We start from the raw sequence: 123195 nt of genomic DNA on the forward strand, positions 1-123195 counted from the left end.
CCCCCTGCCCCAGCCCTCTGAGTTCTGGCATGACCAGTGTTACAGCATCATAACTGGCTGGACCCACCATACTCGATATTGTTCTAATCTTACTCATTATGTTTACACTGTGTTCTAGAGGCTGGACCTGAGCCCCAGGCCTGGGGGACACGGGAATTAATTCCAGTCCTTAGGGACCTCCAGACCAGTCATGTCAAATTGCTCAGCAGGCGGCGCCGAGCTCAAGGGCGGTGCACAGGAAAGGAAGTCCCAGGGAGCCAGGTGGTGTGACCAATGGGGAGCTCGCCAGGTGACTGCTCTGGGGCAGGCAAAAATACAGAGGTGTCCCTGGGGGCCTCTGGAATATGCAGTGGCACTGTCTGGGGCATCGGGTAGGAGAACGGTAAGCCTGGGGTAATCAGCTGACACTAGGCCACATCTCCCGGGGCCCTGGAGGCCGAGCCAAGCAAGCCTTGTCATTCAGCCCTGAGTTTCTAGGCAGGTAGGGTGGGCTGTGGCACACACAGAGCGTCTCTCCCGAGTGCCTAGTTAGCAATTCTGAAAGATAGTACTAATTTTTGAGACCGAATCCCATGTCTCCCAGGCTGGCCTCAAACTCCATATGTAGCAAAGGATGATCCTGAGCTCATGATCCTCTTGCCTCTACTTCCTGAGTGCTGGGATTACAGGTGGTAGCACCCACCCGGTTTATGAAGTCCCGGGACTAAACCCAAGCTTTACATATGCAGAGCAAGCTCTCTGCCAACTGAGCTACATTCTCAGACCTTAACAACTTAAAGCAATATTATTTATTTACTTACTTATTCTATATGTGTGGGATGTTTTGCTTGCATGCACGTCTGTGCAGCACATGTGTGCAGTGCCCTCAGAGGCCAGAGGAGGGCGTCAGATAAGTCCCCTAGAACTAGAGTTGCAGATGGTTGTGAATTACCATGTAGGTGCTGGGAACTGAACTCCTGTCGTCCGCAAGAGCAGCCAGTGCTCTTAACCACTGAGTCATCTCTCTAGACCCTAAAGCAATATTTTTATAGAACAAGGAAATGGTGGAATGGAAAGGAAATGGAAAGCCTAGAGGCACAGGCCTGTCTTTCAGCTACTTGGGAGACTGAAGCAGTTGGGTGGAAAGTTCAAGACCATCAAGGCCATGTCTCAAAATAAAAAGCAAAAAGAGGCTAGTGGCAGAGCACTCCTTAGCACAGTAAAGCCCTACGCTTAGTCCCGACTACATAAAGGGAACAGGGGTGGAGAGATGACTCAGCAGCTAAGAGCCCTGGCTGCTCTTCCAAAGGGCCTGGGTTTGAATCCCAGCACCAACATGGGAGTTCACAGCTGTCTGTAATCCAGTGCCCAGGCATCTGGCACCCTCTTCTGGCCTCCCTGGGCACCAGGCATCTCACGGTATATAAACATACAAACAGACAAAATACCTAATACCCAGGCACCCCCAGGAAGTGGAAAAGTCTGGGGAGATGTGTCCTCAGCATAACCTGGGGTCTGTGCAGGGACTCTGGCAGCAGGACTGAAGCAGGCAGCCATGTCCTGCATCTCCTCCATCTGGGGTCTGGTCGGTTCCCACTCACCTGAAAGATCCTAGGGTCCCCAGGTGGGGGGCTGCCAGCAGGGGAGTAGACAGGCTCCAGCTTAGTGAATTCCTCTGCAAAATTACCCACATCCAACTCTGAGCGGATCTGGGGCCGGAATGGGGCCGGGATCTTCCTGGCAGCCAGAGCCACCCAATCCAGACCCTGGGGAAGAAAGGTCAGGGGTGAGAGGTTAAGAACAGGCTGACCCACTCTGGTTCACTCTGCCATATGGAGCAGGAACCTTCAGGCTGTGCCTAGCCTTGAATGACTGCTTGGTAACCACACAGCCCTGACCTGAGTTACCCCATTTGGAGTCTAACTGCCGAGAAAGAATGACTTTACATCTCATTTATACAAGTAAACAACGGCCACCTGCCAGCACAGCCAGAGGCACAAGTTGATAAATATTTGTATCTAATAAATAAGGACACCTGGAAATATACCAAGCCATGAGGCCGGGGCGTAGCTCAGGTGGAAGAGTGCTTGCTTCTCCGTATGTGCTCAAAGCCCTTGGTCTAATCCTCAGAATTCGTAAACTGGGCACGCCTGTCATCCTAAACCTGGGGAGATGGAGGCAGGAGGCTCAGAAATACAAGGAGTTTGAGACCCTGGTAGAATAGTAGAAAAATCAGACCCTTGAGCATATCACATGGAAAGGAAACTCTTCCCCTGGGACTATGAAAAGAAGGATCGGAAGACCAAAATGTGGCTGACCTGCCACCTAGTCACTGGGTCACAGACAACAACCTCATCCAGGAAACTGCCACAGCAGAGGACTCCTGCCTCTGACCCAGGCCCAGGCCTGGCTTCTCCTTCAGTGACATTCAGCCCACTTCAGACTCACCCCGGAAACAGCCTGTTGCCTGGCCCTGCATCTGCTCTGTGCCTTCAGGACAACCTCAGAGGTGAAGCCTCTTTAACCCTTTCTTAGCCATTCTGCAAACTATCCTGTGGCATGTGGGACAGTGCTCAGAGAACTGACATTGATAACTGCAATGAGAATAAAAGGCCAGGTGAGATGGCTCCCTAGACAAAGGCGCTCACCAGCGAGCCTGACAACCTGACCTCACTAGCTGGAACGCTCATAGTGGAAGGAGCAAACTGAGTCCTACAAGTTGACCTCTGACCTCCCTCCACATCCATGTCCAGGAGACAAGGTCTCTATAGAACCCTGGCTGTCCTGGAACTCACTGTGTAGACCAGGTTGGCCTTGAACTCATGGAGATCTGCCCAAGTGCTAAGATTAAAGACATATACCAGGATACCCAGCACAAAAATAAGCTTAAAAAAAAAAAAAGAAAGAAACTCGTGACTGCCAATATCCAGCTCCCAAGTGATACTGGATTACCTGGCAGACATCAGCCAATCAGACCGATGCAGCTTGAGAATTTATTGTTACTCAATAAATCCTGATGCTGTGGAGAGACGCAAATGAGTCCATCTGTTTCTGACATAACATTCATTAAGCAGTCAGAGGGCAGGATGTGGAGGCCCCCGTCTCCTCTCAGTGGGCAACTCCGCAGGAGCAAAGGCGCTGACATTGGAGAAGGCAGCCTTCCTGCCCCACTCCCGCCTTTCCCCCCTTGCAGAGCTCCCATTCGCCACACTGTCTGTTCCTGAACCTGTAAAGCAAGTGACATCATAACACAAGGTGGGCCAGGAGAGACGGCTCAGGGGGTAAGAGCCCTGGCTGCTGCTCTTCCAGAGGACCCAGGTTCACTTTCCAGCACCCAGCTAGCCGCTCATCATGGTCTGTAACTAGTCTAATGCTTTCTCCTGGCCCCCACATGGTACAAATATCCCTAAATAAAGAAACGCTTTTCTTTGGATTTTCACTCCTGGGAGTGAGCACCTGCCCTTTTATGTATGTTTAAGCTAATGTAACAGAGCTAACTAATCTTCTGCCGGCATCCATTTCCCTGTCTTTTTTTAGCACCATAATCCCAATGCAACCAAGATGCACCACCTTACAAACACTTCCTTGTAACTTGCTGCACCCAATAGCTCCATAGCAAATGCTGTTGGGTGGAGCCTAGGAAGCACCTTGAGGGGGAGGTGAGGAGCTGGCAAACACCAGCTCTCCCCACCCCCCAAGAGAATCTCAGTGTGACAGGTAGCACCCTGAGAATCTTTCACATTTTGCCTGCACACCAGAAGAGGGCACCAAATGGTTATGAACCACCATGTGGTTGCTGGGATTTGAACTCAGGACCTTTGGGAGTACAGTCAGTGTTCCTAACCTCTGAGCTATCTCTCCAGCCCCCTCTTATTGCTTCTTGCAGGAGAAGCAGTCTAAATAGCAAGAGCTTCAGCAGCCCTTTGGCGTCACAAAGCAACCCTGGGAATGAAAATGGTATGCTAAATATGGAGGAAAGAAAAAGAGCTTGGATTCTTAAAGACAGCCTAGCGTGGCTTTCTTTCAGGTAAGAAGAAGCTCTTCCTCACCACCACCCCATTGTACACATATGTATATATGCATGTGTGTGTATCGCTATGTGTGGTTGTATTGTGCGGTGTCAGGTAAGTATATATGTGCAGTAGCCTCCAAAGAGCTTGTCCAAAGAAAGGGCAGAAAGAGGGAACAGCCACTCCAAGTGCCATGCCTCAAATCCTTGGGGCCCCTGCAGAATGACAGGTGAGCACTCTCCCAGCACCCCGTCTGAGCTTGGGGGTGTTCCAGAAATTCCCTGAAGGAAGTGGACCCTGCTCAGCAGCATCCTGAGTCCCACTCCTGCCCACACCTCTGCCTAGAGCCATGTTGGCTTGGGAGAGGAACACTCTGGTCTGAGGGCAACCCAGGAGGCCCTCCCAGGCTGGGACCCCAGCATGGAGGCAGAGGGCCTGGCCACAGGAAATACCCACGAATGGATGTTCCCGTTGCCACGTCAGACAGATGCCAAATCTGATGCCTACATGTAAACAGAAAAAGGCAGCATCTAGGAGAAGACATGCAGTGAGGTCTGATGAGAGGGCTCCATGCCAGTTCCGACATTCTCAGGGAGCTGCCCGTGAGAGGGGCCTGAGGATGGTGGGGTGCCCACATTCTGCCCTTAGACCCCGTACCGTGCGGAACATCAGAAAAAGATGCAATACACTTGTGCCACCCATGCTGCAGCCCAGCCTACAGAGGTGTAGGATAAAGTCTCACCTGGAAAAAGGGGTGACTCTTGACTTCCTGCGCACCCTGGGGACCTGCGCCCAACCTCTTCTTAGGGTCCTTGCACAGCAGCCGCTGTAGCAGGTCCTGTGCCACAGGCCCAATCCGGAGGGGGAAGGGAGGGGAGCACTTCAAGATCCGTCTGGGAGGATGGGCGGGGTGTCAGGGGTAGCGAGCCCCCTCCCAGCCCAACCCAGGCAGGCCTAGAGCCCTCAGCTGCCCTCCGTGAGCCGTACAACGTACCGAGACACCTCGGCCTGGGTGTTCCTCTCGCCCTCCAGTGTGAAGGGCGAGGCCCCCGTCAGCAGCTCGAAGAGCAGGATGCCCAGGCTCCACCAGTCCACGGCCTATGGAGCAGAGCCGGAGTGAAGGCCCTGGGCGCTCAGCCTCACCCCTGCCACCTTCGCCCAGACAACCCACCTTGCCATGTCCGGCCTTGCTTCGGATGATTTCAGGGGCCATGTACTCGATCGTGCCACAGAAGGAGAAGGTCCGCTCTTTCTGTGAAGCCGAGAGGACCCATGTGGATACCTTATACTCTCCCACAGCCCCAAAGGCCCTAAAGGCGTAGAGCAGAACTTGCTCAGCTCTGGATGATGCTGGGAAAACAGTGGGAACCTTTATACCGTCCACCCTGCAGCCCCCAGGGTACTGATATGGAGGGAGCAGGACAGAGGCCTGGCTGGGAGCACCATGGGTCAAGTTTATCATCCACTCACCTCCTCTGACAGGAACTCCTTGCTCAGCCCAAAGTCGGTGAGGACGATGTGACCTTCCGAGTCAAGTAAGACATTCTCCAGCTTCAGGTCACGGTAGATGATGCCCAGCTGGCAGAAGCAAAAGGGAGACTGAGCAGCAGCCTGAAAGACCCCCTCCACAGCCACAGCCCTGCGCATCTCCACTTGGGATAAAGAGATGCCCTGAAGATCTTTAGCCTGCAGGGTGCTCTCCAGAGCACTATGAAGCCTGGGCAGAGCTAGCTGTTAGGTAAGAAAAGCCACTGAATCCAGGCATGTAAGCTCACGCCTCTCATCCTAGTACCTTGGAGGCTATGGCAGGAGGCCAGGCTAGGCTAGTCGGAGATTATCTGAAGAGCTGAGATTCAGAGTAAGACCCTCTCTAAAGCACAAAAACAAAAACAAAAGAAAGAAAAGAGAAAAAGAAGTAAGGCCTGGGGCTGGGTGCTAGTCTAGCATGGGGCCCGAGGTTGCCTCCCCAGCACTGTATAAAACTGGGCATGGTGGCACATGCCGGTGATCTCCATACTGAAGCCACGGAGGCAGCAGGATCAGAAGTTCAAGGTCATTCTTGACAACAGAAGGATTTCAAAGCCAGCTTGGGTACAGGAGATGGCTGAGGGTGCAGCCATCGAGATGGCTCGGCAGATAAAGTGTTTGCCTGACAACCCGAGTTTGATCCCCAGAAACCATGTAAAAGGTGGAAGGAGATAAGTAATGTCACAGAATCTGACCTGAATACACACTGTGACACATATGCACCTCCACACATCACACATACGTGTAATAATAAACAAACAAGAAAAGGGTAAAAAAGGGTCACTGACGATATAAAGCAGGAAGGCCCTGTGGCACAGGCCCCAAGGTCTCCAAAAAACTTGGTGTGAACAAAAAGCCCCATTTCAGAGCCCTTGGGGACTGAGGTCTGAGGTCACCACTTGAGGAAGTCTCCATAAAACTAAGCCTAAGTTCCTGTTGGAGGAAAGCCCCTTCCAGAAGGCCCTGGGGCAGGGGACCCTTCCAGGTAATGCTATTTCATGCCCAGAGGCCAAGGCAAGCAGTTTGTTCAAGATTCCCCACCCAGGCCACCCCTGAAACAGGAAGCCCCTCATTCGGCTCAGGGCAGTTCCCAGAGAGCAGGCAGTGAAATGCCAGGGCCCTCTATTACCTTGTGGAGGTGTTCCAGGGCCAGCACAATCTCACCCCCATACACTCGCACCTCAGCCTCCTTGAAGTACTGGCGCTGGTAGAGGTGAGTGAACATCTCTCCACCGCTCACATAGTCTGGGGGTGCAGGAGAGGTTGAGATGGTCCCCTATAAGGTAGCCTAACCTAATTCCCATCCCCCTCCAAAGCCGGGTGGTGACAGGCCCTCACCCAGGATGAGGTGCAGCTTGGCATCCGTCTGGAAGGCGTAGTGCAGTGTGACCAGAAAGGGCGCCTGGCGCACCAGCTCCAGCACCGAGCGTTCGGTGCGGGTGTGCTCCTGAGTCTTGGCGCGCTGCACCAACGCTGCCTTGCGTAGCACCTTCATGGCATAGAGCTTGCCCGCATCATGCCCACCCGCCTTCCGCACCAGGAACACCTTCCCGTAGGCTGTGGGAGCAGCAAGCAAGCGGATGGAAGGTGGGTTGTGAGTGCGAGGGCGGTGCAGACTGGCGGGAAGGGGGAGGGAGGGGGTGCAAAAGGCTGACAGAGCCTTCTAAGGTGAGCTCCTTCCTGGAGGGTGCTCAGCTAAGCCTGAGAAGCAATGTGCAGTGCAAGCTAGCCTGGGAAGCGGGCAACTCCAGAAGGCCTGAGGGGCGGGAAGGGGGCGGGGCACGCGCAACCCTGGGACCAGCAGAGGGCTGAGACAGGATGAAAACGCTGGCACCGGAGGCAGAGCGCGCTCCCAGACAGCGGAGGGGTATGCAAACTCTGGACTGGGGGATTTGCAAAATACAAGAGTGGGGCCCGCAAGGGGAGAAGCGGGGGGGGGGGCGGGGGGGCTATGCAAAACTCTTGGGAGAAAGTCAAACCCCCAAAGAGACTAGGAAATCGAGGCAGGGGGTCATGCACTGGCAGGACTTTGCAGAGAGGAGTCATGTCAACGTGGACGCCCTACAACTGGGCATGGAACCTTGGTACGGTAGGGCGGGGCAGGCAAGGGGAGCTATGCCGGGAAAGGGTGGGGGTACCACCCCCATCAGCCAGGCCCAGGCCCAGGCCCAGGCGAGTGAGCGGACAGGAGGCCCAAAGCACCATGCCAGGGGCACTAGCCCAGGGAACGCGGTTTCTCACCTCCCGTGCCCAGCACCTTGAGCAGCGCGAAGTTCTCCACGCTCACCTTCTCCTCATGCCCGGTCAGGTTAGCTGCGGGCACAGGGGGGCGAATGGGTCCAGCTGGTCGCTGACTCTTGCCACCCGCCCGGGGCAGCCGCCTCGGGATCCCGCACCCACCTTCCGTGATCTGCAGCTCCACCGCACAGCTCTCGTCTTCATCCTCGTCTCCCATGGCGGGCGGGTCGATGGGGCCCGCGCGGCTGGGGCTCCGGGCGGCGCCGGTTACATGGCGGCTCCGGCCGGGGCGGGTGCTTCCTGGTGCCGCCTCCGGGGCCGAGCAGGCGCCGGCACCGCCTCCCGGCTCCCCGCCCCGCGAGGCCTTAGTCAGGCGGCTGGAACGTGACGGAGCCGGGCTGCGAGTGGGCTAGCCAGAGGGGGTGGCAGGGTCTCCCAGCCCCGGGACCAGTGAGAGCCACGCAGGGCCTCTGGATGACACCTGGCTGCAGCAGGAGTAAGCCTCCAATCCAGGTGTCCAGCAGGATGTGGGGGACACCAGAGGTGTGTGTCCCAGGATTGGGGGAGGGCTGCCCACCCAGGCTCCTGGAGCCCTGCCTCACACGTGGCGACCATGCCTCTTCTGCTCCTCTTAGCCACCTGACACAAATCACAGCCCACCTCCTTCTTTAGGACCATTCCTTAGCCTCAGCAAATACAGCAGAGATCTTTATATCCCCTGGACACAGGAGCCCTAGGCTCTTGATGCCGGGCGGACAAAGGGGATCTTGAGAGTACGCTTCAAAAAAAGGAAGCCACTTTACATGCATAAAGTTGCTTTTGCTCCAAAGGAGACCATCTGAGTCGGATGCCTGGTTCCCACAGGTAGAAAGGGAGAACTGACTCCCACAAGCCGTCCTTAGATCTATATTAGCCTGCACCCCATACAATGCAAACACACATAATATAACGTATTTATTATTTGTATATGTATAATGTATAATTATATAATGCATAATATAAAATAAATCTAATTTCAAAAAAAAAATTAAAGAGGGAGCCTGCAGGGCTGATTGCTCAAGGAGCCCGCTCCACCTTTGCAGAGAGCCCCACCCTCCCTTGGGCGGCCTCAGGTGCCCTGACTCACATCCTGCCACCCAGCCTAACTGCCCCTGAATCAGCCTGCTTCTGTGTTGCAGTGATAAAACACTCTGACTGAAAGCAGCTTGGGGCAGGGGGGCAGTTATCTGGCTTGTAGGTTACAGTCCTTAATCGAGGGACGCCAAGGCAAGAACTCCAGGCTGGAGCGTGGGGAAGGGGACTGAAACAGAGACCATGGAGGAACACTGCTTACTGGCTCGCATCCCTTGGCTCGCTCAGCTAGTTTTATTACACAACCCAAGCCCACCTATTTAGGGAGGTACCACCCACAGAAAATGAGGGCCTCCTACATCAATTAATAATCAAGAAAATGTCCCCACAGACATGCCCACAGGCCAATCGGATGGAGACAATTCCTCAGCGGTGAGGTTTCCTCTTCCTAGGTGTCAAGTTTGACAAGTGAACTATGACATTCCACAGCTTGTCAACTTTGACACACAAGCGCATCTCTGTTAAAGCATAACCTTTCTTTTCTTATTTGTCCCCAGGAGCCCATATTATGTGTTAATATCACAATATAAAAAACAGTCCAGGGTCTGAAGAGATGGCTCAATGGTTAAAAGCACTGACTGTTCCTCCAGAGGACCCAGGTTCAGTTCCCAGCATCCATATGGCAGCTCACATCTGTCTGTAACTCCAGTCCCAGGGGACCTGACACCCTCACACAGACAAGAATGCAGGCAAAAACATCAGTGCACATAAAATTAGATTAAATTAAAATTATAATAAAAAAAAAGAAAGAAAAAGACAGCTGGGCAGTGGTAGTGCATGCCTTTAATCCAGCACTCAGGAGGCAGAGGCAGGTTGGATCTCTGAGTTTGAGGCCAGCTTGGGTCTACAGAGCAAGTCCCAGGAAAGCCAGGGCTACACAGAGAAACCCTGTCTCAAAAATAAATAAGTAAATAAATAAATAAATATAAAAATGCAATGACTTGATAGTCTAGATTCTCTTTTTTAAATAGACTAGTTTCTTAAATGTGGGCTGTAAAATCCAAAATAGTCACGTACTTTTATTTCAAAGAGGAAGAACCAGGACACAGATACAATCAGATCAAGCAAAACCCAGCATCAAGTACTGACTTCAAAGCCTGTATCTTAGTGTGTAGCATCTGGAACTCACTCATGTTCTTCTGGCTCCAAAGCTGCGCTCAGGAAGCTCTGCTCGTCTGGCCTGCCATCTCCAGCACACAGAGCTGATCTTGAAGGCTTAAGTCAGCTCCCTTCCCCTACTGCTGCTGTCCTTGACATGCATCTCACAGTCCTGGCATCTCCAATACCCTGAGGTCTCCGGGGCATCTGACATTGCACCTTCACCAGAGGCCGCCTAGCCTCTCTTCAGGGACTCTAACCCTGCTCCACGTTACCAAGCCCCAGCTGTCTAAGCATGGGCCTTCCATGCCTTCAGCACCATGTGGGAGGCTCTTACACATTTTAGCCAAGTTCTTCTGACAGCTTGAGATGCAGCCTTGACCCTGCACTAGGCGGCAGCTTCTGTGTGATGACCCTGGGAAACACTTCCCATAAGACTGCCTCAATGGTTTTGTTCTTTCAACCCTAGCTAACAAATATCCATTGTCTCTGTAAAGCAAAGGTTTCACTTCCACTGATTCTTTTTTGGTTTGGTTTGGTTTGGTTTGGTTTGGTTTGGTTTGGTTTGGTTTGGTTTTCAAGACAGGGTTTCTCTGTGTAGCCCTGGTATCCTGGAACTTTCTCTGTAGTCCAGGCTGCCCTCAAACTCAGAGATCTTCCTGCTTCTGCCTCCTGAGTGCTGGGATTAAAGGCTTGAGCCATCAGCACCCGGATTACTTTCATTGGTTCTTAATTAAAATATATCACAGGGACAACCCTGATAAACACTGAAGGACTGTAAAACTTCCCTCTGAAACTCCACAGGCCAGGCCTCTTGTCTGCATGGCTCTTAACATGATCTTCCAAGCTCCCACAACAGTTCTTTAAGCTCTGAGCACTCAATGACCTTTCTAGGGCAAAGTTCCAAAACCCTCTCCCTTCTTCCCACAAAGCAGTCAATGACATGAAAGTCACATGTTCAGGTCGCTCACAGCAATGCCCCACATCCCAGGTACCAACTTCTAGATTAGTTTGCTTCTCTGTGGCCAGATAAAAACACTCTGACAAAAAGCAACCCGGGGAAGAAAAGGTTTGTCTGGCTTACAGGTCACAGTCCTGCAAGCCAAGCCGAGGCAGGAACATGGAGGTAGCAACTGAAGCAGAAACCACGGAGCAACGCTATCTACTGGATTGCTTCCTTTGACCTCAAACAGCTTTTTTCTTTCTTTCTTTCTCTTTAATATTTTTATTATTTTTAATTATGTGTAGGTATGTGTGCCTACATGTGGGTGTATGCACAGGAGGCCCAGAGGCATTCCCTAGGGCTGGGGTTACAGACACCTTCGAGCTACCCAGCGTGGCTGGGAACTGAACCTGGGCCTTCCGGAAGAACAGCAAGTATTGAGCCATCTCTCTAGCCCCTCTGCTAGCACGTGTGTGTGTGTGTGTGTGTGTGTGTGTGTGTGTACACCTGCTTAGGGACGTACCATCACAGTGGACTTAGCCTACCTACAATTAGCAGTCAAGAGAATGCCTCCATACACAATGCCCATATGCCAATCTGCTGGTGGCAGTTCCTCAGGTAAGTTTCCTCCTCCCGGGTGTCAGGTTGACAGCTAAAGCTAACTATATCAGTTCCCCTTCCCAATCATTGTCCTAGGGACCCAGCTCAGAGATGTGGCCTACCACCTCTTATAGCACCCCCTTACCAGAGCGAGCTCCCTGAGGCAGGGCTCAACCCCAAAGGGGCAGGGGAAAGGAGATGAGAAGGTTGGGGGATGCGAAGAGAGAGAGGAGGTGCTCTGAGAAACCGGGTCAAGGCCAGCCAACATGACTGTCCCAGGTCTCATCCACTGCTGAATGCCTACCCAGGCCCTGCCCACCATTGGCTGATCACCCGGCCAGCACATCCAGCCTTTGCCAAGGTCAAATGGTCACACTGTAATTCCTTTTGCTACCTGGTCCAGGCATGGCTCTCTGGCTGCAGCAGCCCACCAATAGGAATCCACAGCACCTCCAGTCTCCCAGACCCAGCCAGCAGACACAAAGCCCAGATTCATGGGGTTACAGCTTTATTCTCCTCTCCTCCAGGTCCCAGACAAGGCTCAGATATCAGCCCAGGCCTGTCTCCGGGGAATGGACCTTGCCTTCCCATCTAGGCCTGGCAGAGGGCTCTCTTGCCAGCCTCCTCCAGCTGAGGAATCTCCCAGAGATCGCCTCCTCAGTGACGGCCGTGTGGCCGAGCAAGAGCCCTGGTGGGACCAGTCATATCCCCTGCCCACAGCCTTGTCCCAGCATCTTCTCAGGGACCCAGTGTATGTTGTGGGGCTCCTGGGAGACCAGGCATCTTTGTCCAAGGATGCTTGCTGGGGTCCCTGGGTCCCCCAGTTGGACTGCCTGGGAGACCCACTGAACCTACAATGGGTAGAAGGTTGCACTCCAAAGCCTTCTGTCCTCACAGTGTCACTGGCTGACGGAAGGGGTTGAGAGCAGTTTCTCCGGGTTCTGCTCCTGGAGGGCTAGAGAGAAAGGCTGGGCTCAGGCTTCCTCCCAGGAAGATGCTCAGCAGTCAAGGCAGCCCACAGGACCCTGAACCTTCTATCCACCTGCTATTCCTCCACCTCCCTCAACCAGCCTGCCTCCAAGCTGTCCCTAAACGTCAGTTCCTCTCTGAAGCTTGTCCCAATTTCAACCCCTAGCCTGATCACACACGCGCGTGTATATAAAAAAAATAATGGATGTGGTGGCACACAACTATTTTCCTAGAACTAAGAAAGTTGAGGTAGGAAGATTGCCACAAATTTTTGGCCAGCCTGGGCTACACAGTGAGTTCTAGGCCATCTTGAGCTATAGAACAAGACCCTGAATCAAAAAACAAAGAAACAAACAAGTCAGGCCTATTTTACAATCACAGCACTGAGAAGGTAGAGGCAGAAATATCAGTTCAAGGCCAGCCTAGGCAATGTGAGACCTTTGTTCTCAAGAAAAAGGAGAAAGAAAAAATTGAGCCAGACTTGGTAGATCATGCTTTTAATCCCAGCAGAGATAGGGCAGATCTTTGTGAGTTAGAAGCTGGCCTGGTCTACATAGGAAGTTCCAGGACAGCCAGGCTGCACAGTGAGACTCTGTCTCAAAAAATAATAATAATAATAATAATTTAAAAAAGAAAATCTCATTTGTAATTTTTTGCACTGACTACACATGGAAAAATGTAATCATTTAGGCAGAGTTAAATGAATCCTGTCATTAAAATTGTTGTACCTATCTCTTTGGTTTCTGACAGGGTCATTAAAAAGGAAAAATATACATGTAGCTCACATCTCATTTCCCCCCACCTCCTCCTTTAAGGCAGAGTCTTGCCATAGACTTAAGGCTGCGCTTGAACTTCTAATTCTCCTACCTCAGCCTCCCAGGTGCTGGGATGACAGGCAGGTACCACCCAGGCCCTGTGCTGCTTTCAGTCCCGGCTGTTGCACAGAGTTATTATTCTCAGGCAGTGTTTGCTGTCTGCTTCCCTACACCACAATGTTCCCAGCCATATCCCCAGGAGCACACCAGCTGGTGTTTGGTAAAGGATCCTCCCCCATCAGAAGAGAGAATTGGTGAATGAGACTTGCCAGAGACCCCAAATGGACATGTACCCCAACTCACCCTCTCGACTGGCATCTGCTTCATGTTCCGGGAGTGTCTTACTGGAGCCATCCCATTCCACACCGGATCCTGGAGATCAAAAGGCAGCCACTGGGCCACGGTGCCAGGCAGTGGTGGGCAAGGCCCACAGGAACACAGAGACTAGCGGGAATGACTCTCCTCCCCAAAGGCGCTGGGTCCACTGGATGGTGGGGGTTCATATTCAAGGTCTCTATATCTCACCTTTGCTGTGGGCACTGGGTGCCCCCGGGGGGCCTGGCCTGCGCTGTCGGAACCGCTGTCTTGGGGTGTCCCCTGGACTAAATGACTCAGAGCTTCTTCCCCCAGGGAACCGGGAACTGAGTCTACGCCGCTGCTGCCCACCTGCCAGGGTCTCCCCTCCCAGGCAGAGAGAGCTCTGGGCGCGGCGCATGGGTGCCGGTGATGAAGACCCTGTGAGAGGCACACGCGTGGGAGGAGAAGTGTCACCGAAGTACGGGGAGTGGCCAGGCAAGCAGAGAGCCAGTGGTTCAAGTTACACAGGGTAGAAAAAAGAGCAGAGTGTAGGAGGAAAGGGTCCTGGCAAATGAGCCTGGCCAGTTGCTTGCTTTTGCTGCTGGCTCACACAAACGCTCAAGTGTGTGAGCGAGGCACCTCACCTCACCCTCTCTGGTCCTCAGTTTCCTTCTGTACCATCAAGGATAAATAACCTTTCCCAACATGCCCTACTGCACTGAGGTCTTAGGCATGGTTTTGGGTTGCGTACAAATGGGGAGATGGCAATACAGACAGAAAGGAGGAGCCAGGCGAGGGGGGAGCGGACCCTGCGGGCCAGGGCAGAGAGCAGCCAACAGCATCAAGGCAGGTGGAGGCGGGTGGCGGGGAAAGCCTGGGAGGCAAGCCAGTGTGGCAGAGGCCAAGGGTGGGAGACATGGGATAGGGACATCCTGGTCACCAAGCCCTCAGACCCACCTGTCCCATCTGCCTCCCTGCCCTCAGGGAGCTCCGTCTCCAGGGGGCCCCCCAGGCTCTCCGTGCTGCCAGCCCCATCGGCCCCCAGGCGTGGCCCCCCAGGGAGGGCCCCCTCCCGCCGGGGCCGTATCAGCCTCTTCACCTTGTCTGCCAGCCAGCTGCCCTTCCTGGGGGCAAGAGGGCATAAGAAGGGATAAGGAAACAGGAAATGGGAGGGAGAGGAGAGTCGTGTCAGGGAATGAACCGGGTCACCCTTTCTAAGACCTGCACCCCAGCCTGGTTCTTGGGGAGCTGGAGGTCAGAGGATAGGACAGGGCAAAGGTTAGCAGGATCCGGGACAGGGCAAAGGTTAGCAGAATTCCGGTTCTGAAGAGTGGGGCCTCACTTGGTGCGGGCCAGCGGCCCAGGTTCCAGCACACGGTACTGGTCCATGATTTTCTCCACCAGCTTCTGCTTCTCACGGCGCAAGGCGTTAAGCTGGTCTCTGGTAGGAAGAGGAGAGAATGGGTTCACAGAAATGCTGGCAAAGCCCTGGCAGAAGCAGGTGTAACGCAGCCGCATTGCAGATAAAACTGCCCTATGTCTGGGACCTTTCCCTTGGACCCGGGGCCGAGGTGGGGATAGTGGGAGGGTGGAAGTGCTCCCTGAAGGGGCCGCCAGGGGGCGTGGCCCTACTCTTGCGCATGCTCACAGGTACTCCTGCTGCTCTCGATGCAGATGGTCACGACTTTGCAGACTGCGCTCGAGCAGCTCTCTGTTCTCCCGGCTCAGGGCCTGTACCTCAGCTAACAGCTGCCTGTTCTCCTCCTCCTGCGCGCTGCGAAGCTGGGTCAGCAGCTGCGGGCAGCAGCAAGGCCATTATAAATACCTATCCCAACCTGGCTTGCCTACCTTGCCTGCTGGGGGCGGCCCAGACACCGCACCATACCTCACATTGTGTGGTCAGCCGACAGGCGCTCAGGTCCAGCTGCTGGTTGGACTCACGAAGCTGCTGGCTCTGAATCTCAAGTTGTGCTCGCTCCAGCTCCAGCCTCGCCAGGCGGCCCCGCAGCTCCCCACGTTCACCCTGGAGCTCCCCTCGCTCCCGAAACACTTCAGCCAGTAGCATCTGAGCTCTTCGGAGGCAAAGGCCATGGCTCTCTAAGAGCCAGGAGCGCCACACCCACAGAGAGGAGGCGAAGCGGGACACGCAGGGGCAGTGACCAGCCCACCCTAACCCACTTCTCACGTGGGATTGCTGACCTGGGGAGTGAGGGCAGGGCTGCCACAGAGCTGGTACCTGTCATGTTCGTTCTGAAGCCTCCGCAGCTCCTCCTCCAGGCCCCGCTGCCTCTGCCCATCCTGCGTCAGGCGTTCACGCTCTGCTAATAGGGCTGCCTCTTGTGCTTCCACATTGGCCCGCTGGGTCTGCAACTGCTCATGCCTGTATGGACAAGGGGCCCAAAAGGCTGCAGACCTCTGCAGCCTTGGCAAGTAGGCACTGCATTGTGGGGAGCTGGGAGTCTGACACCTCCTCAGCATAAGCACTACCCCAGCAGGGCCCCAAAGCAGAAGCCGATGCCTCAAAGTTGGGGAGCACAGTCCCCCAAGAGAGCAGCAGTAGGATAGATAGGTGGAGTATAGCACTTCCCTTGGGTCAGACCTGTTGAGGAGGACAGGCAAGTGATCCTGTCAGGGAGAGAAGCGGTCGTTTGGGGAGACTCACCGGCCCTGAAGCTCACGGTGAGCCAGCTCCAGGACACGCATATTGGTCTTGAGATCTCGGTGTCTCACCAACAGTCCCTCAAGCTCCATCTCTTGCCTTCGCTGCAGCTGGGCCAGGGTTTCATGGTCCCGAAGCAGAGCCTGCTGCTGCCCCCGGGTCTCCTCCTGGGCCCGTTTTGCCGCCCGAACCTCCTCTTCCAACAGCCCCAACTTCCTGTGCAGCTCCTGGCCCTGAATCTCCATCATAGACTTTTCAGCCTAGAGTGAAGCAGACAGGTGGGACCACCGCCGTGGAGGCGCCCAGCCCACAAGGAGTAAGGGGCATGGCCCAAGACCATAGGGCAGAGGACAGGGATGAGCTATGGAGGAAACAGATGGACAGCTGAAGGACAGGCAGATGTCAAAAGCAGAAGAAAAGCATCATAGTAGCAGGGAAAAGCCAAGCCAGGCAAGAGGTCCAAAACAGGGCTGGGACATGTGGGTCAGGGAAGGGGGTGAAGACAATGGCTAGTCTGGAGGAGAAGGCTCAGATGATAGGGTGATGGGGAATGGCGACGGGTGCAGATGTGGACTCTGAAGGCAAGGAAAGGGAGAAAGTACAGACTGCGATGGCTGAGGTCAGAGGGGAAGCCCTGTGGGAACAGGTGGGGCAGTTGGCTAGAGTAAGGAAAAGGGCACAAAATGACACAAATGGGCAGGAGACAAGGGCCCCGGCTGCCACCCACCTGCAGACGGCTGCTGTGCTCCTGTGCGCGCTGACTCTGTAGCAGAAGCTCCTGTGCCCGGCCCTGCAGGCTTCCCAGCTGCCCCTCCAGGTGCTTCAGCTGCCCCTGCAGCGCTGCCTTCTCTGCCATCAGCGTGGCATTCTGCCAGAAAGGGAGACCATCAGTGGCTAAGTGGCTAGTCCTCCCGTGCCCTGGGCAACCCATGCCCTGTCACTCACACTTCGCTCCACCTCGATAAGCCGACCATTCTGGGTGTCCGCGGCCTGAGGCTCAGCTTGCACCTCAGTCGCCAGGCCCGCAGAGTACTGGCGCAGCTGCAGGGACAAGGCCCAGGGACACAGATCGCAGGTGCTTCCCACACACAGGGAAGTGTTGGAGCCCAAGCCGACAGGCACAGCAAGTCACCCCCAGAACCCCAGAAGAGGTTCCATCCACTTCAGGAATAGAGGAAGCAGCCCCGCCAGGGTGTGAGGTGAGCAGCTAGCCACCAATCCAGAGGTAAGACCCGAGCCCTGGCAGCCCTGGTTGGGACAAGGGATGTGCACCTCAGTTCCCAGAAAAGCTTTACCTGAATCAGCTCCTCCTCCAGCTTCAGGGTCTTCGCCTTGATCTCCATCAACGCCTCCTCCTTACTGATGGCAGCTGCCTGTAGCTCGGCTTCCATTCGATGCTCCAGATCCTGGTACCTACCAGGAGAAACCTTAACAGCCAGCCCTTACTTCCCTGACCCTCCCTGACCCTGGCCACTATGCCCACCTCTGGTTCTGGCTCTCCTGTTCTCGAAAGAACTCCTGGCGCTCCAAGGCCGCCTGTTCCAGCTCTCGCTGCAGGTGCTCCAGCCGGGCTCCCAGCTGCTGACCCCGCACTACAGCTCTCTCTAGCTCCTGCGGGCAGGCAGAGTGGGCTCAGCAGGTGAGGGGTGAAGGTGGGGAACATTCCTCTAGAGTCAGGCCCAAGGGGTTGTCTTGCTCTCTGCGTTGCTCTGCTAACCTGGCAGGTGTCTTTAATCCTGTGGGCTTCTACGTTCCCATCTGGCATACATGGTTCCCATCTGTAATACCAGCACTCAAGAAGCTGAGGCAGGAGGACAGCTGCAAAGTTAAGGCCAGCCTGGGCTACATAAAGAGGTCTAGGCTCAATGAGAGACCTTGTCTAAGAGACCTGGAGGTGCAGGATGGATATGAAAGGAGTGGGACCCTGAATCTGGTAGGGTGTGGAAGCAGCCCCCGAGCGAGGGGTCAGAGATGCACACTAAGCAAGTGGCTTCACCTCTTTGAGCCCATAGTTCCGCAGGTACCGAGGATGGCGGTGGGCCCTGCGAGCTGTCACACCAGCCATGTGCAGGGGCTCAGTGGAGGTAGGCCAGCAGAGCACCCTCCAGCATGGAGGGGTGGCTACCAAGAGCAGTCAGAACAGGAACTCGGGCCTAACCACAGCGCCGGGCTGCAGAGGTTGGTCAGAGACTATGGCATTTGACGGTTGGGCCACACCATTCCAGGGTAGGGGGTGGAAGGCCAATTCTGACCTGTGAGCACCTGGGGGAGGGAGGCCAAACCATTACGACTCCTGGGGACCCTGGAAAGATAGAGCTACACAAAGGTGACACTGCCCAGCCACTGGCCACATCCTGCCTCTGAAAACTAAGACTGCTGTTGAGCCATCCTCCTAGGTAACAACTCTCCACACCTTGCCCAACAGATGTGGGCATAGCCTCTGGTTAAAAAACTAAAATTCAGCTAGCTGCCGGTGGTGGCACACACCTCTAATCCCAGCAACTCAGGAGACAGAGCTGATCTCTGAGTTCAAGGCCAATCTGGTCTACAGAGCAAGTTCTAGAACAGCTAGGGCTAGGCAGAGAAACTCTGTCTCAAAAAACCAAAGAGAAGAAGAGGAGAAGGAGAACTACAGTTCCCATGGGGCTCTGCTTCCTGACTAGCCACTAGGGCCCTGACACTGCTAGAGATAAGAGAACCACAGTGCAAAATGAATGTGGAGACCTGAGGCCCTTGCCCACTCCCTGTTCTGGCCATAGCCCTATCAAGTGCCCCTCTGGCCAGCCTGGGAGGCCTCTGTGCCCATGTGAGAGCCTCAGGATCGCTTCTCTGTCTGCTCTGCTAGCCAGCTCCCTCAGTGCTACATGCATGCAGTGCCCGGAACAGTCAGGAAATCATGCCAGTTCTCCCTACTCCCAGCCTCTCTCTAAGTCCTCAGAGCCTCTAGCTCTTCCAGGCCCACCCTTGCCTTCACTGCTAGCCTCTCCCCAAAAAGCAAACGTGTACCAAGCGCCAGGTACACCATAAGCTCTTGCCACGCATTGTTTTATGAGATCCTATCATATAGGAACTGTTTGTGCTCTCTCTCCCTCTCTCTCTCCCCTTCTCTGCCTCTCTCGTTCTTTTTTCTTCTCCCTCTTTTGCTTACTTAATTATTTATTCCTGAGACAGGGTCTTGCTGTGTATTCCTGTCACCGTGAACCAGGCCAGCCTCAGACTCACAGAGATCCGCCAGCCTCTGCCCCCAAGTACTGAGATTAGAGGTTTGCACCACCACATCCAGGCCCTTCCTTAGCCTTAGAGGCTTTGCTATATAGCTCAGGGTGGCCTCTAACTCTCAATCCTCCTGCCTCAGCCTCCCTAGGGTAGGACTGCAGGCATGTACCACCACATGCCGGGCAGGCACAGTTTTGTTTCCATTTTACAGATGAGGAAATAAACACTCAGAAGCAACTTGTTCCAAGCCACACAGCTGGCAATGAGGAGGACCTGAGCTACCACGCAGTTCTTTGCCGGCAGATCTCCGGGTCCCATCCTACAATATGTACCCCAGAGAGATCCTCTTCCATCATTGGCTCATCTGCAGGCGTTCTCACATTCCCTGCGTCTCTTCCCCATCCTACCCTGTGCAGCGCCTACCCTGTGTCAACTGGCCCACCCAATCCTGTTCCCCATCCTCACCACTGGGAGGGGCCTACACGAGGTGTTCTTCCTGTCTGTGCCCTGGGATGGAGCACAGGCTCTCACTGGAGCAATGGCTCTCACTGGAGCAGCCAGTTCCCAGTCCTCGTTCCCAGAACTCTACTCTAGCACCCTTGCCGTTGCCCAGTGCTAGCCTTGGCTTCACATGCCAATGTGACTGACTGTTTTTGCTCATTTCCAGCCTCCAGTGGTACCGTTCACTCACAACAAAACCCCCAGCCTCTCCCTCAGCAGAGAAGAAAGCTTTCACCCCGCCCAACGGGAACCTTGCTCAATTCCTCCTCAGTTGCACCTCTCCTGACTTCTCCAACTCACACCTGGATCTGTTCCTCTCCACCTCCTCCTGGTAACTTCTGAGTCCCCCAGCCTCTCCAGTGCCTTAGAGTCCTTGTCACCCACTTCATCAAAGTTCTTAATCTTTCAGCATCAAGTAGAATCTTGATAATTTTCCCCGGAGACCTCTCACACCCAAACAGGCATTTCCACCCCCTCCTGGTAATAGCAGTAGTGGCATTGTTTTTTGGTTTTGTTTTTATTTTGAGACGGGGTTTCTCTGTGTAGCCCTTGCTGTCCTAGAACTCACTATGTAGACCAGGCTCGGCTGGCCTCAAACTCATAGAGATTCACCTACGTCTGTCTCCTGAGTGCTGGGATTAAGGGTGTGCACTACCACTGCCCAGCACACTTTATCTTCAGTGAATGTTTGCTTTTGTTTTCTCTCTAGACGGAGTTTCATGTAGCCCAGGCTAGCCTCCAGTTCATTATATAGTAAAGGATGTCTGTGCTGTCAACTTGACACGAGCCAGTCATCTGTGAACAGGGAACCCCAAATGGAAAAAAATGCCCCTGTCAAATGGTCTATAGGCAAGTCTGTGGGGCATTTTCTTGCGTAATGATTTATGTGGGAGGACCCAGCCCACTGTGAGGGGCACCATCCCTAGACGGTTGTCCTGAGTTGTATAAAAAAAGCAAGATGAGGAAGCTAAGGAGGGAAGCCAGTAAGCAGAGCCTTCCCAGAGCCTCTGCTTCACTCAGTTCCTGTCTCCAGGTTCCTGCTTGGAGTTCTTGCCCTGACTTCCTTCATGATGGACTGTGCTCTGTAAGATGAAATAAACCCTTTCCTACCCACCTTGCTTTTGGTCATGATGTTAAACATGGCAATAGAAAAGCGAACTAGAACACTGGCCTTGAACTTCTAGTCCTCCTGCCTCCGCATCCCGAGCACTGAGATGACAAGCACGTGCCGCCATGTGTGTTTTAGGTGGAGCTGGGAATGCAAGCAAGCTCTCTATAGAGTGAGCTCCATCCCCAGCAACTGAGAAACTATTGCTTGGTCACTGATAGCAGGCCTTGGCAAGCATGAGTAAAGCAAGTCTCACAGCCTGGTCTGCAGACAGGCTGTGAGGGCTGCCAGGCACAGCATCTCTGTTTAATACAGGAAGAGGGGCCCAGGGCAAAAGAACAGAAACTACCACAACAGAGTGCAGGATAGACCACAGGACTGGCAGTGTGAGTCACTCTGAGAGTCCCTCCTGTGGCCTACCCCATCAAGGATCGGCTATCAGCTGTATCCTGCAACTGTGGGAGTGGCCTGGATTTTCTACTCTCTGTCCCATCTCAGTGCAGTGAAGAAATCCACACCGCACATCCCAGCAACGGGCCCAAGTCCTCGTTCTCCTGACCCACTCCCGTACCCCACATACCTCCCTAAGTGCTTGCTTCTCCACGTGCTCCCTCTCAGCGTCCTCCAGATGACAGCGGACCTGGCTCTCCAGAGCCTGCACCTGCTGCTCCGCAGCCTCAACTTGAGCCCGGAGCCTGGGCCCCTCACGTTCCCACTGCCTCCGCTCCCGGCCTGCTGCTGCTAGTGCCTCTGCCAGCGCCTCCCGCTCTCGAGATGCAGCCTCCAGCTCTAGGCTGGCCATATCCATCGCTTCACGAAGACGGGCCTGCTCCCGGGCTTGAGCCTCTGCCTCCTGATGGGCCTCAGCCTCTGCTCTGCGTGCTTGGGCCAGCTCCTCAGAGAGGCAGGCAGCCTCTGCACTTCGGGCCTCCAGTCTTTGGGCCTGGGCTTGCACTTTAGCCTGAAGGTCCGCAACCTGTCTCCTCAGTTGTGCCACCTCCTCTCTGATGGCCTGCTCCTCTCGCTCCTCCCCGGACCAGGCATCAGGCGCCCCTTCTGATGTCTGCTGCGGTTTCTGAGGGGCCAGTTTACTGACCAAGCCCTTGGGCTTCTGTTCAGGGCCTCTTGCCTCTGTCTGTAGCCCCTGATCCAGGGTCTCCTGATCCTTCAGAGGCTCCAGGACGATGAGCTCTGAAGATCTGGGCCTGTGCTCGGGGCCGTCTTGTTTCAGGACCTGGGCCTCGGGTATCAACTCTCCCTGGAGAGCCTCCCTGCTTGCTCCCTCCCTCTCTCCGAGCAACTCCTGCACTTCAGTTCTGATCTCTGGACCCTGTGGTGGGGCCCGGACAGTGGGGCTCTGGAGAGAGACTCTGTGACCGGACTTCTCCAAGGACTCATGTGTCTCCAAAGGAGGGTCTGATTCTTGGGGAGTTAGGTCTGAGGTGTGGGGATCTGGAGAAACCATCTGGAAAGGACTCTCCACCTCTGGGTGTGAATCAGACGCCGGGGGACACTCAGATGACCTTGTGACGTCAGAGTCTGATGTTGGGGAAGACAAGTCCAAAGACTCAGGGCCTTCACCTCCTATCTGGCAAGCCTGGCTTTGGAGGCTGGGATCTGGGCTCAGGGGAGTTGCGGAAGCCTCACTGGGCACAGGAAGCGTGGAGTCCTTGCTCTGCTCCTCCAGCAGAGGGTGCTGAAGGCACAGGAGAGGGACAATGGGGAGCATTAGGAAAGGTGGGGTGGCAAAGAGTGAGGATAAGGATAGGGAAGGGACCCACCTGGCGGCCAAGCTGCCCCCGGAGCATCTGCAGCAGACCTCGAAGCTCCTCGTTCTCCTGCTCCACTGCCCTCAGCCGCCCAGCCTCCGCTTCCCTCACCTCATCTTGCAGTGAGGGTGCTGTTCCCGGTAGGGGCGCTGGAGACATGGCCAAGTCAGGACTCTGTCCACACTTCCTGACTCCCCGCCATCACCTCTCAGAGGCCTAGTAAGGGCATGAAAACAAGCCCCCCTCCCCTCCCCCGCACTCCGAGAGCCTGCCTACCTCTCAGATCCTCATCCCCACCCTAGGCCAAACTCACCCTCCCCAGGGGAGCCTGGGGTCGCCTCCAGGCTCCTCTGAAGTTCCAGCTCCAGCCCCACATTCTCCTCCACCAGCTGCTCCAACTGATGCTGCAGAGAATCCAGCTCCTGGGGTGTGGAAGAGTGGGGTCAACACAGCCTTTTTCATCTGGTCCAGGCCAACTGTGCACGTCTGAGCATCCCAACAGGCTACAGGAATAACTTAGAGAAACCCGGGGCATCACCGGAGCCGTGGGGGACCAGGGACAAGGGACTGACGGACAGATCAACACGGCTCACCGCATGGGCCTCGCCCAGCCGCGTGCGCAGCAGGAGGTTCTCCCGCTGGCTCTCGTGCAGCCTGGCTGAGCGCTCCCGGGCAACCTCCAGCTGTTCCTCTAGCAGGGCCTTCGAGGCCTCCAGGGCCCCAGAAAGCACCCGCTCCTCCTGGTGGGAAAGCCGGGAGGATCCTGGGTAAGATGCAGCCCTTCCCCTGGACCGGCTTCAGACCCTGCCTCCTCTTCTCTCATGATCTCTCCATGGTCTCCCCATGTACTCGACCCTTCCGTCCCTGCCCCAACGAAAAGCCTTCCAGAGCAGCGACCCTCCAGACCACACTTATCAGTACCCACTACTTGGTAGTATCTCACTGCAGACTCCGCAATTGTACCTGTAACCCTCCCCCGACCTCAAAATCCGGCTCTTCAAGATCTGTCCCTTCATAGTCTCTCGGGTTCTCCCTTTCATCCGCCTATCCTAAAGGGTTTGTCCCAGACTCCACCCGCAGTATCCTCACCCATTTCTCCCCGTTATCACAGTCTCCCCAACAAAGCTGGACCCACTCCTCTCTCGGACAGCCCCGTCCCGCAGGTCCCGCCACCAGACCACGCCCCGCCACCAGACCACGCCCCACCATAACCATGTCCCGCCCCCAGCCCCGCCCCCAGCTCACCTCTAGCTGGTTCTTGAATTGCTCCGCGGCCTGAAGCTTCTCGCGACAGCGCCGCAGCTCCTCCTGCAGGCGTGGCAGGCGGCCGGCGCGCTCGCGCAGCGCCTCTGCCTCCTCGCGGTAGAGTTCCGCGCGCTTGGCTTGTCCTGACAACGCCTGGACCTGGGCCAGATGGTGTGGAACTAGGATTAGCCAGCCACGGGACAGAGGGGTGAGGGATCGCACGTAGCAGGAGGACCGCGATGGGGAGGGGACAGTGGCGGAGGACATTGGAGCGCACCTCCTGGCGGAGCCTTCGAATTTCAGCCTCCAAGCCCTGCACCTCGGCCTGGGAGTCCAGCAGCAGCTCAGCCTTTTCCTCCCTGGAGGGATGGTGGCGATGGAGGATGTCTGCCAGCAGCAACCCCACACCTGGGTCCTATCGTGCCCCCAGGACTGGGAACCCATCCAGGTCCCACTGACCCCTTCCCCAGCCTGCAGACACTCACACCTCCTGCCGCAGGCGTCTCAGCTGGGCCTTTGCGTTGGTCAACTGCAGAGCCAGATGGTGCGAGGGAGCCTCCGCAGAAACGTTAGCAGGAGCCTCTGGCAACAGCAAGCGGGCAGGCTCCCGCTCCAGCAGCAGTTCAACCAACCGCTGGCGGGAGGTCAAAGGTCAAGAGGCACCTTTCAAAACCTCAGCATATCAGGCCTCCAATCCCCACAAAATCATTCTGGGTTATGACAACTGACAGCCCCCAGTGTTGGCCCCAAACCCCATCTTCCCAGCTCAGCCCCACGTGACTGTTGCCTGTCCCCTACCTGAGCCCCCAGATCCCGCTCTCGCACCAGTCTGGACATTGTCCCCATCAGGCTTTGTAACTGCATCTCCAGCTCCGCAGCCACCAGCTCTCCAGGCTCTGGTCCAGCCAGAGCCAGTACCACACCAGCACCAGGCTGGGTCACCTGAGGGCACGGAGAGCAACACATCAGAAGGAGTGAGAGTGTTTTCCATGGTGGTGACAATCCCCCGTGCCACCCACCACAGCACGGAGAGATGGGCGTTAGACAGACTGGGAGAAGGGCCACAACTAGATAACAAAGGTGGCAAATTTCCAAGATGGCGGGCTTCTCCCTCAACCTGCTGACTTAAGACAAAAGTCTGGCAGCTTTTGCCCAACTCCAGGAGGCCCCCTGCTGATGGATTGGTTCAACAAGTTCAAGGCCTGATTAGGACGTGTCACACAACAGTCTCAGACCAATCAGCTAAGGGGCCTTCAAACTGACCAACCCTAAAGTAGAGGGAGGAAGAGTCTTCAGAGACATTAAGACACCCCCCCCACCAGGCCTCCAGAAGAGACTGCATACTTTGGCTTCCCCAAGTCCCCCCTCTGCAAAACAGAGGGTCTTTTTTGCTCTGTGTGTCTGCTGCGCGTGTGTTTGCTCATTCCCAATAAATGCCTTTCTTAACTGCCGATTCTGTCTGCTGTGCGTGAGATTTCTCTGCTGCCACCTGCTGTGCTTCAGGTTTGTCCTGCCTTTTAATTCTTTAACTGGCAGTGAAAATGAAGAACCCAATCAACACCCTAGGCTGTATCACTTCAGCAGTACCTCCTGGATTGCAACAGCCAGCTCACTCTGGACATCAAGGCTGAGGCCCCGGATGTGACGGATGAAGAGCTCCCGGTGTTCACACTGTGGGAGACAGGAGGCCCAAAACTGTCACACACAGCTCCCTCCTGTTCTCACCCCATTCTCTTCTCCCTTCCCTTCCTCACCTGCACTGAGGCCCCCAACAACAACCGAAGGATGCCTTCCAGCTCGTCCACGGCCTCTTCTGCTGGCACAAGCCACAAGGGGTCAAGTAGGGACATAGGACAGGGACAGAGGCCAGGGGCAGGTAGGAAACAAGCACCTGAGAAAGGGTCAAACCCCAGTGTCTTCAGGTCTGGGGCCGGTGACAGGATCAGCAGCTGCAGTTCCTCCTAGAACAGGCCAACACTGAGAAAGGCACCTTCACAGGGGGCTCATAGGCTCCTTGTCAGGTCTCCCCAGTGCCTTACCTGGTAGAAAGCTCTCAGCTGCGCCCACAGATGATGGAGGTTCCACATCCGACAGGCTGCAGGACCATCAGGGTCCCTGACCATCCGAAGTCCTCCTCGGGAACTGGGAGCACTGTGGTCACCCAGGAGACAAGGATGAGGACCATCCCCATCAGACGGGCCCTGCCCTTCACCCGCAGGCTCCTCCCATCATTCACAGCCCCCTCCCCTCAGACCAGCCCTCTCCTCGTCACTCACATAATGCCCAGCACCCGAAGAAGTAAGGCCCCATCGCTCAGCCTCAGGAATCTCTTCTCCACACAAAGAGGCCCCTCCTCCTCCTCCTCCTGCTCCTCCTCTGTCCCCCCTGATTCTTCTGCCTCCCCCACCAGCCCAGCCAGCCCCAGCGCCTGTAGAGACAAACAAGTCAGCTAAGCAGGTGGAAACTCCCAACTAGTAACTCCATCCTGAGTCCTGATCTGTCCCAATATACTCTAGGGTCCCTCCCACCAGCGCCCTTGAATGCCTTTCCCAGATCCCAGACCCTCTCCACCTCCCACCCCTCTGCCGGCTGGACTCTGTCCACCCCGGCCACCCCTCCCCCAACCCTCAGTCTGCCCTGACACTCTCTTCCCCTTCCAGCTCTCCCACCTGACCCTCACCCAGGTGGCCAGACTCCCACCCAGGAAGTCTCTGAGCCTGGGCCCCCTGGCCCCCTCCATGTTGGGGGCTCAGGGTGTAGTCCCCGTCACGCTGTGGTAGCTACACCTGCTCTGAGAGGAAGAGGAAGTCCCCGGCTGGGGGATCCCAGAGGCCCAGCCGCAGACCCTGCACAGCTTCCTTCTTCCGGGGTTTTGCAGGACTCTGCTGAGACTCCTCAGCAGCCAGTGTGTGTGCACGCACACGCACACACACACACACGCACACATGCACACATCTTCCCTGAGTGTCAGATAAGACTAACTACAAAGCTGTAAGTCAGCTGAGGGGAGGCCCCTGACACCATGGGCAATGATGGGAAGCCCTTTCTTTCCTCTCTGGGCAAGAGAGGGTGACCCTCGTACTCTGTGGTCACTAAAAGGGTTTTGGCCTTGGAGTCTATAGGTCAGGCTTCATTTGTTGGCACCTCCTTCTTCAGCCTCATGGCAATCCACCTCAAACCTTGAAGCCTGCTGCGGATGGAGCATGTCCCAGCCGGCTCCTCTGAACCCCAGGAGGCAGTAAATACTTTATATATACTACACTGAGAAATGGCCGTGGGCCGGTAACCTTGGTTACCTTCCTCAGTTTGCCATCTGTAAACTCCTTAAAAGGAAGCAACACAACACCAGGGGATGTGGCCCAGTTGGGAGTGTGCCTGTTTGGCATGCCCAAGGCCCTGGGTTCAAGCCCTAGTACCTTATAAACCAGGTGTAGAGATATATGCCTGTAATGCCGGCTATTGGACAGTAGAGACAGGACAATCAGGAGTCCAAGGCCATCCTGGACTAGGTATAGTGAATGTTAGGCTAGCTAAGCCAATTTAGCAAGGCTATCCCCCAAAATAATGATAATGCCAGGGGTGGTGGCACATATCTCTAATCCCAGCATTCAGGAGGCAGAGGTAGGTGGGTCTCTATGAGTTCAAAGCCAGCCTGGTCTACATAGTGAGTTCAAAGACATCCAGGGTTATTTAGAGAAAGCCTGTCTCAAAAATAAGTCAATAATCGTGATAATAGTGACATGAAAGTATGATATTGCAGTCCTATGGAAGTTTTGGTTTCTTTAAAAACAGTTATGTAAACACATTTTTGTTTTAATCCCAAGTGTGGGGTTTTGGTTTAAGCTTTAGTTTGTCCACACTGATAACTGCCTCGTGTGGATCGTGGTCTTGGCCAGCTGGTAATGGCCTGCCTCATGCAGCACAGAGAGGGGCATGGTCTAGGATTCACATAAATATAAAAGCTGGGAGAGAGAAAGTGTGGTGTGTGGTGATGGCATGTGGTGTGTGGCAGTTTGGAGAGGCCAGCGTGGTGGTTTGGAGCAGACAGATGAAGAGAGATGCTTCATGGCACAGCAGCTTGGAGGAGACTGCATGGAGGAGAACCCACCAACCCTAAACAGCCAGGAGAAGTAAAGGGGTCTGTGCCCCCTCTCCCCCTAACCCCTCTGTCCTACCTAGGCTTTAAGGAATTTCAAATAAAAAAAGAGTTTTAAACGTGAGCACTACAGTCCTCCTAACTGCTGTCACAGGGTAGTCACGGAGGACCTCCCAGAAGAGGCTGCCTGAGCTCACAAGGCCGCCTGCTGAGAAGGAAGCATATCCAAGGAATCGATGCATGACAGCTCGGCGAGGCAGCTAGAGGCATAGATCAGGAACCACACATGTATTATCTCTTCTCGTTTGTCTTCTGAGGTCAGGTTGACAAGGCACTGTTGCCCTTCAGCTGGCTTCAGCCCCGACACAGCTGTCATTGCAGGCAGGAGCCCACACTTCCAAAGCCCCCCCACCCCCGCAGCGATTCCTGGAGAAAGGTGTGAGCAACTTTGAAGAGGACCGTGAGGTCCTTTCGGGAGCACGCTGAACCCACAACCCAAGTGGTGGGAGCACCGTCAGGAGGGACTTGGCATGAGTTAATCCCAGCACCCCAGCAAAGCGGTCCTGGTTTTCAAGTCCCCAGGCTGGTGGTGGGATCTGTGCAAAGAAGCAGCGCTGCGGGCTCTTCTGCAGAGCGGGAGGCAGCAGGGACAGGGCAGCGGGAGGCAGCAGGGACAGGGCGGCGGGAGGCAGCAGGGACAGGGCGGCGGGAGGCAGCAGGACTCACCACAGAAGTGCTCTCAGCAGTCTGCCACGGGGCTCACCCATTCTGTCGAGTCTATCATCCTGTTTCTGTGTGCATTAGAAGTTCATGTGATGTGGACCTGAATCGAATCAGGAAGCAGACCTTCTGGGAAATATACAATAAAAGTCCTGCTGGTGAACAGCCTGGGACACGGCTAACTTTTTTCTTTAGTGACATTTTTTTATTACACTTGGCGGCATCTTAGAGTAACAGCAATGGAGCGGTGGTGGCAACCCCCGCTCTCAGGAGGCTGAAGCAAGAGGATCAAGTTTTCGAGGCCAGCCTCAGCTACATCCGAGCAGGAAAGATGGCTCGTCAGGCCTTGGAGACTGACAACTTGAGTTCAGTCACCAGGACCCACACAGCAGAAGGGGAGAAGAAGCTCCTGCAAACTGTCTCTGATGTCCACACACTCATGGTGGCATATGGGAACCCGCACACAAAGGTAACCAAAACTTACAGTAAATACAAATAATAGAAATTACAGCAAATGCAGGCTTTCCATGAGCTGGGCCTGCTTAGTGAGTACTTGACTCTTTTTAAGATTTATTGACTTATTTTATGTATATGAGTGCTCTATCTGCATGTACACCTGGAGGCCAGAAGGCATCAGATCCCAGTATAGACTAGCTGTGAGCCACCATGCAGTTGCCTGGAATTGAACTCAGGACCTCTGGAAGAGCAGACAGTGCCCTTAACCACTGAGCCATCTCTCCAGCCCTAAGTACTTGACTTTTATTAACCCATTTGTGCTGGACTCCTCTGAGAAATAAAAAAACATGAAATGATTCTCATCTCACAGAGAAAACAAAAAACTGAGGCATAGAAAGGTTAAGAAATCTGCCTAAGGTCACACAGCTATGAAGTTGGTGATAGACCAACTGGAGGAGGGCAGCAAGGCCAGAGGATAAGGAGCAAAGGATATCAAGTCAAGATGAACTGGGGCTGACAAAGCACACAAGACTGTAAGGGAGAGGCTTGTCCTTGAAACAACTGAGAAAGGAAAATCTGAAGTGCTGGGGAGTTCACAAGTGTGGCGGGGGGGGGGACGACTCAGCATAAGCACTTCTTAAATGAACCAGCTGTACCCTGACCTTCTAGTATACTATGCAGGGGTCGTCAGATTCAGGCCTCTTGAACCTTGTGCCCACTTGCCTCCTCCAACAACTTCAGTCCAGGGATTCCCGGAAGCACTGCTATGCTGGCCTCACAGGCCTTCGGAGCCAGCCTGACCTGGTGGCTGGGGCTCACCTCCACCAGCGGAAGGAGGGCCCTGTCTTGCTCAATTCTGAGTCACACCCTTCCTTGAGCCCCGAGGCAGAGACCATGCCCCGATTGCTCTTACTTCCTCCATCTAGACAAGCCTGGCTGCACCTCCATCTGTCCTCAGGCTGCTGAGTCAGGTGAGGCAGGCTGGGCAGCGGGACATTCCATCCCTTGACACGGACACCCTGTGATTCCCAGGGTGCTCCTAGATACTGAGTGAAACTCAGCTGGGAAGTTGGGAGGCGGCCCTGCCTCAGCCTGACATCAGCTCGAGTCATTCTGGGAGAGGAAACCTTAATTGAGAAGATGTCCCACCAGCGTGGCCTATGGGTAAGCCTCTGATACACTGTCACGGTTGATGATTGGTGTGGGAAGGCCCTGCCCAATGTGGGCAGTGCCACCCTGGGCCTGTGTGCTCTAGGACAGCAGGCTGAACAAGAGAGCTAGCAGGCAATATTTCTTTATGGCCTTTGCTTCAGTTCTTGCCTTGAGTTCCTGCCCTGACTTCCCTGGGTTATGAACTATAAACTAAGATGAAACAAAACCTTTCTCCGCAAGGTTGCTTTTTTGGTAATGGTGTTTTATTGCAGCAATAAACTTATAATAATAAAGAATCTGGAGCAGGAGAACAGAGATCTGCAGGGGAGGACTTGGAACCATGACGAGAGATGAATCAGACCCAAGATATGACTAAAAAGCAAGTATAATATGGGAAATCTAAATGGGGGGAAACTATGCAGGCTTGGAGGTTTAGGATGGAGTAACTATTGCCCAGCATTGTGCTCTAGGTTAAATAAACCCTAGTCTCTGTGTGGTGATTAGGTATACAGCTTGATTAGGAATAACCGCTGTTTAACTAAAAGTTAAATCAATAATAAATATTAATAATAAAAAATAATAATAACAAAAAATCTTTGAAAAGCAGGGCTTTAGTACATGACTGTAACCAGAACTTGGAAAGCTGAGACAGGAGGCTTATGAATTTGCAACCAATCTGGACTACATAATAGGACCCTGTCAAAACAAACAAACAAATAAATGACATAGTGGCAACATAGTGGCTCACACCTGTGATCCCAGAGCTTGGAAGGCTGAGTCCAGAACCTTATCACAAGTCAGAGGCCGGCCTGAGTGGGCTAAGGGCTATGTTCCAGGCCAGGCCCAAACCTTTAATCCCAGCACCTGGGAGACAGAGGCAGGCGGATCTCTGAGTTTGAGGCCAGCATGGTCTACAGAGCTAATTCCAGGACAGTCAGGACAGAGAAACCCTGGCTTGGGGGGAAAAAAAAAAAAAAAAGAGTGCATAGAGAAACTAGAGTATCTTTCATCTATCACTCCAACTGCCCTGACTAGAGTTAACCACTGGTCTGTTTTTATATCCTTTCTGAGCACACGTGTGGGCCTGGCACACACATGGCCATGCACCTTCTTTGTTGCTTCTCAGTGTGTCTGCAATCTTGTTTGTTTCTCTGGTGGTGCTGAGAAGGGGCCCAGGGCATCACACATGCTAGGCACACAGTGCAGCCTGAGCTGCTGTCCCACACAAAATCTGTTGTCTTTCTGTTCAGGGAGCCAGGCATGGTGGCACATGCCTTTAGTTCCAGAACTTGGGAAGCAGAGGCAAGCAGTTCTCTGTGAGTTTGAGACCAGCCTGCACAGCTTAGGGCTACACAGAGAGGCCATGTCTTGAAAAGCCAAACAATAAATGAATGTATGTTGCTGGAGGAGGTCAAAGGGCAGTCTTGGGTGTCGATGCTCACACTTTTATCATGTTTGAGGCTAGGCCTCACCTCCAGCTTTACTATGTACCAGGGCACATGGCCCCTGAGCTTCCAGAGATTCTGCTGTTTTCACCTTCTGTCTCCTCAGAGCAACAGCATTGCAGAAGCTCAGACTTCACACCTGGTGAAGCTCTTATGTGGGCTCTGGTGATTCAAACTCAAATCCTCACACTTGTATGACAAGCTGCCCTGAAACTTATCACATAGCCCAGGCTGGCCCCCAATTTGTGATGAGCCTTGGGACTCAGATTTTCCAAGAGCCGAGACTACAGGTGTGAGCCACTATGTTGGTTTTTTTGGTTTCAGCTTTTTAACAGGGTATTGCTTACATAGTCCAGATTGGCTGCAAATTTGAAATCCTCCTGCATGAGTTTTTCAGGTTCTGATCACAGGCACTTGCCATGAAATCCCTGCTTTTTAACATTTTGAGCCATCTGTTATCTTTTCTCCACTCAGTCGCCTGAGTTTTTTGCTTGTTTGTTTTTCAGACAGGTTTTCTCTGTGTATCCCTGGCTGTCCTAGACCTAGCTCTGTAGACCAGGCTGGCCTGGAACCCAGGGCCAGATCTGTATGCCTCTGCCTCCCAAGTGCTGGGATTAACAGTGTGGGCTACCATTGCCTGACTTTGTTTAGTTTCCTGTTGGTGAACATTGGACACATTTGCATCTTTGTGTTATGAACACAAGAGACAAGAACTGGCTTTCTCACAGGTCTTTTTTGAGCAGTTCCTCTTCAATTAAATTCATGTCTCAGCTCAGCATGGGGTCCCACACCTGTGACCCAGGTACTGAGGAGGCTGAGACAAATGGTGAGGTTAATGATAGCTACAAACAAGACTATATCTTAAAAAAAAAAAAAAAAAAAATGCTGGGCATCATAGCTCATGCTTTTAATCCCAGCAAAGTCAGGTAGATCTCTGTGAGTTCTAAGACAGCCTGTTCTATATAGACAGATCTAGCCAGCCAAGGATATATAGAGAGAGACACTGTATTCCTAAAAAAAAAAAAAAAGAAAGAAAGAAAGAAAATGATAGCAGGCCTGGTAGCTCAAAGCCTGTATTCCTAGTATTTGTAAACACAGGCAAGAGAATCAAGAGAAGTTCAAAGAAAGCTCAGCCTAATCTAAAAGACAAGTTCCAGGTTATCAGGCAGCTATATAATGAGGCCCTATCTCAAAAACAAAACACAGGGCCAGCAAGATGCCTCAATGGGCACTTTTGGCCAAGCCTCACAACCTGAGTTGTGAGGAACTCCTTGGAACCCACATGATGGAAAAAAAGAACCAACTCTCAGGAGTCTGACCTACACACACACATGCCACATACATACACACACATGCCATATACATACACACACACAGAAACCATACACATACAACCAAATATACATGACACATAGCCACATACATCACACATACCACAAACATGTAGCCCCCGACATCCACACCACATACTGTAAGACCTGGGGTCTCACAGCTCAGGAGTTCAATCGCGCCCTTCCCAGAAACTCCCCCAGACCAAGACTTGTTGCAAAAGCAAGAGGTTTATTAACCATTGTACAACGGGGTCACCCCTGCTGGTCAGCAAAGAGTGGCACTGGGAGACAAAGGCCTTTAGGTTTTTAAAAGAAAAATTGCGGGAGATTTGAAGTTTTAGTTTTGGCAATTTAGGATTGGATGAGGAAGCTATAAAGTAAGATAATTGGTTAGGCTTAGGTGCTCAAGCTTGGCCAGTCCTGCCAAGTGTGGATGCAGCTGCAATTGAAGGGGGGGTGGTTAGCTCATCTTTGAAGATTAGGGCTGGCTTTTGGCTGGAGGTCAAAAGCTACTCAGAAGAAGTCTAAGTTTGTTGCTAAGAAACGCTATCTCAAGGACAAGGGTCTGGTCGTTCTTTTGCTGAGTGAAGGTCATTGCTTGCTTGCCCTTTTTTTATATCTGTCCTCACAGATAGGGTCACATTCCTTCACTCTCTGGAAAGGTACTAAGAGGCTTTAGCTTAACCTGGACCTAAAACTCAAAACTATAGGCTTTAGAGGACATATAGGTTACAAAGTTAGCCTAACCCTTTCATTACCACACAATGACCTCACACACATGCACCACACATACACATACACACACATGTAAATTATTAAGAAAGCAACAGTTTTCTTTGTTTTGTTGGTTTTTGTTTTGTTTTATTTTTTGAGACAGGATTTCTCTGTGTAACTTTAGCTGTCCTGGAACTCTTTCTGGAGACCAGGCTAGCCTTGAACTCACAGAGATCCACCTGCCTTTGCCTCTGAGTGCTGAGATTAAAGGCGTGTGCCATCACATCCAGCAGCAACAGTTTCCTTTACCCCCACTAGCTTCAAAAATTATTGACACAGAGAGACTATGATCTATTTAACAAGATTAAAGCACTGGAGCTGGGCAGATTTTAACCCTCTAAACTATTTAGCTATCTCTCAGCTACTCAACCCAAGTTATATGCCAATAAGTCATTCTTTCTGGGCTGGATCTGATCCATCAGGCCACGGCTTTCTGCATCTTCTGTTCCTTATCCACATCCTCCCCCTGCCTCGTGGTCTCCTAATTCCAAGCCTAAATTACACCTACCTCTCTTCTGCCAGTTACAGGTTTCAGCATTTTTATTAACCAATTAATTTTAAATTGGGTAAAGGAAGGTTTACACAACAAAGATAGGTGTAGGTGAGAATGTGCTCGTCTGGGTGGCAACCAGACCTTGGGGGCCAGTAATTAGCATTAAAATACAGCACCAGACCGACCCCCCAAATTCCCCCTTTTTGTCTAAATAAAAAAGGCTCTTCGTCTTACAATAATAAACCCCATACAATAAGAACAAATATAAAACAATCATGAAAACTATCGTGTAACAATTACATTTACAATGTCCAGTCCATTCATATTTGGCAACCTAGAAGACAGTAGCCTACTATCTATCCTATCTTGGTGAGTTCAAAGTTCTGTGTCCAGACTGTTTTTAGCATAGCTTGTAGTTAACAACCTAAAAATTTCATTGAGACCTAAAAATATCTTTTTAAAATAGCTTCTAAATCCTAAAAAAATTAAGCCTAATTGTGAGACTAAACTATTTAGTCTCCCACCACATCAGAGACTTGAGAAGGAAATAATATTACCTAAGAATGTAGAAAGTGAAAGCAAGAGATTTCCAGTAAAAACAAATGGCAGAGACAACTGGCTGCCTGGACAGTCACCCAAAATCTCTCTACCATGTTGGAGCACCAACCTAGACTTTCGGCCCAGTATATCTGGCGGACTTAATCGAAAAGCAGGAAATATGAAGGACTTCTTGCCCTGTCTTGACAGAGCTTGGCAGTTGACTCCTCTGCATTCAAGTTCTGTCCATTTTCAGACAGTATGTTGTCTGCAGTTGAATAGAGACAGTTTTGTCCAGTGGCTAGCTTGCTGCATTTGAAGCAACTCCATATAAAGGGGTTTTTTTTGATGCTCATAGCTTCTTTGAAGTAGTCTGGGGGTGCTGCCAGGAGCTGACTTGCCTCAAGTCAAAAAGGCCTTAAATTAATACAAAAAAAATTTTTAATGCCATATTCTGCAGGTCTCTGAGATTTTTTAAGAATTCTATCTACCTATTTGTCTGTCTATCTATAGTAAATCTGAACAAGCAAACATTGCTTGTTTCTAGCTACTTACTATCTGTTTAACCCAGGATGCATATTTCTGTAATAAACTAAACTAGTGTCTTACATGAGCTTAAGTTTGATTACTAACCATAACTTGTATTATTTAATTATTCTAAATAGTTTGTAATAGCAGCTTAAAAAGAAGTAGAAGTAAACCTTATATTTATTAATGAGTTGTATAAATGAGGTCTGATACCTCATACCAGAGTAAAAACATATCTGTGTGTATCAAAATTAACCTTAAATTTTGTTTTAATATACAAAATTCTATACCAATGTATCAAAAAATAACCTTATTGGAGAATAACAGTTAAATCTCTAAGTTGAAGAATAGATTTAATAATCTACCTTTTATCTTATTATTCCTATATGATATTTCTATATTCCCCCTCTTCTTCTCAACCTTTATCTCTTTACCTAAGAGAGAAAGATGGAGAAAAGAAAATAGAGAAATAGTTGAGTCTAAGTTTCTATACCTTTTTTTTTTCTCGGATTAAGGTCATTAACAACTTGTAACCAATCCCTTTATAATGACAAGCATCCAACACCCAATAAAACAACCAAAACCTATCCTCTCCACCTTACAGGAATAGAACGTCATTCTTTTTTTGGATTGCATCCTGTTGATTTGGGGACATAGGATACCTTTTGGGGGACCCAAAGGAAATTGGAAAAATGGTTAAGTAATCTAGCAATAACATTTGTTTCCAGGCTCTAAATGTTGGGAAATTTTAGGCTTTATTGAAGTCCTGTTTGGCACAGGCTGATAGGCTGGACCAATCGGGATCAGTAGCTTTCTTTGAAGCTATCTTGGAAGCTTTGAGGAACAGCAACTGAAGCAGTCTGAGGCAAGACAATGTAAGATACTGAAATATCTGTGTCAGCATCTCAGCATCCTCCAGGAAGAATCCTGTCAGATCTGGTCTAACTTTACTGGTGTCGAGTTCTTTTGCTCTGAAAACATATAATTTCTCACAAGTAATATACACTCCTAAAATTATAAATGTATGAGATGTGTAGGATTCACAGATCAATTAAGGATGGTTTTCTGCTCTTTGAGTAGAAGAAAGACATCTGTAAATCTCCATTCTTGCCATATGAAAGAATGGCATGTAATAATAAGCCATGGGGATTCTGTAGCCAACAAGATTTATTGGCTATGCATAGACATTCATGTCTCAACCAGTCTCAGAGCTGTTCCCATTAATGGGATCAGCAATACAGGTTACCTGCTTGTTTTTTTTTTTTTCTGTAGCCAAAATCTTCAGGAGGCCCTCCCTAGTCAAATCTGATTCTTATTACTTTGGATGGAACCCAAAGCCTTTTCTTTCCCATTGACATAAACATAAAGCCTCTCTGTCAACATAACATACCTTTTGTCCTGCAGCTTGAAGTTATTATAAGTATAGATTGATTTAATTTAGCAGCCCCTCTCTTACCTAGGTCTGCTCCATTTTGACCTCTCTCAAAGAGGATGCATAATATTACCATTACCATTGAACATACAATCATTTTCATGTTGACTATCAAAGCAGGACTGGATAGTAAATAGTGATATTTACTATTTTTACTATGATAGGGTTATTCTCAGTCTGGGACCCTGGGCCCCACTGTACCAGGCCAAACCACCACCTGTCCCCCATGGGAGCCACATCTATAGGGACTGGCTGGCTTCCCAGACAATGGAAAAAGCATTACCTTTTAAGTTAACCTCATTTAAACCCCTTTCTATCTGTAGTGCTCTAGTGCTATTTAAGCATATTGTACTGTTTAGAGGTTTGGGTCTGGGTTTGTACTTCTCTGCAGTTATCCTTGCCCAGCCCCTTTTTCCACATGGAATGGGCTCTGCCTTTTAAACATAGGAACTTAGGCCGCCATCCATGTCTCCACCTGTATTGCCCCCTGTGCCCCTCTGTGTCAGGCTGAGCCACCCTGTCTCCATGAGAGCCTCCCACCTATGGGGACTGGCCAGCTGACATCTCACCTCAGTTAACTCTCAATAGCTTTCGATGTGGGGGCCATGTAGCTTGTATGTTTGTCTCTCAGCCTAACGTTGAGTCCTTACAATGACTAACAGACTAAGCTGCAGACAGTCAGAGCAGCCCATATCTGTACACCTGGGATTGAAACAAAAGCATCTTCTTATAATATTTCTGTTTTTAAGGAAACCAAAATTCCAGAATTCTCACCACACACAGACACAAATGCACCATACACACACATACACCACACACTCACACATATACACCACACACTCACAACACCACACACACATAATAAATACTCGTAACAAAATTTAATTAAACATTTATATTTTAAATGATTTAAAAATTCATACAAGAAGCAGAGAACGTTCAACATTAAATTGAGGGGGTTGAAGCCGGGAGAGGTGGCACACGACCTGTAATCCCAGCACTCAGGGAGGCAGAGGTAGGTGGATCTCTATTTGTTCAAGGCCAGCCTGAGTCCAGGACAGCTAAGACTACATTAAAAAAATACTTTTGAAAAAACAAAAAAAATCTAGGACGCTGAGGATCCAGCTGAGTTAGTAGAATATTTGCCTCTCATGTAGGAAGCCCTAGGTACCACCCCAACACTAAACAAACCAAATGTCATGGCACATGCCTATGAGCCAACACTTGGGAGGAGGAAGAAGGATCAGGAGTTCAAGGTCATCCTCAGCTACACAAGGTCTTTGAGGACAGCCTGAGTTACATGAAATTCTGTTATAATATATAGATAAAATATATATATAGATATGATGTATATAATATTTATATGTATATATATATATATATATATGGCTTTGTGGCACAAACCTATATTCCCAGTCATAAGGAAGCTGAGGCAGGAGGATTGCAAGCTCAACACCTGCCTAGGCTCTGTACTCTAGCAAGTTCAAAACTCTGTCTTACAAAAGTAAAGTTAATCTGTGTAGTAATGGCACACACCATTAATCCCAGCACTTGGGAGGCAGAGGCAGGCAGATCTCTGCAGATTTAAGGCCAGTCTGGGCTATAGAGGGCGCTCCAAGACATCCAAAGCTAAAAACAAAACAAAACAAAAAAGTAAGAGTTATTAGGTTTGGCTTGATCTGGGAAAAGGTCTCCCTGTATAGCCCAGGCTGGCTTCAAAATCAAGATCCTTCTGCTTCAGGCTGCTAGGTCCTGGGATCACAGCCTGTGTCACCCTCCCATTGGCGTGAATTTTAAGAAGGCTCAGTTCACACTGCTGTCCAGCAGAGGGACCCAAGAGAAGGGCATGAACTGAGAATGTCACACGGACACACGGAGGATGGAGTCTGTTGGGGTGATCTTTTTGTGCCCTGTGTAAAGATTGTCTTTGTATTATTCAAATGCTGATTTCTGTACCTGACTGAGACCAGAGAACAGGCTAGACTTCAGGATTGTTAATTTTTATTTATACTTAATTTTTTTATTTAAATTTATTATTTTTAATTTATTCACTTTACATCCCAAACATAACACCCACCCCACATCTCATCCCGGTTGCACCCAGTATTGTTATTTTTATGAAGTATATTACCTGTCTCATCGTTTTGTAAACATCTTCTCCATCACCTTCTGATTCATTTAATAAAGAGCTGAACGGCCTATAGCAAAGCAGGAGAGAATAGGCGGGTCTTAAACAGGCAGAGACAGGAACTCTGGGAGGCACAGGAGCTCTGCGGGCCGGACAAAGAAGAGAGAAGAAACAAGTGGAGGAAGACACAGGTGCTGGGACTGAGGAGCAGTAGCTGGTCACATGGCAGAACATAGATTAGTGTAAATGAGTTAATTTAAGTTATAGGAGCTAGTTGGGAACAAGCCTAAGCCAAGGCCAAGCTTTCATAATAATAAAAAGCGTTATTACATGGGTGGCTGGCGAGTCGAGACAGTCCGGTGATAATTGGAGCCCAACGGTTGTGGGAGGGGGTGGATATGATAGGACTCAGCGCCCCGTCCCTGTCCGGCAGCCCCTCCCTGGGGGCACACCAGGATCTGCACAGGGAGAGCTGGGAAAGACTGCGGCCTTCAGTTCTCTTCTGGTTCTGAGGTTTCTGCAGAGCCGGGATCCAACAGGAAGGCCAGAAGGTGGGCTCTGCAGCTGGGGCCAGAGGCCTGGCCAGCCAGCCTCAGTCAGTGAAGCTTTTCCTCTCTGGTTGAGTGGCCTAGAGTCCCACCCCGTACCCCAAACGCCTGGCTCCTTCCCAGCTATCTTCTCAGGTGGTTCAGGGCCCGGATTCAGAAAATCAAAACATGAAATAGCCTCCGGGGCTTTCTGGCGTCTCCACAGAGATTCCCTCCTTCCCAGCCACCTGTGGGAGAAACTGTTCAGATACATAAATGCTCAGTGACCCATGCTGCGTAGGTGGGAGGCCAGATCCAGTTGGCATGGAGCCCACACCTTACCAGGTGCCAGCACCCACCATGCGTGCCCCAGTGCCAGCTGCAGCCCTAACAGCTGAAAAGAGTAAAGCCCAGGCCAGGCCTGCCATCTGTCCACTGGCCAGACTTTCCTTCCTGTTCTCCCCAAGACTCTCGCTTCTGAGGTACTTTCCCTGACTGTCCCTAAGGCTCTAGGCATTAAGGGACACAAGGCTCCATCTCCTTCCAGGCCTTCTCAATGGTTTCTCCCTGCACTTCAAATCAAGTTGAAAGTTCTGTCCATGACCTTCAAGGCCCTGAAGAAAAGGCCCCTTTGCCAGGTGAAGTGGCTCATGCCTTTAATCCTAGCACTCAGGAGGCAGAGGCAGGTGGTGCTCTGAGTTTAAGGCCAGTCTGTGTCTGCAAAGTGAGTTCCAGAGCAGCCAAGGACTACACAGAGAAACCAAATCTCAGGGGAAATTTTTTTCTTAAAATAGGGGATGGTCTTGTACACTGTATATACAGATGCTGATTTCTGTGCCGAGATCTGGTTGCCATCTGGCTGTGGGTGCTGTTATTTCCATGAAGAGTTTCCTGTCTCTTTTATGTTGCATAAAAATTGTTCTCCATCATCTCTGATTTGTTAATAAAGAAGCTGATCTGCCAGTAGCTGGGCAGGAGAGTTAGGGCTCAACTTCCAATCCCAGTTAGAGGGTCCCAGGTAGGAGGAAAGGAGGAGAAGGAGGTGATAAAGAAGTCACCATAAGGAAGCACAGGAGAGTCACCATGAGGATGGAGCAGAAGCAGCCAGGGTGAGACTAAGATGGCAGGCAACAGGAAGTAGGCCAATGCCCGTGTGCTCAGGTTAGAATAGATGAGAATCTACCTAGCTATAGTGCTAAAGCTTATTAATAAATTTAATAGGTCTCTGTGTCATTATTTAGGAGCTACAACCAGAATAGAAAAAGCTATACCATATTTTTAAAAAACAAAACAACAAAAAGTAGTACCCTGACTACTAAGATTTGAATCTAAAACGTCCCCTAAAGGTTTGTGGCTTGAAAGTTTGGCCCCTAGATGTGGCTCTATTTTGGTTGTAGAAACAATGAGAAATGGGACCGCAGCCAAAGAAAGATGTTGCAGGATGTTTGATCCCATCGTGAACCCCGAGACTGTGAACTATAAAAACCTGTTTCTTGTTTGGTATGGAGCAGCCCTAACCCACACCTTTTACCTAAGAGCATTCTGTTTATTGTAAAAAAGTGCTTGTAGTTTTTGCTCAGCCCTAGCACACACCTTTAATCCAAGAGTTAAATAAAGGCAACGCTAGGTCAAGAAGCAGAGAGAGAAACCAGCTGAGAGGAGTAAACAGAAAGGAGGGACATTGGGAGAAGGGTGTTTTAAGACCTTGTGGAGAAGTAAAAAAATGGGTTTTGGCTTTTGGCTTTTTCCTTCTGGAACATCAGGTGAGTAGGAAAGTCAGCTGGGTGCTTTCTCTGCCTCTCTGAACTAGTAGGTTTTCACCCCAATATCTGGCTCCTGATATAAAGATGGGTAAAATTGAACAATTTGGATTTTCATCCTTTATAACAACAGAAGATCTGTATGGGAAGGTCCTTGGGGGTATGTTATTGCTGACTATTCAGAAGTAGTCTTGCTCTCTGATTTCTGCTCAGCCATGATGTGAATCGTGCTTCTCCACTGTGCCTTCCCCAACATGATGGACTGAACCCTCTGAAACCGTGAGCTGAGTCTGTGGCTCAGTTAGTAGAGTTCTTGCAAGAACTCTAGGTTCAAGTCCCAGCACTGCATATACTAGGGACTGCTGGCACATGCCCATGATCCCAGCACTTGAGAGGTAGAAGCAGGAAGATCAGGAGTTCAAAACCATCTTTGGTCACATATCAAGGTCAAGGCCAGCCTGAGATGGGTGAGATCCTGTCTCAAAAACAAATAAGGGTCTGGAGAGGTGGCTTCACAGTTAAGAGGACTACTGCTCTTCCAGAGGACCTGAATTCAGTTCCCAGCACCCACAAGGAGGCTCACAATCATTTGTAACTCCAGCTCCAGGAACTCTTATGCCCTCTTCTGACCTCTACAGGAAATTCACGCAGGTGGTGAACAAGCACACATGCAGACAAAACACTTAAACACATAAAATAAAAATAAATTAATCTTCGGAGCTGGAGACATGGCTCAGTGGTTAAGAGCACTGGCTGCTTTCCAGAGGTCTGAGGTTCAATTTCCAGCAACCAGATGACAGCTCACAACTGTCTGTAACTCCAGTGCCAGGGGATCTGACACCATCATGTAGACATACCACAAACAAAACACCAGTGCACATAAAATAAAAAATAAAGATAAATAGCTTAAAATTTAAAAATTAATTAATTGAGTAATCTTCAAAATAAAATAAAAATAAGAATTTGAATAAGTAAATAAAAATCTTTCTTTGTTTCTGTCAGGTAAGAGTAATACACTAATCCAATCTTCTTCTCTCCTCTCCTCTCTCCTGGAACCCTCTGTCTCCTCTATGTCCTTCTGTCCTCTCCCTTTTCTCTCTCTCTTCCTCTCTACTTCACAAAGACACCCTCCTCCTTCTCACCCCATTACACTCAGTCAACTACCCACTTCTCACAAAAGACGTTTCCTTTTTCCTTGTGTGTGTGTGTGTGCTTTTTTTCGTTTTTGTTTGTTTCTTTGTTTGTTTGAGACAGGGTTTCTCTGTATAACCTTGCCTGTCCTGGACTTGCTTTGTAGACCAGGCTGGCCTCAAACTAACAGAGATCCGCCTGCTTCTGCCTTTGCCTCCCCAAGTGCTGGGATTACAGGTGTGGGCCACCGCATCTGGCGACTTTTCCTTTTTTTCAAGGACCCCAACCTGTTGCACTCTGTGGTGGCTTCATATTTTCTTTGGAAAGGATGTCCATGCATATGTGGCATCTACAGCCACCACAAGACTGCCCAGCTCTGTGTTAGTATTAGCCCTTTGTCCCCCAGCCATAAAGCAGTTGTTATTATCCCCATTTACAAGGAGAAACATTCTGTTCACAGATCTTCTTTCATTTACCCGAGGCCATGCATCCAGGAAGCTGTGGTGCCGAGATGCAGAAGGCACCCAAGCTCATGCTCCTGACTGAAAGAATTCCCACTGCAGAGATAAAGAGAATGAGTCTCTGGCTAGGTATGAGGGGCCACACCTGTGATCCTAGTACCAGGGAGATGGACTCAGAGGATAAGGAGTTCAAAGTCACGCTCTCCTCTGCTACATAGCAAATTGAGGTCAGCCTAAGGTACATGAGATTGTCAGTACAATGAGAGAGGGGCTGGAGAGATGACTCATTAAGAGCACTGGCTGCTCTTCCAGAGGACCTGTATCCAATTCCTAGAACCCATGTGATAATTGTATCTCCAGTTTCAGAGGATCCAAAGCCCTCTTCTGACCTCCAGGGACAGTACACACATGAGCTGCACAGATATGTAAACAGTCCAAACACTCATACACATAAAACAGTTTTCAATTTTCTTGATTAAAAAAGAGCACTTGCTGCTCTTGCAGAGGACCCAGGTTAGATTCCCAGCATCCACATGGCACCTCTTCGCTGTTTGTGACTCCGGTTCCACGGGATCTGGTGCTCTCCACTGATTTCCAAGAACACTAGGCATGCACATGGTACATATATGTACGGGTATAACATTCACACACATAAACAAAAATGAAAGGAAGGAAGGGGAAAGAGGGCACCTCCGTACAGATGGTGCACACCTACAGTTCCAGCTGAGGCAGGAGAATCGAGAGAGGGGGGAAGGAAAGAGAGAGAGCTCAGTGGGACTGGATGGGGGTGGCAGGAAGCAGAACTGAGGGTGGAGTCAAGTCCGCCACCTTGGGCTCTGAGCACTCCCAACCTGACCCCTCACTGTCTGGTTGAAAGAGCAAGGCAGGCATCCAGGCACATCAGCTAGCAAGGAGGAGCCCAAAGCCGCCTGGGGTCACCAGCCACCCATGTAACTAACGCTTCATGGTAAGGACCTACCACCATTAAACACCTATTCAGCAGGAAAATCAAACCCCAAATGAGAGTGAGCAGTGAGAAAGTGCAAAGGCTCCTCAACAGGAGGGCCAATAAAACACTCAGCCTTTGCCCTGGCAACCCAGCCTTAAAGGACACGCCCTGAGGAACCAGTCCAAGACGAAAGAAACGGAAAAAATGCGTCTGAAGTGCTGCTCGCCTAAAAGCTGAGGATGCCAGCTTCCTACCAAGAGGAACCAAGAGAGCCACACATCTCTGCCTCACTGTGCCCAAACGTCCCACATCCTCCTCTCCTTCTAAGACCGTTTCCACATCTCAGAGCAGCCTGCACCATGTACCTTCAGGTTCACTGCTGAGACTCAATGTCAGACAAAGACAGGCGGAGCTCTGTGAGTTCAAGGCCAGTCTGATCTACAAAGTAGGTCCAGGACAGCCAGGGCTACACAGAGAAACCCTGTCTCAAAAAAAAAAAACAAAACAAAATAAACAAACAAGGAATCCATCTTTCAAAGTGGGCGAGGTGGCATACACCTGTAATCCCAGCACTCAGGAGCCTGAGCCAGGCAGGAGAAGTATTGCAATTGTGAACTACATAGTCATTTTCTAGACCAGCCTGAGATACAGTGTGAAGTCTACGAAAGAGAGCCCCTGACGACAACAACAACAACAAAAAAAAAAAAAAAAGAAAGAAAGAAAGAAAGAAAGGAAGGAAGAAAAAGAAAAAAGCCAGAATGAAGACACTCAAGATGGCTGCAGAGCAAGCCTGAGGCTGTGAGTTCATACAGCCCCAGAACCCACAGTGGAGTGAGATAGGAGGACTAAAAGTTGTCTTCTGCTCTAAGAGATGCTAAAAGGGGGGGGGGGGAGCTGGAAGGTCCACTGTAGCTTGTCTTTGCTACTTTGTGGGATCTTCTTTTTCTTATCCATTAGCTCCCCTCCAGCCCCACCCCCCATTTCACCTCCTATCATTAGATAGGAGCAAAAGGATGGGGAGAGGGAGACCCTTGAACCTAATTTTTTTCTTCTTTGCTTGTAGCTGGTCTTTGCTACCTTGTGGGTTCTTTTTTCCCCACCCTTTATCCCCCCAGTTTCACCCTCTATCACTAGATAGAAGAGAAAGAATAGATGGGAGAGAGGGATGGATCCTTGAATCTAATTTCTTTCTTCTTGTTTCTTCTTTGAGAACAAATACTAACAAACCACAGCCATCCCCCCGCTGAGTGACCGACAACCACACACCCCAACAACAGGGGCCTTAGCATTTATATACACTTTGAAAATTTCCTAGAATTCCAAATATCACACAATCACAGAATCTATCTGTAGCTGGCAAAACCACACCAAAGCTAGAGCATGAGGCCTATCATAGTCAGCTGCTGTAGACGGTCCAAGGCAGCCCCATATCCCCACGCCTAGAATTAAGATGAAAACATATTATTATATTTCTGTAGTCTTCAAAGAAACCAAAATACCAGAATTCTCACCTACAAACCCCATCTTCAATCGCTGTCCAGTTTCATTTAATTTATTATGGTTGTACATACATGATGCTTGTATGGAGGCACACATGCCACAGCACTCCTGTGGCAAAACCAGAGAACATTTTTGTGCAGTCAGTCCTCTCCTTGCACACAGTACTGGGGTTTTAGAAGTGCAACCCCCCACCCCCACTTTGACATGGATTCTGGGGATCAGAACTCACATCCTTGTCTGTGTGCAGCAGGTGCTTTACCAACTGAGCCATCTCTCCAGCCCGTGTGTGTGTGTGTGTGTGTGTGTGTGTGTGTGTGTGTGTGTGTGCGCGCTTGTGGGTACATGCACCTGTGTGTGTGTGAAAAATAAGATCTCATGAACTTGCTATGTGGCTAAGATTAGACGGTGTCCCTGACCCTCCTGCCTTCACCTTCTGAATACTGAGATGACAGATCTGTCCAGTGTGTTGTTTGGTGATAAAAAGTTGGTGTTAGGCTATATATTATTTATTATTTGACCTATACTTATTGCGGCAGTATTCTTTAACCTGATATCACAAATAATAAGACACAGACACCTGTTAGATGTTATAATTGCCTATTTACCTTGGGCTGGGCAGTTATTTCTACCTACGCTATCTCAATAACCTCACCATCCACTTCCCAGCCCCCATCCAATGCCATCTGCCTTCACCATCCTCATCTGGGCTACCTTCCATCCATACTCTTATGAATACTTGCTTATATTTGGTGTTTTTTCCATCCGTGCCAGCCTTGAATTCCTTCCTCCTGGCCCACGTGGTTTCTTCTCCATGCTAACCCTTTGTGGAGTCCTCCTTCCTCCTCTCTTCCCCTCTGTCTGTCTCCTGGGATTCTCTTGAATCTGAAGCCCAGGAACCTTAGCCATGCCCACCCCATTCTGTCCTGCTCAGGGTTTAGGCCTTTTAATCAACCAATCTGAAAGAATGTTTTAGGCAGATTTACACAACAAGGTTAGGTGTATCCAGGCAGTAACCAGATCTTGAGGGCCAGTAATTAGCATCAAAATACAACCATCAGACCAACCCCCAACACCAGTGTTTCTTTTTTAATATTATTTTTATTTTATGTGTATGAGTGCTTTGCTTACATGTATGTCTGTGTGCCACAGGCATGCCTGGTGCTTGCAGAGGTTTGTTGTTTTGTTTTGTTTTGTTTTGAGACAGGGTTTCTCTGTGTAGCCATGACTGTCCTGGACTTTTTGTAAATTAGGCTGGCCTCGAACTCAGAGATCTGCCTGCCCCCTCTCTGCTGGGATTAAAGATGTTCCCCCCCACCCCCCAGTCCAGCACTTGCAGTTTATAAGAGGGCATTGGATTCTGGAACTGGGGTTGCTTGATGCTTGTGAGCTGCTGGGTGGGTAGTAGGAATGGATTCTGGGTCCTCCATAAGAGCATCAAGTGCCCTTAACCATGGAACTGTCTCTCCAGTACCCAGTTTTTAGTACTAATTTCCTTCTGTTTGCCTTATTTTTGCAATGAATGCAAGGCAAGTGCTCTGTCACTGAGCTTTATCCTAAGCCCTTCTGCACAATTCATCTGCAGAGCATGTCAGAAAACTCAGACACTTCAGCTTGATTTATTATAAAGAGCATTACAAGGCTGGGGTGTCGGTCCGCAGGAGATTGCTTACCTAGCAAGGCCAAGGCTCCACTGCCAGCACTGCAGAGGAACAGAGACAAAGCCTCAGGCGGAGAAATAGAGGGGGGGAGGGGACAGGGGGACAGACGGGACACTGCACTGCTCTCAGGGCTCTGCTCATTTGGTGGTTTGGAGGACCTTGTCACACCCTGTCATCTGGGTTCTCCATGCAGCCACTGAAGTTCCACACCCTCACTGAAAGTGGTTAGACAGAAATGGCCAGACTGGGCGTGGAAGCCAGTTCGGCCTGTCGGCTCAGATTCCTGCTGGCCCCATCTGGAGCACCTCCCTCCAGGGGATGGGACTGGTCCCCTCCAGAAGGTTTAGGGTCTCATGATCTGTTATCAGACAAAACTAGGTCAAAGAATTAGTTAGTTCTGAAATGGAGAATAGAATTTAGAGCATCTATGAGCAGCCTTGGAGGAGAGAGATTTTAGTTTCTATGGCTGCGTTGGGAAGTGAGTTAGAGGCCAGTGACCACGGTCAATAAACAATATACATAGCATTGTACTGAACAGACACGCTTGTGTGCGCATAGGCACACACGATTGCACTGTGCCTAACTTACACTTTGTCGGTGGGTAGTTTATTCCTACAATCAGCACATGCAAGGCTGAGACAGGAGAATTTTTTTTTAATCATTTATTTTATGTGCACTGGTGTTTTGTCTGCGTGTATACTTCTGTGAGGGTGTTAGATCTCGGAGTTACAGACAGTTGTGAGCTGCCACGTGGGCGCTGGGAATTGAACCTGGGTCTTCTGGAAGAACCGCCAGTACTCTCCAACCATTGAGCCATCCCTCCAGCCCAGAGACAGGAGGATTTCAAGCTCCAGTCCAGACTGGGCTACCTAATGTTTAATTAATTAAACGATGTCACAAGTATGTAAAGAAGAAAAAGACACTACACACAGGGTGTCCAGCACGGTCTCAGATTGCTTCCTGTTGCTGTGATAAAATGCCATGACCAAAAACAACTCGGAGAGGGAAGGATTTATTTGGCTTACACAGTCCATTGTGGAGGGAAGCCAAGACAGGGACCTGCAGGCAGGCAGGAATTAAAGCAGAGACTACAGCATTCCCTTCCGTTTGCCAGACTACAGGTGTGAGACTGGAATTCCAGCAGCCATATTGGGTCTTCAGGTGAAAACACGTTCAAACCGGCAAATCGGTAAGATTCAAGAATGCACCCCCAGTAGTCCCACCAGTAATTGCAACACTTGAAAAGTGAACAAGACAATGAGTTCAAGGTCACCCATGGCCATGTGTGGAGTTTGAGGCCAGCCTGGGCTACATAAGACCCTACCACATGTAACACCTTAGGCTGCTCTCTGGACACCAGAACCCAGTGAAGGGCAAACCTCTCCTTCTCCTTCTTTCTTCCTCTCTCTCCTTCTCCCTTCCTCTCATCCTATCTTCCTCTTTTCCATTTTTTTTTTTTGGAGGGAGTGGCTTTTTCAAGACGGGGTCTCTCTGTGGAACAGCCCTGGCTGTCCTGGAACTCAATTTACAGACCAGGCTAGGCCGCTTCCTGAGTGCCAGGATTAAAGGCATGTGCTACCACGCCAGGCCCCCCTTCTTAAGTGTAGGGGTGTTGTGCCTGCAGGTATGTCTGCACACGCGCACAGTGCCTACAGATGACAGTGGAAGGCATCAGAAGCCCTCAACTGGAGTTCCACATGGTTGTGAACTACCATGTGGGTACTGGAATTGAACCCAGGTCCTCTAGAAGCACAGCCAGTGCTTTTGACCACTGGAGCCTCTCTCCAGCTCCAAATATCTCTCTTAATGGCTGACCCTCAGGCTTCCTGGTCTGGCAGCACAAGGCAAGTGTGTCTGGGTTGTTTTAGGACATTTTGTTCAATCATTTGGTTTTAATATTGGCACTTTGGTCTCTATAGTCCAGCAAAGACACCAATCTCTCTTCCAGGTGCAGTAGCCTCAGGCCTCCCAAGCCCTCAGGCCCAATATACAGGGCCTGGCTAGCCTTACCTCAGGCCTGAAGCCCAGGCTTACTGCATTCTTCTGGCAGGTGTTCATCTACTCAAGGGCCTGGAGCTGCACCAGGGCTGGCTCAATCACTGGACATTCCACCCCAGGAAGACGAGCCCAGGCTCTGTGCAACCAGGGCCCCCAGCCCCCACAAAGCTGTCCTAAGGTGCCACTGGGGCCCTGTAAATCCTTTTCTCTCAGCCTAGAGACCCAGCCAGTGGCAACAGACTCTGAAGGGGACACTTCTTGACAGGTCTTTCAAGTTTGGAGAAAAACAGGCAGCCAGTGAGAAATGGAAGTTGGCATCTGTGACAGTGACTGACTGCTGAGGTGCTCGGAAGCAGCAGGGAGGAACAAGAGGCACAGCTCAGGCGCCAGTGCTCTGCACTAGTCCATGCAGTACCCTGTGGGAGGAAGCCCTGTTCCTCAACTCCTTCATTGGACCGTAAAGATCTGAGGGATGAGATCTGGGAAGGAACAAGTACTGTGCCTGTCAGGGTCACTGTGACCCAAACATCTGAGAAGAACAGATGAGAAGTGACCTGTGACATAAAGGATGATGGCTGGGCTGGAGTGATGGCTCAGAGGTTAAGAGCACTGGCTGCTCTTCCAGAGGTCCTGGGTTCAATTCCCAGCAACCACATGGTGGCTCACAATCATCTATGATGAGATCTGTTGCCCTCTTCTAGAATACAGGTATACATGTAGTCAAAATATTTTATATATAATAAATACATTAAAATCTTTTAAAAATAAAAAATGGTGGCTGGGATGAATCTCAGGAGAAAAGACGGGTGCACTGGCCATTCAGGTAGCTGAGTCATGGGTCTCCTTAGTAGGAGAGCACAGAGTTACCACCTAGGCCTCTCCCCTGCAAGCCCTTGGCTCCACTTGTCCCAGCACCCTCCCCTTGGCATCCCATTACAGATCTTTCAATGCCCCTCTTCTGCCTCCCAGTTCCTAGCTCCTCACACTGGCTCAGACTGGAATCTGACTCGTGCCCTGCAGAAGTCCTGTGGTGTGAGAAGGCTGGGAGGCAAGCTGCTTCCGCCCTGCCTGGCCTCCCATCATCTGGCTGCTGCAGAGCTAGCTTGGTCCTGAGTGCTGGACAGGCCTGTTATGTTCCTCACTAGGCCTACACAGATCAGTCAGGTGCTCTCTAAGTGTTTACTTGTTGGACTACAACCTTCTAAACACAGTAAGGGCTTTTCAGCTATCCCTTGCTGCCCCGAACATGGATTCCAAGGGCCAGGAGCAGGTTCTGTATCTCCTGAGGGCCCAAGCCCTACTGATGTCCCTGGCCCTTGGCTCCTCATGCCCATCTACCACAGGCTCCTCCCCCCAGGAAGTTCAGCCTGGTACTGTGTGCTCTGATGAAGTCGAGTCAGTACCCAGAGTGCTCCTGGAGAAACTGGAGTCTGCAAGATGGAAGGCCTGAAGCAAAGCTTCCTGCTCTGTGTATTAAGAGTAAATAGATGGCCAGGTGGTGGTAGCACTCACCTTTAATCCCTGCCCTCGCACTCAGGGAGGCAGAGGCAGGCAGATCTCTTGTGAGTTTGAGTCAATCCTGGCCTACAAAGAAAGTCCAGGACAGCCAAGGCTACACAGAGAAACTCTAACCAAAAAAAAAAAAAAAAAAAAAAGGAGTAAATGGAATCAGGCAGCTCCTAGACCAGACCAAGCACCAGCTGTCCCAGGATGTACCAAGCAAAACCAATTCTGGCTTTCTCTCAGCTTCTAGGCTGTTTAGATGCTACCTTCCAGAAACCTGTCCTGGCTGTTGCTCTTCTTTCTGCCACTGACCTCAGTTGTACCTGTGGCTACCCCAAGAGCAAGGGCAAAGCAGACAATTCCACACCAGAGGCAAAGACACAAATTAGATTGTTTACTGCAGAAATACGGTGAAGGTTCTAGTTAAGTGCCCCCCACCCCATGAGGGGGCGCTAGCTCATTTGGCCCAGGGCTAAGTGAGAGAGATGGGAGGGGTAGAGGACCATTATCTAGCCACCTTCAGAGCTGTGAGAGGATGTTGGGGGCCAGGCTGCAGGTGAGGCCTGTGCCATCTGGTTCCACGTTCAGTGACTTCACTATGCCATTGTCTATCACCATGGAGAACCTGCCAGAAAGAGGTACAGCTGCAGAAGCCCAGGCAGCAGCCAGGGCCCACAGTGCCAAGGGGGAATGCTTCCACTTTACCTCTTCAGCCGGCGATTCCCAAAGAGAGACACCAAAGAATCATCCAGTAACAAATCTGTCTCCTAGAGGCCAGACAGAGACAGGTGTCAGGAACCCCCAAACAGGCTGGGGGCTGCTCCCCACACAACACACCCCTCCAGGACCAACTGCAAGCTAGAGGAGGGGTAGTACACTCACTTTCCCAAAGGCTCCAGTGGGGTCAGCCAGGAGCCGAACCTGAGGGAGAGGGGAATCGGTGTCACAAGGAAACCTCCAGAGATGGCTCAGGGAGTAAGGTGCTTGGTGCCAAGCCTGACAACCTGAGTTCAGTCTCAGAACCCCACATGGTAGGAGGACAGAACCAAGTCTCCCTCCCAGGTTATCCTCCAACTTCCACTTGTGCACCATGGCATGGGCGCCCACCCCACACCCAAAATGAGGAAATATACTGTAATAAAAGACAAGGAAACCACCTACCTGGCCCTGACTGCTCACCGGCCCCACACCTCACCTTGCCTTCCGCCTTGTGGGCTCGACCCCACTCTTCGGTCACGAAGACATCATTAACACTCAGACAGGCCACCACTTGCACTCCCTTGGCCTTCAGAGCTCCAGCTTGCTCCACAAACCCAGGCAGGTGGGTCTAAGAGGGGAACAAAGTGTCAAAAGAGAGACAACTACTGAGAAGGGCACATGCCTGTAATCCCAGCAGGGGCAGGTGGATCGCTATGAGTTCAAGGCCAGCCTGGTCTACAGAGTCCAGTATAGTCGAGGCTACACACAGAAACCCTGTCTCGAAAAACCAGAGAGAGAGAGAGAGAGAGAGAGAGAGCGAGAGCGAGAGCGAGGAGAGAGAGAGAACTGCTGGTGTTCCTCCTGTTTCCTAATACCTCTGAAAAGGCTCAGGAAACCAGTGTGAAGCATGCCACTTCCTTTTTGCCTTGGCTACAAGGAAGCTTGAGCCTAAAAATCTATGGTCCAGATGATGAAATCCCAAAGGCAAAACTTTGTCTCATCAGCCCAAGTCCCCAAGTAATTTTCACAGTGCTTCCACCAGCAGGATCACTCAGAGCTGTTAGACTTAACCAGGGCCCTTTTCTCCCACATTCCTGGTCCCAGTTTCTGATTCTGGAAAGGAGCAGCCTCACCTTAGAACAGCCAGGTGTAAATGCACCAGGGACTCCAAACAGCACCCCTTTCTTGTCCTTGAACAGCTCTGCGAGGTTCACCTTCTTTCCAGGCTCCCCTTCAAAAACCTCCACTGAGGGGATGGCATCTCCCACCTGGAGACAAGGACTCCAGGGTAAACCAAGTAAAGAGAGGCCCAGTAAACCACAGCCAGGCATTCAAACCTTGATGGACCCAGTGCTGACACCCAGCCAATAAAGTGCCGCCTGTCACTTTCCAGGGGTCCATCTCTGTCCTCTGTCCCCCGTATCTCCCAGTTGCCCAACATCTTACAAGTTTCAAGCAAGCCTCGCTCTGCTTAAGACCAGTTGGTGGCAACAGAGAAAGGGAGAGACTTGCCAAAGTGTTGCAATGCTGGGTAAACCAGCCACCCAACACGATCATTGCACAGAGGAGTTGTGGAGAGCTGTCCTGAGGTTGAGAAAGCGCCTGGCAACAGGGAGGGGGAAAATCCTGTCCACAGAACAAAAGGAAAGTGTTGGAAAGCCAGAGAAGATGTCCAAGCCAAAGTGTTCAGGACACAGGCTCTCAGAGTAGGTAGAGAGTGTCAAGCCTCCTGGAAGCTTCCTGGAACCATAGGAGAAAAAAAAAAGGGGAGGGGTAGGGGGAGGCTGATAACGGGGCTTGCCACCAAGCCTGATCGCCTGAGTTTTATCCCCACAATGGACATGGTAGAAAGACAGACTGGCCTCCATATGCCCACATGCGTTACCAAACACACACTAAATACATATTAAGAAGGGTTTGTTTGTTTGATTGATGGATTTTTAAAGAAAGGGACTTTTAATCCCAACACTCCAGAAGCCGAGGCAGGTGGATATCTAGGAGTTCGAGGTCAGCCAGGAATATATAATGATGAATAGGAATAGGAGAGGGGGTAGGTTCAAGAAGCTCCCAGGAAGACGAACACACACACACACACACACACACACAGACACACAAATCCAATCCGGGAGGGGGAAAGCATTCAGGGGGGAGACAGCAGTGGGAAACACAGACCCTGTCACTAAGCGACTACATGTGAAAAATGACACAGCATTCGGTCGGTGGAAAATAACGGGGATTTGTCCCCGGACGTCGCATAGTTGATGTGAGAGGGCGGCTCAAGGAATATCCCAGGATGAAGGGACAGCGCGAGGGTCTTGCAGAAGGCATGACAGGAAGAAAGCATCAAGGAGGACAGCCCGAGTCCCCACCGGGTCACCTTGATCGGAGCCATGGCTACAGCGGCGCTGCTGAAGCTGCGGGCCCTGACACACGCTGCTGCCTTCCGGCCTGCTCTGCTTGCCGCGCACGTCCAGGTAGCCGCTGAACGGAGCACCAAACCGGCTGTACTGCCCAGCACTCGTAGCCCTGGCGGCACCATGCCCTCCCCGCCGGTACGGCCCACCCGCGGACAGCTCTGCCTACCGGAGGTGGGTGCTCAGATCACTCCGCCCACTCCAGCTCGCCGCACCCACCGCACTGGCTTATAGGGGCTGGGCCGTGACGCTTAATGACGCAACGGGGCTTCCAAGGGTCCTGTGCCTTATTTGTACGCAGAAAGAAATGCCTACTTTACCGATGCAACAGTTTCTGACCCGTTAGGTGCAAAGAGGAGTCGGGGGACAATCTGGCTAAGCCTCAAATGTGCTTGTTTTACACTCAATGAAAGCCCGGCAGTGCAGCCGCTTTGCATGTGATTTGCATTGTACGTACGTTTTACCGCGAGCGGCGTGGCAAGCTCCCGGAGAAACACTTCCGGTATCAAGACTTGACCCAGCACAGTCTTCCCCATCCCTCTGCGACCGCAAAGCCCCAAAAGTTCCAGTAAGCTCGCCACTTCCGGAACGGCAGTGTCCAACTGCTCCAACAGCGGAAGTGGCATAAAGTGCGGACTCCTTCCGGTTCCGGTCTCGCGCGCTCCAGGGTGGCAACATGAAACTGCTCACTCACAATCTCCTGAGCTCCCATGTGCGGGGCGTGGGCACGCGTGGCTTCCCGCTGCGCCTGCAGGTACTTGTACGAACGTTTGCCGCCCTGTGGCTCAGGATAGAGACACCGGGACCCGGCTCTACCTTGGTAAACCTTTCCTCCCCGCAGGCCACCGAGGTCCGCATCAACCCCGTGGAGTTCAACCCCAACTTCGTGGCGCGGATGATCCCCAAAGTGGAGTGGGCGGCGCTTGTGCAGGCGGCGGACACTGTGAGGATCCCGCCTCTTCTGTCACCCCCGGGGGCGGGCTCTGGCCCACTTTCCTGCCAGGGCGGGAGTGGTGTTTGCATGCCCGGTGACCACGTAAGCCTCCTTTCCACAGTTAAACCTGGCCGAGGTACCCAAAGAGCCCACTGAAGGTTATGAGCACGACGAGACATTTTTGAGGAAGATGCACCACGTGTTGCTTGAGGTGAGAATCCTGCCCATCATCACCTGCCGAATCCTCTGAGATGGAGGCTCTCTATGCTCAGCTTTGCCCTACTCCCCCCCTCAGGTTGATGTACTGGAGGGCACCTTGCAATGCCCTGAATCGGGTCGTCTTTTCCCCATCAGCCGAGGAATCCCCAATATGCTGCTGAATGATGAGGAGACTGAGACGTAGCCTGGCTGGTCACCACTTTGGCATTTTGTGACCGTGTGTATCTGTTGTATAGTCTGTTAACTAGGTATGTCATGTGTGACCCCGATCTCCCCCCAAGTGACTCACTGACCACCGTGTTCTTGAGCTCCATAGTATATTTTTTTTCTCATTAAAGGTTCAAAACCAAAAGCGGTTTCTCTTTGCAGCAAATATACATTAAAATAGAGTCTCTGTACAGCCAAGGGCTCTGGGCCCCGGCTTGCCCCATGGCCCTGCGCCTCCCTGGCCAAACCCAAAAATAAATATAGTGTTATTGCTCTGCAGGGCATAGAGGCAGTGCTGTCCCCCACCCCTGGAGGTGGGAGCTGATAGGGGTCCCTGGCCACCCCAGGGGTCCAGGGGCTGGAGCCTGCTTGGAGTTATTGCTTCAAGGGGGGGCACTAATGCCCAATGCGAATGAGGAGAGGAGCGAAGGGACAGGGGCCTTTGCTTTCCAAGCCCCCCTCTGCTCTGGAGAGGAGGTCGGATTAAGCAGCAGCAAAGCATCACCCACTGGGAGACTGTGGCCTCCATCCCCTTCCCTCCCTGAGATCAGTTTCTGCCTCCCACACATCCCCTGCAGCCCCCTATGGCTTCCGCAAGGGCCCCCGGCACTCTTGGGGGCACGTTATGGCTTGCAAGGGGCAGCACTGTGCCCACACCTGGGCATTCACTTTCCTGGCTTCTGACAGCCCCCTAGAGGGGGGAGGGGAGGGCATGAAGCCTGCTCCCAGGGGCGGATGGCATTGCCCTGGCCCTGCCAGCAGGCTGTGGCACTGCCCAGACTCCAGCTTTGCCCCCTTGGGGCTAATACCCCATGCTGGGCAGATCCTGCCAGCCACCCCACCCTGTCCCACCCCTTGCCTCAGTCCATCATGGCCTCAAGCATTTCCAAAAACAGCTTGTGCATGGGCACCTTGCCCTCCAGCTTCACCCCATAGAAATGGGCCAGGACTTTGCCTGCTGTCTGGCGGAGGAGTGGCAGTGTGAGCAGCAGCCTGCCTGCCCGCCTCCGCTCAGCACCCCCTCCAGGGCCAGCCCGGCCAGCTTCATACTCCAGCAGGGCCTCGTGCAGGGCTTCACGCAGCTGCTCCACAGCCTCAGCATCTTCAATATGCACAGAGTCTAGGAGGGGAGAGAGGCATTGGCTGAGGTGACTAAAGGGCAGTTGGGCACCGCTGGGTGGGGTGATAGACTTCGCTGCTCTGCCTGTGAGCCAGGGCCCACCCTTTCTCACCTGTGGCCACCTCACGACCTCCACACATCCCCTTCCACTATTTCCTTGTCAGCACAGTGCTAGGATGTTGGCTTACTTGGTGATTTTCAGTAATTAAGCCCCAGTTGTCCTTATCTACAAAAAGGGACCGTGCACCATCACTGACAGTTGGGGGGCCTTATGGGGAGAGCTGCATGTGTCTGGATACTCACCAGAATTGGCAAGGGCCAGCGCCTTCAGCAGGACGTACTCTTCCCGCTCCAGCCGCAGTGCTTGCAGCCGCCGCACCAGCTGCAGCAAGGCTGCCCCTAGATCCCCCAGGCCAGCTGCCCGTGCCCCCTCTTCATCCAGGACCAAGTCCTCAGCAAAGGCCAGCTCGTCCTGCAGTGGCAGTGAGCGCTGGGCCACACCCAGCACCAGCACCTCCATCCACACACTCTGCAGTACTGACATCTGGTCAGACAGTGACAGTGAGGAGAAGCCTGGAGGGCAGGGCAGATAGGACAGGTCAAGAATGCAGCAGGCTCCAATGTGGTCTACCTGTCTGGGGATGCTGACCACCAGACCCTTTACCTGGGATGCTCTTGGCCCAGCTGATGGTGACCACTATTTCTCGATCAAAAAGGTCACAGAGAGTGGCCACGGCAGGGAGGTGTCCATCGGGGCTTGCTGGGTCAGGCATGGCGTACAGCTTCTCAGGCTCAACCACCAGCAGGTGAGACACCAAAGCATTTACTGGGGCTACAGTGACAGGTACAGGACCAGAGTCATGAACACAGATCCGGCAGACCTCCGGAGCCCCTCAAGAGCCCAGGCATTTCCCTCTGGCCCTCCTTGAGCATCGCTGCTAAGCCAGAAGCCACAGTGCTCGCTTCCTAAGAGAGAGGCTGTGAACACTAGAAAATCTCTCCCTGAGGCTTGGGTGGTGTTTACAGACAGCCCCAGTCTTAACATTTAGGAGGCCCTGGTTCCCCAACACCCTAAAAGAAAGAAAGAATCCCTCTCTACTGATTTGTTTTGTCAACTTGACCCATACATATCTCCGGGAAGAGGAAATCTTAACTGAGAAAATGCCTTGAGTAATGATTGATGTAGAAGAGCCCCATCAGCCTTGGGCGGTGTCATTCCCAGGCAGGTGGGTCTCAGCAGTGTAACAAAGGCTGAGCAAGAGGATTAAGCCAGTAAGCAACCTTCTTCCATGGCCGCTTAGCAGCTCCTGCCTTGAGTTCCTGCCCTGACTTCCCTCAGTGATGGACTGTGACCTGAGGGTTGTCAGCTGAAATAAACCCTTCCTAAGTTGCTTTAGGTCATGGTGTTTATCACTGCAACAGAAACCCTAAGACATTGCCTTCCTGGGCAGGCTTCCACCTGGGTGTCTGACCTGTGTAGTAGTTTACTGTCCTTGAACACACTATACAGCCAGCTATGACCCCAAACTCCCAATCCTGGTTTGCCTCCTGAGTGCTGGTATTAAAGTGTGCATGATGTATGCAGTGATAAGGATCAAACCCAGGGCTGCGTCTTCAGTTCATGAAGACATTTTCATAATTTTCTTTTGGGAAGAAATGAAAGAAGGTAAGACCTGGGTCCCAGGAAATATAAGGAAACCAAACAGGCCTCTCCAATGGCTGCCCCACCACCACCCCAAAGCTTAGGAACACAAGGTCTCACCTGTCTTCCGGGGTCCTCCAGCTACTGCCAGAGGACCAGTAGGGAAGGGGCCTGGGAAAGGCAATGGGTCCACCTCTGGCCGCCGCTTGTACTTCTGTCGCCCACCCCGGACACGGTCCAGACGCACGCCTTTGATTATAGAGCCAGACTGTGTTCATGAAATACTTGCCCCACAGAGCCCTACTTCCCCCCCACCCCCAACCTCCTGGACCACCCCCATCTCCCCCAGGCACTGCCCAGCGCTCACCCTCCTTGAGCATGCCCACCCGCAGGCACTTGGTGAAGCGGCAGGCCTGACAGGCCTTGCGTCTCCGCTTGGTGATCTCACACTCATTGGAGGCCGGACAGCTGTACTCGATGCTCCCTGCCAGGAAGAGGCAGGGCTCCAGTGGCAGCCTCCCAGAGCCCGGAGGGGGCCCAGATGACGGGAGAGCCCTGACTCACCCCAGGCAAGCACCAGTCTGGGGGTATGGGGAGGAAGGGAGAGCAGGATGCCATGAGCAGGGCAGAGAGGGGAACAGCCACTGGGCTGGGGGAACCCTGCTTGGGTGAGGCAGAGCCCCAGAGGTCAAGCTGCATACATGCCCTGAAATCCTACTTCTGGGCTCCTCATCTGCTGCCAAGGGCCACAGTGCCTTCAGGCCAAACCCAGGACTCCACTGAGTCCTCAGCTCCCTTGCCTAAAGCATCACATTCTACTCACAGAAACCCTGCTGTCTTCCTTTGCTTCCAGGACAGGCTCTCCTGGTCCTCCACCCTCTAGTAGCCCTATGGTTTAGGACAGGCTCTCCTGGTCCTCCCACCTTCTGTCAGCCCCTAGGGCTGTCCTACTCTCACTCTCTCTACCTCCAAGACCTTCAGGTTTGCGTCTCTAGCCTGAACAGTGGGGTGCGCTACGTGCAGTGGGCCCCAGGATACCCTGAGGATCCTTCAGTCCACCCTGCTGTACAAAAACTCCACCTTTGTCAAGCCTGCAACCACCTTCCACTGCTCAAGAAACCTGGGGAGTATCTTTCCTTCCTCTTAACCAATATCCAAACCACTGGCAGTGTTGGCAGTCTCACCTTCTTACCCACCAGAACCAACCTGACCTGTCACCATTGTGGTTCACTAAGCTTCTGCTGTCTCTATTCTCTGCATAGGAGCAGTATCCTAAAGGTTCTCACGGCCCAGGACAACCATCTTTTCTAATTTTGATCTGTACTGCATACTCCTCAGACAGGGTCAGCCTCAAGGCATTCTGTTCCCTGTCTGAGCTCTGGCCCTGACAGCCACATTTGCTCCCTTACCTATCACCTTGGAGAGGCCTTTCCTGAACATCTTGTGACAAATCCGTCTCTGCAGCCACTTCTGGCCTGCAGAAACCCTCAGGCCTTAACACCATCTGAGACATAACACGTGTGTTCGGTTACCCTGTGGCTTTCAGCTTGTTTTGTTTTGGTTGGATAGCTGGGCTTTCATTTGTGAGTTTCACACCTTAGCACAGGCTAGTCTTGACTTGGCAACAAACCTGCATCAGTCTCATGGGCATAAGCCACCATACCCGGCTGTTTGGCTTTAAGTTTTTGTGGGATTGTGTGTGGTTGCATGTACATGTGGATATGTATGTGGAAGCCCTGGGTTCATGTAAGGTGTCTCCTTCAGTGGCTCTCCACTTTTTTCCTTCTGAGACAGGGTCTCACTATGGAGCCTTTGTTGGCCTTAAATTCACTATATTAAGGCTGGCCTCACTTCTGCCTCCTGAGCATTGGGATAAAAGTGTGCCCAGTAAGCCTCACTTCTCTTTATATTTTGAAACCAGGCTCTCTCACTGAACCTGGAGGTCACCAACTCAACTAAAGTGGCTCAAACCTGCTGATGGTGCTTCTCAACATGAGACTTTTATGTGAATACCAAGCATCTGATTCAGGTCCTGTTGCTTGGACAGCAGACACTACCAAATGTGCCATCTCCTTAGCCCCTGCCCCTTTTTTGAATTAGTGTTAGATGTAGCCCAGGCTAGCCTCTTAACTATCAAATGCTAAAATCACAGGCATGTGCCACCACACCAGGGAAGACAGTGTCTTGCTATAGCCCATGTGTATTCCATATGTAGTCCAAGTTGCCTTGAACTCATAATCCTCTTGCTTCAGTCTCTCAAAGGCTGGCATTAGACGAATGCCATTGTGCCCTGTGTGTTCTCTCTCAACTTACTCAGGGTCAGCTTGGCTCCAGCTTTCCCCAAGGCAAATCCTAAAGCCTGATGTGAGTAGCTGCCCATGGCCCCCTCGGCTTCACAGGGCTGTCCCAAGGACCAAAGCACACAAGGAGCCAGCAGGCCTTTCATGCTTCTCTCCTCCTATAGCCCGCAGGGCTGCTACACTCAGCTAAAGATGCCTCCTCAGGGAAGCCGCCCTGCAGCCCTGGGCCTGCTCCTTGCCTTCCAACACATGCTACAAATCAGACAGGACAGTTCTGACCAAGTCAGCTTCACCTCCCCAGCCTCAGTCCCAGATATGTCTGGAACACAGGCCAGGGTAGTAAAGAGCAAAGGACAATCTGGGTGCTAGGGCACCCGCCTGTAACTCAAGGGAGGAGAATCTTAAGATGGAAGCCAGCCTGGACTGTGGGAACTTATCACCTGTGGCTTATTTATGTATTTATGTGTTTGAGACTTGGGTCTCTCTTTATAGCTTTGTCTGCCCAGGGTCTTCCTGTGATCAGGGTAGCCTCAAATGAAGAGAGATCCACCTGTCTCCGCCTCCTGAGTTTCAACTGTGATCTTGATCTTATATACTTCCTATCCTTTTTTGTTGTTGTTGTTGTTTTTGTTTGTTTGTTTGTTTTGGTTTTTTAAACAGGGTTTAACTGTGTAGTCCTGGCTATCCTAGAACTCACTCTGTAGACCAGCCTAGCCTTGAACTCATAAAGATCTGCCTGCCTCTGAGTGCTGGGATTAAAGGCATGTGCCACCACCACCCCAGTGTTCTTCCTACTCCTAATACCTATGAGCTCTCAGTTTTCCTAACTGTAAAGCTGGCATGATAAAAAACACATACTTGAGTGTAGCTCATTGGTGTGGTGTGTGGTTAGCATTCTTGAGGCCCTGAGTTCCATCACTAGCAATCTCCCTCACCCTCCAAAATAATCATACTTTAGAAGGTGGGTTGAGAAAATGTAGCCAGCGAGAGCGAGAAGAAAGAAAAATGAATGAGGGTAATTTACAGCATTTAGGTTTAGCGCTGTCAGAGGAAGGTGGATGGGAGGCACCTCACTCTGGCCAGCAAGAAGCAGTTTAGACTGGTGCACTTGAGCCAACTCAGAACTCACTAGTAACCAATCATGGCTACACATTAACACCTTTAATCAAAATATTTGGGAAGCAGAGACAGGCAGATCGCTGTGAATTCAGGGCCAGCCTGGCGTACAGAGTGAGTTCCAGGACAGCCAGGGCTACACAGTGAAACCCTGTCTCAAAACAACAAAAACCGCACAAAATACCTCACTGGAATGTCACTATTAGTGGTCCAAAGTCCAAGTCACTATTGATACAGAGGCAGCAGTCTCAAGTGTAAGAGCTCAGCTCTGATCATGCACCAAACACCAGGGCTGTCGCTTTCTCCCCGAGGACGGGGGAGCTACAAAAGCCTCCCTCTGCTTCGGCTCTCACCACTGGCCCTTTCACAGGGTTGCAATGGGGGGCTGAGATCCTGAAGGTAAAAGGGGGCAGTACCTAGCACAGGCCAAACACTCAAGAAAAACAATGTTCTAAACCGGCTGAGGCCTGGCAAGATGATTCAGTAGGTAAGGGCACTTGCTGCCAAACCTGAGTTCAATCCTCAAGTCCCAGATGGTGGCTGCCAAGAAACTACTGCCCCAAGTTACCCTCTGACCTCTAACGTACAGTGAGTGCAGGCGCACAAGCATACACAAGGAAGATTTAAAATCCGCTACAGTGGTGTCTGCCTGTAACCATGGCACTCCTGGGAGTCTGAGGCAAAAGAATGGAGAGTTCTAGGCCTGGACGACACATTAAGTTCCAGGCCAGCTACATAATAAGATAATGTCTCAAAAGAATATTTTTTTTTTGTAAATTATGTTATAGCCTCAAAGTAACCAATAGTTGCATAAAAATAAAAGGCCAGCCCCAGAGAATGTTCACATCAATATTTTCATCTTGTCCTCAAATTCTTACATGCTCTCCTGGGTGAAAGAGAGAGAGAAAAAAAATCAGTGGCTGAAGAGTGGAAAACCCTATGTTTTTAAAGCTGGATGCTAAATTACAACAAACCTTTATCAGTTACCCATTAAAAACCTTCCCTAAGTTGGTAGTGTCATGCTTTGGAGGAATCAAGAAAAGTGATTCTGTGCTGAAATGGGGATTAGCAGGCAGCTACTAAGAAAGTCAGGAGCAAAGTTTTGTAACAGGTCATCCTGGCTGATATCCCATTCCAATCCAATCTGGCAACCTATGCTAATAGCTTTTTGTGTGTGTGTGTGGGGGGGGGATTCTCTGAGACAGGACTTTTCTGTGTAGCCCTGGCTATCCTGGAACTCACTCTGTAGACCAGGCGCCTGCCTCTGCCTCCAGAGTGCTGGAATTAAAGGCATGTGCCACCACTGCCCAGCCTTTTTTTTTTTTTTTTTTTTGAGAAGGATGAAGGATCAACACTTTCACATAGCCCCAGTTGGCCTTCAACTTACTATGTAGTTAATGATGATCTTGAGTTTCTGATGCTCCTAATTCTACCTCCAAAGACCTGAGAGTTTTAGGTGTACATCACACCTGGTTTATATGGTGCTGAGGACAGAAGCTAGAGCCTCCTTCAAGCTCCACAAGCATTCTACTTAACTACAGCTACATTCCCAGCCATCATGCCTCTTTAAAACAATGATGTCCCTCAGAAGTACAAGGAAATTCAAACTCCAGACTGCCAACCTCAAGCAGCACCAGACAGGCTCAGGGCCTCTGCATGCAGCACTGTACCAGCTGGAAGGTGCCAGGCCCAAAGGGTACAGGGCAAAGGGCACAGAAGCAGGGGATGGGGTAGGGGCTCACCCTGGATGGTCCTCTTGAAGAAGGCTTTGCAGGCCTCACAGGATGCCACACCGTAGTGGTAGCCGGAGGCCACATCCCCACAGACCAGGCAGAGGCGCTTGGGCAGAGAGCTGAGCACCAGCTTCCCACTGCCCTGCTCTCCAGATCCTGCCCCCTCCCCATCCTCCTCCTCCTTGTGCCCTGGAAGGCAGCGGGCTGGAGCTGGACCCGGGGCCAGGGTCACCTGGGGTTCGGTCTCAGTCTCTGAGGAACCCTTTGGGCTGTCAGGGCTGGCTGGCTCTGCCTTGATGTAGAGAGGCTCGATGCCCACCACCTGGCTGGACATGGTGCTGGTCACCTGCAGGGAAAGACCATCAGGGTCACAGGGAGCACCCTGCCACATGGGTTGGGCAACACTGGGCCTGGGCCAGGCTTTCAGGCTCAGCCAAGGAGAGGAAGGAAGCAGAGTCCAAGGAAGGGCTGCCCATGAAGACGGCCCCCAGCTGTCGCCATGGGAACAGAGCCTCTGGGGCCAGTAACTGACAGCAGGTCCTCCTCTCGGGAACCTGGGAGAGGTTTGGCAAGTCTAGCTCCCACCCAAGCCAGGAGCAGGAGTTAACCTCGACCTGCAGGGAGCTCTCAACCCCCGAACATAAGCATGATACCTCTTCACAGTTTTCTCCAGATATTGGGAGGGCTCCATCTACGTGCTCCCAAGTACTGGGTACTGAGGAACCGAGGGGGCGGGGGTGGGGGATGTGGCCACTCTCTCAGGAGTTTCCACATGTCAACACATGCTCACTCTCTCCTCTCACACATGGCCTTTAACCAGTCAGTTCACACATACTCCCAGCAAAGGAGCACACTCATAAGCAGACTCACATTAAAGTCTGATAATCACTCTCCAGACTCCTGTGAGAGAACCTCTCACCTCTGACACGCTACCCCCTCCTGCATTAGCAATCCCAGGCCGGCCACGCCGTGTAGGGCGCGGCTCCACCTCCTTGCACCCCGGGCCTGCATGGTTCATTCTTAACACTCCAGCTGCCGCAGAGTCCACCACCTCCCGCGACCTCCGGGGGTGGCCCCCCAACCTGCGCACACCTATGGAAGTTGCCTGAAGTTACTTGTCTCCCCTCCCCCACTGCCCGCGGGGGACTTCTATCAGGTTATCAGGAAGTAAGAAGAGGCGACAAGGAAGAAGTTCTCCCCCGCGCTACGGTGACCTATGACCCAGAGAAACGGGTGGCCGAAAGCCCCTGCAAGCGCCCCCACGTGGCCTCTAGGGCCCCTTTCAACCCCAGCCCACCCGAGGACTCCCGCAATGCTCAAGGATCAAGCTGAACGCTGCCCGGGGGCTCGCTCCGAGGCCGATACTAACCCGAGGCCAGGACCCGAAGCTAGTCCTGACCCGGCCGCCACCGAGCGCGACCCCGCCCGCAGCCCGCCCCCCGCCTGCTCTCGCACATGGCCCCCGCCGCGCCCGCCCACCCCCGCGGCCGCGCTCCCCTCCGCCCCCGGACCTGGGGCTCCGGCAGGGCTGGCGGGCAGGCATGGGGGCCGAGCAGCCCGGAGCGCCGGGGTGAGCGGGGGCCGCCTCCTCCGGCCGCACCGCCCCGCCGCGCTGCGTCCCCCTCACTCGGCGGCGCCGCTGGCTGCTTGTAGGACACAAAAGGACATCGCGGCCGCTTCCTACTCCGCTTCCTCCAGCTGACAGCGGAGGCGGGGTCGGCCTGCGCATGCAAAACAGGGGGTGGGGCCAGGCGCCCTATGCTAATATAGTAAGGAGGCGGGCGGCGCCTGCGTGCCCGAAGGCCAGTGGGCGGGCCTTGGCGAGACACACGCGTGCGCGGCCGCCCCGGGGGCGGGGTCTGAGCCTAAGCTAGGCGCGAGGATGCGGAGCCAGAGCGGGGAGGAGCCGGGGCGCTTTGGCGTCACGGAGGTAGGCGGTGCTCCGCCTTTCAGGAGTGGGCGTGGTCTCTCAATGGACTCTACGTGCGCTGAACGTGTATGTAAATGAGAGGGCGGGTTTGTATTGCTGCATATGCATGAGGGGTGGGGCCTAACGGAGGCGCTACTCCCCCCCCCAACCCAATGTTGATGGGACACTTGACAGACTTGGTAGGCTAGCACATCTGCGGACCCTTAGGTTAGAGGAAGCAGACCTAAAACAGGCCAGTAGCCTTGGTTTGCGAATTCCTGGGAGGCTGTGCTGATGAGAGCCGAGCGGAGAAAACTCAAGGTCACTGCGGTGACCGAATGAAGGTCACAGGGAAAGGCGGGGCCACGTGCGTCCGCCTCACGCAAGCAACCACGCACTGATTCCGGAACCATGCCTAGACTCTTTAATTTCTCTAGGGCTCAAATTCCATGCAGATGGGGTCGAAGTTGGGTCTGGGGGACGGGACAGGGCACGGGGCTGACATCTCGTCGGCCACCTGAGCTGGAGGTTCACACAGCCGTGCAGTTGAGCCTTCTGTTCCGGCGCTTCTTGAGCTCCTCGATGTACCCCTGCAGCTGTTTCGTCATGAAGTGGTTCCTGCCAATCGTGGACTTATACGCTAGGAAGAGGACAGAGCTGAGTGCAGGGCCGTAAGCAACCTCAAAGGTTTTTCCTGTCCCACAGTGTGATTTGAGGAACCACAGGTGATACGATGTGGCAATCAATGCTGGGTTTGGGTCTTTGTTAGTATGGAGAATTTTGGATCTCCTAGGTGCTATGTGAAGAACGGAAGCGAAGAAGGCTGAAGAAGATGCTAAAAGCCTGAACCGAGAGCAGTGAGAACCAGCCTCCTCCTGGCCCACCCACTCAAACTAACCATGTGGCCCTTTCTTCCCTCTATATGCTCCTATATCATAATCTGGCTACCCAGATAATTCAATATCCAATAAATTTACCCAAATGATCCAGATGTGTCACAGCTCCCCCACCTGGGAGTGAAGCAAAACTAAACAAAGGCTCTCTGTCATTACACTGGACACGTGGAGAAAACAGACCCGCTAGAAAGGGACTCTTTTTAAGTCTTCTGAGTCTCCTGTGCCTAGTGTCTTGACTTTTAATTTTTAGGGAGCCCTTGGAGTACTTTTGAGTGCTAATGGGATCTGACAAGACATACACATCCGGAAACTCCACTCCCGCAGCCCCAGGCCCTGCCAAAGCCACCAGGATATTCTGTGAAAGGTAGGGTGTGGGGTGCTCACTGCCGAGGGCTTTGTTGAGAATGTCCAGAACTTCATTCTCCATGAGTTCCATCAGGGGCAGGGGCAGCTGGAAAACAACCAAGGGACCCCAGTTCTGTCTGGAGCTGAAATGCTCCCCACGTGACCTCCCCAGCCTACCTGCCCCGCTCTCCTGAAACCTGCCCCACTCTGCCACTCCTACAGGCCTCAACCTGCCCACCTCCTGCCCACTTCCCGCCCCAGCAGTCTCCTGGCCCCTCTAACCCTGTTCTGCTGCTCTGTCCAGTAGGCTTGATGTGGCATTTGCTTTGACAGACTGTCTGATGACTCTGAACCAGACTTTACTGGAGAAATGAAAAGATAAATCTGTCATCTTCAGGCTCCTGGGTCTGCCCGGAGCACAGTTGTTAGTGGGTGGGCGCATGGTGGGGGTGGGGTTCTCAGATTAGTTCCAGGTACTGCCTTTTGAAGACCATATGTGACACTGGTTTCAACCGTGGGCTTTAGAATCCTACCCAACAGGGATCCAGAAACAACTGTCCTACTGTTTGAGGCTTGGAGACTCTTTTTGATTCATCACCTGTAAATGGAGTCATAGCAGTTCCCTCTTATGAATTGTGTGTCCTGTGTTAGGTGTGTTGTTGAAAATTGAACCCAGGACCTTGTATAAGCTATGAAAGAACTCTACCAGTCAGCTGCGTTCCCCTGCCTGGAATGGTCTCTTGTGGCAGGTATGATGTGGGAAGGCTACAGAAGTCCTATGTCCGATATATAACAAGTTCAGCAGATGTCAATTGCTATATTGGTATTTAGCTTGTTTGGCTAGATAGGTTCTCTATGTGGACCACTATGTGGACCTAACTGTCCTGGAACTTGATGTCTACACCGGGCTGGCTTGGAACTCACAGATATCCACCGGCCTCTACCTCCCTAAATGCTGGGAACAAGGGCATACACTTCCATACCTGGGTTGTTATCAGTGCTCATTCCTTGATGAAGGTAGAAATGGAGGGGACAGAGGATGGGCACACAAAGCTCAAACAATCCTTGGCATACTGGAATATATACTTAAAAATGTTTTTGACCAAGTGAGACATAGTAGTAAATGTGTGTAATCCCAACACTCCAGAAGATACCGGGAATCCAAGGTCATCTTGGGCTACATATATAGTGAGACACACACACACACACACACAACTATTGACCAAAAGAGACACTTCAAAACAGCCAGATCCAAGCGAGGAATGAACTGTCTTTTCAGCTGGCGAAGTGATGAGGAAATTAAATGCACATGGGAGGGAGGCTCGGACTGCAGCTCAGTGGGAGAGGACGTTCCTAACCTGGGTGACGTCCTCGGTTGGACTCTCCAGCGCCACATTCAACAAATAAGAAAACCACCATGTCTTCACTGCCCTGTCTGCCTGCACTCCTTTCCGTGTTTCTTGGGTTCCTCGTAGTAGGACACCTTCCCGGTAGGGGGCGCCCAAAGATTGGGTGAGTTGAAGCGTAAAGATTCCTACCTGCACCCACTCCCAAGAAATCCCAGAAACTTGGGATTCTTAGGGCTTAGCCCCGTTTCGCGGGAAGGGAAGTTAGCTGACACTCCGGCTATCCCCACCCCTGTGGCACACCACCGCCTCCTGGAGACCACACTGACCTAAGGAGAGCATGGATTCTTCACGCTCCTCTACGACGCCCGGCGACCTTCTACCGTGCAGCAACAGCCCTAAACGTGCTTGCTGCTGGATCTCCTCTGGCTTGAGGTTGAGGTTCTCCTTCATAGAAATGGTCTGGCTGTACCTGTGAGGCTTGCTGTCTTTAATCTCCTCTTCGAAGTCCTCGCAGATGTCTGACACCGACACGTTTGTCATCGTGGTCATCGTGATCGTGCTCCATAGGTTACGGAGGACACCTCCGAACAGGTTCGATCTGATGGAGCTGTGGCGATGGTGTGCGTGTTTGGGCGCAGGCTGCGGGTCACACACAAGGAAGGAAGCCAAGGAACTCGGGGTGCTGGAGAGGGCAGGGATGATGGGCTGGAATGGGGCCTCTAGGGGAGCTGCCGAGCACCCAGGCTACTCTGGAGGCCTGAAGGACTCCTAAAGTGCGTCTGGGCCCCGGGAGGCTCGGGCAGACTTCTTACTTTGAGAGGGGTTTCCTCCATCGTTCCCGCACCAACGGACCAATCTCCACAGGGCTCAGTCGAGAAGGGGGTGGGGGAGTCACGCTCCAGGAAGGGGGAGGAGCAGAGTCTCCTCCAGGATAGAGATAGTGGTCTCGCGGGAGGTGACTTCGAACTGCAGATGTCAAGACTTTAAATTGCTCCCACACCCAATATTGATGCCAAGATTGAAGATGCCCCGTCCAGTTCAGTTCCTAGTCCGGCTCTCCTTCAGGCTCTGAGTACCTAAGCTCAACCAAAAGGGCCAAGACTTGACCTGTGTGGGTAACCCAGCGATGGCAGCGGGTTGACAACTCCCCCCCACACACACACACATTCACAGTGGCACGAGAAAAGCCCTCGCACACCCACGCGGGTCCCAGCAGCACTCTCTCGGTGGTGCAGTTTTCTTTTATTGATGCAGGTTCTGAGGCACAGTTATGAGGTGTGAGGGACAAACCCGGCCAGGGCAGGAGATAGAAAGTTTTGGATGGTGGGATTTGGAAGTGGCTGGAACCAGCAGGGGAAGAGCGGTGGCATTTGGCAACCCTTGGACTCCTCGCAGGGTTGCGATCGCGTGGAACAAAAGAGGGCTCTTTGGTCAAATAAGCCAGGCATGCCTGAGCATCAAGCAAGAACGAAGCCCCTGGCGGGGCGGCGCGGTCCCGGCCAGAGATCCTGCCCCTACACCGGAACGGCCTTGTCTCGGAGACGCGCAGGACCCCGGGGTCTAGCGGGCTTCCTGGGGGGGTTGGGACGGCGACGACCCCGGGGCGCACGAGGCAGGGCGCAGCCGCGCTCACTCTGCGTGTCTGAGGATTCATCGATAAAGGCCAGATTCTCACTGGGGTAATCCAGAGCTGAGGCAGTGGGCGGGGAAGGCGTCTCGACCTTCTCTGGGGGAGCTGGGGATCCTGGTCTGGGGGCTGACTCTACAATTCCAGGCGGTGCGGGCAGAGAGGAGGGCAAGAGGGCTTGCTCCTTCTCTGGCGGTGGGGTGCTGGACCCGGCTAGCTGTGTAACTCGTGCTGTCACTGTGCCGGTCCAGCTAGCAGCCTGCGCCGTGAGGCCACCCATCTGCACAGAGAAGAAAAGGTGTCCGCTTACCGCAACGCCGGAAGCTGCCCCTTCACCAATCGCATCCACCTTTTCCTCTAACCCTAGAACCTCAGCCTAAGAATGACCCAGAGGCACACTGTCTTCCTGCATTGGCCCGGAGCACCCCTTCCCCACGAGCCTTTCTAGAAAGCTCCAGTTTTGTGTGGGCCTTCACAGCCTCTCTGTAGTCGGCTAGCAAAATGCAGGTTTCAGATAAACTGCAGAATCAGTATGTCTCATACAATATTTGGGGCAGATTTTAAAATTGTCTTCGTCGTTTTGTCTGAAATTCCCCTGTAACTGGCCTTTCTTGTTTTGCTGTTTTTGAAACAGAGTCTCATTCTAGAGCCCAGGCCAGTCTGAACTCTGGGGAATCCTCCTGACTCTGCTCTGCTACCAAGTGCTGGGATTTACAGACACCACCTCGTCTCTCTGAATTTTTATTTGCTAACCCTGGCGACCCTATCTGTTCATGAAGGCCGAGGTTGTGCGATGTCTGGCAAACCTGAAGTTGTCCCATGTTCTGGTAGCGCGTGCTCGGGGTCTCAGTTTCTGAGAAGCCCACATTTTGGAGGGGAGCTAGGCTGATCAGGGCTGCTAAGGGCGCCCCACACAGGTGACATGCAGAGCGCATGCGCGGCGGAAAAAACCGACCCTGGAGCTCGTACCTCTGCCCGCGTGCGGCGGGACACCGCTCGCAGCCAGTTACCGATGGTGGTGAGCACGGAGGCGAAGTAGGCTAGGCCAAACAAGATCCAGAACCACACCAGGGGCTGATAGGCTGGAGAGTCCTGACTGGTGCCATCACCTAAACGGTTCACAGGGAGGGAAAAAGTAAGTGGATGGGGGCAAGAGGCAAGCGTGTGAGCCTCTGGTCCACAGCGGGCTTTCTGCACCTTGCTGAGACAGTGCCCCTCCCCAGAAAAAGGGAGTGTGCCGGAGTGTGCAGTGTGAGTGTGTACAGGCTGTAATTGTGTGTGATAAGAGCAGGCAAGAGGTGAACTTCATCTATGTGTGACCATGCACGGGACTCGGGCAGCAGGGGCTGCCTGCCGGAAGGATGTATGGTGCGTGCGGTCCGTGGTGGGAATGGATGCTCGGGCAAACGTCCCAGAGGGGCGTATAGGCGGAGTGCAGAAATAAAGGGCTTAAGGGATGTGCTGGGCGAAGTCAGCCTCACCGGGCACAAAATCGCCAAAGCCCACGGTGGTGAGTGTCACTATGACAAAGTAGATGGCTTCCAGCTTGCTCCAGCTCTCCATATAGGAGAACACGAAGGTGGGAGCGAGGACAAAGAGCAGGCAGCCAATCAGCAGGAAGAGCACCGCAGACAGGATCCTCACCACCCCTGGCGGCACGTGCCACTTCTGTGGGGAGGGGTGGTAGTTAGGGCCACTGAGATCCGGTCGCCTCCAGTTCCATTCTCCCACCCACTACCCTCATTCTGGCGCACTCACATGCTGAGGACCTAGGGAAGAGGACCCTATGAGGGGGCATAGTGCAGCTCACCAAGAAGATTGCTTCGATGTGACCGATGCCCCGGCGCAGAGAAGAGCCCAGCCGGTCCCCGACTCCCGCCAGCAGCATCCCGAACAGCGGGATCCCCACCAGTGCATAGAAGATGCAAAAGAGACGCCCGGCATTTGTGTGTAAGGCTGTATTGCCATAGCCTAGATAGAGGGGACAGGGCAGAGAGTCTAGGCTCCACCTGGTACCCCTTGCCTCTCCCTGCACCTTCCCCCACAGGGAAACTCCTTGCCCTTGCCTCCCTCCACATGCCCCATCTCCTCCCCCACCGATGGTAGTGATGATGGTCCCCGAGAAAAAGAAGGCTCTGCCCAGGTTCCAAGTTGATGAGTAGTTGCTGCTATTGGTCCAACTGGTTTCTGGGTTTGCACCCCCTCCCAGGGTGTCAGCCACGAGCTGCAGGACAAGGCGCACAAGAGGAACCTTAGTCCTTCCCTCCAGCTGGCTAACTCCCAGCCCTCTCCCTTTAGGTACTTTATTGGCTCTGTAGCTCTCTCTCCTTCCCTCCTCTGTGGTTTTAGTTTCTGACAGTGTCTCTCACTCCCTCTACCTAAGGTTTTTTGTTTGTTTGTTTGGTTTGTTTTGTTTTGTTTTGGGGTTTTTTTTTGTTTTTGTTTTTGTTTGTTTTTTTTTTTTTTTTTGGTGATTGGTTGGTTTGGTTTTTTGAAACAGCATTTCACTATGTATCCCAAGCTGCCCTGAAACATGGTGAGTAGTCCAGGCTGGAACTATTGATCCTTCCTGTGTCAGCCTTCCAAGTGCTGGAATTACAGGCATAAGCCACCATAACTGACTTCACATGAAAGAATCCCAATTTTACAGCGAGAAGCATAAATACCAGGATGCCCAGACTCTAATCCTGGCAACCTTGAGCATGGTGCCTTAGTTTTCTCCTCCGTCACATGGGAGTGATCGTCAGAACACCACTATCACGGATCCAGCTGAAGAATAACCACTTCGTATTTGCTGGGTAACTTCCCACATGGGTAGTTATGACCTGTGAGTTCCAGCTGCTACAGACATCCCCACTGTCACTGCTCCTGAGGAAACTGAGTCTGAATGTGTGGCCTTTAAAACAATGTATTGAAAGGTGAGGTCTTCTCTACAGAAAAGTTTACATATCCCATTTTGTGGCCAATTTTAGGATGCTTATATGTATGCGCTCAAATCCATCTGACTTCATGCGGTGCCCAATAAGCATGACTGAAGAAGCCAAGTACTAGCCTTTCCTGCCTGCCTGCGGATCCTCCAGGGGAAGAGTCTGTGTCTGGAAAGAGCTTGCTTGCATCAGAGCACCAGAAAAGGATGTGAAGGGGACACCCTTCCCCGAATTAAACAAGGAGAGAATCCACAGGGAAGTTCACAGCCTGTCTCACATCCCTGATGACAGTCCCCATTGGCAAGACCCACTTGGATTTCACCCTCCCTAGAGTAACTGCTGCAAACCCTCAAGGCTCTGCTTCGTCCAAAGGAGAGTCTAGACTCTGTAGTCCAGCATTTATTTATTTATTTATTATTTTGAGGAAATGCCTCATGTGGCCTAGGCTAGTCTCTTAACTCACTTCTAGTCAAAGATGGCCTTTAACTCCTGGTCTTCTACTAAGTGCTGGAATTCTAGGCGTGAGCTACCCTGACCAGTTTTTGCATTGCTGGAGAGCTAACCCAAGCCTGCAGCAGGCTAGGTAAGTACTCTACCAGCTAAGCCACAGCCCCTCCCCACTCTCTGTTGGAGGTTTGTTTGATTTTGTTTTGAATGATGGGGTCGGGTCCTATTCAGTAGCCCAAGCTAACCCGGACCTCATAACAATCCTCCTTCCTCAGCCTGCAAGCTGAGATTACAGGTTTGAGCCACAAGCACTTTTTCCAAACTAGTCTCAACCTTTTCCCAGGTTCTGATTTTTTGCACCCCAAAAATACAGCAACCTTCTTCCCAGATTTTCTGAGGTGGTGTCATTTTCTATAATGATGATTTTTGAAATAAGGATGTGAACTGTCTGATTAAAAGTGATTTAACTTTTTTATATGTCTTTTTTTTTCTTGCATGTATGTATGTATGTGTATCATGAGCACGCTGGTGCCAACAGAGGCCCGAAGGAGGTGTCAGGTTCTCCAGACCCACTGGATGCTAGGAACCACAGTCCCACAGAAGAACAACAAGTGCTCCAAACTGCCTAACCATCTCACCAGCCCCAGTAAGTTAATGTTTGGTTTTCTTGAGACATGGTTTCTCTATGTAGCCCTGGCTGTCCTGGAACTCACTCTGTAGACCAGGCTGGCCTCAAACTGAGAGATTCATTCACCTCCCTCTGCCTCTTGAGTTCTAGGCTCCTGATTTAATTTTTATTTTGCAACATTCCCCCACATCCTCCAAATCTTTAATCATCCAGTGTATTCAAATCTTTGTTTCAAATGATGCTGCCATCTCCAGTGTCTGCTCCACACTCTAAGCTTGCTGGCTTCCACACTGTTGTTATGCTGTCCCTAGGCTTGGGGGTTGTTTGCTTCCACACCCTAAATTCTGTCCCTCTCACTCAGTACTTTCCAACCGCTGGCTCTTCCCAAAGCCTCTGCATCTCCCTCAACTCCCAGCACACAACCCAAGGCCCAGCAACCAGCAGGTGCTCAATGAAGAAGGAAGAAAATTTCCTTCTTTGCCCACTGCTTTCTACTTGATCTGTCTATCCCTGATCTGCTCCTTGGATGTGAAGCCCTCCAGGGAGAGGCCCCATCAGCCTCACCCCATTGTTTGCAGCTCCCCACACATAGCACACATAGGTGTACAATTGCTGCAGGACCCACTAATTCCTGGTGTGGAAGAGAAGCAAAGCGCCAGTCACACCCTCTTCCAGGTTCCCTGTCTCTCCTTTTCTTCTCTCTCATCCCAGAATAAAGCAATTCCATTGTGAAGATAAATAGGTCAGGCTCCCTCCCTCTCTCTGCCCTGTGGTCTGGCCAGGCGCACTTTCCACCCAGCCACTTCTGAGCAGATCTTGTCCTGATTTCTGCAAGTGGGAGAGATGCATGACTCTACCCTGATCTTGGCAGTGGATCCTGCCACCTTAAGAATCAGTTGGGGTGCTGAGGCTTACATGCAGACCCTCCACAAAGAACAGTCAGGGAATGAGGGATACTCTTCTGTCAAGTGAGCAGTACGAGACTTCCAGTATGACAGCTTTCCCAACAGTGACACAGGGGCTCACTAACTGGACCCACGCAAGCTGAAGTCCCAGAGCTTCCCTTAGGGGCGGGATGGAGGCCGATCAAAGGCAACGTAGAACACCCCTTGCTTGACTGGTAAGCATGAGTCCTAAGGAGGAGGGGCCCCTAAATTGGCATCCACAGTGGTATGAACAGAAGCCCTCCTGAATCATCTGTTACTTGTTTATGTGCGAACTTGGGAGCACGGGAGGGGGGAGGTTTTCACAGTGTTCTCACTGAAAAAATGCATAGGAACTGGTGTGGGAGGAGCAGCCAACCTTAACAAGTAAAAACTCTGCAGGGGGCCAGGTGTGGTAGCTCAAACCAGTAATCCCAGTGCTCTGGAGGTTGAGGCAAAACAAGACAGCCCAGAGTTCGAGGTCAATTTGTGTGGCACCGTGAGTGCCAGTCCAGTCAGGTCTACAGAGCAAGCTCCTGTCTCAAAAAACCAAAAATCATTACCAGGGTCATATTTAAATCAGGCCGTTTAGCTGAAAGTCACATGTGACTGAGCGTCCAGGATTTGGTCTGGTGACCTAATGGTGTCTGACCTGCGCAAATTTAGCATCCCACCTGCTCCAGCCATTCATTTGTCCATCTTCCCTTCCTCCTGCTCACCGCCACACAGGGAAGACGACATTCCGGGAGCACAGCCTGGTGCCAGCCAAGACAAGCAACAGCATGGCCAGCATACTGCAAACAGACACCGGGACCCCAGCTCCTGCTCAACAGCCCTGGGGGAGATGCCAGGACCTACCCTGTCCTCAGACAAACATGCGTGTCTGGAAGCAGCGCGCTGAGCACCCCGCTGCTGGCCAACCCTGCCAACCCACCTTGATGAGCCCCTCCAGGGTCTTCGGGCTCACACATGGATGCTCCTTCAGAAACTGGTCCCGGCCATCCTCCAGCTCCTTCTGCACCTGCTGCTCATGCGGCTGCTCCAGAGCCTGGAACACTAGAGCCCCAGATACCAAGTAAAGCAGCACGAGGGCCAACAGGGCCAGGAGTGTGGTGCTGCGCATGGCCCTTCCAGAGGCAGGTCCAGCTCCGCTCCCTGTTTGGGGAGGAGCAGAAGGGGACTCCTGGGGAGCAGTGGTCACTGCAGGCCAAATCAAGAATGATGGGGTCAAGAAGAGATATGACATCCACACCCTCCTCCTCTATCTTAGACACCCCTCCCCCCAAGGTTTTGGAGCCCCTAGCTTTCCTGTTCATACTGTGTACACGCACGCACACACACATCCTCTGGCCTGACACCTGGTTCTAGGTACTAACACCTAGGCCTCCCCCTCCATCCTCCTTCTTACCTCCCCGGAGGAGCCATCAGGAGAGTGGGAGGAGGAAGGAGACACCACCAGGCTGGGTGAGTGAGAGAGTGTGGGGAGTTGTGAGGAATAGGGAGCCTGCCTTGGAGAAGACCATGGGAAGACCAGGGTGTTCCAAGGGAAAGGGGGAGGAGAGGCTGGAGAATGGGAGACAGGAATAGCAGGTCCGTACTTGGCTCTCCCACTGCGGCTGTGGCAGCCTCCTCGGATGCATCTGTCCCCTCCTTCCTTTCCCGAGTCCAGTCTAGCAGGGATCAGCGGGGTGGAGCTCCTCCAGGGTCCCTACCCGCCCTCTGGGCTTTCGAGGAACCCCGAGGCGGATCTGGCTGCAGGGTAGCAGCTTGGCCCAGAGCCAGGGAAAGGAAAGGTGGGCCCCGGGCTCCCAGAAGAAACGAGGCACAGGGTGGGAAGGGCAGCATGAACACAGCAGCCCACAGGACAGCTGTCACCTAGGGGGCAGCGGGAGATGGCAGGTGCGCGCACACGTACATACACTGCCCGCTGCACGCGCCCACACTCCACCCTGCGGCGGTAGCTGCGCGCTGCCCAGGCTGCATGCACAGCACTGCACCGTGCTCCTGCAGACCCCTGCACAACCCGACACCGCGGCACCATGGGCGTCCCCATGGGCGTCCCCGCCCTGCCGAGCTACCCTAGAGGTCCATGAGCAGGAGTGCACACACGCGCGCGCGCGCGCACACACACACACACACACAGAGGTCCCGCGTGACACCGCACGCCAGCCGCTTGCTCCCACCACCTCCCCCGCGTCCTTACGCCGACGCCTCGGAGCGTGACCGGTGACTGGACGCCCGATCGTACCACTCGAAGACATCCGTGCGCCGCGGCTGGGCGTCCGGCCCTGCCGGCGGCCTCCCAGCTCCCGGGGCCTGGGATCCACATTCCCGCGCCTGCACCGCACTTACTGTCTGCCCCCACTGTGGCTGCGGTTTTGGCTGCGGCCAGGTCTCCCGCGCTGCCTCGAGCGGCTGCGGGCTAGGCTACGGAGGTGGCGGCAGCAGTCCGGGGACTGAGAGGGCGGCCGTCTGGCTGGGACACCCCCCTCCTCCCGCCGTCAAAAGCCCCCCTCCCTGGGAGCTTAACCCTACCAGAGCTGCGTCCCCCTACGTGCCGCACCCTCGCCACCGGCTCTAACTGCCAACCGCCTTGCACCCAGCCCTTTACCTGAAGCTGCAGCCTCTGGGTTTCCCAATCCTAGCCTGTCCTGGCCAGTGAGTGGCAGAAGAGCAAGAGAAGGGTCGACGCCGAGTCCAAACTTCCAGGCTGGAATCGGAGCCCCAGAGCTGCCCTAACCTGGACATCAGCTGGCCCTGGGCTCCGGACAGCCGCCACACTCATCTCCTGGAATCTTCTACATCTATTACTGGACTGGGAAGAGCCCTCATTTCTCCGCCCATGGGGATAGTCTGGTCCTTCGGCTTGGCACTTGGGAGGGACAGGCCCTTAGGGAGAAAGGGCAATGTGGGGGCGGAAGGTGGGGAGATCACTTTGGGGCCACCTGGATGGGTTGGGTCCCAGCTCTGGGAAGTCACTGATGGAGTACCTCTTGTTCCTCTGGCTGCACCCCCCATCTCTGATTCTCACCGCCCCCCCCCCTCCGGAGTCAGCCCCAGGGGGCCATCTGCTGCCTGCTAATCCCAGCAGGAAGAGTGCTAGCATTTTCTGAACAGCTAAGGCTGGGTCCTATCCTGTCTTTGCCGTTCCCTGTTCATGTTCATAGCCATTCCTTTACCGATCTCCGAAAAGTCTCTCCTGTAGCATTCTGAGATCCTATGCCCTGGCGGTCAGTACTTTTGTTGTTGTTTTGGGTTTGGAGGCGGGGTTTCTCTGTGTAGTCCTGGCCATCCTGGAACTTACTCTGTAGACTAGGGTGCCCTTAAACTCAAGAGATCTGCCTGCCTCTGCCTCCTGAGTGCTGGGATTAAAGGTGTGCGCCACAATGGGTCAGGTTTAGCAGTGAGGTCAGTACTTTTAAGCCTAGAGTTTAAGGTGAGACCACCCCAGATGGTGGGGGGCCAGAGCAGGGTACCAAACTCTCCAGAGCCTTTCTGTTCTCACTTAAGCAAAAGGGTGATTACCTAACTGTGGGTGCAGATTGCAGTATTTAAGAGGTCAGTGTTTTTTTTTTTTTTCTTCTTCTTCTTTTGTTTCATTTTGTTTCTTTTCTTTTTTTTGGGGGGGAGGGGTTTGGTTTTTCAAGACAGGGTTTCTCTGTGTAGCCTTGGCTGCCGCCTGCCTCTGCCTCTCTGAGTGCTGGGATTAAAGCCAGGTCCGGCTTTGTTTGTTTTTTCAAGACAGAATTTTGTTTTTTGTGTGTGTGTTTTTTTTTTTTTTTAGCCTTGGTTGGGCTGGAACTTGCTCTGTAGACCAGGCTGGCCTCAAACTCACTGATATCTGCTTGTCTCTGCCTCTCAAGTGCTGAGCCACCACAGCCCAGCCGAGGTCAGTGTTTATAAATGCTTGAAGCCTGGCACACACAATTAAGTGTCCTATAAGTGCTGGCAACTTCGCTTCCAACCAAAAGTGATTGTCCAGCTTACTGCTGAAGTCCTGAGCCTCTGCTGTTCTGAGACCTTGTGGACCTGGCTCCAGGACAGTCCCAAAGAAAGGGCTTCAAGGCAGACGGGTTGCTCCGCTGGAATCACCAGGTTTACGGGCGTTCAGGCTCTGCTTAGCAATCCTGAACCACAGTGTGGATCTGCCAGGATGTCAGGAACCCCAGGGCAGTGAGGAAACTGTTGGGGGCAATAGGAGGCGTGTACCAGGAGCTGACCTAGCATGTAAGTGGCCAGGCAGCCAGCGCGAACCCATCCCAGGCAAGGAGATGGAGCTATGCCACAGAAGCAACCCCTTTATAAGCCTTCCATAAACCTGACACATGAAAGCTACATGAGAGGTAGTGACTGAAACCAGGCCTCAGGCCAGTGAGATGGCTCAGTGCAGCATAAGGCTGTTTGCCACCAAGCCTGAAATCCCAAGTTTGATTCCTGGAACCCACACAGGTTTTCCTGGCTCTATCTGTGTGTGTGTGTGTGTCCATGTATGCATGCGCACAAACACACACACTTAAAATAAGTATGTATTATAGGAACTGAGCCTCCACAAAACTTAATCCATTAGAGCACAAGATGCCTAACAGGCTATGGAGATGGCTTACTGCTTGTGAGCACTTGCTGCTCCTGCAAAAGACCTAAGCTCAGTTTCCAGCATGGGCATACTCACAACAGCTTCTGACTCTAGCTCCAGGGGAACTGACGACCTCTTCTGACCTCCTTGGGAACTACACACAGATACAGGTACATATACACCTATACATAAATTAAAATGTTTGTTCTTTTGAGACAGGGTTTCTTTGTGTGGCCTTGGCTGTCCTGTCTGTAGACCAGGCTGGCCTTGAACTCACAGAGCTCCACCTGCCTCTGCCTCCCTAGTACTGGAGTTAAAGGTGTATACCACCACTGCTGCTGCAGCGGCTTCGCCTCCTTCTTTTAATTTAAAAATAAATCTTGGAGGGGGGGTGCAGAGAGAAGGCTAGGTAGAGTACAGGCATGGTGGTGCATGCTGTAATCACAGCAGTTGGAGGGAAGGTAGAGGCCAGAGATTCAGGAGGTCAAAGTAAGTCATCTTCATGTAATAAGCTCCCTGTCTTAAAAAGCTAGAACTGGGCCACTGAGATGGCTCAGTGGGTAAAGGTCCTTGCCATGAAGCCTGATGACATAAGTTTTATGCCCCATCCATATAGAGAAAGGAGTGAACCAACTAGTAAGTTGTTGTCTGACCTTTATATGTCCCATGCCCATATGTGCTTGTCCATATACACAGAAACATATAGACAAATAAATACATGCCATTAAAAAAAAAAAAAGCTAGTGGAGGCTACAGCCAGGATACAAAGTGAATAAATTGTAATTAATAATAATAATAAAATTTTAAAAAGCTAGCTGAGCGTGGTGGTACATGCCTTTAATCCCAGCACTCAGGGAGGCAGAGGCAGGTGGATCTCTGTGAGTTTAAGGCCAGCCTGGTCTAGAGTGAGTTCCTGGACAGCCAAGGCTACCCAGAGAAACCCTGTCTCAAAAGACAAACCTAAGAACAAATATTAAAGGGCTGGTGAGATGGCTTAGAGGGCAAAGGCACTTGCTACTAAGCTTTATAGCCTGAGTTGGATCTACAAGACCTACATGGTAGAAGGAGGGGATTGCCTGTACATACATGAGCCCACACATATACACAATAAAGAAATGTAATAAAAAATTTACAGATTCCTAAAAGGCACATAATTACAGTGCTGTGTGGTCCAAGACAGGGTTATGGTTCTCTGCACAACCAGGAGAAAGTTTCATGGAGATCTGATTCCCTGTCCCCTCCCATGAAGACTCAACCCGTGGCCTTACCCGTTCCTGGAAAGTGCTCAACAATTAAGCCACATCCCCAGCCTGAGAGATGATTCTTCAGTCAGGGTAGGCACCCAAACCTCTACCCCAGCTCTCTGAGCAGATGTGACATGAGGATCGCTTGACCCCAGGAGTTTCAGATTAGGCTGGGTGACACAGAGGCCTGTGCAGTGTCTCTGCCACTACTGGGCCTGCTAACCTCCATGAAGGTGAGCAGCACCTGCTCGGCCTAGCAACCCATGTTAAGGGCCGGTGTTTGATCAGCCTGAGCCAAACAGGCCAAGGTAAGAAGGGACAGAACTCAGACAACTGACAGGTGAAGGGACAGGGCACAGACTCTGTTTATTAAGTGGTAGGCACAGGAGAGGTAGCTGGCTCCAGTGTGGAAGCAGAGGTCATGCCAGGGCACTGTGGGCATCTGGTATCCCGGGGGCCTTGTCCCCATCTTAGGGGGATGGCACAAGCTCACTACGATAGGAGCAGCAAGGAGCCGGCCAGAGGGGAGAAGCAGCCACAGTCCCCTGGCATCCTGGGCAAGAAGCAGCAGATGTACTTGGCACCGGGGCTGGGGATAAGGGGAGCTGGGGCCTGGGTGCTCTAAAGGGAGTGAAAGGAGATCACGTCTGTGGCGTGGAATAGAGGCTGTGATGGTGGCTGCCAGGTCCTGGCACCTGGGAGAAGAGCAGAGGAGTGGTCCTCGTCTGGCTGGCCCCACCCCAGCCTGGCTCACGCCCGATGGCACCATACCAGCTGCCAGAGCCCAGGCTGCCGGACATGCTGCAGGGCAGAGAAGCAAGGTAAATCCCAGGCAGTGCCCAGGGCTACATTCATGAGGTGGGGGAGTCGAGAGAGGCTGAAAACAGAGGGCCTCATGTCATGCTAGGGGCAATGGCAGGTGCATTTAGCACTGGGGACCCAAAGGGGGCTCCACTTGAAACAGGTTGGGGAACGATGGCCTAGCTCTTGGTCCCCACTGTCTCAGGGAGCCAAACAGGATCCCAAGGCACTTCAGGCAGGGTAGAGGCTCCTACCTGGTGCTCTCACTCCGGCTGTGTTCCCAGGAGCAGCCCTCATCCTCACAGTGCCCAGCCCGGTCAAAGAAGTAGGAACGGGAGCCAAAAACCTGCCCATTGAGGATTCGACTGGCGCTCTGCAGATGTAGGGGAAGAAGTCGCTACTGTGGATATTTATTCTCCTACCTCCATAACTGTCCCAGGACCCCTGACCCGAATTCCCAGGGTCCAACCCTCTCCACTGGACTAAGAGGTGGCTGGGGACCCTACCAGATCTTGCAGGGGCCGGTGTACCCGGAAGAAGCCCACCAGCAAGGTGGTGGGCAGCAATTCCCACACGAAGAGGATGAGGCCAAACACCAGGTAGCCTTTGTTCCCTAGGTCATTCACCAGATCTGCCTGGGGGAAAGCAGAGGCTGAGGACAGCCTGCCACCACACCGACCATGCTGGCAGGAGCCTGCACAGCTGCAGGCTAGATACTCTGGTTACTAAAGAAGGGACAAACCATGACCAATGCCTACCTGGTCAGATACGTTGTACCAGTCATAATCGAAGGCATCTAGCCGGCTCCGAGGGGCCAAGGCCAGAGCTGCCAGGTTGTAACAGGCCCTACTGGCATAGAGCAGGACCATGGCACCCCCTATGGCAGCTGCCTGGCATACGCTGGTCCCCTGGCAGAGATAACAAGAGAGGATCTTCAGGGAGAGGAGGCTCTTATCTTCCTCCACACCCTCAGGAACTCTGTCCAAGGATACTACATCAGTGTTGGTGGCCCTACCTTGGCCTCTAAGTAGATGCTAGTGGAGGGGGCTCGCCGGGCGACGAGGCAGAGGCAGGCAGCAAGCGAGAGGGCACAGATGACGAAGAGGGAGTCGCTCACCAGGACGCGTACCAGCAGGAGGACCCAGGGCTGTGCCTGGCGCTGGCGGGACAGCACTGCACACAGTACATTCACCAGCAAAAAGAGCAGTGAAGCACCCACGAAGGCCCCTCGGACAGCCAGCCTGCAGCCCACAGCAAAGTCAGCCCCAGACCATGGATCTCTTTGGCCCTCACCAACAACCCTGACTCCTCAGGAGACCCCAGGGCCAATCAGAATTCAGACAGTCAAATCCAAACCCTGCTGGTCTAATTTTTGCATATGAGGAAACTGAGGCTCAGTGGGGTGAGGTGATTGAAAGCTACAGCATGGTAGAAAGAGCACCAGACTGGGGGTGGGGGGAGCCAAACATCTGGATCTGAGCCCTGACTGGGCCTCTTCCAGCTGTGTGACCTTGAGCATGTTGCTCTGTCTCACTGGGCCCCAGTTTCTTCATCCCTCAAGTGAGGAGAAGAACATTGTCTCAGGTGAGAGGTGAAAAGATGCTTGTGAGATAGCTTTATGAACTGGAAGACACCGTGTAAAAGGACAGGGGCGGTGGTGCAGCCAAGGTCACCAGAAGTGCAGCAGGACTTTATATATCTCCTGGACTGGAGCCTTGATTTCTCCACCATGGGTGATGTCGGGGCTCTCTCCCCCTGACAAGATCACAGCTATCTGTTCCAGGCACTTTCACTTCCTCCAAGCTCTGTCACAAACCCTCCTGATGTTCTTCTCATCTCAGCCCTGACGGGTGGGCTCCTCCCTGCCACTGACCCATTCGTCTCCAGTACTTACAAGCCTCGGCTCATCTCTGGCCGACGCTTCGCCTTGGCCTTGAACACCACCTGGGAGCAGAGACACCCATCACTCATTTGGACCCCTGGGCTCGCCCTCCTACTCCCACCACGCCAGTTCCCGGGATTACCTGGGCAAAGTAGAGGTTCATAAGCGTCAGGGTGAAGAACTGCAGGCAGACGGGGCAGCAATAGAGAAGCCAGAAAGGCAAGGGCCCCAGGCGGTTGGCCCTGGGAGTATCTCGGAAGTAGAAGGAGAAGAGTGTGGTACGCAAGGCTGCCCAGAGCAGACAGAGTGCCAGGAACACTGTCTGATAGCTGAAGCGCTTGTGCCCATAGAGAAGCACCAGCCAGAGCTGGGCATAGACAGAGAAGAAGAGCAGAGCATATAGGGCAGTGTAGGCAGCGGTCAGCCCCAGGGTCACTGTAGGCGGCAGTGCAGGGACCAGCCCAGCTGCAGGGACCAGGCCAGACAGGTTACTCTCCATGTCAAGAAGGGAGGCCTGAAACCCAGAGACAGAGATGGAGGGCTGGCCAGAAGCCAGGGAAATAAATACGGCGGGGTGGGAACTGCAAGGAGGCGATGAGAGGGACTCTGGAGGGAAGAAGTTGGGGTTGCCAGGCCTTTCCTCCTCAACAGAGACAGGGGGGAATGGGCATGGGTAGCCTGGGCCCTGTACCCGTCACTCGGGAGTGTGTTAAGGGTAGTCTTTCCTATTCAGGGCAAATGAAGTGGGGGTTGGGGTGTCCTCCCTGGGCCAGCTCCAGAGCCAAGATGGGAGGATGCAGTGGCACAGAGAGTCCCTGGCCTTGGTCGCTCGTGTCCGGCTGGCAGGAGGGGGAGAGCCGGCCGATGCCCGTCAGCTTAGGGCAGCGGCCACTGCGGGGGCGCCCAACGCCCCGCTCTCCCCCTCCCCAAGCTTGGTTGCTCTTTCCCCTCCAATAATCCGGATTGGGGGCTTCTTCCTCTGTCCTCAAGATTCCAGACGTTGTTTCCCCACCGCGTCCACCCTCAGCCCCGGTGAATAAGAGGAAGTCGATGTCAGGTCCTCAGGCCGCTGCTGGGGAAGCGGGATCCGGTCGCTGGGACACCGGGCTCCAGCTCCCCGGCTCCCGCTGCTCCGCCCCACTCCTGCGCCTGCGCGGGCGTCGTTCGCTACGCAAAGTGCGTAGCGGCCAGCTGAGACTCCGAAGCCGTGCGCCTCGCCCGGCGTGCATCTCTTGGAGAATCGGCGCAAGGTGCGCTGCCGGCGGGCGTCCGGGGTTACGGATGGCGGCGGGCGTCCGAGAGGCGGGCGGAGATCAGTCCGCACGCAGCAAGCACCCGGGTTACCCGTGCCCTGGGCCGTCCGCTCTTAATGTTAAAGCGACCACCATTTTCTACACTGAGATCCCCAAGCCTAGATCGAGATCAGCGTGCCCCTATGGGGGCGGCAACGACTTCCCCGCAAAGTCTCTGAAGGAAACTTCCGCCCACAACAAAGATGGCAACCGGGCCCCGCCCCCTAGCTTCTGTCTGCGGGACCCCGTGCTTCGGCCTACGGGCACTTGCACCTGTCCTGGCAGCAGAGGCCCATAGATCCCCACGGATCGCCCTCCTGGGTGCCCTGTCCCTTTTCCCGCACCCGGGCGGCTATCCAGCCAGGAAAGAGCTTCTGAGATGGCACGGGGAGTGGTCCCCAAGGTGGGCAGCGCGAGGCCTCCACAACCTGGAGGAGTAGGAAGGAGCCAGTCTCCCCATCCCGATCACTCTGTCCAGGGGGAGCAATAGCCATCGCAGCGAACATTGCATCCGACGGCCGAGCTTCAGTGGACGGCTCTACAAGTAGTCACTGAGCTGTTTACAGAGTTTTCACCAGCTCCCCAGGGAGGTGTCATTAGCCCCATTTTCTAGGAGGGAATTCGGGCCCAGAGGGGCTGGAGGACTTATCGGCCGAAGCAGGCCTCCAGGATCCAAATGGGAACCCCAAAGCAGCCCTCGCTGGCTCCTGCACACGCCTCAGGCGTGAGGAAGTCGGATCCCGGAATCCGGAGCCTAGGGAGCGACGCGGGAGGAAGGCGGTGGAGACCAGCAGGTCGACGGCAGGGGTGGGACCTGGCTTGGGGTGGCCCCGCCTCCAGAGCAACCCGGGATTTACTTCGAGAACTGATTGGGTCAGATCTGTGACAGTTCCCGTCGCCCAGGAAACTAGGGCCAGGCACCCTTAGAACTAGAGGGAGGAGGCAGGCCCGGGGTAGGGGCCTCGAGATCGGGCTTGGGGTGAGACCTATTCGCGGTCATAACGGGCAGGCGGGACGCACCAGGGCCTGGACCGAGCTCTGAAGAGAGACTTAGTACTCCGGGGACAGCCAGGCCAGACCCAGCAGACAGATGAGGGATTGGGAAGATTGGTGGGCCTGGTGGGGGTTGAGGGCTGTTCCCGTGGGAGAGGGAAGCCAGGGGCGCCTCTCATCTCACTGTTTGCCTAGCTGTGTACTAAGTACTTCTTACCTTGTCTCTACAGCCCAGAGTATGTTCCAGATCCCAGAGTTTGAGCCGAGTGAGCAGGAAGACTCCAGCACTACAGATAGGGGCCTGGGCCCTAGCCTCACTGAGGACCAGCCAGGTCCCTACCTGGCCCCAGGTCTCCTGGGGAGCGTCGGTCATCAGCAGGGACGGGCGGTCAACAGCAGTCATCATGGAGGTAGGTTCCCGACTACCATCATCATTTGCCTGTCTCTTGTCCCTCACTCAGTTGCCCCTTACATCCCTGTTGCAGCCATACTTCCTGAAGACTTGTGGGGAAGCCCCAGATAGCTCTGAGCCCCAAACTGCCCCTTCTACAAACCAACTGTCCCCACCACTGTAAGACCACCTGGTTAATTCACAGAAATGTATGGCATGTCTTTAATGATCAAGCTGATTCACTGGATGTTCAAAACAGACTCCCTGATTATGGCCCCAGGATAGACGTCAGTGGGAGGCAGATAGATCCCCAAAGAGGAAGTGGCTTTCCTAAGGTCATCTTTAAGAGGTGTTGTCGGAAGACTTCACAGTGCCTGGAATAGGGCCTTTCAGTGGCCAGTAGGTGACCCCTGCGGCTCACCCAGAGCAAGACTGTTCTTGCATAGATGGGACTGGCAGAAGACCAGTGTGAGGTTGGAAAGCCTGAGCCATGATGGAGGGAGAGGCGCTGGAAGGTACTAGTTATTTCTCAGTACACTGCACTCCCCACTGTTGCTCCTGTACAGCTGCAGAAATCTGAACTCAACCAGGAATGTCACTAGCTTGCTGGAGCTTAAATTTCAAGGCCTCATGTATCCCAGGGGCTGCCTCAAACCTGCTGTTGAGAGTAGCCTTGAACTCCTGATCCTCCCAACTATCTGCCAAGTACTAGGATCACAGGTGGGCCACCGTGCCTTGCATTCCACACTTTTTCTTTTAATTGTGTGTATATGTGTGCCTGTGTATGCATGTACAAGCCTTGGAGTCCAGAAAAGGGTGTTGGAGCCCCTAGAGCTGAAGGCTGTCCCATATGTGACCTGCCCAGATGGCTGCTGAGAACTGAACTCACATCCTAAACAAGAGCAGTAAATGTTCTGAACCGCTGAGCCATCTCTCCAGCCCCACACAGCTCCACTTCTCTTCCTCTTTCTTTTTTTTTTTTGTTGTCGTCGTTTTGTTTTTGAGGCAGGAATTTACTGTGTGGCCCTGGCTGTCCTGCACTCATTTGGTAGACCAGGCTGGTCTGGAACTCACAGAGCTCCGCCTGCCTCTGCCTCCTGAGTGCTGGGATTAAAGGTGTGTGCTGCCTTACCCAGCCCAGATTTCTTTCTTTTCGTCTTCTTCTTCTTCTTCTTCTTCTTCTTTTTTTTTTTTGTTTGTTTGTTTGTTTTTCAACACAGGGTTTCTCTGTGTAACCCTAGCTGTTTTGGAGCTTGCTCTACCAGGCCAGCGTCAGACTCAAAGATCTGACTGCCTCTGCCTCTCCCAAGTGATGGGATTAAAGATATCTTGCTTGTTCTTTTTCTGTTCCTAGCTCCCATCCATTCTCTGCCCTTACCTGGCTCCTCCTTCATGTCCTAGAGGGGTGGGACAGACCATCTACTGTCAATGCTCAGGAGAGCATGCGTGTTGTGGGTAAAGAGCAGAATCCCAGGATTATGGAGTGACTGATGGGTGTCTTACCATGGGGGTCAGGGCAGGCCTTAGGAAAGAGCAGCCATAAAGGTAAGGCCGAGAGCTAGCAGCTCTGATGCCTTTGTCTCAGGCAAAGAGAAGAAGTTAGGAGGCCTCGGGACAAAAAGTGCTCCTGGGTAGCAGGGCCTCAAGTGGGGAGAGGTATAGAAGGGCCAGTGGAGCTCTGTCAATTTAGTCTGCACAGGTCTTGAAGACTTCTGTAAGAAAAACTTTGACTGAAATCCTGGGAAGAGTTTTTTGGTTCCTTCTTCCAAGTGCTGGGATGGAACCCAGGGCCTTTGCATGCTGAGCAAGTGCTTTTCTTCTGAGCAGCATCCCAGCCCTAGGTCTGTAAAGAAGACAGTGACAGGCTGGGTGTGGGGTGGGAAGGAAAGAGGTGCTAAGGAGGACACCCAGCACCCTTGGCAGATGGAAGAGAGAGATGGAGGAAGATTGGGTAGGAACTTTTAGACATATAGGTGGGATTCCAGAGACTGCTGGTGAGAGCCGCAGGGAGTTGAGCTGAGTAGTGGTTGTGACTGCCAGCCAGGAGTGGGTGTTGAAGGGTACGTGCGAGGAGGAAATGGTGGTTGTGGGGTAAGCCGGCCAAGCCCCAATGAGAGGCACTGCCTTGGGTATTATACCTATACCATGAGGTTGCTCCAACAGGAAGGAGGTGGCAATTCGCTGTCATCATACTAGGATGAAGTGACAGGGCCAATGTTATGCCATGGAATGAGACACTAGGAAGAGGGATGGGACACTGTCATAGGAGGAAGAGCAAGCAGGAAACAGGATGAAGTAGTCGGAGATGAGGAGGACCACTCAGGTTCAGTGTAATGTGTGTATAAGCCTAAGGCATGCCACAGGGAGGTACTGACAGGCTCTGAAAACAGCTTTAGAAAGGGCAGTGGAAGTGAGGCTTGCTGTATCACGGAGCAGAGAGAGGTGCACCCCAGGTCCGTGAAGGAATGGTGGCTGTGAGTAAGGACCTCCAGGGGAAACAGCCAAGGGAAAGCTAGCTAATTTAATTTTCAATGATCTCAAAAGCAGAACTGGTGTGATAGTATACGCCTATAATCTCAGCCCCAAGCGCGGATGACTTTGAGGCCAGCTTGGGCTACTGAGACTCTGTCCCAGCAAAACATAGCAACACAAGTGACTTCCATAGGATATTTATTTGCAAGTGTCAGATCTGCCAGAGCCATGGAACTTCTGGCCATCTCTGTGTGTAGAACCAGCTCACTCTGGTCCTGTGTCTCCTGACTACCTGAACCAAGGCCCATGGGCTAGGGGCATTCCTAGGGCAATGCCTGGGACAACGGAAAGAGGAGGAAGGCCATAAAATAGGAGAAGCAGCCATGATTGGCCTCTGGGCCAGACTGCAGCAGCTGAGGAGGGCCCTTTAAGTGCCAATTGAGAGGTTAACTGCTTCTGCCTTAATTTTCTCATCTGTAAAATGGGAATAGAACCGATCCTTCTTCACAGGGTACAGTAAGGGCACCTGAGTTCATATGTACAATACTTAGAAGTTGCCTGGCACAGAAGCGTCATGGAGGCCTATACCCTATTACTGCCATGGTTGTGGTTATCATTGTTGCTGTGAATTGGCTCATTCTCTGCAGACCAGGGGTTTCATCAGTAGAAGGGCTGCCACCCATGCAGTACCTCGAACACCCACTGCTCTTGCCAGGCAAACATGAGGCCCGGGTTAGACTCAAGGCTTGAAGGTATACAGTTAGACAGCAGGAAGCTATTGAAGGTTTAAGGTAGGCATAGTTGGGTTTAGAACAGGGACTGGGAAGCCACAGACATGAGCCAAATCCTTTGTGCTTTTGCACAGCCCTGGAGCTAGGACTATTTTTGTTGTATGTTGAGGCTGTAAGATCTGGGCCCAGAGCCTCTAGCTTGCTAGGCAGGCACTCTCCCACTGAACCACAACCCCAGCCTTTGTTACCGCCGTTGAGACAAGTCTCACTGTGTTGCCCAAACTCCTCCTGGTTTAAGCAACCCTCCTGCCTCAGACACCCAGCTAGCAAGCAGTGGAACTGCAGGCTTACACCACCTCCAGGAACAGCTCCTTCTTGATTTTGATTTTTCGAGATAGGGTTTGTCTGTGTAGCCCCGGCTGTACTAGAACTAGGTCTGCTGGCTTCGAACTCCTCCTGTCTTGCCTCCCAAGGGCTTGGAGTAAAGGCGTGTGCTACCACAGCTTTTATCTATTGAAAAAAATCCAGGGAACAAACTGTTCTAACAGGGAAAATTTTTATGAAATTGAAATGTCAGTGTTACCGAGTAAAGCAACGGTGGGAAGAAGCGTTGTTAGGGACGTTTATCTGTGAATCCAGTTCTGAGCAAGCTGGGGTGTCACAGAGGCCCTGACAGAATGCCTGGCCAGAGCGTGGCCAGGTAAGGCCCCAGGCTGGAACTGTAACATAACTTTCCTCAAGGCTACTGCACAGGTCTGGGCAGGCCACTGTGGAGATGAGGCAGGCAGAGTAGCCCGCCCCGCCTGAGGGCAGGGCCTCACTGTGCTTGGAAGCCTCTGGGACACCACTGTTTTTGTTTTTGTTACTCTTTTCCTCCTCGCCATGTTTTCGGCGTTTTGTTTTGTTTTGTTTTAAACAATTTAATTTATTTATTGTGTATAAAGACATATATGGAGGTCAGAGGATAAATTTTAGGAGTTTAGTTCTCTCCTACCTTCTGGGTCTCTAGGATGCTTCTTGCACTGTGAATTTGCTGGTTCAGCCACACCTGCTTACCCAGAAGTCCTGTAGGTAAGGAGCTTAAAGCTAAAGGTGCATATCAACCAGTCTCTTTCCACTTCCCCCAACCCCAGTCTGTATGGGAGGGTGACATAGGAGGGCAGCTCCGAGCGTCCCAGCGTCCGTCCGCTCAGAGAGGAGCCACCCATCCCTTCCCCTGAGGGACTGAGGCGGGTCTGGGCCACACCCCACCCACCCTCTTTGTCCGAGGAAATCACAGAATCCCCAGGTTCTTTCCAGTAAATGCAAAGATATCTTTTAAAATCCCATTAAGGGGCTGGAGATGCAGCTCGGGTTTTAGAATACCAACCTAGTGTGCAGGCAGTCCGGTCCTCCGGCCTCAGCAGCACATAGACTGCAGCTGGGAAGTGGGAGCAGGAGGAGCAGAGCGTGAGGCCAGCATTCCGCCACCTGAGACCCTGTCTCATCCAGCAGTGAAAAGACTTCTGACACAAACGGGTGTCACTTCCTGCCGAGGTGCTTGACATTGCTGGGTGCCTTTAGTAACTGGCAGTCCTCCATGCCACAGCATAGGCTCTTGGCATAGCTGACACTAGTTGGGGAGAGAGAAAGTGACTTGTCCAAATTGGGCCACCAAAGTGGTCTGTGCTGCTGCTGAAGGAAGGCCGGCGCATGAGAGGAACACAGACTCCGGAGGTAGACTGGCTGTTGGCACCAGCTTTTGTCATTTCTGGTGTGACGTTGGGTAAGTTGCAGACTCTGTTTGCCTCAGTTTCGTCCCCGTAAAATGAGGAACTTCCTTGATAATATGAGAACCAAATGAATCAATCCAAGGGAAGCGTCCAGCCCGACCTGATCAGTGTCTTGATTGATTGGTTGGTTGTGAGGTGCTGGGATGGAACCCAGGTCCTCAAACAGAGGATTTTTTTTTTTTTTTAATGAGACAGTGTTTGTATATAACTCTGGCCACCCTGGAACTCATTTTGTAAACCAGGCTGGCCTCTGCCTTGGATTAAAGGTTGCATCATGCCTGGTGCTAAATGAGGATTTTAACACTGCTGATGAAAGCAGATTTGTTCAGGGAAGGGGGCACATGTGTTAGTATCTAAGTGCTAGTGCAGGTCAGAAAACAGTTTGTGAAGGTCATTTTCTTTCTCCCTTGACATGGATTCCAAGGCTCCCACTTGGGTCATCAGGCTTGGACTGAAAGCTCCTTCACAAGCTGAGCAATCTCACCCGCCCTTGTTTTGCTTCTTGGGGAATGAGATGGGACTGAGCTCAGACCAAGACCACCTGGAAGCCATTGTCCTTCCCGCCACCTGCGCAGCACCCAGCGGATGTGGCTGTAGGGCTCAGGTCCAGTTGAACTGACATTTCACTATTCAGGGTGAGGCGCCACCAAGAGACTCAGGCATGTTCCTGTCAGTGTCTGGCTTCCTTCTGGGTAAGATGGGGAGGACTCCACATCTGCCACACCGGAGCCGAGAAGCCAATGGGTGCTCAAGGGACAGGATGGAGCGCTCTCCTGTCTTATCTGTTCTCATGGTGACTCTGAGAGACAGGCTGTCCCGTGCCACAGAGAAAGGTGCACTAAGGTGCCAGGGAATCGTGGCAACGTGTTGAGCATCACAAAGTGAACCCACTGAGTGGAAGCACTGTGTAGATAAACAGTGGTAGTCTGTGCTGGCCGGATGCGTTGAGCAGACCCACTTCAGGTCTTTCACCACGATCCCCTCCTTACCTCTGGCTTTTTGTTACATATTTGGTAGGGGTCCTCAGGCTGCAGAGTTTTGCCAGCTGACCTTTGAGAGAGGGAGGCAAATATACCAATCACCCCCACCCCCAAACCTGAGGGCAATTTTACCTCCTCCCAAGACTTCCCTGCAGACACCTGGGTGTAGGCAGCAGGCTGTGCTTAGTTCTGGACTCTGCCCCTGGGAGTGGTTCTGAGGCTTCACTGATCCTGACAGAGGGTTACAGATGGCAGAAATAAGGATGGCCCAAGATACCCAGATTAGAGCAGCAAATCACCCACAATGCCCTCACAGCTCACAGGGCATGGCTACACTCGGACGTGACCTTCACACAGGTGAGATAGTATGTAGCCTAGGTGAGGCTGTTCCTCACCTAGGAAGAGAAGAAACTTAAGTTGGAATTGAAGGGTGGCTGGGCAAGGCAAGAGCTGCACAGGCTGATGGGCTCTGGTTCTGAGCCCAGGACTTGTGACCTCAGGGCTTAACATTTGTTAACCTGAGTAACCTTGACTTCTCTGAATACCTTTTTATCATTGTGTGTTGTGTCTGCACCCCCACACACAAACACACACTTTGTGAGACAAAAGACTACATGTTCTGTAGTGTAGGTTGGCCTTGAACTCAACCTCCTGCCTCCACCAGTTCTGAGATTATAAATATGAACCACCATGCCCAGCTCGAACTTCCATATTTGGTCTATAGAACCAGGTGGTAGGATAGTTTAGCACCCAAATGCTAAACTGTCTCAGAAAAACAGTCTCAGAAAAATAAAGCAGGGTGCCCCCACACCAGTTCTGCACATTCTCCAGAAGAGTTGCAATAGGGGGGTGCAGAGCGTTCTCTAAGACTCCAGCAAAGACGGAGCAGCAGCAGACCTTCCTACTTAAGGATTGTTGGGACCGTGGTAGTACTATCTTACGCCCGTATTTTGTGAAAGGCACAGTAGAATGCCCGTTTGTACACTACAGGCGTCCTTCATTACCAGCACTGGGCATGGATTTGTGGACGTTAACTCGATTTCTCACAGTCGCCCTCTGAGCTCCCTCCATTCACAAAAGAGGGCCTGGGTCTGTTCGAGGGCGGCGGTGGTGCGGACCATAGGGGGTCGCGATTTACACCTCTTCCCCCCTTGACTTCTGCAGGCGCTGGAGCCGCGGAGACCCGGAGTCGCCACAGTTCATATCCCGCGGGGGCCGCGGAGGATGAAGGGACGGAGGAGGAGCTCAGCCCCTTTCGGGGCCGCTCGCGTTCGGCTCCCCCCAATCTCTGGGCTGCGCAGCGCTATGGACGCGAGCTCCGAAGGATGAGCGATGAGTTTGAGGGTTCTTTCAAGGTGAGCGTCAGCGTTAGGTGCGACAAGACCTGCACCCTCTGCCGCCTGACCAGCCTGCGACCTATGGCATGTCGGGATTTGTAGTTTCAGAGCCACCAGGTTCTCTCGTATTGTATGGCATGCCGGGACGTCGTAGTCCAGGGAGCTCCCTCTTCCTCCTTTGTCCGAAGCCCCGCCCCCAGTCCCCGGATCTGTGGGCACCTGTAGTCCAGGGCTCTTTTACAGCCGGACTGCTACGAGAACCGGGATCTGTAATAGAGATCCGCTTCAGGCCCAAATTCTGAACCCTCAGGTATCTGAGGCCTTCCCCAACTTCTTGAGCCACTTGAAATTCTTGAGTTCAGCCCCATCCTCTAAACATTAGCTCTCTGGCTCTGTGGTTTCACTTAGGGTCCCGGCACTCTCATCCTCCCGCGTCTCTGCCCGCTGGTGACGCTGTATTCCGACTAAGAGGCGGGTGGTGGGGAGACCTGATTCGGGGAGCCAGGGTGAGGCTCACTCATTTAACTCTCCTCCTTCTCTGAAGGGACTTCCTCGCCCAAAGAGCGCAGGCACTGCAACGCAGATGCGACAAAGCGCCAGCTGGACGCGCATTATCCAATCCTGGTGGGATCGAAATTTGGGCAAAGGAGGCTCCGCCCCCTCCCAGTGATCTGCTCTACATTCCCGGAACTCGACCCTTTCCCGCCATATTGTATGTGGGCGGAAGTCTTCCAAGGCCTTAGGGGAAAAGGGGTGGGAATTGCTGTGTCCCTAAAACTGGGAGGAGAGCTGAGTCCCTTCCGGTGCGTGCAATAGTTATCAAGGGGTGGTTCTCGTTGGGAGTTTCAAGTTTTCCCACCCGCCCCCAGCCTCCGGAAGTGGCTGTTTTCCCCTCTCCGGTACCCTGCTGCCCTCAGGCGCCAGTGCTAAGTTGCGAGCCCGGGTAAACGGTGAATGGGCTACTACCCAATTGACCGAACTGGGGACCCGTGGTCGCCCAAAAGTGCTTTATAATAAAGCCGCGCCTGTGCCGCCGCGTCTCTGTCCTTCGTTTGGGGTTCTGCAAATCAGACTACTAGCGCTGATAGTTTTAAAGAGAGACTCGTGTTACACGTAGGGGAAACAGCCTCTATCTAAGGACCCAGAAGAGGTCGAGGCGACCGGCAGAGTCAGGCCGCTGGACTTGGGAATTGGGGAGGGAGCGGAGCGTGGCTGGACCCCTGGGACTGCCAGGCCCTTATCTCTAATATGGTAATTGGGAGCCGTGGGCCTCCGGAATTCAGCGATCTGCAAACCATGTCGAGGCTCCCCCGGGGCAGGGGGGGCGGTCATTTGCGTCTATTTGGGTCAGTCCTTGTGAGCAGCTACTGTGTGACCGGCCTGGGGCCAGCGCTGCTCAGGGACCTGGCAGGGCAGGCGAGGCGGGGCAGCATGATCGCTAGGGAACGGAGAAGCTTCTCACGGGGACCTGGAGCAGGGCCCAGAGCTCAGTTCAGAGATTTATTGGCACCCCTATAGCCCAGGCCAGTGCTTTGCGCTGGATATGCAGACAAATTGCGCCACAACTCTGCTTCCCGGAACATGGGAGGGGGTGGCCCCCATGGCAGGGCCTCAAGGAGTAGGTCAGACTTGAAGGTGAGGCTGTGTCTGGGACTGACACTTAGCAGAGGGACACACCAGTATGTTGGGACTTAGCTTGCTTTTGAGGACCCTAGCCCAAAGGGGGTGTTTGGGAAAATGGAGGTCAGCCAGTCAGCGATATGGGACATGGAATACAGGAAAGTGGCAGATCTGGGAACAGGACATGGTCTGACAGCCGAAGAAGGTGACTTGGGCAATGGTAGGAATCTCAAGGAGATCAGAAGCCCAACTCTGGCCACCCAGTTTCTCTGTCCTTCCCTACCCAATCTGTTTGCCTGGGGCTGCAACAAAAACAAAGCAAAGAAAACACTTCATTGGCAGGAGATAAGCCCAGATAAGAGGCTGCCTTCCTCTGGAGGGAGCAGCCAGTCCCCAACCGCCAGGAAGCTGGGAGAGGCCTTGAAGAAGTGCCAGCCTGCCCCAGCTGCAGAGCCTGGCCCATCCTCTTGCCACAGGGTCTCTGGTGTTCTTGGCTGATCCTCCAGGCTGCTGAAGACCTTGTAGCACAGAGCTAGCATGCAGGCCATCCAGCCTCCCATCGGGTCTCCACTTAGCCCAGTAAATGCAGCTTCCACTCGGGCCTGTCTCCATATCTGTAAAACAGGCAAAGGGTCTCCCTCACAGGTGAGGGGCCACAGGGCATTCACAGCGTGTCAGAGCCCGGCCAGCAAGTTCCTTTCTCGTAAGAGCTGTGGACCTTCTCACCAATCTGAAAACTCAGCTCCAGTCAGCCACTCCGTCCCTGTATGGGGCCCCCAGCAGCCCTGGCAGAAGACGCCAGGTGCTTAGGTCAGAGAGAACAGAAAGGGGGACAGGGAAGGCTTCCTGAAGCAGGATCTGAGCAAAGAAAGGCAGGGAAAGGCTGAAGAGAAGAGACTAATGGGGCTTAAGAGCAGAGGCAGGAAGGCCAGAGCCACCTCTAGCAGGGAAGGTCACCGTGGATCTTGGGCAAGGCAGCCAAGTTCAAACCTTGAAATTGCTAGGAGTCTGACCAGTGGCTTAACCCCATTTTACAGATGAGTAAACTGAGGCCCCAAAGGAAATGGCGGTACCAAAGCTAAAGTTTTCATCCAACCACACTGTACACAGGGTCCCTGAAGTCCGCTTTTATTCATGTAAAAAAAATCCCCATATAAAGGGTTGGCCTCTACTCCCCGGGACTTGAGGGCTGCATCCAGCTACTGCTCCTTGGGAGTGGGGGACAACCATCTTGTTCGACTGTAGTGGAGTATAAGCCCCAGCCATTTCTAGAGGCCTGGAGTTAGAAGGGAGGCTAAGGACCAAAGAAGCCCCAAGGAAACGACGGGGGTTAGTGTGAGGCATTTGCCTCAGATTTTAAAAAAATAAAATTTCTAAAGATAAGAGGTTAACAAAAAAGAAAAACCAAAGCATTAGTGTCTTCTACCCACAGCCCAGTGCCCACCCAGTCCTGTGGCCACCTCTTGCTTAGCCAGTTCAGAGCTGGGTGTTCTCCTCCTGGCTCTCCGAGTCAGCTCCAGATAGGTGCCCACCACTCCCAGGCGCATGACCATTGCTGGCACAGGCCACCAGGGGGCTGTCCCCCAGCGCCTCTGAAGTCTCGCCGAGCAGGCACCGACGGATCTCCTGGGGCAACCTCTCCCGCTGTTCCTGACACTCCTGGGTCAGCTGGGCCAGCAGCTGCAAGAGGATGAGTGTCCCGGAGGGGCCAGGCTGCCCAGCCCCCTCGCCACCCGCCTGTCCGCCTCCTCTGGGCCTCACCTTGGGCTCCTCTTCCACTAGCTGCTGGAGGATTTGCTGCTGCCCTGCCACGAGGCGTTCATGGCGCTGCTTCTGGGCCTCTTCCAGCTGTAAAGGAGGGCAAGAGTTGAGCTGAGGGAGGGCAAGGCCTGGGGGCGCTGAATGGTGGGGGGGTCGGCGCTCCCAAGGACACTAAAAGTGTTGGATATGATTCATATCCCAGGATGTCGGTGGGTGCAGTCCCTGGATAAAGGCATTAGGAGCCTTCTGGAGAGCAATGTGGCACCAAGCCAGGAAGAGAGGTGGGGCTCACTCACCCGTCGGATGGAGTTGACTGACTCCGTGATGTGCCTCCGATTAATCTCTGTCAGTTCCCTGCAGAGGTGAAAGGGATGGCTGGGTGCCCAGGCTTTCTCCCTGCCTCCCCTCACTCAATGGCGCCTGGCCCCAGCACACTTACACCTCCTTCTTGTGTTTCTCTCTTGTCTTGGCCTCTGAGATACTATTGTTGCGCTTCCTGTCCAGGATCTTCTGAAGCTCCTTCTTCTCCCTGCAGCAGCAAAGAGGGACAGGACTGGGTCAGAGGCGGGGCTCTGGGCGCCAGAGTCCCACCGCACTCCACTCACACAGGATCTTCTGTCTTTACCTTTCATTCATCTCCTTCAGCCTCTTGAGCTGAGTTGAGTGTGCGTCCAGGACAACCTCCCTGAGCCGCTGCTGAGCCTGGGGAGGCAGGCAGCCAGAAGGTAACGTGGGGCCGATGCGGGCAGCTTCCTGGTCCACACAGGAAGCTGACTCTCCCTGCCAACACCACACGCCCCTCTCACCTGTCTCAGGTGCTCCAGCCTCCGGTCCGTCTCTGCATCTGCCTGGGCCTCCCTCAGCTCCAGCAGGCTCTGTACCTGTCGGTTCTGGAACTCTCGATACTGCTTGGCTTCCATTTCCTCCTCCATGTCCTCATTGGTAGCTCTGCCCCTGTAGGGAGAACTTTCTCAATAATGCCAGGTCTTGGTATAGGAGGACAGTTAGAATAGGGCTCAATGCCAGCAGGCAGTGGCAGGCACCAGCCAGGTGAAGTATGCTATGCAAATCAAGAGGCCCAGCAGGGGTCAGCAGCTGTTCTTTAGCTCCACACAGGAGTTGGGTTCCTGTTTCTTGGCGGGGGAACTTCAGAAGAGGTGGAACTCCCAGGAAAGAGTGAGGACCCAGTATGGGAGCCTGCCTTCACCTCCCTGTCATCTGAGCATGCCCACCCAGCCTGGAGACTCACACGCACACTTCCCTCCAATGTTGCTGTCAGCACACCACACAGGTGACAACAGGCTGCAGGGCACTCACGGGGCACTGGGGGAGGGCCGGCACTTGCCCTCAGCCCTGGCCTGGGCCAGTGCATCCAGGAGGCGGCGGGTGAGGGCCACAGCCTTGCGCTGGTGTTTTTTATGCAGCTCCCTCAGGTCTCGATCCTGCCGGCTCTGGAGCTTCATCATAGCCTTGTGGCTTCGGAGCTCCTCCAGAGGGCTAGGGGTCACGTCTGCAAGGGGGAGCAAAGGAGGCAGGGTAGCAGGCAAGGTGGGCCCGAGGTGGGCCAGGCATGGCTGAGCTGGGTGGGGCTGATGCCCACCAGGTGATCATGCCCCAGCTTAGACCTCTTACCAGAGAGGATGCTGGCAATCAAATCATCTCGCTGCCCTGGAAAGCAGAGCCGTGGTGAGAAGCTGAGGGATCTGGCTCCCCTTGGCCCACCCGTAGCACAGGCTGTCCCTTACCTGGGCTACTGAGGGAGGTGCTAGTGGGGGAGGTGGTAGGGCCTGGAGGCCATCGAGGCGAAGCTTCCAGTGGGTTAGGTGTGGGGTTGGAGGAGACCTGTGACCCTGGCTGTTGAGACTGGGTCTCCTGATAAGTCTCTGTACTGGCTTGAGCCTGTAAGGGAGAATGCCCTTTCTAAAGATGTTCTCTCCATCCCTCTTGGGTCCTTCCACCACCTGATGCCCTATACCCCTACCAGCTCCCTCTGCCTGCACAATGAGGAGATAAACAACAGGCGCCCTAGACCCTTGTTCACAGCAGCCAGGAAGGCTGTTACCAGATCACTGCATGTCTTCAACTCTCAGATGATTCTGGAAAAGCCTGGCCCAGCCCCAAGAGTCCTCCCTCTGTCCCTCCCTCCCTTGCCTGGTGGTTTGTCCTCCTCCTGGATGCTCAGCTGCTGATTTAATCAGCAAAGGAAGCAACTGCAGAGCGGGCACCAGTCTCTTCGACTAACAGCTCCTCACAGCCCTAATTGCAGTCATCTCTTTCCTGGCCGCCACAGGCCCCATGGGGACTGGGTCAGGACATGTGGCTGAACCTCTCTCTGCTCCTGACACCTCCCACTGAAGCCGCTATCTCCTCATGGCTTTTCTGGCTTCCAGTGTCCCAGTGTATGTAAACCCCAGGCTCTGACCCCACCTGGGGCTTGAGAAAATCCAGTCTAGACACAACGCAAATCAGTGCAACTGGGTATGTCCTCTTTCAAGAGTCCACAACTGGAGCTGCGGGCAGAGCATTTGCCTGGCCTGCTTAAGACCCTGGGCTCCATCCATATCCAGCATTGGGGGAGAAGAGGTAAGGGGTTAGAAAACTGACTGACTCAGCAAAGTGTTTGCCATAAAAGCATGAGTTCCTGTGGTCAGATCCCTTCGTGCCTATAGCCCCAGTGCTGGGGTAGGCAAAGACAAGGGGATCCCCTGAGTTCACTGGCCAGCCAGTCTGGTTCAATGAGAGACCCTACCTCCGAAAATAAGGTGAAGTGTGTCTCTAGAAAACCACAGACACACATATGTACACACATACCAACATGTTTACACACAGAAGCAAAAACCCATAGCCCTTCCGCCCATGGCAAGCCATCCAACACCCCTGTGCAACATGGCAGAAAGGTCAAGCTTTCGGGGCTGAAAATGCACTGGGATCCCAGCCAGGCTGTATGAGGCCGAGCCACTTCCCATAGCCTCAGTGTCCCATCTCTTGTGAGGAACATGGCAATGAGCCAAGGATGTGACTGACCTCCCTCTAGGCCTGGCAGCAAGCTGGCACTTAGCAGCCACTTGACTTCATTTCCAGGTTTGAATGAGACAAAAGAACCCAGAAAAGGGAGCAGGCTTCCCAGGCATGAGCTGGGCTGGTGAGACATGAAACCAGGGTCTGCAGTAAGACACTTAACAGCATAGTTTGGAGAGAGGCATCAGATGGCAGGGCTGGGAGCTGGGGGTACCTGTGGAAGAGTTGTCCACTGGTCTCTAGTGTCATGGTGGGCCTAGCCCTGCCCACCTCCACTGTGGGCCCACTTACCTCACTCTCCCCAATGAGAGCGGCCAGCTGCTTGGCCCGCTGGTCCATCAGGCTGACGTGTTTGATGGGGTTAATGAGGGCCTCTGCATAGTCTAGAGGAAGCAGAAGGCCCAGTCTTCAGACCAAAGCCCAGGCCACACTCTTCCTGCCAGCACAGGGCTCCAAGGCTGGGAAGTCTGACACCGCTTGAACTGGGGCACCTAATTTAGCCATTGCCCAACCCCAGCCCCCACCCTTCTGGCTCCTGCTGTGGCCTACCACCCTGCCTCACCCTGGTGGTCATCTGGGATGTAGTCAGAAGCCTCAGTGTAGATAAGCAGGGCAGGCAGGCACAGTGGCTGGTTGGCCTCATTTCGCAGGCAGACATAGTGATATCCTGGGTGGGCAGGACAGCAAGGTGGGTAGGCCTGGCTAAATCCCCAAGCCACCCCAGTGCCACCCAATACCCGAGGACTCACCTGAGCGAATAGCAGAGACAGGCAGGATGCGGTGCCCAACAAATCTGCCACCCTCCTCAAAGGCTGCAATTCGAAGTGAGGCCAGCGTGGGCAGCACAACCTGTGGAGCCCAGACTGCTGAGCCATGGGGTAGACCTAAGACCATTATACCACAGCCACCAAGGCTTCACCCTCAGAGCACCGAAGCCCAGCTCAAGGGAGGACCAGTGACCACTAAGAGTCCTGAGGCAGGAACACCAGAAGCCCTCAGGGCGATCCATAGGACAAGACAGGTCACATCATGGCCTGCTTAGCAACTCAGTATAGTTCTGAGCCATGTGTATAAATTCAGGACACACCTCAACCAGGTCAAGAGTAGAGGCCACATTCCCATGACACATTACGAGGGAGATCAAGTTTGTAGCTGTGGTCTCTGGCAAGCGCTCCCTGCCTTGGAGATGAGGCAGGCAGTGTCTGTTCCTCATGTAGAGAAGGAACAGAATGACACAAAATAGGACATGCTGTCATCATCCCTACCCTACAGCCCCTGTCTCTCCTTATCACACCTGTCACTCAGAAGAGGACAGGGAACCCAAGCCTGACCCAGGGTCTGGAAGGTCATTTGCCCTTCCCATCTTCTGACCACCAGTCACTCCCAGGGCCTGACCCCTACTGAGAGCACGGGCAAATCAGGGTGGTTGGCATGCTACAATGTGGACTCACCTTGGGGAAGTCAAAGGGCTCCTCATCCCACACAGGGTTAAATGAGTTCCCCTGAGATGTCCGTGTGCGGTATTTGCGTCTTGTGTCAACTGGGAGACCAAACATGTCCACCTCGACATAGATACCCACCTTCCTGTCAGACAGGAACTGCCCCGAAATCACCTGGGGAAGGACAGCCCAGGAAAGAAAGTAAGGCAGCTGCTGCGTGTCTTGCCCTCAGAAAACCCTAGGCCCAACCCCGCCCAGGCCTCACCTTGACCCGCAAGGCGTTGGCCACTATGCCATCTACGATGACCTCGGTGAAGGGGTCAAAAGACTTGTCCGGCCGCCGCATGAACTCAGGCTTGAGCAAGTACCCACTGCGCCCGTTGTACTCAAACACGCCTGCGTTGAGCTGCATTGGCATGTCTGTAGGCAACATAGGCAGGGTCAGTTAGGTGGCCTAATGGGGGGCGGTCAGCCAGAGTTCAAAGCCCAGGACCAGGGATGATGGGTTCAAATGGACTCAAGGGTCCAGGTTCAAGAACAACTAGACAGGTGAGGGTCCACAGAATCAGCTAAGGGGAGGGCTCAGGACAAAGTCTGGGTTAAAGATGGGTCAGGGTTAAGGAGGATGTACTGGCCAGTTTTATGTCAACTTGACCCCAACCAGAGTCGCTTTGGAAGAGGGAAACTCATTTGAGAAAATGCCTCTCACCAGATTGGCCTGTGGTGCTTTTTTCTTTCTTTCTTTCTTTTTTTTTTTTTTTTTTGTTAATATGGGAGGGCTTATCCCACTGTGGGCCACCCCCGGGCTGGTGGTCCTGGATGCTGCATTCAGGCAGATTGAGCAAGCCACAAGAAGCAAGCCAACTGCAGCATTCCTCCGTGGCTTCTGCTCCAGTTCCTGACCTTGCTTCCCTCAGTGATAGGCTTGGAAACGGTAAGATGAAATAAACCCCTTCCTTCCCAAGTTGCTTTTGGTCACATTGTTTTTTCCCCACCAATAAAAACTCTAAGTGAGAGGGCCAGAGCTCACCCAAGGTCTGGAAGTTGAGGGCAACAAGCTGGCAACCCACATTCCAGAAGAGGTGAGGCATGTAATTGGAGGAGTCCACACGGGTGCCCTTGGGATAGATGCGGCTAAGCTGCTTTTTGTTGTATCTGTGGTTGGTGGTCAGGGCCATAAGGGGGCGAGAGACACCCGCTGCCAGTCTCCACCTCTGGCCCCATCCCGAGGCTCTCAGAATCCCATTCCCTGCAAAGCTGTCCCTGCTGCCCCAGGCCTTCACACCTCAACCTACTGAGGACCCCACGCATATGGCCATCCTCCCTGCCTGACCCCATTCCAGGGCCCAGTGACTGGGAGGATACTCCACAAACTCCATGGGACTCTTGGTCAGTTGCTCCATTGCCTTGGTCTCAACGAAGGATGACATCTCGAAGCACTTGTTCCTTTCTGGGGGTGGTGGAGGGAAGGTGTAATACCTGGCAAGGCCGGGCAGGGCCAGCTCCCCGTCACCCATCCCCACTCACTTCGAGCCGCTTCAAAGGACTTGAACTTGACAGGCTCAATGTAGTTGACAAGTGTCGACATCTCCTCGGTGGCATTGACCTCACTGCTGGCTGTGCCCTGCGGGCCCCAAACTCAAGGTCAGCATTACCAGATGTCCCTTACTGCTCCCCGCCCCCCCACCCACACACAAAAGAGGGGCTGGCCCTTTCCCACACCTGCAGTCATACTGCCCAGCAGCTTCCTGTAAGATGGCATATCACCTTGATAAGAGGCTTCTCACTGGCCTGCGCACGCGCGTGCACACACACACACACACACACCCTCCCCAACTCAGGGGCTCTCTCAAATCTACCCTCCCACAACAGCCACAGTGACCTTTCTGTCACCTCTACGCCCCAGAATTCCCCTTGAAACCCCCTCTTCTTGTACTAGTCTCTCCTGACACAGGGCCTTGGCACTTGCTAGTCTGACCTCTTTAGGTTTAAGTCTGTCTGCTTCAGCTTCCCGCCACAGCACAGTCCCTTTTCCTGACTCTGCAATTCTGTATCCTCTTTTACTTAAACTCTTCTTTTTCAGTATTTTCTTTTTTTTTTTTTCCTTTCTTTTTTCTTCCTTAGTTTATTAACTTATTATGTATACACTGTTCTGCCTGCATGCCGGAAGAGGACACCAGATCTCATTATAAACGGTTGTGAGCTACCATGTGGTTGCTGGGAATTAAACCTTTGGAAGAACAGCTAGTGCTCTTATCCTCTGAGCCATCTCTCCAGCTTATTTAAACTCTTAACTCTATTTACTACTTTCGTGTGTGTGTGTGTGTGTGTGAGAGAGAGAGAGAGAGAGAGAGAGTGTGTAAGTGTGGGTACTTGCTGCCACAGTGTACACACGTGGATCAGAGGACAAGCTCTGGGCGTCAGTTCTGTCCTTCTGCCTTGGGTTCCGGGTGTCACACTCAGGCCACCAGGTGAGCACCACCGCTGGCTATGTCATCTTGCCAGTCCTGTTCTCTAATACTCATTTTTTTTAATAATTATTTTTATTTATTTATTTTGAGACAGTCTATGTTGCTCTGGATAGCCTAGAACTCACTGTGCAGGTAGACCAGGCTCAACTCAAACTTAGAGATCTAGCTGCCTCTGTCTCCTGAGCACGGAGATTAATGGCACGCACCGGCACGCTCTGTTTGTTTGTTTGAGACAGTTTCTCTGTGTGGCCTTGACCGTTGTGGAACTCACTCTGTAGAAAGGCCGGCCTCAAACTCAGAGATCCACCTATTCATGCCTCCCAAGACTAGGATTAAAAGCGTGTTCCCCAACACCTGGCTAGCTGTTATTGTTGCATTTTATTTGTTTATTTATATGTAAGGGGGACAGGCATGTAGAGGCAGCTGCTTTTACTAGCTTTTACTGCTTTGACTTGCATCCTAACTCTTGCATACTCATTCGCGCACCTGCTTAAACTGGGGCCAACATGCACCAAGCTCCCAGAGAGCAAACGACCAGCACAATGGCTGCCACCAAGCAGGTGCTCAGCAAACCCGCCTGTGGTCCTCACCTCATCAGTGGTGGGTTTTTTCGGATCCGTGGTTTCCTCTTCTTCTTCATCTTCCTCCTCATCCTCTCGGTCAGCAGGTATGAGAACATTAGGTCCCCGGTTGAGGCCCTCCTCACCCACAGACTTCTGGGGCTCCAGGCTGGTCTTCTCAAGTCCTACCTCCTCCCCATTGCTTAGGCCAGGACAGCTGTCAGAGCTGGGGGACCCTGTCCGAGGGCCAAGGGTCAGATGTCAAACCACAGACTCATGCTGAGGCCTGAAGGTTGTGCTCAGTAGGGGTAGGGTGTGCCCTCTTAGACGAGTACAGCTTTGGGAGAGGGTAGAGGTCAAGGTCTGGGTAGCATTAAAGCTGTGGTTGCCCAGAGATGTCACAGGTCACAGTTATATATAGCAGGGAACTAGAACAGTCTGAATAGCAGCTAACCAGTAACATAGTGGGGCTGCAAACTGGGCTCCCCAGAGCCATACCCAGCAGGAATTACTGGGGTGAGCAGTGAAGTGTCACGTGATGATGGACCTCAATAAAGTGACTGGGCAAAGGTTAGCTGAAATTTTAAGTAGCTGGTTGAACAGAGTCAGTAGAGGTTACTGACTGGGGCCCAAGGGAATCAAGTGTCTGGGGCCCAAGGGAAGAGGTTCGATGAGGTCAAAGGTCAGAATCCAAAGCCCTACCCTGGCCAGACAGCAGTGATACATTGGAAGTCAGGGCTGCGAGATCACTACCCAGCCAAGAGGTGGTAAGAAAGGAGGTCAGGGGCCAAGTGATGGAGACAATGGGGTAAGAGGTTAAGTCACTGTTAGGATCAGGGCTGGAGGTCAGGCCAGGCCATACCAAGCTGAGGTGAGGAGGGCTCTGTGGCGGCTGAGCTCTCACTCAGGGCTGAGTTGCTCTGCTCCAGTGGCCGCTTGCGAACTGAGCTGTCTGGGGCGCCTGTGCTGGGCCGATGTCTCTTCTTATTCTTCACCAAGATACGACCCATCAGGTCCTGTGGACTAGGCAGGGGAACGCCTGCAGATAGCTGGGCAGTGTGGACAAGTCAGGACCTGTTCAGTCACCCTTCACCTCCATACACCCTGCCTTAACTCCAAGCCCCCCATACCGGGTACTTGTCCAGTGGATCAATGAGCAGCGCATCCCCAAAGATAGAGCGGCAGTACTCAGCCATCTTGGCCTGCTGCTTTGCCCTGTGGGGACAAGGTCAGAGGTCTGAGGTTCCCAGGGGAAGTTGAGGCAGCTCAGGCCAGAGGCCTATAGAGTGGGTGAGCATCCCCAGGGTCAGAAGTGATGAAAGCATTAAAGCACGAGGGCTGCGCTGGGGTCTACCCTCCCTCAGAGGGCTCTCTAGAGATGCCCCGGGCAGGCCCACTCACGAGTCCACATGGTTCTCGAAGGAGAGGATGACAGGATAGGGTGAGGTCTTGAAGGCTGACTCAGCAATGGCCTCCAGCACATCACGTAATGGCACCTCAGTGGTCATGGTGAAACCATGGGTAATGAAGGGCTCTTCCTCTGGTGGCCGTCCTTTCCATACATCCAGCTCCACACAGCGGCAACCCCACAGCAGTGCCTGGCGGTACATCTCCACCGACGACGTCCCAGCCAGCTGGCCCGCTGCAGGTGAGGCAGGGTCACTATCCACTGGCCACCCAGCTCCATGTGGGACCAACCCAGACTGGGGATAGAGAGGCCCCTAACATAGCCCAGTTCCAGGTGGTACACTCTGGCCAGCCTGTTGGTCCTCCACTCACTGTGGAGCCAGCACCACCTCCCCCAGAAGGAAAGCGCAGACATCCTAAACCCCAGTCCCTGGCATTCACCAGGTGGGCACAGAGTGGGCATTCAATAGCAGACCCAGCTGGCTCCTCCCCCAAGGCTCACATTCTCTCACACAAAACACCCCCAGCACTGCCCCACTAGCCTGAACTATGGGCTCCGAGTTACCTTCCAGAGCTCCCTAGGACCTAACTAGTATTTACTGTATCTACTCCTGCCACCCATGCCCGGCCCGCACCAGCCATAACACCTTCCTGCCTAGGGGGAGCACCTCCCTGCCTCCAACCTAATCTCCACAGAACCTCTGACGACCTCCCAGGGCCCAGTGCTTCCCCGCTTCAGGCCGTCCAAAGAAACTCTTTGCCATTCACACGGAATTGGGAAGCCTTCCAGACCTGCCTCCGCTTTCCAGCCTTCCCTCACAGGCCGAATCCTACCGTGTGCCTGCCTGGAGGCCCATGTTCCACCCATCCCCTGGCTTCCTTTTTTGCGTCTCCTGGGTCTATGCACGTGGTAGACCAGCACTCGATCCCTGAGTTGCACCCTCAGCCCTTTTTTACTTCTAAAACCACCTCCTTCTTGTCCAGGCATCTGTACAGGCTACTCCTGCACAATGCCAACAGATATGCCTCAGTCCCTCCCCAAGGACACTTCAAGACACCCACCCATGAGGCACCACCCCACAGAGAAACTGACTCAAGGGCAAGGGGGCTGCTCCTGCCCCTTCCCCAGAGTTAGCCAATGAATTATCAGGTTGAAAGCTTGTCCCCCACAGGAGAAGCACGTGAGGGCAGAGGATGTGGGCGGGTTTGCTCCCTGCTCGCTCTCTCTCTCACCAGTGAGATAGGTGTTGTGTGAGGAATTGATGAAGTATGCGCTCAGTGGCTGTGTCATGTCCATGCTGAGATCCAGGGCCTCCAGAGGCAGAATGCCATTCTCCTCCCCTCCCAGGTAGCGGCTGAAGCCCTCCATAGACATCTGGTCTGGGGATGGGGTACCAACAGGTCAGCTGGGCTTGGTCCATTCCCGCCCCCGCTGCCCCACTGCCACTAGCCGCTCACCGCGCTCCAGGAACTGCTGGTTAGGCTCATATTTCTCGATGAGCAACCGAGCCTGTGAGGGCCGCAGCGGCGGGTACAGCACTTCATTGAGTCTTGGGTCTCTTTGCTTCTGGTTGATAAAGTCCATGAGCTGCTCCAGGGTGAGGTATGGCTTGCCCTTGGCACCTCTGGAGGGGCCCAGAAGCTGGGTCAGGCTATAGGCTCGGCTCCCACCTGGTGCTAAGCCCTCACCCTGGGAGACGGAAGTGGGAAGGCCTGCCCCTAGCTTCAGCAGCCACAGATTGGTATTCCGGGCCTCAGTTTCCCTATCCTCTCTCCTGACAACTCAACACTATCAAGCAGAAGACAGACTAGCATCAGCATTCGTAAGGGCTTTAGAAGCTGCTAATTGCTCAGCCCCACACTCTGAGTCTCTAGACCCCAGCACTAGTCTTGGTTCTGGCCTCTCACACTATGGTGGCTCAGGCAGGTCCCACCACATGTCTGAGCCCCTTGGGTCACATCCTGAGTGGGCCCCTGTGGCAAAGGGGCCAGAGAGCTCCAGAAACCACATGAGTACCCTGGGCAGTTCCCTCCTTTCTCACCCTGGCACCACAAACCCGCCCACCTGAACCCCTCTTCACTGAGCAGAAGCCAGAGGCAGAGGCCAGCCTACAGGAGCCACTCCCAGGGGCTTACATCTCCAGCAGGATCTTGTCAATATCTGGTCGCAGACACAGCTTGTTCAAGAACCGCTCAAAGATTTCCAAGGAAAACTCATCGGGCCGGATGGACTCACTCTGAGGGTGAGGAGCGTGCAGTGAGAACCTAAGGTGGCCAGTTCCAGAAAGTGGGCACCCGCTATGACACCCCACCCTGCCCCACCCTCACCCTGGCCCCGGCCCCACACACCCGGTTGAAGTTGAGGCCACAGGACTCCAGCGCAGTCTCCACCCGCTTCTTGTCTGCTGAGAACATCTTCAGAATGCTGATGCAGGCGGGAGGGGTCAGGGTCAGTGGGGGGCAAAGTGCACCAAGGTCAGGGCAGGACAGAAGATGCTGAGGGGAAGGGGGTGCTCACTTCTTGACCGGAATCCGTCCATCCTGGTTCACCTGCAGCTTCAGCTTCGTGTATCTGGGGAAGCAGGTGCAAGGGTCAGATCTGAAGACTGGTCAGCTGGACCCCCAATGCTCCCCTGGGTAACCCATGGCTCACGCTTTCCGCAGGAAGGTGTTCCGGGAGGCGTTCTGAGCCAATATGTTCATAGCTAGTTTAAACAACTCCTCGGACCAGACCTGGGAATTAGCACACAGGGAAGAGGTGAAGGGGACAGAGGGGCTAGCCCGGCCACAGCCTACATCCAGAAGAGGGTCTGGTGTATATAACATCAAGAGGACACAACTGGGCGTGGTGGCTCATGCCTGTAATGCCCACACCTGAGAAACTTGGGCAGGAGAATCGCCCTGAGGCCAGCCTGGGCTACATAATGTCTTCTAGTGAAGCATCTGCCCTCCTGGGTTGTCTCTTGACCCCAACCCACCTTGACTGTGTCATCTTGCACAGCCATGAAGTTCAAGAACGTGATGTTTACTGGGTCTGGCCCAGCCACCACTGTCATCAGCTTCTCCTCCACCCGGGCGTCAGGGCCCCCAAAGCCCAGGACTTCTCGAATCTTGGGGTCCTGTGTAGTGAAAGCCAAGGGTGAGGAGAAGGAGTGTCTTGTCCCCTGACAACCCTGTCAGTAGGAGGTCTTATCTCTCACCTTGGGCAGGCGGGCATAGCGGCCTGTCCTTGTGTCCCTGATGGAGCTGATGTCCAATGTGTCTACCTCCTGGGGAAACCAGAGCCAAGGTTTATGTCTAAGAAGTACGAGGGGACTTTAATCTTCCCACCCAGGCTGGAGAATGGCCATGCCCTGGCTAGGCCTTACCCCCAGGACAAGGGGACTGGGCAGAGGTCACCCATACGGGCCAGAGCCGGCAGCACCGGCACCACTCTCACCATGTTGGGTCCAGTCCAGTACAAGAAGAAGCCACTGGGATCCACACGCAGGGTTACCAGGTTCCGACTGGAGGCCTCCTGAGGGCAGTACAAGAGAACAAAGGGGCCCTGGAGTGAGAGCTGGGGTAGGCTGGGTTCCTGCCAGGGACCCACGAGGAAGCACCTCCAGCCTATGGGTGCTCCTGGAGATGAAGACTAGCATAGCACACAGGCTCAGCCCCCAACGCCCCACCCAGTTTCCCCTCCGCCCTGAGGTTCTATCCCATAGGCTACTAGCTATGCTGGCCCCATCACCCAGCCTTTGCCACACCCTCTCCTGTGCTTTCCTTTCTTCTCTGCCCTTGACAGTGCTGTGGAGGCCTCCAGGAGCCCATCCTAGCCTTGGTTTCCGCAGAATGCCTGGGAGGTCAGGGGTGCTGGAACCCTCTGCCTCACAGCCCCCTTTACTTTGGCACATTCCTACTGTATCAGAGCAGAGAGGCTTGGGAGCCTGCATCTGAAGCCTTTCTGTGTCCCTTGAGGCCTCCCAGTAACTGGCCACCCTAAGATCTGTTTTAAAGCTCATCATCCACCATACTGTACCTTATTCGATCCCCATCGCCTCTAGGCTCACCCATCTTATAGAAGAGCCCCCCCCCCCAGATGACTAGGCAGGGAGTTTAATCTTCTTCCTAACAGCCCTCTGGGGACTGACAGAGGGCAGGATACTAGGAATATACCCATTTTCTGAAAATTACTCTGTCACTGATGCCCAGGGCTATACCATGCGCTATGGACTAGCCAGGACTTACACTCCAGTCAGCAGAACTCCCCTTCAGCCAAAAGAGGATTCGAACCCCCAAACGGCTGCTTAGACAGTCCTGCCACCAGCAGTGCACACTCCCAGTCCCACAGCCCCAACTGTGAACCTTGTCCAGTTCTACATCCTGAATTTCAAAAGCCCCTCCCCATGCTCCCCAAAGTCCTGTGAGGTATGTCCTGCCATAACTCCCTCCTACCCAGGAGGAAACTGAGGAGTCAGGTTTTGCAGAGGTATACTAGCAAAGTCTTAGGACTTGGGAAACAGAAAGCCATGACCCCTGCAGGACCCCTGCTCCTGGTCTCATCGTCAACGTCACAGCAGAGGCCTCAGTATCTCTCTTGGGAAAAGGGGATTGCACAGCCCCCACCCATGCAGTCTTGGTTTACAAAAGGACAGCAGCTGTTCTGGGGACACAGGGCCCTAAACCCATGGGATTCATAATCCTTCCACTCTAACGGCAGGCAGACACTGGGTCCCAACCTCTCCAGGAGATTCCAAACCTTGCCCTGGGCCTGCCTACACAGCCTCAAGAAGTGCTAGAAAGGGGAAAATTAGTGGGTACTGTCCCTGGAGCCCCTGAGATACCGTCCTCAGGGGCCTAGCCTCCAAAGGCCACCCGGGACCCTGGCTCTTCAGTTCCAAACTGTGTTCAGCACCCCCACCCACCCCAGGCCCTCTCCCTGTTTCCACTTCCTTATTTGGGTTTATCACACTGCAAGGAAAAGGAGAAACTTTTCCCTTTAGGCTAGGCTGGGGGAAGGGGTCTCCTGGGGCCTCTGGGGTGCCTAGGCACCCCTTGCCCAGCACACCTGCCGCTAAAGCCACGCCCCCAGTCCCTCCCCTTAGTTCCCACTCCTGCCCCACCCAGCCGGAAAGAAACCTAGCGTCTTCCAGGCCTATGGCCCAACTGGGAAGGAACAGTAAGGAAGCTCAGGCCGCTGGGTTGAGGCCCTAGGGAGCGAGGGGCCCAGGGGGCAGGGGAGAGAACGGTACGAAAACGTGGGTGAGATGTAGGATCTGGATAAGAAGCCGCAGGTGGGCATCGGGAAAGTACCAGGGGAAAAGCAGTAAAAATGGGGGCCAGGATTTATTGGGGTTCAAAGTCACTAAGTTAAGGAGTGGGGAGCAAAGTTCCCAGAGTTGGAAGAACCTGGAAAGGGGCGAAGTCTCCAGTAAGGAGTTGGTGCTCCCACCTGAACAGAAAGCTCGCTGTCCAGAAGCGGGGCGAAGGGGTACCAACCAGGGCAGGGTGAAGAGTGATGAACAGAACTGCTCAGGCGCGGCACTGGGAAGAGGGGGATCCCAGTGGCACCCCACCCAGGACAAGGATGCCCTATGGCCCCGAGAGTCCAGTGCCAGGCGCAGGGATCTGGGGACCAGAACCAGAACCAGAATTCATCTGGCAAGGTTGGGAAAGAGTGTGAGAAGAGGGACAGGATTTACTGGGGTTCAAAGTCTCCACGCCAAGGAGTGGAGAGCCTAACTGACCACAGCTGAAGGACCAGGTTGCGGGGGGGAACAAAGTCTTCAATTACCAAGAGGACAGGGGACTCAAGTTTCCGGAGTGCAGCAAGGCTGGAATGGGGGGGTGCCATGGTCAAGCAACACTTAAGCGGGGGTCCCTGGCATCCAGCCGAATGTGAATGAAGGAATCCTCCGATCTTGGCAGGGCAGGGGACAACCACTCTTACCTCGTCCCATTTGATGAACTTACTCCCGCGCCGCAGGGTCTCCACCACGGTGGGCGGCTCCAGCTGCAGCGCGTGGACTCCGGGCCTGGCGCCTGCCATGGCCAAGCCAGGGGCGGCTCGGGGACCTACGGGGCCCCGACGGGAACCGACGGTGCCGCTGCTCTCCCCACACGCTCCCGCGCGGCCCGCTCCGGCCCCGCGGCGTCAGCGCCCGCCTGCCCGCCAGCCAGTCTGTCCCGGACGGACCGGAGACTCGGCGCCCGGCCCCGCCCCCGCCCGGCCCCGCCCCGTCGGGCGGTGCCGCCCCCTCCCACCGCGGCCTGACGGCCCGGACTGCGGCGGCGCCCCCTGGCGGTCGGGGCTGTGACTGCAGCCGGAGGGAGGATGGAGCGGAGTTGCGGGGGGCGGGAGGGTCTTTGTTGGTGGGCTCAGTAGGACTTAATTTTTCTGGGGTCTTAGATAAAGTGAGAGAGCTTGGGGCCACGGCACTATTGAGGGTGCACCTGAATGGACGGGTGTTGGAGCTGCTTAACGTGGGCCAAGGTCAGCCGGTTGTGGGCTCAGAGTATTTAAGGCGGAGATGATAAGGGTTGGGGGACGCAGAGCCTTATCTCCCACCCGACTCCTGCCGCACTTAACTGAGCTCAGGAAACGTCACCCCATCTCTCTCCATCCCACCCCACCCGCGTGCCCTCACTTCGCCTCCACCCCTCCTGCTGGAGCGCAGTCCCCCCTCCCAGGGAGCACTTAGCTGGCTAATGGGCCTCCCGCCGGCAGACGCCCCTCCCCCGTCCCTACCCTGGGAGGCTTGGAGCTGCCACCTCCTTTGAGGACCCAGGCATCCTGGCTTTCCAGAGAAAACCTTGGCGCAGTTCTTGTGCTGCTGACCCCGTGATGGGAGCCAGTGTCTGTGAGCCTCCTAGCTGAAAACTGCATAGTAAAGGATGGTTGTTTGCCCAGAGGGGACAGAAGCCTCGTGGGTGTCCCCAAAGGAGAGGTTGTGCAGCGCCTTGGCCCGCAGTAGGTGCCCTGAAATCTGTGTTCCAACGTTCGGAGGAACAGAAGGGGCAGGCGCATGGGCACCGGCAGGGGGTGGGGGCTGCGGCCCCTCCCGCAGGGCTTGGCTGGGGGGGGCTCCTGCCTGGGGGCCCCTGTGGGAGCCCCCCCAATACAGAGGAGGCAGCAGCAGCAAGTTTAAAGTAGAACTCATCCAGAGGGGCCAGCCAAGTCACCTAGAAACCCAGAAAGAGTTGGAGCTGGCTCTGGGGGAGGAGGGTCAGCCAAGGAGGAGCTTCCCTACTGGCGCCTTGGCCCCGGGCTGTCAGGCCTCAAGAGGAGCCCTGTCTGGCACTGGCTGTTCTCCAACTCTCCACCATAATGGCGGCAAACTTAATGAGTCTAGTTAGCTGTGGTCTGTGATTATTATCTCCACTTGAGGCCCAGAGAGGGGAAGGGACTTGCCCAAGGTCACACAGCTTCCTGTAAGGATTTCACCCCTAACTCTGACTTCCTGCCTCTGCTCCCCGCTCTGTAAGAGGAAAATAAAAAAATAAAAAGATAGGGAGGTGCAGGCCTGTGAGTCTCCACATCCTCTCACAGGACACTAAAAGGAATACCCCTTCAGAGCTCCATGTGCCACCAACCTCCTCTGGGGAACAGAACCATTCAGAATGGTGGTTGGCCTCTGTACCCACAGGCTTGGGTTTAAAGCCAGGACCCCCTTGTTCAAAGCCAGCCCCAGCCGTCAAGGTGGAATAAAAACACACACCCTCTATTAAGTAATGTGACAGCTAGGAAAGAAACCTGTGGGAATGTCAGGAAGGAGGAACGAAAGGCACAGGGGACCTTGCTCACCAACCCTAAGGTCAGGGGGACCTGGAATCAGGGCCTGAAACTATGCCTTCTGCAAGGAGACCTTCCCAGAAGCTTCTGGAAGCAGGTCCCTGGGAAACAGGATGGAAGCTGTTTGTCGGGCCAGGCCCTCCTCTTCCCCCACCACTAATCTCTTGAGGCCAGGCAGCCCCCCATTAGAAGGCTCCTTTCTCCTCCTTGAACACTTTCTTCCCGCCGTGGAATGGTAATAGGGCTTCTCGGCAAGCAGTAATGGGGGGACGAAAGCAGCATTTTCCGGCCTCTAGCCTTGATTAAGGGATTGGTCTGGGCCCACGGGTCCCTCCCCAGGGCCTCTGCTTCAGGGAGGCGCTTCAAGCATCCTTAGCTGCACTCTGGTGGGAGGGGGCTGGAAAAGGTGGAGCACAGGAAAAGGAAGCTACAGCCTGAGGCTGGATGAGAGGCTAGGCACACTCTGATCTTAGGAGGGCTGGTGGGTGAGCATAGCAGAGGCTCCAGAGCCTCTGGGTCACAGGGAGGTCAGGATCCGCTGCCTCCTAGTACAGGCTCCTGGCACCTGTGTGATCTGCCCACTTCCTGGGCAGAGTTGGGACTTGAATCCAACCCCTTGTGCTCCAAGGCTAGGCTTCTGTTTAAACAGCCCAGATTTCAAGAAGGCTTCGGGCCAGCAGACCCACCTTTCTTCTCACAGTGAATGGTCACAGAAAGGGACAAGACAGAGCAGCCATCCCCAGGAAAACCACGATGCCCTGGGGATAACACAGGAGGTGGCCAGAGGGGAAAGCAGGATGGGCATGCCCCTGAAAGGACCTGGTGTTTGAGCTGAACTGAAGACTTTCACATGAACTGTGAAGGTCAAGGGCCTGAAAAGTCCGTGCTCAGTCTAGTCACCTTGGGGGCACAGGCGGGGTTGAAGGTCTTCACTCATAGGCTGCACTCTCACAGTGTCTATCGGGCACTAGAGACCATTAAAATGTCTCTAATCTGTGAGTTCCTTCAAGGTACAAACCAATGCTGGTGTTGAAAAAGAGCTGCTCTGCCCTTGTTGGGGCGAGTTGTGCATGCAGGGAATCTGGTCCTGGGAAAAGTGACTCTCCTATTAGTTCAGGCATGGAAGGGGAGGTCAGGCTTGACATGCCCTACAGGGCAATAGCAGAAGCCAACCTCCCTGGCCTCACAGGCTAGCTGAAGGGAAGCTAATGTCGTGCGACGGGCCGGGGAGGGAGGGAACATCAGTTTACTCCACTGCTTCCTCTCCTGAGAACCAGGGGAGTCTGGCCCCAGCCAGTCTTCTCAGAGAGCAGCTCACTTCCCATCCTCACACACAAACACCATTCCCTACCTGTCTTCTCATTTTACTTAATTTCTTATTTATTGTCTCCTTTATCCCACGTTGGCTTCAAACTTACTAAGAAGCCAAGCATGACTTTGAACTTCCAAGCCCCCTGCCTCCACAGCTGTGATTCTAAGTGTGTGTACCACCACAAGCAGCTATGTGTGGTGCTGGAGATCAAACCCAAGGCATCGCGCTAGGCAAACGGTACCAAGGGAGCTGCCTCCCCAGACCTGTCCCCCTTCATTTTATTTTTCACACTGCTGGGACTCAAACCCATGCTTTTGTAAATGCCAGGCAAATGCTCTGCCCCTGACCTACATCCCTAGCCTTTGTGTCTTCTCTCCAAAAACAGCATTGAGGGGTCTACAGAGATGCCTCAGCAGTTAAGAACACTTGCTCTTGCAGAGGACCCAGGTTTGATTCCCAGCACCTACATGGTGGCTCAGATACATCTATAACTCCAGTTCCACAGAATTCTAAACTTTCTTCTGACTTGCACAACACATGGTGGTACACAAGCATACAAGTGGATAAAACATTTATAACATACACATAAAAAATCTTTTTTTTTTTTTTTTTTAAAAAGTAGCATTAAAAAGGAGCCTAAAATCCTGGGTTTGAGTTTGGATGCGGTACCATCTGTGTGACCCTGGACCAAAACATTGCTCTGAACCCCTCCTACTCAGGGGCTTTTTTTTCTCTGCAGCATCAGGGCTACAACCCGTTGAGCCTGTAATCCTGAGACTATTTGGAAATGAAGAGGAGGAGCCAGCCATAGAGACATCCAGAAAGTGCAATGCAACCTTGTGGGGTGGGATGAGGTGGGATGGGGGAGAGGGTACTAGCAGAAACTCTGCCTTAGTGTGTCAGGGCGTGTGTCACACAGCCTGAGCTCAAAATCCCAGCTCCCCCTAGATATGACTTAACTCTGTGCTCTCACACTTAAAATTTCCACGGGGTTTTCCTTCAGCCCTCAGATAAAGTCCATCATATTTTTACGGTCGTTTGTTCAACCAATAGAATGGAGTCCTTTGCTTGAGTCTTGAGTTTTAGGAGCTGGGGTTCTCTAGGTACTCAGCAGTTTCCTAAGGCCTGTAAGTGTGACAAGTAGCATGCCGTCCCAAGTTGGGCATCAGCAAAGAAAGTCCTCAGAGCTCTCGGCCACCAAAATTCACTGTCTAGAAGAAGGACAAACGAATGAATGAAACAATTTAATGATGCAGACAAAGTGAAGGAAGAAAGAAATGTGGCCTTCTAAAGTGTGAAAGTTGGAGGAAAGCTACTGGGAAAACTGGCTTGCTGCCCTCACAGCAGAAGAGGCCCCCCGGGGGGGCGGGGGGCGAATAAATGCTCCTTTGGGATCAACTGATATTATTACCTTTATCATCATGAGTTTTAGCTTCCCCACACGCTAGCTTTTGGCACCCGAATTTCCTCCTTCGCACACGCTCAAGCTGCGGGGCACCCAAGGCCGCGCCCAGGACAACCCCGCCAGCCCCGTAGGGCGCGCCCCAAACAAGTTTGTGCTTCGCGGCGGGCGGCAAAGCTGGGCGGACTACATTGCCCACAATGCCCCGCGTGCCGCCATCTCAGCCGGTGGGCGGTGGTCGTCCCAGGTCCTGGCTATTGTAAGCCAAAAGGCCAACTCTACCCCCACCCCGGGATCCTCTGAGGGGCTTGAGACCCGACCGAGTAGGGCGTCCCGGCACCTGGGCAGTGCCTAGACGCCTTTGCAACCTCCCCCATCCCCGGAAGCCCTGTCCACGTGTCGACCGGCGCGCGGAAGTCCTCTCGCCCCTTGCTGACCAAGGGTCTCGCACGTTCCTCTCCGGATCTTCGCCCACTCGGCCTCCTGCCTAGACCGCCTGGCATTTGTCCCTCAGAGACAGAATGAGACAGGGTCAGAAGAAGACGTCCTAGCGGGCGTGCAGACCCAGGCACCCGCCACCTGGACGTCTAGGTTTGGGGCCAGAAGTTAAGTTACAGGAGCCCGGACCGACAGCCTTGGACCCCGCGAAGTAGATCCTCCCCTATCCCCTTTCAGGAGGCGGGGTTGGGGGAGGGGGGTCTGAAGTGGGGCTGGCCCTTTAAGGGGGTGTGGTCGGGGGGCGGGGGGAGAGAGCAAGACAGAGAAAGCGGCGGCGGCGGCTGCTCGGGCGGCGGCCGCGGGGGACAAAGGGCGGGCGGATCGGTGGGGAGGGGGCGGGGCGCGGCCAGGCCAAGCCCGGGGGCTCCGCATGCTGCAGCTGCCCCCGGGCGCCCCCGCCGCCGCCCTCGCCGCGGAGCCGCGCGGAGCGGAGCCCGCGAGCTAACCGGAGCCAGCGGCCGGGAGCCAGCCGGCGGGCGGCCGGGAGGCGGCGGCGCAGGGAGGGGCCCGAGCGCGCACGTGGCCCCGGCGGCCGCCATGGCGGACAGCGGCCCCGCGGGGGGCGCGGCGTTGGCTGCTCCGGCCCCCGGGCCGGGCAGTGGCAGCACAGGGCCCCGAGTCTACTTCCAGAGTCCCCCTGGGGCCGCCGGCGAAGGCCCAGGGGGCGCAGAGGACGATGGCCCGGTGAGACGGCAAGGGAAGGTCACCGTCAAGTACGACCGCAAGGAGCTACGGAAGCGCCTCAACCTGGAGGAGTGGATCTTAGAACAGCTCACGCGTCTCTACGACTGCCAGGTGTGCCCCCTACCCCGCGCCGACACCCTAAAACCGGACCCGAGCCCGGTCTGCTCGGAAACCCTACCGTTAGGCTGTCACCGCAGTCAGTGCGAGCTCCGCTAAGCCAGCCCTCTTATACTCGCCGCCCCCAGTGTGTGCCTTTTCTTGCCTGACCTAAGTCACTCTAGTCCCGGACCTTTCGTCCTTCGTGGTACTGCTCCGGGGTAATAAGCATGGTGTCCTCCCCAGGCCTAGAAGGGATAGAGAGCCTGCCCTGGGACTGGAGGCAGGGGTATGCCCTGGGCTGACAGTGAAGGGTCTGATGTGGTTAGTCTGGTCTGGGCTCGCACAGACACTAGTTGAAAGCCGCAACTGTAACTGTTTCAAGTGTTTTAATGGATCCGAGTTGTTCCAGTAGGCTAGCCTGCCAGTCTGTCTGTGAAGACAGGTTAGCCAGCTTTTGCGGCTCTGGTTCTCCACCCCATGACTCCCTGCTTGTTCAGATGGTGACTCAGGCCCCCAGGGGTAGGGTGGAGGAGTGGGCTTGCCCTGTGATGCCTACCCTAGCCCAGCCCTGTAATGCAACTGGCTCCAAGTGTGCTCGCTGCACCTTTGGGGAGGGGGGTGTACCCCTTTCTCCTCAAAGCATGGGCTCTTTGTTTCCCCCTTTATCAAGCGGGAGTCTTTCCCACTGACCCCTCACCCTCACTTCCTCCTCCCTCCCAGGAAGCTGTGACAGGTGTTTGGGGGAGGGGAGGGGGCTGTGATGAATTGGGACAGCTGGCCCTACCAGTGTTCTGGTGAGCTAGAGGTCCCGGATGCTGAGAAGGCACATCTGCTGGGTTCACAGCCCAAGATTCCCCAGCCCTGTCTGTCTGGCGCCCCTGGTGCCCATTGGCAGAGACAGGAAGTTCCCCCTCATTGGGCAATTTGCCTTGGCACAGACCTGATCTGTTTTCCTTCCCAGAGCAGCTGTCTTCTGCTGGGCAAGGAGGGCTGGTCTGGTTTTGAGTTGGGCAGGGAATCCTCTCCACACCCTCTCCTGGCTGAGGCTCTTGTCCATCCTTACCCACCCCTATCCCAGGAAGAGGAGATCCCGGAGCTCGAGATAGATGTGGATGAACTCTTGGACATGGAAAGTGATGACACCCGGGCTGCCAGAGTCAAGGTAAGCTGAGGTCGGCTAGTGAAGAAATGCCTGGAGACACTGACTGCACCTTGGGGAAGCTGGGCCCTGGTGCCGTACCTTCTTTGCTTTGGGTCATCATCCGCCTCTGAAGAAATGAGGCTCGTGGAACTTAGCTATGTTCCTAGGTAACCTCAGTCCCTTGGGAGGGTATAGGTGAACAGTGAGCCCTGGTCCCCAAGAATTCACTGTGTTTTCCCTCACCAGGAGCTGTTAGTTGACTGTTACAAACCCACTGAGGTAAGTCACTTTCTCTGACCTTGGGTGGGTATGTATGTGTGGAAGATTATCATCTTGGACCCTGGCCTCCCTGATGGCCCCTTCCTATCTAGGCCTTCATCTCTGGCCTGCTGGACAAGATCCGGGGCATGCAGAAGCTGAGCACACCTCAGAAGAAGTAAGGGTCCTGACTCAGATGGCCGTGGCTCCCACAGGACAATCGCTGGCCCCCAACCTCGTAGCAACAGCAATACTGGGGGACCCTGCAGCCAGGCCTGGTGCCGTGAGCAGGGATCCCTATGCCCCTGCCTAGGGGTCACTTCCCTTGCCCTCAGTTTTCCATTTTTGGGGTTTTTTATTGTTATTAAACTGATGGGACTTTTTGTGTTTTTATATTGACTCTGCGGCGCAGGCCCTTTAAAAATAAAAGCTAGGATATGCCTTTGGAGCAGCTAACAGGCTTGGCTGGTCTTTTACAGGGGACAACACTGCTCTACATTTGTTACCAGCTCAGCTACTCCCCAGGTGACCACAGCCCTTCTTGTAGTTCATGTAGCCATGGTGATAACCCATGCTGGCTCCCAGATCGGTGTTCCAACTGGCTGGGGAGCAGTGTTGCTACCAGCAGTCTTGAGAGTTTCTTATCTGCACTGGTTAAGGATCTCCAGGCTATTGAGGCTAGACCTCAAGGCTCCGCAAGTATCAGGGAAGATGAGACTGAAGATGGTTTTGTTTCTCTTCCCCGATGCTGAGGATCCATCTTTGGGCCTCATTCACATTAGACCATTGCCCCACTCCTGAGCTATTTCCCCAATGCTGAAGCTAAGGTCTTAATCTAAGTCTCTTAGAATCCACAAAGAAACACAGACTCACTCTTGGGGTTTTAAAGGGTTTTTTTGTTTGTTTTGTTTTAAAACAGTCTGGTCCCTGACAGGGGCCTCCTACCCCTCTGCAGCCTGCTACAGTTCTGAACGTCGCTCAATCTTGAGCAGCTCCACCTCAAACACCAGGGTTGCTCCACCTGGGGGGGAGAAGTGTGATCAGACTGGGCCCCGGGACCCTGGAGAATGATGGGTGGAGGTGTTAAGGGTATTACCTGGGATCTTTGGGGGAGCTCCCCGCTCTCCATACCCTGTTGAAAAGACACAAAGACACGAAAAGTAAGTTGTGGCCAGGCTCCCTTCTGGCCCACATAAAGGATGACTCTGCAATAGGCAGGGAGAAATGGAAGGTGTGATGGAGAAGGGTGAGGACACCAGAGGTCCCTGGCAGCTGAATACAAGGCAGTCCTGGCTGCTGAACACGAGTCACATGTAGACGTGGCATACACCATATCCACTATAGGTGAGGGCCAGTGAAGCTCAAGTTTGGACCCCTCTTTAGGCACATGTAAACCCCCCCATTACCCACCCAACCCCAAGGGCCTCTTACCCAGCTCAGATGGGATCACCAGCTTCCTCTTTTCGCCTTCACACATCCTGCAGGATGATGCATGCACGCTCAGCAGGTGAAGCACCGAGACCCCTGCCCCACAACTGGGCCTTTCCTCCCACAGCTCCTTTCTTGGATCACCGCAACCTGTACCCCAGACTCACCCTAGCAGCCCCTGGTCCCAGCCCTTGATGACCTGGCCAGTGCCGAGGGAGAAGACAAAGGGCTGGTTCTGTGGTAGGCTGCTGTCGAACTCTGTCCCATCTTCCAGCTTCCCCTGTGGGGCCATGGGAAAACTAGTAAGGAGAGGTGACCATCCCAGAACTCCCACCCAACCATTCTCCCCAAGGTGGTGACGCAGCACTGGTGGTCATGTTCCTTAAAAGGTACAATGTCTTGGGTAGCTTATGGGCAGTAATTTGCATGCTGATACCTAGCTGAAAGGCAAGACAGAATCATGGAAAGGAGCTTAGAGGCCAAAGGGATATGTGTTCAAGGTCATCTACCTAATTGGGAAAAGAATGGAGATTCCAAAAGTCCTTTCTGGTTTCCAGAAACTCTCAAAGCCCCAGAAGCCCGACCCTGATACCTACCGTGTAATGCATGTGTAAGACATCTCCCTTTCTAGACTTGATGGGACAGTGGTCCACACGTTTCTTCACTCCAATCTGCAGCTTCCGTTTGCCTTCGGCCCCCGTGGCCGTGGCCAGGGCACTCAGGCAAATGGACAGTATTGTCAGGACCCAGCTCAGCCTCATGTCTCTGTAGGCACAGGCCACCCCATCCCCAAAAGATGGGTGGAGGGGAGACGGGACAATCATGGAACTTAAGTAGATATCAGGAGGATGACACCCCCATTGTATCTTGCCTGTTCCTAGGGAATCCCACTGTCCTGGATCACCACCCTCTCCCCTGGGCTCTTCGGCCACACTTACCAGTCCAGTGAGAAGGGGGCTTGGCCGAGGACCCCAGCAGCGAGGGGAGGGGGTCAGGGGAGGCCACAGCAGCCAGGGCCCCGCCCCTTTGCTCACTACCAGACCTCTCCCTCCCGGTCCCCATTTCCGTTTTTCAGTTCCCGCCAGACCCTTTACGCAAAGTCCAAACCCTATCTGGTTGCACCGGATTTGTCCCGACCGAACGACCCCACTCTCGCCACACCCAGCTGCTCCCTGTCCAGCACACCCACACCTCTGCGGCTGCTGCAGGCGGCCGGCCCCGAGGCACCCACACATCTCCACTAGGCGGCTCTGGGGAGCCCCGGTCCTCCGGAGGCACCCCCCAGCCCGGCCCCGCGCCTCCTCCGCCAGGGGCTCCCCCCCAGCTCTGAGCTCTCGGGGGCCTCCGGGGCACCCACACTGGCCCGGAGTCAGCAGGGCGCCGAACCCGCTCCACCCACACAACCTCTCCAGGGGGAGTTCTCGGCCTACCGCGACCCCAGGCGCGGCCGCCACGTAGACCGCCCCCTCGTGGACGCCCCGGGCCATTACTCAGGCTTAGCTCGCCGCAAGGCTCCTTAGCCCCGCCTCCTAGGGCGCGCGGCTCCGCCCCCTGAGTTACAACCCCGCCCTCGGCAGTGCCAGACCCCTTCTCCAGCGCGGGGGCCACGCCAATCACTGGTTGAAGCCCCGCCCCTAACGCTTGGGCTCCCTCGCCCTCCGCCCCCGACCCCAACGCCCCACCTTCCACCTGCTCCAGCTCCTCCTCTAAACGCCAGACCCCGCCCTCCAGTCCCCCTAGCCCAGCTACGGAAAACTTCGTTCCGCCCTCCACTCGCCCTGGCTCCGTTGTCCCTCCCACCGCGGTTCCGCGTCCCGCCCCGAGCCGCAGGGCTCCGCCCCGTACGGCGTGAGAGCCCGCCCCCTGCGGCATTGCCGGACGCAGGACCCCAGCCCCGATCCCCTCGTCTGCTGTCCCTCGCTGGCACGCGGATTCCGGCCCTCTGAACAGGCCTGCCCCAGGCTGCCCTCCTGCACCCGGATCCCCCAGCCCGGGCTGTGGCCCCCCGCTCACCTCCTCGCCGCGCCCCCGGAGCCAATCCCGCTCGTGCTGTCGCCTCTGCGCAGGCGCGTCCTCGTCGCTACAGGGCGGGACACGCTGCCCGCCCTCATTGGACCGTCCGAAACCCGCTGCGGCACTCTCAGCGCGCGGCTTCGTGCTCGGCCCCGCCTCCTGAGTGACTACGTGATAGCGTCACTTCCGGCGCTCAGGCCACCTGTCCGGCTTGGTGAAAATGGTGGCTGAAAGGAGGCAGTTCTGGCCAAGGTGACATGGTCTAGCAAGTAAGAGTGCTCGTGCCCAGAGGGATTCTTGCTGACGCCGTGCTGGTTTCTTCTGTCGTCGTGTCTAGCCTTCGGCTAATTGCTGTGAAAAGAGCCCAGGGTTTGGAGCGACACCCAGGTTTGAATCGTAGGTCCTCCGCTTCTTAGCTGGCTGCTTGACCTTGAGCAAGTTCGTTCTCCGGGCGGATGCACTCTGTGACACCCATGCCACATGACTCTGACCTGTGTGGTCAGGGTCTTGTGGTCTGCAGCATCCAGGCTTACCTTTGGCTAAACCGTCAGGGCTCACGGTGCCCTGGCTGGTCCTGGTCTACCAGTTCCCGATAGACATTTTGCAACCCGAAGACCCTGAAGTTCAGAGGAAGCCGAACCTGAGTTCGGACTGTGGGGTCGAGTGACTTCATACCTGTCTCAGGCCAGTCCGCCTTTCTAAGACCGTTTATTCACATGCCAGAGAAGATAAACGTGATGCTGACTAGAAGCCAAGGGAAGCCTCTGATGAAGCTTAGTGAGCTCAGAGGCTTTAGCTCTCAAGTTCTAATCATCGAGCCAGAAGATGCTCATCAGTATCACTGCTGAGAAAGTTATTTAAACATAAAAATGGGTTGATGTCCCATGCCTGTATCTCGATACTTTGGAGGTGAAGTCGGGAGGATCTGAAATTCAAGGACATCGCCAGCTGCATAAAAAACTCCAAGCCAGGCTAGGATATATAAGACACTGTCTCAAAAAAAAAAAAAAAATTCCAAAAATAGCATGAGCCAGGCAGTGTTGCCACAGCCTTTAATCCCAACAGAGGCAGGAGGATCTCTGTGAGTTCAAGGCCAGCCTGGTCTACAAAGTGAGTCCAGGACAACCAGTGCTACGCAGATGAACCCTGTATTGAACACCGCCCCCACTCCCCGAGAAAAATAAAAAGAGACCAGCATCAGGGCTGAAGATGTAGCTAAGTCCGTACTGCTTGCCTGGCAGCAAGAAGTCAGGTTTGATTCCCAGCAGTCCATAAGCCACGTGTGGTGCAAACCTGTAATTCCAGTACTTTAGATGCCGGAGGACATCTGTCATCCTCAGCTACCTAAGGCGCTTGTGGCTAGACTGGGTTACATGAGACTCTTATGAACGGATAGATAAGTACGTGGCCACCATCATCATTAGGAATCCTTTAGCTTATCCTCCTGCCTTGGGACCACCAAGATCATGACTGTCCACTCGGTATCTTCATTAGGGTGGCTGCTTTCAGTCAATTCTGCCCCTGACTGTCCTGTAGTAATGCAAAGCCTTGGCGCTTGGCCACCCTTCCCACTCTATGCAGGACACTGGAAAAAGGTAGACAATGAGCTTTGTCCAAATAGGTTAGGAATCTCAAGCAGTAGCTGATAAATGCTGGGCTACCAGGGATTGTACAGGTGGAGAGACTGGGTGTGAGTGTGTTTCTTTAAAAGGGCCTTCCAGCC

The 123195-nt window shown here is 53.4% G+C and overlaps 12 protein-coding genes and 2 long non-coding RNA genes across 34 annotated transcripts in view; 5 read left to right on the forward strand and 9 right to left on the reverse strand.

Annotated features, from left to right (window-relative positions):
* Rps6ka4 (ribosomal protein S6 kinase A4) overlaps positions 1-8081 on the reverse strand; it is a 12207-nt gene extending 4126 nt beyond the window's left edge. Inside the window, exons 1-9 of one of the 3 annotated variants that reach the window (XM_021642275.2) lie at positions 7917-8081; positions 7758-7829; positions 6855-7073; positions 6646-6761; positions 5460-5567; positions 5161-5241; positions 4984-5087; positions 4732-4882; positions 1581-1745 (exon numbers count right to left, since the gene is read on the reverse strand). In XM_021642275.2, coding sequence (XP_021497950.1) covers positions 1581-1745; positions 4732-4882; positions 4984-5087; positions 5161-5241; positions 5460-5567; positions 6646-6761; positions 6855-7073; positions 7758-7829; positions 7917-7971 — 1071 coding nt within the window. In that variant the 5' untranslated portion in view covers positions 7972-8081. Of the gene's footprint in view, positions 1-1580; positions 1746-4731; positions 4883-4983; positions 5088-5160; positions 5242-5459; positions 5568-6645; positions 6762-6854; positions 7074-7757; positions 7830-7916 lie in introns of those variants that run through there. The other 2 variants (XM_060385469.1, XM_060385475.1) reach the window with 2 other exon arrangements.
* Positions 8082-12017: 3936 nt separating this feature from the next.
* On the reverse strand, positions 12018-26906 carry Ccdc88b (coiled-coil domain containing 88B). 3 transcript variants are annotated; one of them, XM_021642303.2, is made up of 27 exons: positions 26786-26905; positions 26382-26533; positions 26145-26256; positions 25997-26066; positions 25860-25918; positions 25693-25776; positions 24904-25047; positions 24591-24739; positions 24383-24464; positions 24106-24264; positions 23454-23600; positions 23174-23282; positions 22873-23009; positions 21672-22787; positions 17750-17877; positions 17562-17679; positions 17212-17307; positions 16994-17134; positions 16270-16526; positions 15844-15987; positions 15493-15679; positions 15256-15401; positions 14950-15048; positions 14565-14731; positions 13836-14045; positions 13614-13682; positions 12278-12481 (listed from the first exon to the last, which is right to left on the reverse strand). In XM_021642303.2, the coding sequence occupies exons 1-27, from the start codon at positions 26843-26845 to the stop codon at positions 12426-12428; spliced, it is 4398 nt and encodes a 1465-aa protein (XP_021497978.2). In that variant the 5' UTR covers positions 26846-26905; the 3' UTR covers positions 12278-12425. The 3 variants fall into 3 exon arrangements, 2 of the variants coding, with proteins under 2 accessions (XP_060241484.1, XP_021497978.2); XR_009592357.1 differs by lacking the exons at positions 12278-12481; positions 14565-14731 and having other exon boundaries at positions 26786-26906; XM_060385501.1 differs by lacking the exons at positions 24106-24264; positions 24383-24464; positions 24591-24739; ... (5 more) ...; positions 26382-26533; positions 26786-26905 and adding an exon at positions 23950-24074 and having other exon boundaries at positions 12018-12481; positions 14707-14731.
* A 24157-nt stretch (positions 26907-51063) lies between these two features.
* On the reverse strand, positions 51064-54014 carry Prdx5 (peroxiredoxin 5). Its single transcript, XM_021642268.2, has 6 exons — positions 53761-54014; positions 52517-52651; positions 51880-52011; positions 51567-51605; positions 51390-51451; positions 51064-51309 (listed from the first exon to the last, which is right to left on the reverse strand). The coding sequence occupies exons 1-6, from the start codon at positions 53920-53922 to the stop codon at positions 51204-51206; spliced, it is 636 nt and encodes a 211-aa protein (XP_021497943.1). The 5' UTR covers positions 53923-54014; the 3' UTR covers positions 51064-51203.
* A 257-nt stretch (positions 54015-54271) lies between these two features.
* Positions 54272-55302, forward strand: Trmt112 (tRNA methyltransferase activator subunit 11-2). The gene is made up of 4 exons (XM_021642269.2): positions 54272-54551; positions 54639-54740; positions 54853-54942; positions 55027-55302. Exons 1-4 carry the CDS (start codon positions 54474-54476, stop codon positions 55132-55134), a joined length of 378 nt encoding a protein of 125 aa, XP_021497944.1. The 5' UTR covers positions 54272-54473; the 3' UTR covers positions 55135-55302.
* Esrra (estrogen related receptor alpha) lies at positions 55251-64777 on the reverse strand. Its single transcript, XM_021642267.2, has 7 exons — positions 64580-64777; positions 63078-63414; positions 58287-58403; positions 58040-58168; positions 56942-57109; positions 56581-56850; positions 55251-56277 (listed from the first exon to the last, which is right to left on the reverse strand). Exons 2-7 carry the CDS (start codon positions 63400-63402, stop codon positions 56018-56020), a joined length of 1269 nt encoding a protein of 422 aa, XP_021497942.1. The 5' UTR covers positions 63403-63414; positions 64580-64777; the 3' UTR covers positions 55251-56017.
* A 730-nt stretch (positions 64778-65507) lies between these two features.
* On the reverse strand, positions 65508-68650 carry Catsperz (catsper channel auxiliary subunit zeta). Its single transcript, XM_021642304.2, has 5 exons — positions 68380-68650; positions 67894-68206; positions 66501-66580; positions 66258-66324; positions 65508-65617 (listed from the first exon to the last, which is right to left on the reverse strand). The coding sequence occupies exons 1-5, from the start codon at positions 68398-68400 to the stop codon at positions 65508-65510; spliced, it is 591 nt and encodes a 196-aa protein (XP_021497979.1). The 5' UTR covers positions 68401-68650.
* LOC132654699 (uncharacterized) lies at positions 65597-67644 on the forward strand. Its single transcript, XR_009592392.1, has 3 exons — positions 65597-66237; positions 66870-66967; positions 67498-67644. It is a non-coding gene; the product is annotated as an uncharacterized LOC132654699 (long non-coding RNA).
* Positions 68651-68770: 120 nt separating the features above from the next.
* Kcnk4 (potassium two pore domain channel subfamily K member 4) lies at positions 68771-77268 on the reverse strand. Of its 11 annotated transcripts, none has more exons than XM_060385519.1 (7): positions 76323-76626; positions 75054-75319; positions 71292-71418; positions 71005-71165; positions 70676-70862; positions 70164-70303; positions 68771-69474 (listed from the first exon to the last, which is right to left on the reverse strand). In XM_060385519.1, the coding sequence occupies exons 1-7, from the start codon at positions 76378-76380 to the stop codon at positions 69082-69084; spliced, it is 1332 nt and encodes a 443-aa protein (XP_060241502.1). In that variant the 5' UTR covers positions 76381-76626; the 3' UTR covers positions 68771-69081. The 11 variants fall into 11 exon arrangements, with proteins under 11 accessions (XP_060241502.1, XP_060241524.1, XP_021497929.1 ...); XM_060385541.1 differs by lacking the exon at positions 76323-76626 and adding an exon at positions 76731-77268 and having other exon boundaries at positions 68776-69474; positions 75054-75274; XM_021642254.2 differs by lacking the exon at positions 76323-76626 and adding an exon at positions 76731-77267 and having other exon boundaries at positions 68776-69474.
* LOC132654703 (uncharacterized) lies at positions 70220-74988 on the forward strand. Its single transcript, XR_009592397.1, has 3 exons — positions 70220-70329; positions 72167-73214; positions 74849-74988. It is a non-coding gene; the product is annotated as an uncharacterized LOC132654703 (long non-coding RNA).
* A 3009-nt stretch (positions 77269-80277) lies between the features above and the next one.
* On the reverse strand, positions 80278-83388 carry Gpr137 (G protein-coupled receptor 137). Its single transcript, XM_021642287.2, has 7 exons — positions 82762-83388; positions 82632-82681; positions 81753-81978; positions 81496-81645; positions 81244-81372; positions 80992-81110; positions 80278-80737 (listed from the first exon to the last, which is right to left on the reverse strand). Exons 1-7 carry the CDS (start codon positions 83116-83118, stop codon positions 80578-80580), a joined length of 1191 nt encoding a protein of 396 aa, XP_021497962.1. The 5' UTR covers positions 83119-83388; the 3' UTR covers positions 80278-80577.
* A 355-nt stretch (positions 83389-83743) lies between these two features.
* Bad (BCL2 associated agonist of cell death) lies at positions 83744-93618 on the forward strand. 4 transcript variants are annotated; one of them, XM_021642288.2, is made up of 4 exons: positions 83744-84705; positions 85135-85314; positions 92415-92605; positions 93132-93618. In XM_021642288.2, exons 1-4 carry the CDS (start codon positions 84588-84590, stop codon positions 93255-93257), a joined length of 615 nt encoding a protein of 204 aa, XP_021497963.1. In that variant the 5' UTR covers positions 83744-84587; the 3' UTR covers positions 93258-93618. The 4 variants fall into 4 exon arrangements, with proteins under 4 accessions (XP_021497963.1, XP_021497964.1, XP_021497968.1 ...); XM_021642289.2 differs by lacking the exon at positions 83744-84705 and adding an exon at positions 84746-84890; XM_021642293.2 differs by lacking the exon at positions 83744-84705 and adding an exon at positions 84775-84864.
* A 1701-nt stretch (positions 93619-95319) lies between these two features.
* On the reverse strand, positions 95320-111067 carry Plcb3 (phospholipase C beta 3). Its single transcript, XM_021642276.2, has 31 exons — positions 110796-111067; positions 108303-108380; positions 108064-108132; positions 107842-107982; positions 107517-107596; positions 107382-107435; positions 107213-107288; positions 107000-107100; positions 106322-106488; positions 106097-106243; positions 104858-105098; positions 104587-104671; positions 104319-104505; positions 103487-103692; positions 101953-102049; positions 101791-101875; positions 101456-101580; positions 100691-100845; positions 100438-100599; positions 99736-99835; positions 99549-99653; positions 99278-99369; positions 97714-97867; positions 97601-97636; positions 97286-97478; positions 96775-96922; positions 96594-96670; positions 96408-96497; positions 96265-96322; positions 95969-96055; positions 95320-95887 (listed from the first exon to the last, which is right to left on the reverse strand). Exons 1-31 carry the CDS (start codon positions 110892-110894, stop codon positions 95684-95686), a joined length of 3699 nt encoding a protein of 1232 aa, XP_021497951.1. The 5' UTR covers positions 110895-111067; the 3' UTR covers positions 95320-95683.
* Positions 111068-116081: 5014 nt separating this feature from the next.
* On the forward strand, positions 116082-118487 carry Ppp1r14b (protein phosphatase 1 regulatory inhibitor subunit 14B). Its single transcript, XM_021642260.2, is given in 5 exon segments — positions 116082-116253; positions 116256-116644; positions 117711-117794; positions 118020-118052; positions 118145-118487. Coding segments are annotated over 5 exon segments (609 nt in total). The 5' UTR covers positions 116082-116219; the 3' UTR covers positions 118214-118487.
* Positions 118488-118906: 419 nt separating this feature from the next.
* Fkbp2 (FKBP prolyl isomerase 2) lies at positions 118907-121631 on the reverse strand. 4 transcript variants are annotated; one of them, XM_021642247.2, is made up of 6 exons: positions 121473-121631; positions 120056-120224; positions 119627-119739; positions 119463-119509; positions 119128-119163; positions 118907-119052 (listed from the first exon to the last, which is right to left on the reverse strand). In XM_021642247.2, exons 1-6 carry the CDS (start codon positions 121568-121570, stop codon positions 118991-118993), a joined length of 525 nt encoding a protein of 174 aa, XP_021497922.1. In that variant the 5' UTR covers positions 121571-121631; the 3' UTR covers positions 118907-118990. The 4 variants fall into 4 exon arrangements, with proteins under 4 accessions (XP_021497922.1, XP_021497924.1, XP_060241661.1 ...); XM_021642249.2 differs by lacking the exon at positions 121473-121631 and adding an exon at positions 120890-121020; XM_060385678.1 differs by lacking the exon at positions 121473-121631 and adding an exon at positions 120864-120946.
* Positions 121632-123195: the final 1564 nt, after the last annotated feature.

This window comes from Meriones unguiculatus, chromosome 1 (genome assembly GCF_030254825.1).
Source record: "Meriones unguiculatus strain TT.TT164.6M chromosome 1, Bangor_MerUng_6.1, whole genome shotgun sequence".
NCBI classification, from domain to species: Eukaryota; Metazoa; Chordata; class Mammalia; order Rodentia; family Muridae; genus Meriones; species Meriones unguiculatus.

What these genes read in the sequence shown, in the direction of transcription:
- Kcnk4 (XM_060385519.1), bottom strand. Translation starts at nt 76,380, where the DNA reads ATGTCTTCGAGTGGTACGATCGGGCGTCCAGTCACCGGTCACGCTCCG. An exon ending in ACATCGAAGCAATCTTCTTG is followed by an intron (nt 70,863 to 71,004) that starts GTGAGCTGCACT and finishes CCCTCCCCACAG; the next exon opens with AAGTGGCACGTGCCGCCAGG. An exon ending in CCCGCCGCACGCGGGCAGAG is followed by an intron (nt 69,475 to 70,163) that starts GTACGAGCTCCA and finishes TTCTCTGTGCAG; the next exon opens with ATGGGTGGCCTCACGGCGCA.
- Plcb3 (XM_021642276.2), bottom strand. Translation starts at nt 110,894, where the DNA reads ATGGCAGGCGCCAGGCCCGGAGTCCACGCGCTGCAGCTGGAGCCGCCC. An exon ending in GGACGGATTCCGGTCAAGAA is followed by an intron (nt 107,289 to 107,381) that starts GTGAGCACCCCC and finishes CGCCTGCATCAG; the next exon opens with CATTCTGAAGATGTTCTCAG. An exon ending in AGCCCTTTGACTTCCCCAAG is followed by an intron (nt 99,836 to 100,437) that starts GTGAGTCCACAT and finishes TGGGCTCCACAG; the next exon opens with GTTGTGCTGCCCACGCTGGC.
- Trmt112 (XM_021642269.2), top strand. Translation starts at nt 54,474, where the DNA reads ATGAAACTGCTCACTCACAATCTCCTGAGCTCCCATGTGCGGGGCGTG. An exon ending in GCTTCCCGCTGCGCCTGCAG is followed by an intron (nt 54,552 to 54,638) that starts GTACTTGTACGA and finishes TCCTCCCCGCAG; the next exon opens with GCCACCGAGGTCCGCATCAA. An exon ending in TTGTGCAGGCGGCGGACACT is followed by an intron (nt 54,741 to 54,852) that starts GTGAGGATCCCG and finishes TCCTTTCCACAG; the next exon opens with TTAAACCTGGCCGAGGTACC.
- Catsperz (XM_021642304.2), bottom strand. Translation starts at nt 68,400, where the DNA reads ATGGAGGAAACCCCTCTCAAA. An exon ending in TGGAGGAAACCCCTCTCAAA is followed by an intron (nt 68,207 to 68,379) that starts GTAAGAAGTCTG and finishes TGTGACCCGCAG; the next exon opens with CCTGCGCCCAAACACGCACA. An exon ending in GGACAGAGCAGCAGAACAGG is followed by an intron (nt 66,325 to 66,500) that starts GTTAGAGGGGCC and finishes GTTGTTTTCCAG; the next exon opens with CTGCCCCTGCCCCTGATGGA.
- Ccdc88b (XM_021642303.2), bottom strand. Translation starts at nt 26,845, where the DNA reads ATGGAGGGGGCCAGGGGGCCCAGGCTCAGAGACTTCCTGGGTGGGAGT. An exon ending in CACCGTGAGCTTCAGGGCCG is followed by an intron (nt 15,988 to 16,269) that starts GTGAGTCTCCCC and finishes TTGTCCATACAG; the next exon opens with GCATGAGCAGTTGCAGACCC. An exon ending in CAGGGAGGCAGATGGGACAG is followed by an intron (nt 14,046 to 14,564) that starts GTGGGTCTGAGG and finishes TGCCTCTCACAG; the next exon opens with GGTCTTCATCACCGGCACCC.
- Prdx5 (XM_021642268.2), bottom strand. Translation starts at nt 53,922, where the DNA reads ATGGTGCCGCCAGGGCTACGAGTGCTGGGCAGTACAGCCGGTTTGGTG. An exon ending in TTACACCTGGCTGTTCTAAG is followed by an intron (nt 52,012 to 52,516) that starts GTGAGGCTGCTC and finishes TTCCCCTCTTAG; the next exon opens with ACCCACCTGCCTGGGTTTGT. An exon ending in CCACTGGAGCCTTTGGGAAA is followed by an intron (nt 51,452 to 51,566) that starts GTGAGTGTACTA and finishes TCTGGCCTCTAG; the next exon opens with GAGACAGATTTGTTACTGGA.
- Gpr137 (XM_021642287.2), bottom strand. Translation starts at nt 83,118, where the DNA reads ATGGAGAGTAACCTGTCTGGCCTGGTCCCTGCAGCTGGGCTGGTCCCT. An exon ending in TGAACCTCTACTTTGCCCAG is followed by an intron (nt 82,682 to 82,761) that starts GTAATCCCGGGA and finishes CTCTGCTCCCAG; the next exon opens with GTGGTGTTCAAGGCCAAGGC. An exon ending in GGTACAACGTATCTGACCAG is followed by an intron (nt 81,373 to 81,495) that starts GTAGGCATTGGT and finishes GCTTTCCCCCAG; the next exon opens with GCAGATCTGGTGAATGACCT.
- Esrra (XM_021642267.2), bottom strand. Translation starts at nt 63,402, where the DNA reads ATGTCCAGCCAGGTGGTGGGCATCGAGCCTCTCTACATCAAGGCAGAG. An exon ending in CTTCAAGAGGACCATCCAGG is followed by an intron (nt 58,404 to 63,077) that starts GTGAGCCCCTAC and finishes TCTTCCTGGCAG; the next exon opens with GGAGCATCGAGTACAGCTGT. An exon ending in GGTGGGCATGCTCAAGGAGG is followed by an intron (nt 58,169 to 58,286) that starts GTGAGCGCTGGG and finishes CTATAATCAAAG; the next exon opens with GCGTGCGTCTGGACCGTGTC.
- Bad (XM_021642288.2), top strand. Translation starts at nt 84,588, where the DNA reads ATGGGAACCCCAAAGCAGCCCTCGCTGGCTCCTGCACACGCCTCAGGC. An exon ending in AAGGCGGTGGAGACCAGCAG is followed by an intron (nt 84,706 to 85,134) that starts GTCGACGGCAGG and finishes TTGTCTCTACAG; the next exon opens with CCCAGAGTATGTTCCAGATC. An exon ending in AGTTTGAGGGTTCTTTCAAG is followed by an intron (nt 92,606 to 93,131) that starts GTGAGCGTCAGC and finishes CCTTCTCTGAAG; the next exon opens with GGACTTCCTCGCCCAAAGAG.
- Fkbp2 (XM_021642247.2), bottom strand. Translation starts at nt 121,570, where the DNA reads ATGAGGGCGGGCAGCGTGTCCCGCCCTGTAGCGACGAGGACGCGCCTG. An exon ending in TCTTACACATGCATTACACG is followed by an intron (nt 119,740 to 120,055) that starts GTAGGTATCAGG and finishes ATGGCCCCACAG; the next exon opens with GGGAAGCTGGAAGATGGGAC. An exon ending in AGCTCCCCCAAAGATCCCAG is followed by an intron (nt 119,053 to 119,127) that starts GTAATACCCTTA and finishes TCTCCCCCCCAG; the next exon opens with GTGGAGCAACCCTGGTGTTT.